We start from the raw sequence: 116,372 nt of genomic DNA on the forward strand, positions 1-116,372 counted from the left end.
CCAGCTGCAGCTTGAGGATGGTGGTTTGTGCTCGTCCCCTGAATTTTGGTACCCGACAGGGGTGGCACACACCCTCTCTCCCACTTGCAACAACTGGGGAGAGCTGCCCAGGCGCACTGTGCCATCGTGCACGGAGAAGCTCAACCAGGCACCTGAGTGTGCATGCGTTGGCTACCCGGATGAAGCATGCGCACAAGGTGAAAGCTATTGCAACTTGAAATGCAAGGTTGCAGCATAGCTCCTGCCTGGATTTCTAGTCACAACACACACGACATAACAGGCTGTGTAACTTCTATATCAAACACAATTCACCATATCTCACAATGTGTAATTTCGTAGATCAACACATCATGCAAACAGAATGTATCCTGAGAAATTAAAGTCCAATGGATTGTCAGGAGATAGAATCACAGAATCATAGAGTTGGAAGAGACCACAAGGGCCATCGAGTCCAACCCCCTGCCAAGCAGGAAACACCATCAGAGCACTCCTGACATATGGTTGTCAAGCCTCTGCTTAAAGACCTCCAAAGAAGGAGACTCCACCACACTCCTTGGCAGCAAATTCCACTGTCAAACAGCTCTTACTGTCAGGAAGTTCTTCCTAATGTTTAGGTGGAATCTTCTTTTTTGTAGTTTGGACCCATTGCTCCGTGTCCGCTTCTCTGGAGCAGCAGAAAACAACCTTTCTCCCTCCTCTATGTGACATCCTTTTATATATTTGAACATGGCTATCATATCACCCCTTAACCTCCTCTTCTCCAGGCTAAACATGCCCAGCTCCCTTAGCCGTTCCTCATAAGGCATCGTTTCCAGGCCTTTGACCATTTTGGTTGCCCTCCTCTGGACACGTTCCAGTTTGTCAGTGTCCTCCTTGAACTGTGGTGCCCAGAACTGGACACAGTACTCCAGGTGAGGTCTGACCAGAGCAGAATACAGTGGCACTATTACTTCCCTTGATCTAGATGCTATACTCCTATTGATGCAGCCCAGATAGTCCATTCAGTTCCTAAATTGGCATATTGGCAATAACCACAGTATGGTATGCTTATCTTATGGTGTTCCACGTGTCGCTGTTTTGAGGATTCTAACGTTCCTTGTATGTAGATATTGGATCAGATGGAATACTTGAAGGTATGGCACATGTAGTAGTGTTTGCACGGATTTCTAGTCAGCCAGTCATGCCACTCTGATTTTGATTTAATATTTGTATTCTGCTTTTCCAGCGACACGTGTGAAGCTCAAAGCACCTCACAACAATCACAATAGCATTAAAAAAGAACGTTGCTGTCACTCTCCTATCAAATACAATGCAGTGGTACCTCAGGTTACATACGCTTCAGGTTACATACGTTTCAGGTTACAGACTCCACTAACCCAGGAATAGTACCTCGGGTTAAGAACTTTGCTTCAGGATGAGAACAGAAATCATGCTCCGGAAGCACAGCGGCACTTAGAACAGGTGTCAGGTATTGCGATAGTGTTTTATAATACTTTGCTGAGATACCGTCCGGTCCTGGGGCCTTCCCTATTTTCATTCTTTTTATTGCCTTCGTGACCTCTTGTTCTGTTATCTCCTGGTTAAGCATTCTTTTTCCTTCTTCTGAGATTTGATGTAGTTTATGGTCATGGATATACTTTTCTATTCTCTTATTGTCTTCTTTATCTTTCCTATAAAGATCTCTATAGAATCTCTGAAATACTTTTCTAATTTCTTTCGGGTCCTCAATCATTCAGGATGAGAACAGAAATCATGCTCCGGAAGCACAGCGGCAGCGGGAGGCCCCACTAGCTAAAGTGGTGCTTCAGGTTAAGAACAGTTTCAGGTTAAGTACGGACCTCCGGAACGAATTAAGTTCCTGACCCGAGGTACCACTGTACCATACTCTACTCCCTGGTTCCCAGTTAGCATCCTGAGTACATTTGGGCTTCATTTATGGGAAGTTTCTTTCCTGCTTCGTTCTCCACACCCCTCAGTGTTTTTTTAAACATTAGCAAACCCCGGAGTTTATTTAATTTCTTCCATCAATGAACCCCAAGGCCCACGAAGCTCCCCTGAACCTGCTGATACCATCCCCTTGACTGCTAGAATTGGATGGTGGTTATGTTTTTGTCTATGACAGAATCCACACTTAGAGAATTCACCTGCTCTTAATATGGAGGATGTTGCTGCTGACCTGGACTCAGAATAAAACCTGGCAAGAAGACCAAACCTCTCCATTCTGAAGGAAATCAGCCCTGAGTGCTCACTGGAAGGACAGATCCTGAAGCTGAGGCTCCAATACTCTGGCCACCTCATGAGAAGAGAAGACTCCCTGGAAAAGACCCTGATGCTGGGAAAGATGGAGGGCACCAGGAGAAGGGGACGATGGAGGACGAGATGGTGGGACAGTGTTCTCGAAGCTACGAACATGAGTTTGACCAAGTTGTGGGAGGCAGTAGAAGACAGGAGTGCCTGGCGTGCTCTGGTCCAGGGGTTCACGAAGAGTCGGACATGACTAAACAACTAAACAACAACACTTTTTCTAGAAAAAGAGGTGCAGGGACTCAGCAGGAACACCTCCCTTGTCTTCTTAGAATGGCAGTGGTGCCCACCTAAGAGGTTCCAGCAAATCCCAGAGGGGGGAAAAGCCCTGGCAACGAGGACACATTTCTTCTGGCTTTTAAACACACAACCTCCATCAAACTGGTCCGGAGACTTCAAAAAAAGAATTAGTTGGGCCAGCGTCTTTCTGGTCCATTGGCGATCTTCAGTGGGACGTTGCCAAATCCTTGCAGATTTAATTGACATGCCTATTGCAAGTCAAGCTCCCACAGCTTATATAACAAGCCTTACGGTCTCCCGCAATTGTGCCATGTAACTGGGAACGGTGGGGAACGGACAGAAGGAAGCCACGTCCTCCGCTTTGCATGTGGAACGCAGATTTTTTGCGCCTGCCAGGAGACCTTGCAGTGAAGCATCCTCTTCTGCTACGCCACCCTATTCCTTCCCCTTCAGCCAAGCTGGTGAAAACGAAATGCTGTAGAAACACGCATGATTCCTTTGGATGAGACATGCTGCCCTTTTATCCCCGGGACATCGATGACTGACAGCCTGGCTCTGCAGCCTTAGTTACTGGAAAAGGTATTAATATGTTGACGCAGAGCCACTTTGTGCCTGTGCAAAGGGAGGCTTGGGGAGATCACAGCTTGGTAGGGATTCTGGGCTGAGAAAAATGCCCTTGTGGGTGGGGTGGGTGTCTGCGTACGGCAGAGAGGAGAGCACAAGAAGGGCTTGGCTGCTGGATCAGACCAGACCAGAAGACCATCTGCATTGGCTCCCAGTACGTTTCTGAGCACAATTCAAAGTGTTGGTGCTGACCTTTAAAGCCCTAAACGGCCTCGGCCATGAAGACCTGAAGGAACGTCTTCACCTCCATCATTCAGCCCGCACACTGAGGTCCAGCGCCAATGGCCTTCTGGCGGTTCCCTTGCTGCAAGAAGTGAGGTTACAGGGAACCAGACAGAGGGCCTTCTCAGTGGTGGCACCTGCCCTGTGGAACGCCCTCCCAGCAGATGTCAAGGCAATAAACAACTATTTTACTTTTAAAAGACAACTGAAGGCGGCCCTGTTTAGGGAAGTCTGACGCTGTATTGTTTTTAATATTCAGTTGGAAGCCGCCCAGAGGGGCTGGGGAAACCCAGCTAGATGGGCGGTGTATAAATAATAAATTATTATTATTATTATTATTATTATTATTATTATTATTATTATTATTATTATTATTATATCTAGTCTAGCATCTTATTGCCATAGTATGCGACCTGGTGCCTATGGAAAGGTCACAAGCAGGATTTGAGAACAACAGTACTTTCACCTCCTATGATTTCCAGCATCTGGTATTCAGAGGTTTATTGCATAATAATAATAATAGTAGTAGTAGTAATAATGATAATAATAATAATAAATTATTTATACCCCTCCCATCTGGCTGGGTTTCCCCAGCCACTCTGGGCGGCTTCCAACTGAATATTAAAAACAATACAGCGTCAGACTTCCGTAAACAGGGCCGCCTTCAGTTGTCTTTTAAAAGTAAAATAGTTGTTTATTGCCTTGACATCTGGTGGGAGGGCGTTCCACAGGGCAGGTGCCACTACTGAGAAGGCCCTCTGCCTGGTTCCCTGTAACTTGGCTTCTCGTAGTGAGGGAACCGCCAGAAGGCCCTCGGCGCTGGACCTCAGTGTCCGGGCTGAACAATGGGGGTGGAGACGCTCCTTCAGGTATACAGGACCGAGGTCGTTTATCAACAGAAGTCTAGTGTCCAGATCAAGGGAAGGAATAGTGCCACTCTATTCTGCTCTGTTCAGACCCCTCCTGGAGTCCTGTGTCCAGTTCTGGGCACCACAATTTAAGGAGGATATTGACAAGTTGGAAGGTGTGCAGAGGAGGGCGAACAAGATGATCAAGGGTCTGGGAAGCAAGCCTGATGAGGAATGGTTGAAGGAATTGGGTATGTTTAGCCTGAGAGGTGATATGATAGCCAGGGGGTTGGACTAGATGACTTGGTCTGAGACTAAGAGAAAGACTAAGAGAAAAAGACAACAGAGACTTTGAAAAAGATTGGGAACCATTCATATTATATTTGCAGAAACAAAGAAAGGCAATAGACTTGATGGCAGGATTTAAACAAACATCCACATTATTAGCATCAGAAAATGTTTGGAAGATAGTGAAATAAGATGTATTTAATTTTATTTTTATGTTTTTAAGTTTTGCTGTTATGTTATTAATAACTTTTTCTGTTGAGAGATAGCAAAGCGGGTGAAAATAGAAACAAACCAGAAACACAAGTTGGGGGAAGTTGTGGAGAGGAGGGAGGGAGGAATATATAGTAAACGTTAAGAATTTGAGATGTATGTAATGAACGAAAACGAAAAATGAATAATTTTTTTTTTTTAAAGGACTAGATGACTCGGGGCCCCTTCCCACTCTACAATTCTATGATTGCCTGTGACAATGATGAAGGCAGGACTCACCCAGTGTAGCTTCAGCCGTCAATACCCTTAATCCTCCATGAAGAAGGAAAAAAGGAAAATAACCCTGAGAGTATTCAAAGGCCAGCGCAGGTTAAAGGACAGCCTAGTGAGCTTGGAGCAGGGGTAGGCAATCTAAGGCTTGGGGGCCGGATCTGGCCCAATTGCCTTCTCAATCCAGGCTGTGGACGGTCCGGGAATCGGCATGTTTTTAGATGAGTAGAATGTGTCCTTTTATTTCAAATGCATCTCTGGGTTATTTGTGGGGCATAGGAATTTGTTCATATTCCCCCCCAAAAAAAAAAATAGTCCGCCCCCCCCCACATGGTCTGAGGAATAGTGGACCGGCCCCCTGATGAAAAAGTTTGCTGACCCCTGTGAAATAAAAAAATTAAGGTCATTCATAGATCTATGGCTATATATACACACATAACTGTATATATAAACCACATGTCTGAAACCCCACAGAAAAAGTCCTGAAACCATTTTGTCCCTCCCAAATTGATCTCAAATATTTCTCTGCAAGGTCAAAGGAAAATGGAAAAGCCTCCCCATTTTCTCCTCCTTCAGAAATCCTGTCTTAAGGGTATGTCTGTGTATGAATAGGGTGAGCCTGTGACCTGGCTCAGGAGCTATTTGTTATTACAAAAGGCTGGCCAGGCTCCCCAGGGTATCCAATCAAGTAAGCATTAACAGGTCTGCCAGACAGGAGATAACCAACACACTCAGATTTCTGTTGTAGACCGCCCTTTCTGTGATGTAGGTATGATGTATCTGGGGTGGTGGTCTTGAGCTACACCCCTTCTGTGATGTATGTATGATGTTTCTGGGCTTGGTCTTGGACTCCAAGGCGGGCAATTTAAAATATACAGTGGTGCCTCGCAAGACGAAATTAATCCGTTCCGCGAGTCTCTTCGTCTAGCGGTTTTTTCGTCTTGCGAAGCAACCCTATTAGTGGCTTAGCGCTATTAGCGGTTTAGCGGCTATTAAAGGCTTAGCGGCTATTAAAGGCTTAGTGGATTAGCGGCTACAAGGCTATTAGCGGCTTAGCGGCTTAGAAAAAGGGGGGGAGCAAAAAAAAATCGGAACACTCGCAAGACGTTTTCGTCTTGCAAAGCAAGCCCATAGGGAAAATCGTCTTGCGAAGCAGCTCAAAAATGGAAAACCCTTTCGTCTAGCGGGTTTTCCGTCTTGCGAGGCATTCGTCTTGCGGGGCACCACTGTATATATAAGGGCGGACACACCTTGGTTCTGGGTCCTCCTCCTTTCCTGCGTGTGAGAGGAGCACCCTGTTGCAACAGAATCAATAAAGATCAGGCTTACGAGCTGCTTTGCTTCTCAATATTCTCTGGTTGGCCTCTGTTATTTTCTCCGACCGATGGAGAACCTACAAAGGACTATATAAGGGCTCTTGCGTCTCCCCATAAGGGCAGATTTTTGTTTATTACACCTGGGACTCTAGTGAGCGTGGAGGGTCTTCTCTTTCCTTTATAGACCCGCCAGCCTCCAATACAAGCCGAGCGGCATCCCAAGACTCTCAACATGGCAATCGCCTGAAGTCTGTCTCTTACTCGACATTGATTTAATCCTGGCGTTTTTTGAATTGAACACAGATAATAGCAACTCCTACCGCTGACTAACCCTTGTCTATCTTTTCCTGACTGCTGCCTCTTTGGATGAGTTTGCACCGACCTCCTAGAACCACAAAGCCAGAGATAAGCTTTGCCAGCAGCAAAAATGAGTAGACAGACCCCACCCTGTCTATGGGCAGCTCCTCATCATCCTGCAAGTTAAATAAACTCCACAAAGAGAAAACGCAGGTCGTTATGGCAAAATCTCGTGGCGATACCAGCAGCCGTGCGGCTCATCGTGTCTAAAAACCTTTGAGTCTCTAGCTAAAAAGAGGCATTTGTTTAGTACTGGCTTTCAGAGCGGTTTTTATTTTTTGAGCTGTAATAAATTGGGGAGGAAAGATAAATACAAATAGAGAGCTTGTAGATTTGTAGTTTTTTGTTTTTCTTTTAAAAAAGGTACCCAAAACCAGTCGTTTGACATATAGGGCTACTTCTTGTCCCACAAGAGTCTGGTGGAGCCACTGGGATTATTAAAAACTGCAGTGCTGAGATGTTTATGAGATGGCAGGGCCCGAGTTAAATGCTTTTTTTATTCTCCTCGCTGGCAGGACAGCTGGAACCTGTGGCCTGAGACACAGAAAACCATCTTTGGTCTCACAGCCCGCAAATTGGGGTGCCCATCTGAGGTTCACCTTTGCCTTAGCCTAGTTTCTTTTTTTTGTGGAAGCTTAAACTCTGGTATTAATAGTTCCTGGGCTGATCCTAAACTGGCACGGAAAAAGTCATGCTTTTTGGAACCCCTTCTTCCTCATTCTAGAAGTTTGGGAGCTGATCTATTTACTCGTTTTATTGAAATTTATATCCCAACATTTCCTCTAAGGAGCTCAAAGCGCTGGACGTGGCTCTCGGTCTCCTTATTAAATCCTCAAAACAGCCCTCTGAGGTAATTTAGACTGAAAGACAGGCACCGGGACTCAAAATCACCCCTTGAGCTTCTTGTCCAATTGTGGATTCGAACCGTGGTCTCCCAGTTCCTAGTCCGACCATAGTTGTGGTGTGGTGAAGGAATGGCACTCTGTTCATGTTCAGGGGCACTTCATTCTTCTCCTCATGCTACACTTCTGAAATAAAAAAAATTAAGGCCTTATATATATAAGAAATGTTCATAAATGTACCAAGCAAACACGTACATAAATATATAAACCGCATGTCTGAAGCAGCACAGGAAAACAGCCACGAAGCCATTTTGGCTCCGAAACTGACCAAATGTTTTCTCTGCAAAGTCAAAGGAAAATGGAGGAGCCTCCCCATTGTCTTTTTGTTCACAAATCCTGTCTTAATGGTATGTCTGTGTATGAACAGGGTGAGGCTGTGACCTGGCTCAGGAACTAAGTATTCGTCATTACAAAAGACTGGCCAGGCTCCCCAGGGTATCCAATCAAGTAAGCATTAACAGGTAACCTGCCAGACAGGAGGTAAACAATGCACTCAGATTTCTGCTGTAGACCGCCTTTTCTGTGATGTAAGTACACCCCTTCTGTGATATATGTATGATGTTTCTGGGGGTGGTCTTGAGCTCCAAGGCAGGCAATTTAAAATGCCTATATAAGGACAGGCACACCTTGGTTCTGGGTCCTCCTCCTTTCCTGCGTGTGAGGGGAGCACCCTGTTGCAACAGATCAATGAAGATCAGGCTTACAAGCTGCTTTGCTTCTCAATATTCTCTGGTTGGCCTCTGTTATTTTCTCCTACCAATAGGGAACCTTCGTAAGGACTCTATAAGGGCTCTTGTGTCCCCCATAAGGGGACAAGGGCAGATTTTCATTTATTACACTTCCTAGACAAGACGACAGGTCCTAGGAACGCAGGGAGGTCTTTATCGGGAGCTCTCTCCCAGCCCTAACTGGGGATGCCACCGGGACTTGAACCCGAGACCTTCTTGTGTAAAACAGATGCTCCACCACTGAGCTGAATCCGTTTCCTGAGAGAGACAAAGCACAGAGTCTGGGGTGGTGGTGGAATTGGACAGGATACCCGCCATGCAAACATCTTTCCCTCATGTGGTCGATTCTAAAAACATCTCCCTCGGCCTCCTCTCTTCAACTAGCTTTGCATTTCACAGCTTGACAATTTGCTTCACAGTTGGCTGCGGTTTCTCTGGCGTGTGCCTGCCCTTGGGCCGGGCTGCAAAACGCTGCTAATAATTTATATCACAACTCCAAAGCCGTTTCCAGCTTAATGTCGGGCCCTCTGCTTTCCGTTTTGGGAGCCTCCTGGAATAAGGAACCTGTATGGATATATGCATTTTCCTTTTTTTAAAAATGATAATATTTTTATTAATAATTTCAATATAACAGATTATCATATCATCTTCATCATTCCCCCCTCCCCAATTTCCCCCCTCAGTTCCTCTCTCTGATTTTTCAGCACATGTTGTTCTCTGCATATTGTAAAATTGTAAAGATCCTTAAATTGTCTATTATATTAACAGTCAATAAACTTGTGTATGTTTATTCAAAACCTGCCAAGGAGTCCAGTTCAATTTGTCGTTTTTTTAAGTAGTTGGTAAAAAGTTCCCATTCTTCTTTAAAGTCACAGTTGTCCTTGTCTCGCAGTTTGTACGTCAATTCCGCCAGTTCCGCATAATCCATCAATTTCTCTTGCCATTGTTCTTTTGTCGGGGTTTCCTCATTCTTCCATCCTTGTGCTATTAAGACTCCTGCTGCCGTTGTCGCATACATAAATAAATTCTTTCTTTTCCTTGGCAGGTCTTTTCCTACAATCCCTAACAAAAAAGGAACCGTCTGTAAATTTTAAATCTGTTCTCCACAGTTTATCCCTATCTTCAAAATGTATTATTATGCCCTATATCTTGCGCTCATTTGATCAGGACCGATTTCACCACCTCGTCTTTTGTTTCCCATTCCAGTAAAATACTGTATGCACCTTTCAGCAGCTTCACTTTCCCTTCTAGGATATATGCATTTTCCAATTCATCCCCAAGGCATAGCTGTCAACCGTCCCTTATTTGGCGGGAAAGTCCCTTATCCCAGCGCTGTGTCCTGCTGCTGTCCCTTATTGATGATGTCCCTTAAATTTCCTGGGTTTCAAAGGAAGCAGCTCCTCTCCCTCCCTCCCTCCCTGCCGGCCAGGGAGGAGGGAGGCTCCAACTGTGTTGCTTGGCTGCATTGCTCACCCAATGAGTCTAAGAATGACTGGGGGGTGGAGCTTGCATGCCTTGTGCCGATCAAATCGGCCGTGTTGCCTGGGGACTCGCCTTTGCTCAGCGCTTCCCAGCGGAGAGGTGACGGTGGTTTCCCTTGCTGCATCCCCTTTGCTGGGTTGCTGTGCTGTGGGAACCACCGCTTGAGGCTTCGTTTGGCTGCTGGCTGGGCTTTCTGCCTTTGGCTCGGAGGGGCTCAGAAGCTGAACATACCAGTGCCCAGAAAATCCCTTATTTTGGCTGCTGATCCCTTATTTTTGAGGCTGCTGGTCCCTTATTTTCAAATCTGTAAGTTGACAGCTATGCTTGCTGACTGGGCCACTTTTCCAATGTAGTGCAAAGTCTCTAGGCAAGGCCGGCCCAAGACATTTTGACACCTGAGTCAAACCACAAAATGGAGCTGCCCCTCCCTGCTCGGGAAGAAGGGAGGAGTGAAGATCTCCATCAGGAACAAGGGGGGAAATAAAGATCCACAAGCGTGGGAGAAGACCAGCAGCCCTGGGGTGGGGGGAGGTTGCCAAAGAAGTAGCAGAGGAGCGCACCACTGCCATTGCTGCCATGTGCCACCAATTTCATGCAGCTGTGTTTGTGGACTTTAATTTGTGGGCCCAACCCATGTTTCCTAAGGAGGTTTGGGATAAGTACTCTGTGGTGATGAAACCCCAGCAGACTGAAAATTTTGGGAAAATATGCAGCAAAGTAAAGCATGGAAATACAGTGGATGCTCAGGTTGCGAACGTGGGTTGTGATTCGGCGCTTCTGCGCATACGCAAAATGCGATTTAGCACTTCTGTACATGCACGGCTGCCGAAACCCGGAAGTAACCCATTCCCGTACTTCTGGGTTTCGGCGGTCTGCAACCCGAAAAAATGCAACCTGAAGCGTCTGTAACCCGAGGTATGACTGTATAGGCTATTAGACCTTTAAAATATAATCTTCTAAGTTCATTCGAAAGTTTCCCACTTGCGCTAGCATAGAAATGACGCTAAATTTATGAAAGTTAAAAATGGTTTACTTATAAACTCTTCGAAGGTCAGGTTCATGTGCTTTACCATACAGCATTCAGAAAACACAGGCAGCAAAATTTAGGTTAGTTCCAACCTGGTGAAAGGTCCTAAATTATTTGGTATAGGAACACAAGAATGGCTTTGTAGAAAAGCCATGTGGTTTAAGCTTGGAGCAACCAGATCAGACCTCTTTGCACATGGATAGACAGAGGGAAACAATAGACTTTCTTTCCTCCCTCCCAAGGTGAGGAAGAATGACCTAGCCCAGCCTGGCAGGACAGCATTAACCCCTACATGCATTAGTTGGACTTAAGCATTTTGGTTGTATGAGGCTGGTAATCCTACCACCAGAATGTTAATTGTTGGGGACAAACAGTGGGGAAGATAATTTCCCCTTCATTTTCCTGCTTTTAAGTCATTTGGCTGCTGTATGAAAGAAAAGCTGTACCAGATGCGAAACTTTGTCCAAGCCTGCTTCTTCATCTTACTTTAAAGATAACCTTTTGCTGTAATTCTCCTCTGTGCCGCAGCTTGAGGACACAAATGGATCACTGCCATCCAGGGCAGCGGCTTCTTTTTCTAAAAATAATTTTCCCAGAAGTCTTTACAATTTATCACACGCTTCTGTGAGAAAACGTCTTCGTACCACTGCTTCTCTTTAAAGTCTCTGCCAATGTCGGCTACATAAAACAAAGCCTTTGGCTTTGTGACTCTCCAAGAAACCAAAAGGTTAGGCAGATTTCTGTGTCTTCAAGAAAAAACAACCCTGTTTTTGAATAAACAGAAGAGGACAAAGGCTAACGCCCTGTTTGAACAGTCACGCTGTGGCAGAGGTCACAAAGCCCCAAAGCAACATTCGGTCTTTTGTGGCATAGCCAAGGGGAGCCATGGCGCTATGTGAAATCAGTATTTTAAAAAATCCTGTTCAGTGGTACCTCGCAAGACGAATGCCTTGCAAGACGAAAAACTCGCAAGACGAAAGAGTTTTTGGTTTTTTGAGTTGCTTCACAAGACGAATTTCCCAATGGGCTTGCTTCACAAGACGAAAACGTCTTGCAAGTTTGTTTCCTTTTTCTTAAAACCGAATTCCTGTGGGAAACCGTGCTTCGCAAGACGAAAAATTCGCAAGACGAAAAAACTCGCAGAACAAATTAATTTCGTCTTGCGAGGCACCACTGTATATACGTACGCAGGATGTTGCTGATTCCCCTAAAATGGGGACATATGAGAAGAGAGCAGAGTGCAATGATGATCTAGTCCAGCATCCTGTTTTCACAGTGGCCAAACACCTGTGGAAATCCCCAAAACACTCTCCCCTCTTGTGATTCCCAGGAACTGGGGGCCCAGAGATCTCCCTGGCTACTGTAGTAAACGTAAATCTGCCCTTATTCCCTTATGGGGGACACAAGAGCCCTTATAGAGTCCTTTGCAGGTTCTCCATCGGTCAGAGAAAATAACAGAGGCCAACCAGAGAATATTGAGAAGCAAAGCAGCTCGAAAGCCTGATCTTTATTGATCTGTTGCAATAGGGTGCTCCCCTCACACGCAGGAAAGGAGGAGGACCCCGAACAAAGGTGTGCCCGCCCTTATATAGACATTTTTAATTCCCTGACCTGGAGCTCCAGACTACCCCTCCATACATCATACATACATCACAGAAGGGGTGTAGCTCAAGACCACCCCCCAGATACATCATACCTACATCACAGAAAGGGCGGTCTACAACAGAAATCTGAGTGGGTTATTTACCTCCTGTCTGGCAGGTTACCTATTAATGCTTACTTGATTGGATACCCTGGGGAGCCTGGCCAGTCTTTTGTAATGATAAATACTTAGTTCCTGAGCCAGGTCACAGGCTCACCCTATTCATACACAGATATGCACTTAAGACAGGATTTGTGAACAAAAAGACAATGGGGAGGCTGCCCCACCTTTCCCTCCTTGCAGAGAAAACATTTGGTCAGTTTGGGAATGAAAATGGTTTCAGGGCAGTCCTCCTGTGCTGCTCCAGACATGTGGTCCACACATCTATGTATGAGCTTGGTTGGTACATTTATGAACATTTAATATATTTTTTATTTCACTGCTTTCTTTTAATCACCCAATAAAATAGTTTAAATTGGTCCCAGCCAAGCACGGCTTTAAACAGCTTAATCATTGGAACTGGTGAGATACTCATATTTCAAGGCTGTCAAGCCAGTTTTGTTGAAATGCTCTTTTCCTGCAGATACTGCATTCAAACGCAGTTCACAATGGGCATGAATTAACAATGGCATCACACCTAACAATACTGCATAACAATCAAGTTTATTACAAAGAAAAGATGCAACTAACTAAAACCATTAAAATAATGGAACAAAGGGAGGAATCATAGAATCATGGAATTGTCGGGTTGGAAATTGTTATAAGAATTTTAAGGTCATATATAGATATATATATAAATTAAATGTTCATAACTGTATATATAAACCACATGTCTGAAACACCACAGATTAGGTCCTGAACAAATTGACCTCAAATATTTCTCTGCAAGGTCAAAGTGGGAAACCTCCCCGTTGTCTCTTTCCTCACATATCCTGCCTTAAGGGCACATTCAAGATATGAACAGGGTGTGAGCCTGTGACCCAGATTCAGGAATTAAGTAGTTATAATAACAAAAGAGCGGCCAAAACCCAGATAATGCAATCAGGTAACTTGCCAGACAGGAGATAAACAAAGCACTCAGATTTCTGCTGTAGACCCCCTTTTCTGTGATGTATGTATGATGTTTCTGGGGGGTGGTCTTGGACTCCAGGGTGAGCAATTTAAAATGTCTATACAGGCATACCTCATGTTATGTTTGCTTCAGGTTGTGCGTTTTCAGGTTGCGTCCCGCGGCGACCAGGAAGTACCGTAAAGGGTTACTTCCGGGTTTCGCCACTCGTGCATGCGCAGATGTGCAAAATGACGTCACGTGCATGCGCAGAAGTGGCGAATCGTGACCCGCGCGTGCGCAGATGTGGGTTGTGTTCTTTTCAGGTTGCGAACGGGCCTCCAGAATGAATGTCGTTTGCAACCAGAGGTATCACTGTATAAGGGCTTGCACGCATGGCTCTGGGTCCTTCTCTCCTGCGTGTGGGGGGAACATCCTGTTGCAACAGTTAATAAAGATCAGGCTTACTAGCTGCTTTGCTTCTCAATATTCTCTGATTGGTCTCTGTTATTTTCTCCTACTGATAGGGAACCTACAAAGGACTCTTTATGGGAAAAGGAGTTTTTATACTTATATCAGAAAGGATCCCTAGTCCAGCTCCCAACAATGTCACACTATGATAGTTCCATCAGAGCAAGCATTTCTTGCATGCTGTTCTGGGGTTTTTATTGACACCCCTCAGGGTTTCTTGGTGGGGAGGAACATTATGACACATGGGGGAGGAGAGCAGGAAATCCCCATTACAGTGGTGCCTCGCAAGACGAAAAGAATCCGTTCTGTGATTCTCTTCGTCTAGCGGTTTTTTCGTCTTGCGAAGCAAGCCCATTGACGGATTAGCGGATTAGCGCTATTAGCGGCTTTTAGCGGCTTTTCTGCTGATCGGATCAGCTGATAAGCGGCTTAGCGGCTTAGAAAAAGGGGGGGAAAGGGGGAAAAACCAGCAGGAACTCGCAAGACATTGTCGTCTTGCGAAGCAAGCCCATAGGAAATTCGTTTTGCGAAGCACCTCCAAAACAGAAAACTCTTTCGTCTAGCAAGTTTTCCGTCTTGCGAGGCATTCGTCTTGCGGGGCACCACTGTATGTTAGTGAAACCTGGTGCAACTGTTTGCACTCCATCTAGTGCAACCGTTTATATATTATTATTATTATTATTATTATTATTATTATTATTTATTACTGTTTTAATAACTGCATTTATATCCCACCTTTTCCTCCAAGGAGCTCAAGGTAACGTACATCCTTCTGCTCGCCTCATTTAATCCCCATGAGAACGCTGTGAGGTAGGCACTGGGTTGAGAGTCAGTGGCTGGCTATGTGCTTTTCCAATGGTGTGGGGAGGAAATCCCAGTTCTAGTTCAGGGCTTTGCACACACTGATTCTGGGGGTGCCCTGTGAGTGCCCATTGACAAGCAAGCGCCACTGAGTTCAGCAAGGTATTTGCTCTCAAGTATTTACTCATTTTATTATTTCATAAAATGTATACATTTTTTTAAATGTACACAATTTTTTTAAACTGTTAGAATACACAGAGTTAGCAGGGATGACCACTAGAAGAAGAAATCAAAATGATGGAAAATATAAAGAAGACTGGATATTTTTTAATGAATGTATGAAAAGGAGTTCTAAACAAACAATTAACCTAGCAGGATGGTAAGATTTTCAGCAGGGTAAGAAAAAACTAATGTGTATATAAGCAGTTGCAATAGATGGCGTGAACCAAGAAACGTGAGAAAAAGAGGAGGCAAAAGGAACCATGGAAGGAGAGGATGGGAAATCGGAGGAGGAAAACAATATCTTAAAATTGTTATTTTTTTTCTATTTCAGAGTTTTCTTCTTTCTGGTCTTTGTATTTTTTCGTTCGTTTCCCAGATATAGAATTGTATTAGAAACGCAAATAAAATAATAATAATAATATAATAATATTTATATAGCGGTTTACAAAAAGATAAAACATGAAAATCAAGGAAAGCCAACAGCCACTCTTTTAAAACACTCTAAAGTTAAAAGTATCTGTGCCCAAGTGAGAAAATGGCCAGCCCTTCACTGCATCATCTTTCCCATAACCTTTTGGGAGGGAATTTCCCATCATGCCCTTCTTCCCCAGCATCCTTGGGAAGAGGCAATTTCCCAGCATCCCTCTGGGCCTTCTCTCCCCTCCTCCCCCCTCAGCCAGCCCGTTGCTAGGACGCTTCTTCCCCCCACCTTCTTCCCGGCCTCTGCTTGGCTGACAGGCCCACGTGACGCAGCGCTCCCTTGCCATTGGTTCCGAGGAGCCGCGTGGCTTTCAACACGAAGGGAGGGGCCGGAGCGGGACTGCCGTTGCTAGGCGACGGGGAGAGGGAGCGCGGCCTACTCCTCTCCGAAGCCTCGGGAAGCGGGGCAGGTAAGCCGGGTCGGTGGGTTTCCCTTACCCGGAGGCCCGAGGGAATGGGGAGCAGGAGCAGGAGAGGGTTTCCCGAAAGAAAGCTGCGCCTTGCGGGCTGCAGACCCCGGTGGCTGTGACGTGGTGGTGGGGGGGGGAGAAGGGAAAGGCACTCTGCACATGCTCAGAGGGGCGTTGGTTTTCCTCCAGGCACCTTTCCCGCCCCCTTCCTCTCGCCTCAAGACTGCTCCGCGACGGGCAAGAAGTTCAACAGGTGAGGTATAGCCTCTCTCTGCGGAGCGGAGCCTCACCTGTTGGGTTTCTGCCTGTGCAGAAATGGTGCTGCAGGGTGGGGTTTGGGGATCCAAAGGGTGCCTAATTAGAATTCATCTTTTTTCTTTTTATTCTGTTTTGTTACTAATATGAAAAGTGGGGAATTCGTGGAAGGGAATTTGGGTCGACTTTAGAAAAAGGATTTAAGATTTAAGAATGAACATGGATGCATAAATTTTGATGTTGTAAAAATGGTCTTTTAAATTCAACTAAATATAAAAAGGTTAAAAGTTGGGGATAAGAACTTGTTGAACTAACAATTTAAATTGGAATATAAGAAGGGGAGATGTGGGGAAATCAGAGAAATATGTTATAGAAAAGAAGGGTCTTAAACTGTATATGTTTTCTATTTTTTTGATTTTCCTTTTTGGTGTTTTTTTTTGAAATGAAAATTTTTTAATAAAAAACAACAGAAATGGTGCTGCAGCCAAGCTTGGAAAGCCGCAGAGAACCTCCTCGGGAAGCTGCAGCCTGGGAGCAGCTGGCACCCCCTGCAACAGGCAAGGGGGGTGGGTTTTCGAGCTCCACCCTTGGGCTGAAGATCCCTGCATTGAGGGGGTTGGACTAGATGACCCTCGGGTCCCTTCCAACTCTGCAGCTGGCTCTAGGAAACCCGGCCACGGAGCAGCGTGTTGACAGGTGGAGGGAAGAGCTCGTGACCCCGAAGCACATTCTGATACTGCAAACAGTAGCTGGGAGGGTCAGAATGTAATGCCCAGCTCAAGCCGCAATCAATCCCCTGGCTGTGGTTATGGGACTAGACCTGGGGTCTGCAACCTTTAAGACAAAAAGAGCCACTTGGACCCGTTTCCGAAGAAAAAAAAACCTGGGAGCCACAAAACTCGTCATTATAAAAATAACTTTTTTGTCACTTTTTAATTATTTCTTTGTTTGACCCCTTAGAATTACTCCTCCTCATAGAAATAAACATTACATTAACAAGTTACCTTCTTTTGTGTGTGAGTTCTTCACTCCCCTTCAAAACAGTGACCAGCGTACATGCCCCCTTTCAATGTAGTGACCAGCGTACATGCCCCTTACAATGTAGCGGGCGGGCGGGAAGGACGGTGACGTTGGGACGGTGCATGACTAACGCACGCACCGCCCCCATGCGACGTCACAGCCAGTACAGCGCCCACCACAGTGGGGAGTGTCGGGGCGCACAATGCGCCTCCTCCCCTCGCTAGTATCTGCCCCAGAGCCACGGCAAAGGTGTAAAAGAGCCACATGCGGCTCCGGAGCCGCGGGTTGCTGACCCCTGGACTAGACTTATGGGAGAACATGCTCACCCATTGGCATGCATGGTTCTTCCTACTAGAGGAGGGTCAGCCTGACATTATAAATTCCCCCATTCTTTATGAAAATCCTCCTGAAAATTCATAATCTATCTTAAAAGCCATTGTAAAAAGCTAAAATCGTTAGTGGGATTGGAATAACACTGGCAGTTTAATGGTGAATTATGGACATAATGGAGATGCAAAAGGTCTGGATTGTTATAAAAGATGCAGGAGGAAAGGACTAACAATAGGAGCCACAAAGGGGAGGAGGGAAGTCCAGAAGATTCTGTGGAATCTTGTTTCTATATTGTATGTCGATACGTTATTGTAAAATTTTAATTTGAAAAACCCAAATAAATAGATTTATAAAAATAAAGAATTGTCAGGAGGAGCCAGCAGGATGCTGGATTCCTAAGCAAGATCATTTTTTATGATTTGGAAAAACTAATTTTGATTGAAAGCAACACTTTATTTCTTATGCAGTGTTTCGTATAGCCCTTCACATTGTAATTGCAGGTTGTGCTACTACAAGAGTCATCCGACATTTATGATGGGAGACGTCCTTGCTTATGAAGCGGAGCTACTTGGAATGGTGAAGGAGGTGTGTTTTTATCTTTGAAGGGACTGCTTGTTTAACATTTGCTGAACTTGTGCAGGGTGCAGGGACGCGGACTTACAAAAAATATTGGGGGGGGCCCCCGGGAAAGCTCATGAATAATAAATAAGCTCATGAATATGCAAATAAAGTGGCGCCTCCTCCTCGTGAGCGAATAGGGGAGAGCGTGCTGCGCCTATTAATCAGCTCTGAAGGAAATTGGGTGGAGCTTTTGCTCAGGAGGGAGGGCAGGAGGCATGCAGCCCGACCTTGTGCATTTTGGGCTGGGGGAGGGACGGCGGTGGCGCTCTGCTGGAGGGGCGCCTGAGATTATTGGGGGGGCAGAGCCCCCCCAACGAATTTTTGAGGGGGCTCGGGCCCCCTCAAGCCCCATGGAGTCGGCGTCTATGGCATGGTGGTCCAGAATTGCTGAGATGATGATGATGATGATGATGATAATTTTATCATTTGTACCCTGCTCACCTGGCTGGGTTGCCAGTCAAAAGCATATTAAAACATCAAACCTTAAAAAGTAAACAGCACAATTTTTGTTTGGTTTTTTTAAAGAAAAAAAGTGATTTTAATTTAAATCATCTACAATATTGTCTTATTTATTTTGTAGTACAGTACATTGGTTATTGCTTTCATTTTATGAATCAATGGTCTCATTAGATAGTAAAATTCACATTAAATAAGCACAATTTTTGTTGATGTGAAATCGTCCAACGTCTCTTGAAAAGATAATCAAGATACAAATAACAGAAAATACAGAACTGAACCTCAAAAAGTAGATTTAAGGCAGAAAATTGGGTATGTGGGGGGGGGGGATGCAGACCGCTACTGCAATATATATAAATATGGAGTTTTAATCATTCCCAAAATAGGGACATATATGAGGCCTATAACATATAAATGAAGTCTGAAATGCAGTCATCAAATTCAAAGAACCACAGTAATCCTGAAAACCAAAGCTCTTATGACCAGCAATAATACTGAGAACCAGACGCATTTCAACCCGCTAGGGGTCTTCCTCAGTGGTCAGTATACAAACCTCAATGCAGTCACTGGTAGTGAATCCTTAGACTGGTTTGTATAGACATCATGCTCAGAACTTGACTTATCCATATAATTTTTGTGCACATACAGAAGTCTGAAAATGTATAGGTTGATATGGAGGTCATGTTTTTCTAGTGCCCAGTCATGTGTATTCCTACGGCTTTCTCCAGTTTTCTAGCTATCAAAGGTCAGGCATCCAAACAGGTTTCTCTTCTGTTGCCTTAATCCATTGTTGCTTGTCTTTTAATGAGAATTATTGCAGATTTTCTTCTAACTCCTTGTTTGCAGTATTTGGAGTTTGCAGAATTTGAAGATACAGTGAAAACATTTACAAAGGAATGCAAAATAAAAGGGAAACCATTACCTAAAACTGGGGGTAGTTCAGTGAAGGACTCCAAGGCTCTGATCATTCAGGTAACATTTCTCTTTTTTTGTGAAATTAGTGCTTCATCTATATGGGAGCCCTATTGCAGTTGAAATCCAAGTTTTTTTCTGCTCAGGTTTTCTGTGGTAGTCCACACCTCGCCACATTGGTGATCCCTTGGTTCAAAATTGCTTTCCCCTGTCCATGCTGGAAGGGATTCCCATTTGGGATGTCCTCGCTCATCACTTAAAGCCCACTCCTTAGTTCTGCCAAGTAGTGAACTGCCCTTCAGGTGGTTTACAGATTTAATTAATTAATAAATAATAGTAGTAATCGTAATCGTGAGCATGTACTGTAAGGGTGAGGAACATTTTTCTTAGGTGGTTGACAGGTGGGAGGATCCCGCCCACCTGTCAAGGTTGGCCTTTCTGGGTTGGGTGGGGGAGATACCCAGCAAGATGAGCTCAGGGAAGGGGTTGGCACACCTGAACCAAGCAGAATTGAACTCTGTGCCCATCAGGTGGAGAGCAGTGAGGTCAGCTCTGCTTTGCCCAGGGGTTTCTTAAGTGCCTGTACCACATTGTGCTACCTGTACTATTTGGATTTGGCACAGAAATGGTGCCCTGACTTAGGTGCTCTGGATCAGCCTTTATTTACGCTGTTGAGCAGATTGGTCCATGAAGAATCTCAGAAGGGGATTTTCTGGATCTGAACAGTTTCAGTAGAAGTGATTTCATTTTTAACATCACACAGGAAGTGAGATATTAAATATGTAACTTCTCTCTTTTCTTCTTCTCTTTGGAAGGATCTACTAACGTCCTTCACTGATGGAGACCAGGATGTTTTCTTTGAACTGTGGGAAGAAAATATTCCCTCCTCAATCCGAGACAATGAAGCTGTCGCTCAGAAGCTAGAGTTCTATCTTCACATCCATTTTGCCATCTATGTGTTAAAGCACAGTGTAGGAAAACCTGTATGTTTCTTTTTTTAATAAATTTGTCCTTGTAGATTTTTACTCCTATCTTTTCTTAAGTGAGTGGAGAAGGCGGTGATTCAGTCAACAGCTGAGATAAATAACCCATTGCTTTCACCCCTTTTCCAGTTTCAGTTAGGCTTGTGGCTTTCGCCCAGTTCTCACTAAGATGGTTAGAGTGTCCAAGCTAGTTCTTCTGACTATGTGCTCCTCTATACAAACAATAAAATTAAAAAACCCTCTGTAGAGAAAATTAGATGTCAAGGAGAAGGGTTCTAGCTAACCCTGACAGCTTGGCTTTCTTTGTAGAGGGATTTTTTTTTATTTTTAGGATCATTCAGTTGGGAGCTCTCACCTGCAGTTCATAATGGTTCAGTCCAGATCTAGACTTCATTCAGGGATGAATGGCTGCTAGCCACAGGCTGATGGGCTTACTCCTCCCCTTCTTGCTTGTAGGAGAGGAGGAGATTAGAAGCTTCTGCTTCTGTCTACCAACAAATCATAGTTAGCCAACAGATTTCCCAGACTATGGTTTGATCCTGGTGGGGCATCGTGGTTTGTGGATAAGGAGAGAAGCGAGTGCATAGACCTTAATCTCCATGGCGCCCATTTCTGATCCTTGAAACCATGGGTTTACCATGTGAGTAACAAACAAATTCTGCCAACCTAGCAGTTTGAAAGCACGTCAAAGTGCAAGTAGATAAATAGGTACTTCTCTGGTGGGAAAGTAAATGGCATTTCCGTGCGCTGCTCTGGCTCGCCAGAAGCAGCTTATTCATGCTGGCCACATGACCTGGAAGCTGTACGCCAGCTCCCTCGGCCAATAAAGCGAGATGAGCGCCGCAACCCCAGAGTCGGTCACGACTGGACCTAATGGTCCCCAGGGGTCCCTTTACGTTTACCTAACAAACCTTACGATGCACTATTAAACACACTAGGGAATAAGCCGCAATGAACACAGTTAGCATGCAAAGGATTTCACCGAGTTCTGTCGCCCGTTATGCAAGTGTAAAGTACTTTTGGGTGAGTTGCATTCCCAAATTCTTGCTCCTTCATGCCCTCCCGCATGGCAAGATGGTTAGGTAACTGTGTCTCCACAGGAGTCACTGTTTGCTCAGCAGTGACCAATGGACAGATAAAGTTTTTACCTACTGTTTAGGATTAGTTTGAAAGGAAGCTATATAAGCTTAATAGTACTTGTGTAGCACACAGGTAAAAAAATTAGGGCAGTCTGTTTTGGCAATAAAGCACCAAAATATCCCAGTGGTTTTGAAGAGTCATTTTGGATGGCTCAATAAGATCACCTGCAGGCTGCCTGCAGTATTTAATAGGTGAGAATTGATGGCTTCTAGAAATAGAGAGTCTTGCTGTGTGATCCTTTGCTTTCTCTTTGTTTGGGTCCCTGCTCAATTTAAACTGCTGGACAGGTGTTACTGTGTTTCTGGCTACTCAAAATTGCAGGTATTTAAAGATACTTTGTCAAAAAAGCTGGGGAATAAAATACTCACTGCATCTCTACTGCTCCCAGTAGATCTGAAATAATACTAAAAAAAATCCCATTGTTGGTTTCGCCGGAAGACTGCTGTGCCGTTTCTGAAACCAGAAAAACGTCAGAGAGTAGAAACTTGATAATAGGCGAGATGCAAGTTGCAGAAGAAAACACAGTAGTTGTGTTTAATAATGCTTAGGATTTACATAGTCTTTTAGGTTTGTTGAAAAGTACTTCACGTATATTATCTTAGTAATGCTTCCAACAACCCAGAATTTTTGATTAACACTGCATTTGTAGTTGATGGGACTGTGGCTAAGCGGGAGGCTTACTTAAGTCCATTTAGTGAATTTGTGGTAGATGAGAGAGATTGGAATGGGGGACTTCCTGATTGGTGGCTGTGCAGCCACTGTGCTTTAGTAGTGCAATCTGCTTCCTCCATTTCTGCCATCCTGGTTCCATGCACCCTCCTCAATTTGTTGCTTATAGGAAAGGGTGACTCATGTAGAACCCAAGCATCTGGTGTTGTGTTTGAGGATAAAATAAGTTTGGAGGCCTCTGCACCAATTGATATATAAAACCAAGATTCCCACCGCGAGTTCCATCATGCTGCTTTCCAAGTTGCTGACTTGTGTTTCTTCGTTGTTGTTTTTAGAACAAATCAGCTTTGGATGAAAGGGTTGCACGTTTTAAAACCTATTTGGAGACCAAAGGGGCAGCACTGAGCCAAACTACAGAATTCCTTCCATTCTATGCCCTGCCTTTTGTTCCCAACCCTATGATCCACCCATCTTTCAAAGAACTTTTCCAGGTATGTACTGAGTGGCTGCTAGTCATGGTGGCTGAATCCTACCCTCAGGATCAGCAGCAATAGGATGTGGATATTTGTTTATCTCATTTAACAGAAATTCTATACTGCTTAACTGCAGAAAAGCCCAAAATGCTTTAAGGGTTTTCAAAGAATACAAAATATACAAATTATCAATAAAATATGCTGCTAAGGGTGGATGGGACTGTTGAAGGTTGGTTGCTGCACTTCAGTATAGATAGGTGAAAAATAAATGTTTAAAAAATGGTCAGGACAAATCTTTCACGTTCTTAAAAATGAGATTATAAAAAAGCAAAATTAGTAAAACCAATATTCAAATATATATATATATTCTAAGTGAACATTATAGATTAAAATACATGTCACCTTTACATGTTGGGTATGCTTGCCTAAATAGAAAGGTGTTTAGCAGGCAACGAAAAGATTCCAGTAAAGATGTCTACCAAATGTAAGCAGACAGGGAGTTCCACAGTGTAGAAGCTGCCAACCAGTCCCTGCGAGGAAGCTGTAAGAAACATTATGCTGGACTAGGGAGGCCTTTGGTCTAAACTTACATTCCAAATCACAAGGAATGATGGCTTCTCTGTCAGGAGTGAGGGATACATTATTAATTTTTAGCTCAGCAATGCTTAAAAATTGTGGAATCCCCAAAATTGTTGAAGAACCCCAGGTGCCTGACGGATCAAAATATGTTTAAATAGTTGCCAAACAGGAGAGAAAAACAGCCAGGGTGCAAGCTTTCCATTGCCTTTAAAAGCCGCTTGCTGAGTCTGCTGCAAAAATGGCCACCTCTTCTTGTCAGAAGGCCAGCTGTGACTGGATGTGAAGGACCTCTATCTGGAATGCATTCAGCATCTGGCGTTGCGGCCAGAAAGGCCTTTCCCCACATGCTCTACTGTTGCGTCTCAGGACTCACACTTCCTTTTGCCCCGCTGCTTTCCCCCAGGGAAAACAGCTCTTCAGCGCTCAGTCGGAGCAAACAGCAATTTGGGTTTTCTTCAGATGGACGTTTGCTCCAGTTTAGCACTAAAGAGTGGGTTTTCCCTGGGAAAGGAGCGGGGCAAGGGGGAAACTTCTCTGTCTCGTGTTTTCTAGGCTTGGGAACATGGACAAGAACTTAAAATTACTGATCTGAATAGCTGGCTAGGTACATAGGAGTCCATCTCCTGATTCCAGACTGTTTAGGGTCTGACAGGTTAAAATTAGCACTTTTTGGACTTGCAAACAAATTGGTAACCAGATAAGATTTTTTAATATTGGAGGAATATGTTCAATATGCTTTTTCCCAATTCAAACTGATGGATCTGTTTTGAAGGGCAGCCTCACAGAGACCACAGTACCCTGTCCAAGTTAGCTGTTACTAAGACCTTTAAAGACTGTGACTCATTAGGACACAATCCATTTAGATTTCGGTATACACAAATGTCAACAAGGTTTTCCTGTGCAAGGGCTTCTGTGCAGCTCTTATCATTTCAACAAAGTTTGCAAAAGAGAACTTCATGGTGGTTTCTGCTCCTACAAAATTGCCCTACTGTAGCTTAAGTGGCCCATCCACGTTTGCAATCCTCTTAATAAAACTACCATGGCCTCTTCTACATAAAACTACCCCAAATTGTCTGCTATTCTTTGCATTTCACCAGGAGCCATGTTTTAAGTGACATATTCCTCGCTTTTTGGCTTGCAAAATGCTGGTATGTGTTGTAGAAAATTGCTGTACATATTTGATAAACAGTTCTGATTTGTGTGTTGCTTTTCTAGGATTCTTGGGAGTCTGATCTAAAAATGAGGTTGGAAGAATTCCTGTCTGCATCTCTAAAAGCCAGCAATACCCCAAGACTTCTGACTCTCTATGTATCCTTTGCAAAATGCTCTAAAGATAATTCACTGCAATTTAATCCCTTTCAGGGGAGCAGTGAAATTAGTGGAACTGTCAGCCAGTTAATGATACTCTGCAGCCTGTGTATATTTATTTGGGGGAAAGTTCTGCTGGGATCAGCATTATACTACTTTCAAGTAGGCTGCAATCTGGTGTATTTTTAGATGATTAATTAGATATATTTGTATTGATTAATCATTGCATAAGCTTTTCAGAATCTGGGCCTCATCCATAGCTTGAATGCTTTATGAAACACCTGAGGGCAACTTACACCAGGGGTGGGGAAACTTTTTGGCCCAGTGGGTCAGATATTTTATCTCCTCCTGTGGACCAGTGTTGGCAGGTGTGCAGGACCACTTACTGGTCAATCATCTGATGCCATAATGATGTAAGACAGCTGAGATTTGTAAAAGCTTTGCACAGTGCTTCCCAAACACCTAAGCACCAGCTGGTTGTCAGGCTCTTGGGAAGCACTGAGCACAGCATTTGCAAAGCGCCCTGCACATAGCACCTGACATACCTGACAATCAGCTGGCTGCCAAGTGCTTGGGAGGCATTGTGCAAGGTGCTTTGCAGGTACTTGCAGTCAGCAGTGCCTGCAAAACCCCTTTTGGCCAAGCTGAAATATGATGTCTGGTGTAGGGCAGGTGAGCGTGGCTTGACTGAAATGGCCACGCAGTCCAAATCTGGCTCACAGACTGGAGGTTCTCTATCCCTGGTTTAGAGTCAAGCATAGTTCGTTTGGAAGGGATTCCATAACCATGGGGCCACCACTGAGAAGGCCTCCTTTTTGTAAAGAAAAAGTTGACCATTCTCTGCCCACCAAAAACCTCTCTGCTGTAAATCATGCCTACTTATCCCTGATCTGCACAAGAGAACTGGCAGGTGGCCTTTTAAAGATACGATGCTGAGGTGGCTTACTTAGTTCCAACCTCAACGACTGCTTAAACTGGCAGAGCTGAATTAAAAGCCTCTAGGACTGCACTGGTGTATGTCTTCCCTCTCTTTCACCCTCCAAAGAGAAACATGCAGTTAAGGTATATACTTCTAAATGTTTGGCACGTACTTATATGTTTGTTTATAGTGGGTTGCCATGATTTAGAATCAAGTGGCTTTTGCCTGAGACAAGTGTCCCTGCATGAACCTTCTGTTGGCTGCTCAGATCCCAGCCATTGTCTGGTGGAATTTTATGAGACAGTTCCCAACCCTTCAGGCTTGTTTACATACCTAGGAAGAACCAAGGATCCCAATGCATTCCTCATTTTATTATGCAAAGTTTGCTGCATCCTTAGGGAGAGGTTGTCACTCAGCAATGAACCGTATGGAAGGTCCCAATTTGTTTTTTGTTTTAATTTTTTTATTAGGTACTTCAACAAAACATATTAAAACATATCATCCTTAATTTCCCCCCTCATTTCCCCCTCCCCCTCCCTCCCATAAACAACCCGCCCCCCCCCCCGGCTTCCCTCAGTTCCAATCTCTGGTTTCTCTATAAATACTATTCTCTGCACGTTACAGAATTGTATAAGTCCTTAATTTATCTAACTAATTATTATCAATAAAAAAATTTGTGAGTGTTTATTCAAAGCCTGCCAAGGAGTCCAGTTCACTTTGTTGCGTCTTTAGGTACTTTGTAAAAGGTTCCCATTCCTCTTTAAAGTCACAGTTATCCTTGTCCCGTAATTTATGTGTCAATTTTGCCAGTTCTGCATAGTCCATCAGTTTCTCTTGCCATAATTCTTTAGTCGGGATTTTCTCAGTCTTCCATCCTTGTGCTATTAAGACTCTCGCCGCTATTGTCGCATACATGAAGATGTTTTTCAGCTTCTTTGGCAGGTCTTTCCCTACAATTCCTAACAAAAATGCTTCAGGTTTTTAAACAAATGTTAGATGGAACATTTTCTTCAATTCATTGTATATCATTTCCCAACATTTCTTAATTTCATTACAATCCCACCACATATGGTAAAATGTCCCCTCCTTTTTCTTACACTTCCAACATAAACTTGAACTGGTTTTGTACATTTTTCCTAATTGCACTGGTGTCATATACCATCTATACATCATTTTCATATAATTTTCTTTCAACAAAGAACAATCTGTAAATTTTAAATCAATTTTCCCTAACCTTTCCCAATCTTCCATCATAATGTTATGACCTATATCTTGTGCCCATTTGATCATGACTGATTTTACCTCTTCATCTTTCGTCTCCCATTCTAGCAGTATCCTGTATGCGGCCTTCATTAGTTTCACTTTCCCTTCGATCACTTCTTTTTGAAACCTAGATCTTGTATAGCTGAACCCGGAAGGTCCCAATTTGGATCCCCATCGGAAGAAGGTCTCTAGTGGCAGGGCTGACTGAGAGCAGGGAGAACAGCTGCCAGTCAGAGCAGAGTCTGCCAAGCTAGGTGAACCAGCCAGTGGCCTGGCACAGTGTAAGGCTCCTTGCATTTGTCTGAGTTGTTATTTCTCACACTTAAAAGCAAATTTCTAGCATGTCTTCCAGCTGTGTCGTACCTCGGTTGCAAGAGCTTCATGATTTATTCTCTGATTTGTCTTAATTATCACTTCATGCATGGGGGACAGTACTGTCAGGTGGAGATATCGCATCTTACGCTTTGCATGCAGTAGTGGATTCCACTTTCAGTCCCTGGCATCTGTCGTTACAAGGACACAGGGTCAGGTGGTGGGAAGGCCTTCCTCTTCCTGGAACTCTGACCATTGCTGACCAGACAAAACATCTGGAGAGCAGCAGCTTGGCAGAGGCTGACTTCATGCAAAGGTCCGTCAAACTTGCTTGGGTCGACAACATCCACCTCTTATTCCCTGCAAGTTTTTCCAGAAACAGACACCAGACGCTTACAAAAGAATAAGAATAATAATAATAAATTTTATTTATATCCCGCCCTCCCCAGCCGAAGCCGGGCTCAGGGCGGCTAACAACAATCAAAACAGTCCAACATTCTAAAACATTCATTATAAAATTAATTAAATCAAATTAAAATCAAATTAATGGCAACCATCAAGCAAAATTTTGTGCAGATTGCCAGAGGAGGGGGTCAGGCTGCGCCCTGACCAAAGGCCTGGTGGAACAGCTCTGTCTTGCAGGCCCTGCGGAAGGATGTCAGGTCCTGCAGGGCCCTAGTCTCTTGTGACAGAGAGTCTGGGGAGACAGATCATTTGAAACTGAGTTGAACTATAGTGCAACACCTTTCACTTAACACCAGGTGCAGAAAATGTGTGAAGGAGCTAGCGTGGACCAGCGTTCTCGCAGGGCTTTGAACTAACCATAGTCTTGCTGAGTCTTGGTTCTCCATCTGTAGGATTTACGGGATTTTTTGTCCTTAAAAAGTGCTACGAGATCAACGAGGCACCAGTCCATTTTCTCTCACTGTTCACTGAGCGCTTCTTTTCCTTAGCTCTCATTCTCTCCCACGGCAGAAGGAGAACGCACAGTGCAGCCAAGGTAAATAAGCAGGCTTTCTGGAGATGACATGTATATTCTCTTTTGGAATCAGAATGCCTGTCATATGGCATTAAAATGGTGATTATATTTAGGCTCTGAGCATTTTTACACATGAGGCTAAAATGTTTGGGCGGTATCCAGTTAAAGTGTTCCATCAGCACAAGAATGTACACTTGGGCAATGGACCCCTTCCCCCATTTGCACACCCTGTACCTTGCCCAGATCTGCTCCAGACGGCAAAACCCTGCCTGCCTGCCTGCCTGCCTGCCTGCCTGCCTGCAGGACCCCACCGCCCAGCAAATAATGCATTCCCTCCTTTTGAGCTTCCAAAAAGAGCACCTACAAAAACATTGCAACTGGGAATTGCTGGGTGAGTTTGCTTTTTCCTCCTCCCTCCCAATCCATTTTTCTTTTGTGTTGCACCTTTTACATTAATAAGCCTTAGAACAAAATTTGGCTGATGAGCAAAATAAAAATTCTATATATAAGCAGTCAAACACAACACTGGACTAAATGGTGGACTCCTAATCTAACGCAGCAGGGAAACCCTTCCATTAATATGCATTAATGTCTGGAGCTGCCCCAACTAAGCCTTTAAACGTGTTCAGAAGCACATTTAATTATTGATGTGTATATGTAACTTTTAATTCTCTGATAGCTACTGTATAGTGTGACTCTTTCCATGGAAAATGTCCCTTCCCATCCAATCTATTGTTTTTGTCAATAGTTATAAAAGCCCGAGACACAAAATACATCTGGTTTAGAAAGCAGTAGGTTCTTCCGAGCTTTGCCAAGACTAGGGGAGCCTGGAAAAATCAAGTTTCTCAGTTGTGTAGGACAAAATACCTGGTAGGCAATTGATGGCTGCGGTTGCATGGTTCATTTTGTTGTCGGAACAAAATCAAAACGAAATGCTTTTCAACTGGGGGGGAAATTTGACTGAAATGTCCTTGGAAATCCTCTTAATTTTTCTGGTCTGCTGAAGCTGATGAAACTAAAACAGCAGAGCTGGGAGTGGAAAGCTGTTTTTGACCTTACTTTAGAGTTTCTTCAATAGGTTTGGAGCTTTAGGAGCTCTCCAGTGCTGCCTCTTATCATTGTCAACAGAAGCAAGATTGAAAACCAGCCTAGTACTGTAATGATTTCATTTTTGCTTCCTTCCTTTTGCAGCAACTTGAACAGCTGAGAAAGTTTCAGGTTCAGTAATGGTGGGGAAGGCGGAGGTTGAGATTCAGACTGGTCACAGTGGTTTTGTAAGTGGTCTGTGAGCTACCTCTAAGGAAGGGGCTCTGTACATTTTCTGGGAAGAAATGCAAGTGTGATGTAGTGGTCTGACATTGGGGAGAAATGTTTAAGGCACTTCTTGTATATTCTTGAAATTAAAAGCTCAATTGGTGCCATATATAAGTCATGCTTTTGAATTCTGGTGCTGGAGGAGACTCTTGAGAGTCCCATGGACTGCAAGAAGATCCAACCTATCCATTCTGAAGGAAATCAGCCCTGAGTGCTCACTGGAAGGACAGATCCTGAAGCTGAGGCTCCAAGACTTTGGCCACCTCATGAGAAGAGAAGACTCCCTGGAAAAGCCCCTGATGTTGGGAAAAATGGAGGGCACCAGGAGAAGGGGAAGACAGAGGACGAGATGGTGGGACAGTGTTCTCGAAGCTACCAGCGTGAGTTTGACCAAACTGCGGGAGGCAGTGGAAGACAGGAGTGCCTGGCGTGCTCTGGTCCAGGGGGTCACGAAGAGGCGGACACGAGTAAACGACTAAACAACAACAAATAAGTGAAATGCAGCTCAAGACCTTCCTTAAATCTCTTGAGGCACCAGTCAAAAACTTTTTTTTACAACCAGACCCTTTGATGCTTAACTATCTGGGGCCTTTTAGAAGTGGGTGGGATGTTTCCGTTCCCCTACTTGGTTTTCATGTATCTCTGTTTTTGGGCTGGTTGTAAGTCGCTTTGAGTTTCTTTGGGCAAGATAAAATAACTTAACCAATTTAGTAAAAATAGAAGAAAAGAACAAGCATCCCAGAGGGTAGGGATGTGAGTGGATTTGTGATGGTGCAGCTGCCAGACATTTGTGCTGTACTATGCTGACTTCTGCTCTCAAATAGCAGAACCCGTGGGGAGGATTGTCCATTTGGTAAGGAACAGTGAGTGCTTCCATCAATCAAGTTGCGTATGTCTGTATGGACCCTAAAGCAGGTTGCAATGCTCCTTTCCCCCATTCCCCCCCCCCCCAATAAAGGTTAGAACCTGGTTGTTGGAGGCAAACACATGTCACTTTTTGGTCCTGGGATGGTATTCTTGAGAATATACATGGCTTCAAATGCACCTTCTAAAAGCAGTGCTATATCCTAGCAGAGGAGTTTTCAAGTATTTCCTCATGAAGTGATTCCAGCTGGGAAATGAAAACACCGGTTCTGTTTTAATGCTTTGTTGTAAAGTTGATTTCTGTGATTTTCTTTTTCATTTGAATGTTCCCCAGTAAATACTCAGCTCTGTTTACAAGTGCCACCTTAACTATCCTGAGCAATAGTTGCTGAGACCAGAATGTTCTAGCAAGACCGTTAAATTGTCTAGTTTTAGAGGCAAATATTCTCTGTCCGCTCTCCCATGTTTTGTTTCAGTGTTAGGGTAGTGATGTAATCTAGAGGTGACAGAGGACATTCTCCCTCTCCTGGTCTATGTCTTATGACGGTGAGGATATTGTCTGACAATTATACTTGGTGCTGCAAAACTGAGTAAGTGCTCCCTCCTGCTCTTTTGTCACCACGTTGGATTGTTAGCCAAAGTAGGCGCCAACAGCATACTCCCTGTGTCCATGTAGATGTTATATATAGTTTGTTCACTATGCATTTGGACTCTTCTTCAGATACGGTGACCAAATTTTGCATGATGGTTGATGAGATCGAGGAGAGCAAGTCTCTGGCTGTGCTTGGCTACAAATAGGCACCATTTTGGATCGAGATGATGATGATGATGATAATAACAACAACAACAACAACAACAACAACAATAATAATAATAATACATTTTATTTATACCCCTGCCCTTCCCGGCCAGAGTCAGGCTCAGGGCGGCTGACACCAGTAAAATTACAGTACAGTGGTGCCTCGCAAGACGAAATTAATTTGTTCCACAAGTTTTTTCTTCTTGCGAGTTTTTCGTCTTGCGAAGCACGGTTTCCCATAGGAATGCATTGAAAATCAATCAATGCGTTCCTATGGAGACCGTCCGGGGACAGAGGGGACCAGTTTTAAAGCAAGGGAAGGGACAGTGGGGAGAATCGCTTCTCCCCGTTGCTGCCCCTTGGTTCAAAAGGGGTACGGGGACAGAGGGGAAGGCGCGCGCACGCCTTCCCCTCTGTCCCCTCTTTTGAAGCAAGGGGTGGAGAGGAGAAGATCGCTTCTCCCCGTTGCTGCCCCTTGGTTCAAAAGGGGTCCAGGGACAGAGGGGAAGGCGCGCGCACGCTTTCCCCTCTGTCCCCGGAGATTGCGGGGCTGGCAAAGGGGAGAAGCGATCTTCTCCCCGCCGCCCCTTGCTTCAAAAGAGTTCCGGGGGCAAGCTTCATTTTGCGAAGCAAGCCCATAGGGAAATTCGTCTTGCGAAGCAACTCAAAAACGAAAAAACCTTTCGTCTCGCGAGGCGTTCGTCTTGCGGGGCACCACTGTAAAAACATAATATGGGGGTGGGGAACCAATTTAAAATACAGGTTAAAATGCAATTTAAAATGCAGAGGTGGCACACTGAACCATTCAAAACAGCACTTATTTTAATCACAGATTTCAAAACTGCACTTTTTTGTTACTTAGAATTCATGAGCAACACCATGTGCAAGGCATTGTGTATTTGTGTTTTGCTATGAAGGAAACAGGACTGTGTCATTCCTCAGTATGTCAGTGCGGTTGGTAAGGGGGAAAGGCTCGTAATTTCCCTTTCTTCCCTTTCACAGAAATGCTGCAGCAGCTACATCAGCAGCTGGTGGAGTCTGAACGCAAAACCATGACCTACCTCAAGCGGTTCAACAAAATCCAAGCTGACTACCACAACCTCATTGGGGTGACAGCTGAGCTGGTGGATTCCCTTGAGGCCACAGTCAGTGGCAAAATGGTAAGGGGGAACTTGAGAGCATCCACATTTGATGGTTGGGATAAACCGCATTTGCATATTGCCAAATATTTCTTATTCAGATGGGTCTGATGAAGGAGGCTCTTGCCTGTGAAGTGTCATGTCTACATAAATTGGAATTTATGCAGTTGAGGCCTTAACTGGCAGTGAATGACCAAGAAAGAGACCATGGAGGTTGCAGTGAATAGCAAGATGAGGATGTCATTCCAGTGAGTGGCAGCTGTGAAAAAGTCAAATTCCATTTTAGGGACCATTAGGAACGGGATTGAAAATCAAACTCCCAGTATCGTGATGACAAATCTGTGCTGTTACTGCGCTTGGAATACTGCGTATGGGTTTGCTCAAAAATGTTCAGAAAAGGGCAGCCAGAATGTTCACGGGGCAGGAAAAACTTCCCTACGAAGAAGGGTTTTGTAGTTTAACGATACACTGTAAGATGCAGTGCTTCCTTTTTGCCTGTCCTGAATCTCCCACCACTCAGTTTCAGTGGCTAATAATAATAATAATAATAATAATAATAATAATAATAATTTATTTATACCCCTCCCATCTGGCTGAGTTTCCCCAGCCACTCTGGACAGCTCCCAATCGAGTGTTAAAAACAATACAGCATTAAATATTAAAAACTTCCCTAAACAGGATAACCAAAAGCTCTAGAGAAAGGGAGAAAATCTTCTCCCTATACACTTTCTCCACACCCTAACTAGTTTTAGTTCCTCTCAATTGCTCTTTTTCTAAGCTAAGAAGCCTTGTCCCAAGGGGCTCCAAGAAAATTGGACACCCATTCTTTGCGAATCGGTTTACTGTTTTATTCTAGTTCTACCAGGTGGTGGCGCTGTTTAGTTGAGTGTTGCATTCAAAGGAGTTTTGGAAATGAACTGTGAGCTCATCCGACTTTGCATTTTATGATCTTGGATTTCATACACTTATTTCATACAATGATACAATCACAGTGGCAGAAAAGGCTAAATGAAGCCCAGCCCTTCTCCCCTCCTCCCCCCGCATCCCAAGGTGAGGAAGCCACAGAATTTTATCTTTTGATGCAGGGTGGTTTATATAAATCTAATAATAAATAGAATCTGCATCACACAGAATCCCACTGACAAGAGCAGGAGCCAACATGAATATTCTGCACCAGCGCAGTTGGCTCCCAATGACTCAAGCAAGCATATAATCCTCAACTTGCGAGGACAGGAGCTGCCTCCTCACTTCCAAAATCCCAAGGGGTTACTAAGACAGTCAAGTGAGGGAGAAAAATCTTTTCTGGTCCCAGGTATAATCACTGTTCAATGAGCATAAAGCAAAACTCATCCATTGATGTGAACCTTCCTAAACAAACAAACAAAAATGTACAGTATTAGAGTCCAGAGTGATTATGGGTTAGATCCAGACTTAGTTAGGTCACACTGCAAACCTTGCCCCATTGATTCCAGTGGAACCCAAGTACAACTTAGGGTTTGAGTCTTACGTTCAAACTCATTCAAGCTTTACATGGTCTTTACAGTAATACCTCTCTCAACGTCCGCCTCGTCTAGCGTCCATTCTGGCGAATGTCCACGGCAAACCCGGAAGTACCGGAAAGGTTACTTCTGGGTTTGCCGCATGCGCAGAAGCGCAAACTGCTCCATGTGCAGATGCGTCGCTTTTTCCTGCTTCCTTTTTGGCTAGTGGCCGGGGCTCCGGAACGGATCCTGGTTGCAAAACAAGGTATGACTGTTGACTTTTTCCAGCCCACCCATGTGAGCAATCAGCCAAATGAAATTGGAGGGTGGCAGTTGTGACCAGGCTGTTTAATGCAGGGACAAGAAACCTTGGCCCGCACAGGCCTGATTTGGCCTGCCAGACTATCTTGTCTGAGCTACACCCCCCTGCCCCATGCATGACATAGATGGTGTCTGGTGTGGGGGCAGTCAAGGTGGGGCTTGCACAAAAGGGGCTTTGCAGGGATCTTGCACAGCACAGAAGGGCTGTTCTGCCGTACTTTTACTGACATGACTCAAGCATTCCTAGCCTCTCCTCCCCCGTTTTTTTGCCCTCACTCCTATAAGAGCAGGGTGGCATTCGGTCCGTTTTGGCACCTCCTTGTGCAAATAAGTAGCCGAGGTCAACAGAAAATGTAATTTCCCGCTGACTTGATGTGTTAACTTTTTTTGGTAGATCACCCCAGAAGATCTGCAGAGCGTTTGTGTTCGTTTATTTAGCAACCAGATGAGGCAGAGCGTAGCGCATAGCATAGACTTCACAAGGCCTGGAACTGTGAGTATAACCTTTGGCGCTTGTCTTTGTTAAAAGGTAAAACCATGACTCTGTGGCTGTACAATGATGTACCACCTAACCAGTACACTTCCCCAGCGGTGCATAGGTCTGTGACGGTTTTGTCATGTGCTGATGGCCTAGAGGAAGGTCGTTCCTACCAGTTCTCAAAAAGGAGAATGTGGTGCACTGGCAGCACTTTTACATGTGCGGAGCACTCTCTAAAGCAACAGTTCCCAAAGACTGTCAGTGGCCCATGAGCTTCACCAAAGTGGTCTGCTCTGTAAAGTGGTGTAGCTACATGGAGATGGGGGGCTCAGGTGTGTAGAGAATGGTGAGCACAGTGGCCCCTTGGTGGGTAGGACAGGCCAGTTGTGATGGGAGGGTGCTCTGCCTTCCCCAGAGGAACAAAGCCATGACTGGTGTCATAGGAGAATGCCACAATCACATAGACCAGTAATCACATAGTTCAAAGAGGGAGTTAACTCTTTATGAGCAAAAACATGACCTTCACAGACTTGGTTGAGTGCCAGGCCGAATGAGCAGAGCAGCTCATTCCTGGTGGTCTTCTTCCTCCATGGAAATTGGTTGCTGAGACTAAAAGTCCCTGCCTCCTCACCAGGGCTTTTCCCAAGCAGTCAGAGATTGCACCTGCATGTAGTCAACCGCTGCTCTGCCCTTTTTATGCCTCTTCTGGTTCTGGGAGACCAGGCAGGAGGGGAGCTTGTCGCAGCAGCAGGCGGAGACACCCACGACTCTTCACCATACTGACTCATCTCTGCCTCTTGGCCTCTTCTGCTTCAGCTTCTGCCTCTGATTCTGGACTTCTCTCTGACACAGACTCCCCCTGCTCACTGAGCCCTGTTACCTCTTCACCTTCCGACACCTCTTCTTCTCAGACTTCTCCCTCTGACCACTCATTGTTGTCCTACCACCACACCCCGGACTCTGAGCCTTTTCTTTGGTGGTTTCCCAGCTGGTTCCTCCACCATACTTCTGTACTCAACCAGTTTATGACATCTGGGGAAGCTCCTGAGTGGGGGGAAATAGGAAAGGAGTGGAAAAGTCTGAGCATGGGGAAGGAGCCAAGCTAATGCAAGAGAAAGAGAGTGACTCCGAGTGGGAGTTCTCCATTAATAAACAAAAAGGATAGCAGCCTGTTCCTAAAAATATTCAGATTGATTTTTAATTGTACAGTGGTACCTCAGGTTAAGTACTTAATTCGTTCCGGAGGTCCATACTTAACCTGAAACTGTTCTTAACCTGAAGCATCACTTTAGCCTATGGGTCCTCCCGCTGCCGCCGCGCTGCCGGAGCACGATTTCTGTTCTCATCCTGAAGCAAAGTTCTTAACTTGAAGCACTATTTCTGTGTTAGCAGAGTCTGTAACCTGAAGCTTATGTAACCTGAGGTACCACTGTATTTTAATTGTATATTATTGTATTCAAAAAGAATTCCTAATTTTTTTTTGAAGAAAAATATTTAATATTTAGCAAAGCGCTTTGCAGTGGCTAAACAACAGGCAGAAAAATCATTAAGTGGTCTGCCAAGACCCTTGGCAATTTTCAAGTTGTCCAACGCGCAAGAAGTTTGAGAGCCACTGCTCTAAAGCTTTTAATTTGCTTGCTTATAAAACATGAATGGGAGGTAGGGCACTATTTGTTCTCATTTTTACAGACAGGAAACTAAAGTTGCAAGTGAGTGCTTTAGCAAGGCCATCTGTTGAGTGAGTTTGTGACTCTTTGAACCAGGTCTTCCAAATCCAGCCGGTCCTATCTGGTGGAAATATGGACTGGGTTCTGTGTGCAGTTTGTGATTCTCAGCAAGTGCAGGAAACCTGGAGACTGTCATAATGGGATCAGATTTAAACTTCTTGAGAATCTTGGTTCTAATCCCTTGACCCTCCCTTCCTCCCCCAACTGCCACCCAATTTTCTTTCTGTCCTTTTCCTCAAAGCTCATGGAGCATGCTGCTTATGCCTGCTGTTTCATTTTTATCTCCTCCAACTCTGTTTTGACCCCTTACAATCTGGCTTTCGCCCCTTGCACTCCATAGAAACTGCTCTCATGGAAGCCACCAGCGACCTTCTCACTGCTAAATTTATGGGCCTGTCCTTAGTCCTCCTTGGCTGGGACCTTTCTGCTGCTTTCGATACAGTTGATCTCTCTCTCTCCTACTTGATTCCCTTTATGCCTCATGATTCCATCATCAGCCGATTCTCTTCCAACCTGCCTGAATAATTGCTCTTTCAATGTCTCTGTAGGGGGACAACTCCTGCCCGGAAACCAATGTCCCCACTGTGGAAGGACATGTGGATCCAGAATTGGCCTCCACAGTCACTTACGGACTCATTGTTAAAACCGTGTTTTTGGAAGACAGTCTTACTTGACTACGAGTGATCAAGAAAGAAGAAGAGGGGACACTCTCTTCCTTTGCTTTCCCTGTCTCCATTGAGCTCTGTGGGTAGCCCTCTCCTATCCTCTGAATATCAGGGGAGGAAAACCTTTGGCTTTTCAGAGATTCACAGCTCTCATCGGCTCCAGCCAGGACTACCAATAATCAGGAATGAAGGGAGTTGGAGCCCACATAATTTGGAGAGCCACAAGTCCCCCCGCTCTCTCCCCCACTCTGTATAGACTTTGTCCCTGGATAGCCTCATATTTTCCAGGGGTTTCCAGTACCACTTAAACACTGATTGCATCCAGCTGCATCTCACATCTTCTGTCCTCTGTCCAATGCTTTCTCCAGCTGCCGCTCAGATGCTTCTGCTGGGATTCTTCATCCTCCTTTTGGGTGCCACATGTCAGCGGGAGCTGGGGCAGAGGGCAAAGCAGTCTGAAGTGGGCTGCTTCAGGGCAGCATCCTAAGTGAATGAGGAGATCAGCCACTGCCCAAAGTACAAAACAAGCAAAAGGTTGGTTGGGGGTTGCACCTTTTGCAGCCTCACAGCTGCTGCTGCCGCCATAATAATAATAATAATAATAATAATAATAATAATAATAATACACTGTCCTCCTGACTGGGTTGTCCCAAACACTCTGGGCAGCTTCCAGCATAATAAAATAATAATAAATAATAATAATAAATTTTATTTATACCCCACCCTCCCCAGCCAAGACGGCTAACACCATATATAAAACAATTGATTAAGATCCAACTTAAAAACAAGATTAAAATACATTAAAATGCAGCCTCATTTCAATAGAAGCTCAAATCAGAAACTTTTTGGGGATGAAAACGTCAAATCTTCACCAAGGCCAACTATTCAGACTGGTCCTGTGTGGGCCAGAAAAAGCCAGGGAAGTCCCCAAATAGGAGTTCCATCACAGAAGGAAAAAGGAAAGAGGAGGAGGGGATCAAGTTGATTCCAAGCCAAAGGCCATACAGAACAACTCTGTCTTACAGGTCCTGCAGAAAGAAATCAGATCCTGCAGGGCCCTGGTCTCATGAGACAGAGCGTTCCACCAGGCTGGGGCCAGTGTTGAGAAGGCCCTGGCTCTGGTTGAGGCTAATCTGACTTCCTTAGGGCCCGGAACCTCTAGGGTGTTGCTATTTATGGACCTTAAGGTCCTCCGCGGGGCATACCGGGAGAGGCAGTCCCATAGTTACAGCAAAAACACCAAACATTAGAAACTTCCTTATACAGGGCTCCTTTCAGATGTCTTCAGAAAGTTGTGTAGTTCTTTATCTCTTTGGCATCTGACAGGAGGGCGTTCCACAGGGCGGGCCCCCTGCTGCATAAATATAGGTTTTATTATCAATAATAATATTATATTACACCCCCTCGGCTTGGTGCCATGGGGCCGGGGGAACCGCTTCCACCGCCCTAAATCCGGCGCTGGGGAGAGGGAGTCCTGATCCTGAGGGTCAAAGAGAGAAGCCACATTCAGCCCTGCATCTTAGCTCCCCCGCCTCCCCCTGCTGCTGCTATAGAGGGTGCGGCACCCAATGAAAGCAAAGGCAGCCATTGATGTAAAGATGCTTGCACTGGATGAGTCTTTGACATTCCTAAGTTCCAGAGGCAGTGAAGTGAATGAGATTGTTGGGGCTTGGGAGCTTAAAAGGTGTGACACTCATACTGTCATATGTTGCTTTTGCAATTAAAGGTGTCCGCAGGTGAAACTCGTGTTGATCTCATATTATTGTATAAACCTCTTAATCTTTTGTTCAAAGGAGCCGGACGCATTCTTGCACTGCTTATTTTTTTGTACATTCTGTTTACTGCAAATGGTTAGAATTCCAATTGTGTGGTAGCCATCCACTTGGCAAACAGTGTTTGTCTTTGCTTTGCAGTTTAATAAGGAAACTCCCTTATTTTTACTTTTCACAGAGACATTTTTATAAGACATTTTAATAAGCAGATGGAAATCACCACCTAGTATTTTAGAAACTTTCAGTCTCTCCCCCTCCCTACCCCAAATGCAAAGTTCTGAGTTTTTATGCATTGATGCAGGAGAGTGTAAATTTTCAAGTTACACAGAACTCTTCATTAGACATAACACAGCAGCTTGCCTTGCTCACAGTTGTTGTTGTTTAGTCGTTTAGTCGTGTCCGCCTCTTCGTGACCCCCTGGACCAGAGCACACCAGGCACTTCTGTCTTCCACTGCCTCCCACAGTTTGGTCAGACTCATGTTTGTAGCTTCGAGAACACTGTCCCACCATCTCGTCCTCTGTCGTCCCCTTCTCCTTGCGCCCTCCATCTTCCCCAACATCAGGGTCTTTTCCAGGGAGTCTTCTCTTCTCATGAGGTGGCCAAAGTCTTGGAGCCTCAGCTTCACAATCTGCTTGCTCACAGTACATACTGCATCTTTTCAGAAAGCAATATAGCCTTGTCTACCTATGCAGCAGAATGAGATGAAAATGCAATAATAGAATGAATGGGGAAACTTGAGGCTTCAGATGTGAGGTTCCATTTTTAAAAACTGCCTCCAGGTAGAAACCTTAACACAGCAGGGAGTGAGTTGAGCTAGAAATTTCTCCCTGTTCTGCTATTTTTTTACGTGCTTGGAGGTTTTTCACAAGAGGGAAGACTAAGGACTGGCAAATCTACTCAATGGTGTCAGGATTCTACTGCTTCATTCTGCTGGACCTTGTCACGTATGTCCTGGCAAGCAAAAAGCAGCCCACCAGGTTCTCATAAAAACATAAGAAGAGGCTGCTGGATCAGGCTAATGCCCCACCTAGTCCAGCATCCTGTTCTCACAGTGGCTGAACAGATGCCTCTTGTGGGAAACTTGCAAGCAGGATTTAAGCACAAGAGCACAAGAGCTCTGGTTTCCAGCAGCTGGCGTTCAGACGCATTACTATCTTGGACTGTGGAGGCAGAGCATAGCCTGGCTAGTAGATCTCCCATTCTTGTTATCTCCTTGAGAAGTAGAATCATAGAATCCTAGAATCCTAGAGTTGGAAGAGACCACAAGGGCCCTCGAGTCCAACCCCCTGCCAAGCAGGAAACACCATCAGAGCACTCCTGACATATGGTTGTCAAGCCTCTGCTTAAAGACCTCCAAAGTAGGAGACTCCACCACACTCCTTGGCAGCAAATTCCACTGTCAAACAGCTCTTACTGTCAGGAAGTTCTTCCTAATGTTTAGGTGGAATCTTCTTTCTTGTAGTTTGGATCCATTGCTCCGTGTCCGCTTCTCTGGAGCAGCAGAAAACAACCTTTCTCCCTCCTCTATGTGACATCCTTTTATATATTTGAACATGGCTATCATATCACCCCTTAACCTCCTCTTCTCCAGGCTAAACATGCCCAGCTCCCTTAGCCGTTCCTCATAAGGCATCGTTTCCAGACCTTTGACCATTTTGGTTGCCCTCCTCTGGACACGTTCCAGTTTGTCAGTGTCCTTCTTGAACTGTGGTGCCCAGAACTGGACACAGTACTCCAGGTGTCAAGCTCCCAGCCTACCATAATGCACAGCTGCATTTGCCTTGGTGCCGCAGGGCTGCTCAGAAGCTGGAGGTGGTTGTCCCAAGATGTTCAGTGGGCAGGGTGCTCCGCGCAGTTCCTTGTCCCTCCCTGTCAGGATCACAGCCAGAATGAGCTGTTCAGGAAGATTCATTTTTTAGATATAAGGGAATTCATGTTCACTTTGCATGATTTTTACTGGTTGTAGAATTCAGTGGTTTTGGTGAAGAATTTGCATTGCCTGGTGCAGAGCTCTGATATATATTTTAGCGCAGATTGTGCACAGACTTGCTGTGGTGCCGTCTCTGGAACTAAGCAGGCCTGGATGTGGCCGTTTCCAGGATCCTTCTTGGACTTTCCCATGAACTTCTCCTTGCACGAAGGAGGAGAAGGAAGTGCCATAAAATCAGTGACAATTGCTTTAACAGAAATACCCTCTTGCTGCAGCCTCTCAGATACTGTTTTGGTTTCTGCTTTTTTGCTTTCATGACTGACAAACCCATGGGGCATCCCACATTTTGGGCGTTTAATCCTTTATTGTGGTGCACTTGCAAAGACCTTTTAATTCTAATCAAACCATGTCATCTTAAGACGTGTTTGTTTGTTTTTTAAATAGCAATAATCAAATCTTTTATAGATGCATTCATAGGCCTGAGCCTACCTAAAACATAAACAGTAGGATTATTATTTGCGGATTTCTAGAGCAGGTTGATATTCTCCCTTGGCATTTATGAAACAACATGAAGTTATGAAGATATTATTTCAAGGAGGGGGGAACGAAACTGAGAAGTCAGTTGCATTGAGTTCAATGGGACTTGCATCTCAGTGAGTGGAGATAGGAGTACAGCCCAACGTGTTTTAAACTAAGAGGAGCATTGAACTGCCTGCCTGCCAAAGGAAGCCTCCAGGAACCAGGAGCTTTCCTTGTTAACTGGAGGGGCCACAGGACATTTGCTCACTGGCTGGCAAGAGGCAGATCCTTTCCCAGTTTTTCACTCGGCAGTTTGAGTAAGGTCAGGCTGTTTGCAAGCATAAGGTCTGTTTCAATAGCTCCCTCGGTTGCAGCATCTTGCTTCAAATCAAGATAAGTAGTGGTAGAGTTGGCCCAAGACATTTTGCCGCTTGAGGCAGAACAGAAAATGGCACCCTCACCGCCTCCCCATCCTCCTCTGCTGCCTGAGGTGACTGGAGGTTGTCTGGGGAAGTCTGGCATGATGAGGACAAGTGCAGGAGACAGTGAACAGCACACTCCTCAGAGGCCTGAAACTATTTCTCCTCCCAGCTGTCAACAGCCTGCCGCCTGAGGCTACTGCCTTACCAAGGCTAATGGATGGGCCGGCCTTGAATAGTGGGTAACTAATGGATATCTCCTTCTCTCTATCTTTCCCACTACCAATTTCAATTTGGCATTTAAGTCGTTTTAAATTACACCCTCTTTTCCAGACCTTCCCTGGACTTTTGTGGATACTCACAAGAATATTGGTGGAAATAGCACAGGTTTTAAGATGGTCAAAGCTCAGGTGCCTGTCCCTTTCCAAAATCTGTTTTCTCTTTCTCCTTAACAAACTTTAATTTTATTGTTATTTTTGTGTGTTGTATTTTTCTTTAAACTGCTGATCATCTCTGTGTGATTTCTGTTAACTTTCCCTCTTCTTTTTCTTCGTCTCTTTTATTTTAATGTGTGCCTGTTTACCCCTAAAGGGATATTGCTGTATGAGCCCCTGTGATGATGAATATGTAAGTTCCTGCATTTTCTTTTATTATCTTTTCCACATTGCCTTATGCATCCTTTTCCTGTCCTCTCTCCCCTTCACGGGCTCTTTAGCCCATTCTCTTTGCTCTGCTTGTGCACCAGTGACATTTTTGAATGGCAAAGGGTATTGGAATGCTTGCATGAAAATCTGTTGGAATGCTTGCATGGGAAAGTGCCGTACAACTACAAGTCAAATTAAGCCTGTGCCTTATAATAGGCAGACTAAGGAGTAAACCATACACAAATCCAGAGTGGAGTCCCTAAGGCGGTTGAATGGCACCTTGTACGCCTCCTTCTGGCAACTTCTGTAGCCAATCTGGTGCCAAAGGCAGAGAGGAGGGTCTTGTCATCTGGGCAACCCAGGACCTCCATACCCGCTGCCCAGCCTTGCGCCCCAGAGAGGTCACTTTGGTGCTGCTGACACAGCAAAAGCAAGCTGGGAGGCAGCAGTTACAAGTTACCGGTCACTGCAGCCACAGCAGGCGCTGTGATTCTCCAGCGGTTAGACTTCACCCCCGGAGGTGCACTCCATTGTCTCCTGAGACAGATCAATGCCAACAACTCGATTAAAAACCTCTTAGGGAACAATTGGAAGAATGAAAAGTGTAAGTTATGCTGAATTAAGCAAAACTGGTGCAAAGTGTGCCAGATCCACACTCTGTTCAGCAGTGGGGCTACCTCTGGCTGAACTGGCCTAAGTCTGATTGAGGGAAAACAAGTCTTTAGAATAGAGTTGCATCCCCCTTCTGCTGACTACAGTCCATTTCAGCATTGCATGGTGTTAACTTGGGTTGGGAGATACAGTGGTACCTCGGGTTAAGAACTTAATTAGTTCTGGAGGTCCATTCTTAACCTGAAACTGTTCTTAACCTGAAGCTCCACTTAAGCTAATGGGGCCTCCTGCTGCCACTGCACTGCTGCTGCGTGATTTCTGTTCTCATCCTGAAGCAAAGTTCTTAACCCGAGGTACTATTTCTGGGTTAGCGGAGTCTGTAACCTGAAGCGTCTGTAACCCGAGGTACCACTGTACATATTTGTGGCAGATGTAAATGGAGGGATTGAATGGAAAGGAACTGCAGATAAGTACAGGCAGTGATTACATTATTACCACTTGTAGATGGCACGGACATCTGCAACCACCAAAGCATTTCTGTATTTACCTGCAACTCTGGACAGTGCTTCATGCATCTGAGTCAGTGAACTGTAGCCCATGAAAGCTCATGCCATAATAAATGTGTTAGTCTTTCAGGTGCCACAAGACTGTTTGTTTTTGCTGCCACTGACTAACAAGGCTACCTCTCTGGAAATGATTACAATAATGGCTATGAGCTCAGGAGTCCATCTTTGCCTGTGCATGATGAGTCAGATGGCATTTTTTGGAAGAAGCAGATTGTCTTAAAGCACATCTTGTTGAGAGCAAGGTTCTGGCTGCACCTTCTGCAGCCCAGATGGCCATTTGCAGGCAGGCCTCCTAGCCAAAAGACCTTTATGACCATTCCAGATTGCCCACAGCCAGTGCATTCTTTGCAGGGAGAGGATATTGGCTTTCTAGGCTTCAGACATAAGCGGAGTTAGGGAATAGGAAAAAACAACAACTCCAGCCCTGTTTAGAATGATTCCAGTCTCCTGCTGAAATTGTCTCTTAAGACTGTTTCTAGCGGAGACATTAGGCACAAGCTTTTCCCTATGCTATGAGGCCTAGAGGAGGTTGTGCAAAGCAAAGGGGGGGCGGGAAATCACAGAATGTGGTATTCATGGTGCAGAATTCAGTTTCCTGATGGTCTCCATTTGCATTGCTGCCCCAAGGGAACCCAAGCCCAGCTGATCTCCTCCCTTGTGTACAGTGGAAGTGGATCCCCATGCAATATCCCTTCATCTTTCCCTTCCCAGGGAGGGCCAGCGTGGTGTAGTGGTTAAGAGTGGTGGACTCGTAATCTGGTGAACCGGGTTCGCTTCCCCGCTCCTCCACATGCAGCTGCTGGGTGACCTTGGGCCAGTCACACTTCTCTGAAGTCTCTCGGCCCCACTCACCTCACAGAGTGTTTGTTGTGGCGGAGGAAGGGAAAGGAGAATGTTAGCCGCTTCGAGGCTCCTTAGGGTAGTGTGATAAAGTGGGATACCAAATCCAAACTCTTCTTCTTCCCATTCACTGACAGGCTTGCGTAGCGCCAAACTGCACCCCAGTGTGCACAGACATAATCTCAAGCAGAGACCTGTGCCTCCCTCATGTGCATCCAGAAACATGGGAAGAACCATTTGCTCTGTGTTCTCTATGCTGAGTGGCAGTGAGGTTCAGGATTTCCGGTTAATCCAGGCACCCCCTAAACTCAGCCCTCCAGCTGCTTTGGGACTACAGTTCCCATCATCCCTGACCACTTGTCCTGTTAGCTAGGGATGATTGGAGTTGTAGTCGTAAAACAGCTGGAGGGCCGAGTTTGGGGGTGCCTGGGTTAATCCTTTTAACTAGTGAAACCAGAGATTGACGCTGGGACTGTGTGCGTGCGAAAGATGCTTTTTCCCATTCCCAAGGATGGGAGCTCCTCCGTGTACGTAGGGTACTCTTGCTTTTGAGCACAAATAACATGATTCCATTCTTCCCTCCAATAGCGGTTCTGAGTGCTGATGGCTATCCAAAGTAGGCCGCATCCGCATGTTTATGGGGACCCACAAGGTTGCTGTATTTAAATATATATATATTTAGTGGGGGGAAATAAGGAGAAGCCCCTTCCAAACCATCCAATGAGGACTGAGTATGTCCTATGACCACAGGATGCTGACAGACTGTGTCTTTTATGCATACACATATATACAGATGTGCAAATCTGGGGAAGGGAATGAAAGTGGCTAGAATCCTGAACAAGAAGCACTCCACACTGCCACATTTTGTTGCAGATCCTACCCGTTAAAACTAATCATATCTTCCAGATGCTTAATCCCGTCTTAAAAAAATAAAAATCCACTGATTGGACCAGAATGGTTCTCAGCAATGTCCACAGGCTGCCACATTTGCACTTTATCCTTCACATCTCTCTTTTTGGGCTTTTTAAAGGCTTCAAGCATATATTTTTCAGGATAGGTAACTGCCTAGGATGGAACGAATCAGCATGATTTCATTGAGTTAGATAGCTTTTGATGGGGGGGCGGTGATGTCTCATCGAAACAAAAAGACTGCCACCACGAATCAAAAGTACCTAGGAAAATGAATAAAAATGAGTGCAAAGCAAGTGGATTTAGGTAGAATACAATGTGTCTGTACAACGGTCTTGCTGTGAAAGGAAGCCCCTGTACTGTAAGAGAAATGTTTAGTTTTAAGGCTTTTAATTGGCTATTATGTATCATCACTCATTGATTTAAGCATAATATGAAATGACATCCTATGCAGGTATACACTTATTCGTTTGTGGCAGAGATGCTCCTTGTGTTACATAGGGCAGCTTTGCAAAATTCCCAAGCACTCGGAAGGTATGTCAAATGGAGTAATACAATCTTCCCCGACATTTCGTGCCCTTTGTCTTCTAAAACTCCCCAGCTCCAACGCCTAACAATAGGCGCTGATTATAGAGTCTGCCATGAAAGAAGCCGCAGTTATGAAAGAAGGCCAGTCTTTAAAGGTATTAGTGGGCCTGAAAATGATTTTGCAAAGTGAGGAGTCTTAATTCTAACCAAAAAAAGATGGTGATGAATATTCTGGAAATAAATGGTGCCCATTGACATAGTTGAAATGGGTAATGGGAAGATCTGCGCAGAATATTTTTCCTCCTCTTTTGGCCGCCTCCAAGTAATCTCAGTGCAGTCCCTGCATTGAAACAGATGCATCTTATTAAAACGTGGCAAGACATTACTGCTTTTGATGGGCTAAACAATGTCTGATTTAATGAAGCCTCTTGTCAGTAGAAAAAAATACTGTATCAGTTTGGTTTGGAGGCCATACGTACCCCAAGGAAGCTGTAAGAATAAACTACAGTTGTAACTTGGTTGACTTGCCAGTTGAACATTTTGGCTCCTGAACACCGCAAACCCAGAAGTGAGTGTTCCGGTTTGCAAACGTTCTTTGGAACCCGAACATCCAGTGCGGCTTCTGGAGCTTCCTGCAGCCAAACGGAAGTCGCGCCTTGGTTTCCAAACGTTTTGGAAGTTGAATGGACTTCTGGAACAGATTCCGTTTGGCTTCCACGGTACAACTGTACCTGGAAATGTGTTATGCGTGGCACCATTTGCAAGTGAGAAAAATGCCTTTATTGGGAACTTTCTTTTTCCAATAAAACAGTATAGTCTCAAAGAAGAAACTATATTGAGGTCAGCAACACCCATGATGTAAAAGTCCACAATTGTACACAGGCACATGTTGGGTGTAACTGCATAACAGGGCAGTAATCATGCCCTATAACAGCAACTTGAAACTTTACAGACCTTGCAACCATTACGCTGTTTGATCAACCTATGCACAATCATCACATTTCACAATGGCATGAACGGAGGAGATAAAATGATTGCACAAAGCATATAGTTCGCTGTGACTTTCTGATTTTGCATTGACTTCAGAGGTTTTAATCAACTCCAGAGCCAGGTCTACTAGGAAGAGGCATCTTTTGGGATATTCACTCTGTTATGGATTGTTCGATTTCAGGAAATTGTTCTACATTATTTTAAAAACCTACCATTGGCCACTATTTGATCATGCATTGTGATGTGTATGTGGCGATTGTCTGGTCACCAGTGCCCGTACCACTTTTAATTTTATTCTAATAAAAATGATCTGTAATGGCTTTTAGTCAAACACAATAAGTGATTGATTGATTGATTGATTGATTGATTGATTGAATAAAGAATGATATTGGGCTTGGTGACCTGGAAACTACAACTAATCCAGAATGCGGCATGGGAGCAGCCACCGAGACCATATAACACCGGTCCTGAAAGACCTACTTTGGGTCCCAGTATGTTTCCAAGCACAATTCAAAGTGTTGGTGCTGACCTTTAAAGCCCTAAACGGCCCTGGCCCAGTAGACCTGAAGGAGCGTCTCCACCCCCATCGTTCTGCCCAGACACTGAGGCCCAGATCCGAGGGCCTTCTGTCGGTTCCCTCCCTGCGAGAAGTGAGGTTACAGGGAACCAGGCAAAGGGCCTTTTCGGTGATGGCACCTGCCCTGTGGAACGCCTTCCCACCAGATGTCAAAGAGATAAACAACTACCTGACATTTAGAAGACATCTGAAGGCAGCCCTGTTCAGGGAAGCTTTTAATGTGTGACATTTTGATGTATTTTAAATCTTTGTTGGAAGCCACCCAGAGTGGCTGGGGAGACCCAGCCAGGTGGTACAAATAAATTATTATTATTATTATTATTATTATTATTATTATTATTATTATTATTTATTTGTAGTTTGGGATCGCTGCATGTTAGGCATTGAAGAAAGGTCCTCCCTTTCTCAGGCACCTAACTTTACAGTCCCAAGTCATCTTGAAAACCCGTAATGCTTCTGTTGTCAGTTACGGATTTGTGGGCAAGGTACTCTGGGAGAATTTCTGGTTTGTTTGTGCCAATTGAAATCGTAAGCTTTTGCTTTGGTCACTTCTTTTTCCTCCTCCTTTCTCTTTACTTGCTCTCCTGTCGTCATTGTCCTGGTGCTTTTCTTTGGCCTAAGCCTTGGGCTCCTTCCATCTTGAATCTCCATCCGTTCTGTTTGGATGCTCAATTTATCCAAAACTCTTCCCCTCCCTGCTTCCAACACTTACACCCGTCTCTCCTCCTTGCAAGTATTTAAACCCCATCTGGAAAAGCTTATCTTTTCTCCTGGACCTTTCTTAACTCTGTTTCCAACCTCTTGTTCCTCCAAATTGTCCTGTTTGATAGATGTTTGTTAAGCCTGTGAGTAGACTTTGTTCCCCTAATAACCACGCAGGACCTTGAGGGTGATCTAGAAGCTTACTCTGTTCAAGCTGTTCCCCAGAACAAGCTGCTGGGATTGTATTACACTCGAGTTCCCAGGGCTTAACAGTTCCCACTTGAAGTGGCCTTCAGAGTCCTTGGCTGTTTGAGTCCTCCATATGATAGAGCAATGAGCATGCATGTGTGGCCTGAGTCTTGTGTGGTCTGCTTATTATTATTATTTTTCACTTTTTCATAATCCTTTTATTTGAGAATAAACATACCATACTTTTCCATGTATAAGATGCCCCCATGTATAAGACGCTTCCTATTTTGGGGGACTCAAATTTGCCGCAGCATCAACCAATCAACACCACCCATTGCCGCAGCAACCAGTAACACGCACAATTGCCGCTAACAGCCGCAGCAGCGACCAATCAAATGCCCACCCTAGGCACTACCCATGTATAAGACGACCCCCATTTTTTAGCATGATTTTTAAAGAAAAAACCCTAGTCTTATACACGGAAAAGTACGGTACATCAAAAAACAGTACAAAATCCAAATATCGAGATTACTCTGAATCTCCTGACTTCCCCCCATCCCTTCCATGTGTCCTTTAGATTCTGTTTTCAACTGCATATCAATACTTCTCCAATTTTTCATCTTCCTAAATTATCTATACATTCTGTTACATTACAAGTGTATTTAAAATCCTGCTAATGTTTTGACCTGTTTACAATGATTTTGTATATACATTATAAACATTTCCCATTCTTTTTAAAATTTCTTGTCTTCTTGATTCCTGAGCTTCCCAGTTAATTTTGCCGTTTTGGATAGTCCATCAGCTTGGTTTGCCATTCTTCTCTGGTCGGGGCTGTCTCTTCCTTCCATCTCTGGGCTAGTAACACCCTGGTCTGCCATATATATATATATATATATATATATATATATATATATATATAGCACCCCTTTGTCCTTAAATTCATAAAACAAGATTGCATACTCAGGATCTCTTAGCAGACCGTATCATTAATCTGCAGTAAGTAATCTTGGGTGAAATCTATCTGAGGCCAGATTTGTGGGCAGTGGTGGTGCTAGCCTGATGGAATTCCCTCTCCAGACTTTTAGAAACCTTAGCTAGGCTTCTTGTCTTTAGGTCTTTAAAATACCCCCTCCCTCAAAACTTTTGGATTATGATGAGGGTGCCCTCCTCCCTCTCCATTTCATGATAATGATCAATGGTGATTTTTATTTTTTGCTTATTTCACTGATTAGCAGTGGTTTTTTTTTGCAGTGCCTTTATCATCCTAGATCTTTTATGGTGTTTTTCAATTTAGCACAACTGCCTTGGATGCAAGCTACATTTTTAATAAAGGTTTCCAAACTGTATTTTGGAAGAGTATTGGTAGCCATGAGAAAAATCCAAGGTTTGGTTTTGCGTTAGTCTTTCTCTCTCTCTCTCGAACCTACCAAAGTGATGCAGACACAAAACCCCAAACATAAACTAAATAAAAGAATGTAAGTTTTACCACCACCCCCTCTTTTCTTCCCCAACCTTATATTGCATACAACACTAATGTCTCACAACAAATGTAACTGATCTGTAGAAAACACAACCTGAAAAAGAGACAATGCACGTACTTTGGTAAACCAAAAAAATCTTGATTAATTTTTTTTAATCTCCCTTTCTCCCTGTCTGTTTTTTAACTACAGGCCTCAACAATGTTAAGAGCATCATTAGTTCCTGTGTAAGTAAATTTCTTTTAAACTTCTGTTTCAGTGTATCTGAAGAAGTGTGCATGCACACGAAAGCTCATACCAAGAACTAACTTAGTTGGTCTTTAAGGTGCTACTGGAAGGGATTTTTTTATTTTTTCTTTTAAATTTGTTATTCTTTTTTAAAAAAGCATAATCTGGGCAGTAACCTGAAATGCACTGAGAAGTCAAAGCTGAAATGGAGACTCCTTTCATTCACCTGACCCTCTTGGAAGTGAGCAGGGCTGTCTTAAGCATATGCAGTGCCAGGGTGCAAAGATCCGCCCACTGCCCCCCCCCCAGTTGCCCAGTCCCAGGCGCGCAGGAGGTTGGAACTGGCCAGCCGCCTCAGCATCTCGCTGGCTCAGTCGCCCCTGAACTTGCGGTGCAGAGCCTGTTGCAGCGCTCTGACCAATGAATGGGCTCTTCCCCGGACTCAACTCTCAGGCCCCAGACTCTCGGCCTGGCGCCCCTGAGAACCTGGCGCCTGGGTGCCCCATACCCCTGGCGCCTATGGTTAAGACGGCCCTGGAAGTGAGTGTACTCCACAACTTCCTGCCCTTCTAATCCCACTTGAGTGGAAACCAGTTTAGGGTAACCTGAAAAACTAATGGCAAACTAGTGTCAGTGGTGGTCATAGGGGATATGACCACACTGCCTTGCAGCATTATTGCCAAGGTGCTTGAAACAATCAAAACCTTTCGAACACAGTGGGTCGCAGGGCAGAGGATCACGGGACTGAGCCAGTGTGGTGTAGTGGTTAAGAGCGGTAGTCACGTAATCTGGGAAACCGGGTTCGTGTCTCCGCTCCTCCACATGCAGCTGCTGGGTGACCTTGGGCCAGTCACACTTCTGTGAAGTCTCTCAGCCCCACTCACCTCACAGAGTGTTTGTTGTGGGGGAGGAAGGGAAAGGAGAATGTTAGCCGCTTTGAGACTCCTGAAGGGGAGTGAAAGGCGGGATATCAAATCCAAACTCTTCTTCTTCTTCTTCTTATCTGTAAAGGAGCAGAGTCTGCATCTTGGGATGGAGCTAACCCTAATGAAAAGATAGGTCTGGGGACATACTGTGCACTAAGTCAGACAAAAGTGGTAAGCCTCTGTGGACTGTACCACTTCAGAAGGCAGGTGGCCATGATGGAATGTTCCTCCTTGGAAAAAATTAGATCCCTGCACACGGAAAGCTAGCAGGTCATGGAGATGGGTTTTTAGCCCTGCCTTAGAAGAAGAAGAAGAGTTTGGATTTGATATCCCGCTTTATCACTACCCTAAGGAGTCTCAAGGCGGCTAACATTCTCCTTTCCCTTCCTCCCCCACAACAAACACTCTGTGAGGTGAGTGGGGCTGAGAGACTTCAGAGAAGTGTGACTGGCCCAAGGTCACCCAGCAGCTGCATGTGGAGGAGCGGAGACGTGAACCCGGTTCCCCAGATTACGAGTCTACTGCTCTTAACCACTGCACCACACTGGCTACCTTTCCCCTTACCTTTTTATGTGTAAGAATTCATTTTATAATATGGAGGTATATTCAGACCTTTGGTCTGAAGGGGTGCATTCCTTGCACAGGTTTTCCATCTCCAAATGTCTCACTTGGCTGGGATCAACGTGCAACTTTGAAAGAAGTCACTATGCTTTTCATGAGTGCATCTTTTCTCATTTTGCCATGCAGGAAAATGCAGGAGGTGCCGCTCTTGCCATCTTTGGATTACGAGAAGCTAAAGAAAGACCTGGTTGAAGGGAGCGACCGCCTGAAAACCTTCTTGCTGCAGGCATTGCGCTGGGTGGGTGAGCTAGAGAACAGAGAGGCGCATCTCTTGCAAGGAATATGACCTCACCCATCCTCACCAAAGGATGTTGCAACATTCCAAGTCCTGGATATTAATTGGTCTCTCTTGACAAATTTGACTGTCCCAAATTCTGCTTGCTGTTGTCTTTGCCCTCTCTGGGCTGCACTGCCTCACCCCGTTTGACTTTCAGGGTTGAGAATTCACTCTGGCCCCTTTCCAGTCTTTGAACATGCAGAGGGGAAATTTGAATTCCATGTCGCAGAAAACCATTTGAGGAGCTGAAAAGGGAGGTTGGTTAAGGGGGGAAACGGAGAGGCTTCATGTGACATAGCACACACTGAAATTAAGTTTGAGCAGCAGAGATTGCTGGCTGGTACAGTGGAAGTGGGAGGGCAGAAGGCAGAGAGACCGGGAGGAGGGGGAGCCAGAGACACGGACAGGCGGAGCCAACTAATTTGAGTTTTGCCCCATCCTGCTCCCTGCTCAGTTTCACAAGGGCAGCACGGAGACTAAGGAAGGGGAGGAAGCTGACAGGCAGGGCCACCCCCTGAACCGGTTACAAATAAGAAGGCAGGCAGGTGTGAACAGGGGCGGAGGAAGGGGGGGTGCAGTGGGTGCAGGCCGCCCTGGGTATCACCACTGGGGGAGGGACACGACAAAATGCCGGGCAGCACTCACCACGGGACCTGCAGCGTGCCTGAACCACACGTGTCTCCTGGGAGAGATGTAGTGGCTTAGGCGTGTGCAGGCTCTGCACTGCCCAAACAGTCCGCCTGCTCCCTTCCCCCCAGCTGTAGGGCGGCTGAGTGGGAGGAGGCAGGCAGGCTCTGGAGGCCCCACGATGCACCCCGCCCCTATGGGCGACTTCCACTACCCCAGGCACACTGCCCCAGGTGCCCAAGAACCACTGTGGTGTAGTGGTTAAGAGCGGTGGGCTCGTAATCTGGGGAACCGGGTTCGCTTCCCTGCTCCTCCACATGCAGCTGCTGGGTGACCTTGGGCCAGTCACGCTTCTTTGAAGTCTCTCAGCCCCACTCGCCTCACAGAGTGTTTGTTGTGGGGGAGGAAGGGAAAGGAGATTGTGAGCCACTTTGAGACTCCTTTGGGTAGTGATAAAGCGGGGTATCAAATCCAGACTCCTCTTCTTCTTCGTCGTCTTCTTCTTCTTTCTCCACCGCTGGGTGTGAACTGGGTAAGGGCAGACTGCCATCAGTGGGGCAGTGAGCCCTAACGAACCAGCCTCCAGTTGATGCAGGGCTGGTGCTGCTTCCTAGGGCATCCATCCTTCCCTTGTGGTTGTTCGACCCAATTGGCAAGGAACAGAGCAATCAAGTTGATGACCTTGAAGGGAAGGTGGACCTTCTCTCAAAATGTTCCTACGTTGTTGCTGCCTAGACCCTCTCACAAGTCTCTCATTTTAGTGTAACTCTGAGTGAGGAGGGCTTTATTTTATTTTTTAACCAAAAGAAGAAGAAGAATCTGAGTTTCTTTGGATGCTGAATTCTCAGCCCAGTACTAGTTTATGTACTTTTGGTGTAAATGCAGAAGGTCCACACCTTTGGCAAGCTACATAACTCCTGCTGTTTAGAAGAGTGAGGCAGCTGCCTTGGTGGCAGTAGTTGTGGGTAGGGGCCAAGAGGGGTGGTGAGATGTTGGAGGATAGAGCTGTACGTACCATCCATGGCCTGGCCTGCAACCCACAAGCTAGCCTTCTTCCATAAGATGAAAGGAATGAGGATGCTGCCCTGTTGCCAGCATCAATGTAGGACTGAACTGCAAGCCTGGTTGGCTTCTGTAGGATTTGGGAGTGGGTGCCATCTTGACTTCGGCCTCAGCTAACAAAATGTCTTGAGCCAGCCCTGGAGGATGATTGTTTAGCAGAGAAGGATGATGAGGAAATGCTGCCTTCTTGTGCCTAAATAATGTCTCTAATTATAGATGATAGCTGTGCGCTTGATGCTTGTTCCTCCGTGCTTCTTTTATAGCGCCTGACAACATCCCATCCTGGTGAGCAGAGAGACACCGTTCTCCAGGCTTATATCAACAACGATCTTCTGGACTGCTACAGCAATGTCCAGGTGAGCATTGGCAATCAGTGGGAGATCAGTGGGAGAGCCCACAGCTAGCTTTCTGGGAATGCCAGTGTCAGAAGGTGCTGGCACAGGAAGCCACCCATCAAAGGCACAAGGCCCATAAGAACCGGTTTTCTTGGGAAGAAGAGGGTCTGCTTAGAAGCAGAGAAACTTGGTGGCTGGGCTAAATATTGTTACTCTGTCTGGAAGATCAGGCTACACAAGTTCCCACTTGAAGACTGCTTGTTGTTGGAATAACAACAGAGGCCTTAGCTCAGTGCAGCCCAGTTTCTTGTTCCTGCTTCCTGCCCTTTCCTCCTGATCCCTGCTCACGCCCTGCCCTTGGAAAACCCCACACACCTTTGGACTGCTCTCCTGTGTCCTTGGATTTGCCTCACTGATATGGGAACCACCCGCTTTTAGATTGCCTCACTGGGCCTGACCCCAGCTTCTTCATTTCTGGGGTGCCCTGATATCTGACTGCTACCTTAACCCTCCTGAGTTTAGTCAGCCCCCTGTCCTAGGAATCTAGCTCCCCGCAAGCCGGCATCAGACCAGGGCATGGCACCCATTTGCCTAATAATCAGCAGAGATGCCTCTCTCTGGTTTGTGTATTGTACAACTCAGCTACTTGCAGTACAGGCTTTGCTGTTTTGGGAAGTTTTTAAATGGTTGGTGTTTTATCATGTTTTTAATATTCTGTTGGGAGCTGCCCAGAGTGGCTGGGGAAACCCAGTCAGAAGTCAGATGGGTGGGGTGTAAATTATTATTATTATTATTATTATTATTATTATTATTATTATTATTATTATTATGTGTGAATGGGTTGGGCTAGGAGACATGTTTCAGTGAAAGGTGTCTGGGCCTCTGCATGTCTGGGTCCAGCTCTTGTAGGGATTTTGTGCCGCTGGTTTCATCTGAGTCCAAACAGAAGTGGATAAACTACGAGCAGTTTTAGGTGTTTGTAGCAGACTGAACCAGGAATTTAAAATATGACGGTTCCAGTCCCACCCAAAGTGATTACCACATATAGGGGTGTTGTTTTTTGTTTTAGATGCAAAAGGTTTCATTAAGCTTGTGCTACATACGTTTTTAAAACACTGTACAGGTTATATATGGAGCAATAACAGAATTTATAGGTTATTAATTTTTTTAAGAACCCAAAAGTTTTGGCAGTATTAGCTTTCAGAATCAAAAGGGACCATGCAGAAGGTCCTAGGTTCAATTGCTGACCACTCCAGTGAAAGGGGTCAGGAAATGCTAGAAAAAGACGTTTCTCTGCTTGAGAGCAGATGTTTTGACCCAGTTGCCGTGTGAAGTGGGTTTCATATAGTGTTATGATGGTTGTTTGGTCTGCCTTTCGTGTTGAGATATAGATAGATAGAGAGATAGATAGATAGATAGATAGATAGATAGATAGATAGATGTAATTTCAAGACTCAAGCACTGAATTGTCTTTTTGTCTCCTGCAGAGAAGTGTGTTAATGCTGATACAATCAAAGAGCGAGGTTGTCCGTCAATATACAGCCAGGCTTATCAATGCATTTGCTTCACTGGCTGAAGGTAAGAAGAGAATGGCTACCAAGGTAGCTGCTTTTCAACTCTGTTGGCTCATAGTATTTATATGTAAGTGTCCTAATGGGTCATGTCAGTGCTTAAGGTAAGGTAAATGACCCCCCGACAGTTAAATCCAGTCAAAGGCGACTGTGGGGTGCAACACTCATTTCGCTTCAGGCCGAGGGACCCAGTGCTTAAGACCCAGTGTTGGCAAGGAAGTGGAACACACCAGTCAGTCTGAAGCTATCATAGAAACCCACCATATATTGAAGCTGAGCATCAGCCCACCAAGCTCAGTATTGTCTGCACCAGAGGTGGCTGTCCTGCAAGCCTCTAGCTGTTGCTTGACTCTTACCCCAGCCAGCCAATAGGCAACGGTCAGGGGCAATGGGAGTTGTAGTCCATCAACATGTAGAGTGGCCACAGGTTAGCCACCCCAGTCTACACTGACAAGCAGCAGTGCTCCAGGAGCAAAGATGAGGACTTTTGCAGACCTGGAATGGCATAGCACCCTCTGCATGCAGAGCATACACACTCCCAACAAGGTGCAATGCAGAGGTGGTCCCTGTTATTGATTAATTGCCAAGATAGCAGGTCTTGGGAGCTAAACAGGCAGGGAAGGGGATTGGCTCATAGCTGTCAACCGTCCCTTATTTGGCAGGAAACTCCCTTATCCTAGCACCGTGTCCCGCTGCTGTCCCTTATTGATGATGTCCCTTAAATTTCCCGGGTTTCAAAGGAAGCCGCTCCTCTTCCTTCCTCCCTGCCGGCCAGGGGGGAGGGAGGCTCCAACTGTGTTGCTTGGCTGCGGTGCTCACCCAATAAGGAGTCTAAGAATGACTGGGGGGTGGAGCTTGCATGCCTTGTGCCGATCAAATCGTCCGCATTACCTGGGGACTCACCTTTGCTCAGCACTTCCCAGCGGAGAGGTGACGGTGGTTTTCCTTGCTGCATCCCCTTTGCCGGGTTGCTGCGCTGTGGGAACCACCGCTTGAGGCTTCGTTTGGCTGCTGGCTGGGCTTTCTGCCTTTGGCTCGGAGGGGCTCAGAAGTTGAACATATCTGTGCTGGGGAAATCCCTTATTTTGGCTGCTGATCCCTTATTTTTGAGGCTGCTGGTCCCTTATTTTCAAATCTGTAAGTTGACAGCTATTCAGTGGCTTTCTTAAGCTCACGTGGTTTCCAGCCCAGGAGGAGACTTGGCTGTCATGCAGGCCCTCTCCTCCAATAAGTACCTGACTTGCAGGCCTGTTGGATGAGGCCTTTTATTACGCGGCAAACTCAGAGCGATTTTAGTATTGCTAGAATTGTCACATTCACAATTATTTTCAGCATCCCTAAATTCATACTAGAACTACTAATGATAAGGGACGCGGGTGGCGCTGTGGGTAAAAGCCTCAGTGCCTAGGACTTGCTGATCGTAAGGTCAGCGGTTCGAATCCCCGCGGCGGGGTGAGCTCCCGTCGTTCGGTCCCAGCTCCTGCCCACCTAGCAGTTCGAAAGCACCCCTAGGTGCAAGTAGATAAATAGGTACCACTCTATAGCGAGAAGGTAAACAGCGTTTCCGTGTGCTGCGCTGGTGCTGGCTTGCCAAAGCAGCTTCGTCACGCTGGCCACGTGACCCGGAAGTGTCTTCGGATGGCGCTGGCTCCCGGCCTCTTGAGCGAGATGAGCGCGCAACCCTAGAGTCGGACACGACTGGCCCGTACGGGCAGGGGTACCTTTACCTTTTTTACTAATGATAATAGGTGGCTTCCAGCACAAACATAATAAAACGCCAGACATTAAGAACTTGCCTTCAGATGTCTTCTAAAAAGTTGTGTAGTTCTTTATCTCCTTGACATCTGATGGCTTCACTTTGTGCCCTTTATGCCTTCTTGTGGGAAACTGGCATAAAGCAGCGAAGGCACTCTGAGATGGCAGGACATAACGACGGGCAGCCTGGTGTGGCGCAGTGTCATGCAGAGATATGTGGCGTCAAGGTCTGTGGCTGGACCGCGCTGTAGATCTTGCAGTTTGACGGAATGCCATTGCACGGGGCATCTGTCAGCCTGCATCTTGGATGAAACTGTATACAGTTGTACCTTGTGTTACGTACCATCCTCCTTACGAATGCTTCGGGTTACATGCTCTGCTAACCCGTAAATAGATGCCCCTTGTTGCGAACTTTGCCCTGGGATGTGAGCGGAAGTCGCATTCCGACGGTGCGATAGCAGCGGGAGACGCCATTAGTGAAAGCGCACCTCGTGTTATGAGCAGTTTCCGGTTACAGACGGACCTCCGGAACTGATTAAGTATGTAACACACGGTACCACTGTATGTGCAGTATGGTTACTTTGCCTGCACAGGCACGCTGTCTCAATGGCACAGCCGAGAGCAATCCAGGATTCTGCGGTGCATGTGCACACACGCATGCAGATCTTGGCGTGAGATTGGAGGAGAAGCTTAGGATTATGGGGCAGGGCGCTTGTGGGAAAAGAGTCAAAACAACGTTCATTGTTCTTGTGCGTGGAAGTTCATTGTGTGGAAGTTCATCATCTTTTGTCCCTATTGAGGGCTTGTTTAAAGTCCAGCTCCTTGGTGGGTACCCTGGAGGTGTATTGACTGCAGAAGAAGAACTACAAAGCACATGAGGCAATACTTTTATTGGGTCAAAGGGCAGCCAGAAGTGCTTGAAGCAGGCTTTTAAACTGCACAAAACTTGTTTTCATCAGCTGTAGGGTTTCCCATAAAACAGAGGGCAGGGAGGTGACGTTGGACGCTGTAAGGCCAATAGAAAGAGAATAAATGTTTAAAGAGAGACTCTTACGTTTGCCCTGGTACAGCTGATTTGCCGTTCTAAATTTTTTATTGCCTTTATATATGGGCTTTCTGTCAATTCAGCCAAGGTGGCTCACAGTTTTAAAACGATGGTTTACCATTTAATATAGATCTTACGAAAGGGAAAGGGGGCAGTGAGGTTAGAGGAAAGTAATTAAATCTAAGCTCTGTGACCAACGAATGAAACAAGGGTCACATGGCAGCTGGCCTAGCCAGGTGGGTGAAGTGGGGGCTCACTCTCCCAGCTCTCCCTCGGATGCCACCTGGTGGGAATGGCTCCTAGTGGGGATGGTTATTAGACAGAAGGAGACAGATGACACGGTGCTAGCCAAGCCAGTGGAAGAGGCCTTGTAGCCTCACCTCTCCAATGCAACCAAGTGGAATGGCCAAGTGGAGGTGGGGGCAGTTCGTAGAGAAGACTTGGTCCTAGCCAGGCCAATTGCTGTTCCACTTTTCCCTCTGATGCAGCCAAGGTTATCCTCAAGTTCTGGTTGTAGAAATGGTCTGTCCGTTCGCAGCAATGCACAAGAAAGAGAAACAAGATCTAAGGGGGGAAACCCCGCAAGGGTAATATAAACAATTTGGGATGAATCTTGCAAGAATCGTTTAGAAACTGTATCTCAGGGGCCTGTTCCTTCCCCGAGATGCTCTCCTCTGTCTCATTCTTTGCCCTGTTTTATCCAGGCCGAATCTACCTTTCCCAGAATCCCCGGTTGCTCCGAATGCTGGAAGAAAGGTTGAAAGCCGAAGACAAGTATTCCCTTACTCGAGAGAACGTCCTGGGGGCTTTGCAGAAACTCAGCCTCAGGTGATGAAAGCAGAGGGGCCCTGCTGGCGGCAGGAAAGGAAATGCAGGCTTGTTAGGTTGCATTCAGGGACGAAAGAAGGCCTGATTTTCATATAACTGTCATCAGAGCACTCCAGAGCTGATGACAGGAGCATTTCTTAGAGCTGGAGGAGGAAGAGAGCTCAGAGGGAGCGTGGCTGGCAAAGTGATTTGCCTTTTCCCGCATAATCATACTCAACTTACGCATCCCTTTATCTCATTTTAGTGATCATTGCGCTTACTTTTTGATATTTATACAGACAGAACATTAAAACAAACCATATTGAGGAGAAATACGTAAGTGAACCATGCATCCTCATTACACACTTTGGGGAAAATGTATCTATAGATGCCAAACAATAGAGGATTGATTAAAGCAGTAGACTTGTGAAATTAACCTTTTTTAAGCCTTAGAGCAGTCTTCCTCAACCTCGGCCCTCCAGATGTTTTTAGCCTATAACTCCCATGATCCCTAGCTAGCAGGACCAGTGGTCAGGGATGATGGGAATTGTAGTCTCAAAACATCTGGAGGGCCAAGTTAGAGGAAGCCTGCCTTAGAGAGAATCAGTGACATGATATCTAACAAAGAATAAACATACTTGACTGAACTATTATCTGTTATTCTTAAATATAAAGTGATTATATGATGCAAATCTTATAATCCAGGGAGGGGCTGGATTTGTTGTCTTTTGCACTGAAATGTAGCCTGCTCCACTGTTGAAGTTATGTTACTGTCAGAAAGTTATTTCTGATGTTTAGTCAGAATCTCCTTTCGTGTAACTTGAATCCAACAGTTTGGGTCCCAGTGGCAGGAAAAAAGCTTGCTCCATCTTCCATGTGACAGCCCTTTAGATCAGTTCCTCCTTGTTGTGAGGCCCAGGTCCGAGATAGAGGATCCCCTTGTTACTTCTTCCACCTTCTGGGAAATGAGCTAGACATGCAGGCCTTGTTGCAAGGGGCCTTCCGCAGCCTAGGAGTGGCCACTGAGAAGGCCCTGCTGTGTATATAATAAAAAAATTCCTTCCAGTAGCACCTTAAAGACCAACTAAGTTAGTTCTTGGTATGAGCTTTCGTGTGCATGCACACTTCTTCAGATACATGCATGCACACGAAAGCTCATACCAAGAACTAACTTAGCTGGTCTTTAAGGTGCTACTGGAAGGAATTTTTTTATTTTGACTATGGCAGACCAACACGGCTACCTATCTGTAACTGCTGTGTATAGTTATCATAGAATCATAGAATCATAGAGTTGGAAGAGACCACAAGGGCCATCGAGTCCAACCCCCTGCCAAGCAGGAAACACCATCAGAGCCCTCCTGACATATGGTTGTCAAGCCTCTGCTTAAAGACCTCCAAAGTAGGAGACTCCACCACACTCCTTGGCAGCAAATTCCACTGTCGAACAGCTCTTACTGTCAGGATGTTCTTCCTAATGTTTAGGTGGAATCTTCTTTCTTGTAGTTTGGATCCATTGCTCCGTGTCCGCTTCTCTGGAGCAGCAGAAAAACAACCTTTCTCCCTCCTCTATGTGACATCCTTTTATATATTTGAACATGGCTATCATATCACCCCTTGACCTCCTCTTCTCCAGGCTAAACATGCCCAGCTCCCTTAGCCGTTCCTCATAAGGCATCGTTTCCAGGCCTTTGACCATTTTGGTTGCCCTCCTGTGGACACGTTCCAGTTTGTCGGTGTCCTTCTTGAACTGTGGTGCCCAGAACTGGACACAGAGCAGAATACAGTGGCACTATTACTATTAGTTGAGACAGTGAGGGGCGGAGGAGGAGACCCAGCAGGGCCTTCATTCATTTATTGACTCCAAGAGCAGCTTCACACAGAAAGAAGCGGCCCTTAAGGTAACCTGGCAGTAGCAGAGGAAGGGGTGGGGCACACCAGGCCGCACGTACCTTGGGGGCGGCACACCAGACCCAAAGGTGCAGCACCTTCCAGTCCCACGCCTACTGCCTCCCCCTCAGCTGTCCCAAAAAGGCAGCGCGGGGCTGGCATCTGCCCTCTAGGTGGAGGACGCCTGGGAGGGACGCAGCTTTGGTGGCACACCCCGCCCCCAGAATGTCCCACCCTATGGAGTGGCGCTTGCGGGCACCCATCCCTGGCGCCACTGGGACTCCCTGCGCCACTGTATCCTGGTCCCGGACTGTTTGGGGCACTGTGAATTGGATTTCAAAGCCGATTCTGAGCCAGCTGAAACAGCACTAGGGTGACAATTGTCAAGGGAAGTGGGCCGCTTTCCTGAGTCCTCCCTCCAAGCTACTAATCAGTCACACGCAGGCACCAAACGGGTTACCAGGCTTTACTGGCTGGCGCCAGCTACAGAACAGGAAACAGCAAGTCTAAAACACGGTGTTGTCTCTCCCTTCCCTGGCAGGTAATAATAATAATAATAATAATAATAATAATAATAATAATAATAATAATAATAATTTATTTATACCCCGCCCATCTGGCTGAGTCTCCCTAGCCACTCTGGGCGGCTCCCAATCAAATGTTAAAAACAGTACAGCAAAGATTTATAGGGGCTGGGGAATGCTGGCAAGCAGCCAGCCCGATCGCATATTCCCACTTTGGGGACTAATTGTTACCAAATGCCTGACCCTCCCCCTCCAGCAGTACTTGCTCACAGGATCACTACTTCATGACAGTAACGATCCGACTGCCTTCCTCCTTGGCTGCTACGTCTGCGGCAGCTGAAGCTTCCAATCTTTTTGAAAAGCAGACGGGGCACAAATGTTTGTATCCAACTTTGGAATCATTGTGTTTGAATGTTTCTCAGCTGCCTCCTTCATTTGTTGGGGGGGGAATGTGTTAGGTCAGGTGCATACAGATTACATTGAGTTTTGAGTAATTGGCAAGTGTCCACTGGTGGCACCTTACGCCAAGCAGAGTAAGCTGGGTGAGGAAAGAGTTAAATAAGCCGAGGGTCTGTCTGGAGAAAGGAGAAAATAGGCCCCAGCAGTATCAGCTGCTGCAATAACCATAAATACATCCCTTCATTAGCTCTTTTTATGGGTCATGGTTTATTTTAGCATTTGAAGAAAGGGGTGAGAGCGACAGAGGCATAAAGAAGGGAGTGAAACATTAACTGCCTTGCTATCGGGACTATTTATGGCTTCGTAGCTTAAAAACAGAAAAAAAAGCCCCAACTTTCCTTCTGGGTTCCTCCTTCTCACCCTGATAACTGATTTAGGGCTATTTCATGGGACCACTTTGTACACAGTTTAAGACATCATGAGCTGGCTTTTCCTGCAGTTAGCATACTGAGCAGTCTTGTGAAATGCTTCACGTGCGATGGGATCACAATGTGCCACAGATTAGTTATTCCAGGAGATTGTATCTTGCAGATTTTCTCATTGGATGCAAGCTAAGTGGAGGTGATGGATTTCAAGTGGCAGATTTTTGAATGTTAAGAGGAGGCCCTCAGGATCGGGTCAGAGACCCACCTACCTCAGCATCCCGTTCCCACAGAGATTATTAATTGATTATTAAGAATAATCAGCAAACAAACGTTTCTTGCTGTCTTTGAATTCCCAGGCGGGCTCTGCAGTCGACTATGATCAAAGATGGGCTCATCCTGTGGTTGGTGGATGCACTCAAAGATACAGACAGCATGTCCGATTATACTTTGGCCTACTCTGTAGCCTTGCTCATGAACCTCTGCCTTCGGAGCTCAGGTATCTTTCAGTTCGTGTAAGGAAATATTATGTGCAGAGGGGATGGGAGACCTTTTTTTTAGCCTGGGGACTGCATTTCCCTATGGTGAGCTTTCTGGGGTGGGGTGGGGCACATCCCAGTGGGGAGGGGGCCCAGGGGCAGGAATCAGTGGGGCAAAGGCCTTTCAATAACACCCATGTCAAAGGGGGCCTAATAGGACTTGGGTTAGTTTGCTCAGATGTCTGTTGTGAATTGGTTTGGAAACACAGTGCGGATAAAATGGCTTGTATATTATCCAAATTGGATCAGGTAAGCAGAGAGTGAAGGTACGCGGGTGGTGCTGTGGGTTAAACCACAGAGGCTAGGACTTGCCGATCAGAAGGTTGGTGGTTTGAATCCCCGCGACGGGGTGAGCTCCCGTTGCTTGGTCCCTGCTCCTGCCAACCTAGCAGTTCGAAAGCACGTCAAAGTGCAAGTAGATAAATAGGTACCACTCCAGCGGGAAGGTAAACGGCGTTTCTGTGTGCTGCTCTGGTTCGCCAGAAGCGGCTTAGTCATGCTGGCCACATGACCCGGAAGCTGTACACTGGCTCCCTCGGCCAGTAAAGCGAGATGAGTGCCGCAACCCCAGAGTTGGCCATGACTGGACCTAATGCTCAGGGGTCCCTTTACCTTTTTAAGCAGAGAGTGGGAAAGACTCAACCTTAGACAATGCTGACCTAGTGCCAGCACAATAGGTTTGGCTGCCTGAAGCAAATTGCAGTCCTGCTCCCAGTTCCTAATAGCAGCCAACCTCTTTGGCACCTGAGGCAGAAAACCCCACAAGCACCTCCCATCCTCCCTGAATCAGACCATAAGCACATCCAACTCAGTAGCATTTACTTCTGTGGTAGCCAAAATGATGTCTTCCAGCTTTTCCCTCAGGTATCTGGTAGACCACTGTCAGAGCAGGATGCTAGGCTAGATGGGTAATAATAATAATAATAATAATAATAATAATAATAATAATAATAATAATGTATTATTTATACCCCACTCATCTGGCTGGGCTTCCCCAGCCACTCTGGGCGGCTTCCAACAAAATATTAAAATGCAGTAATGCATCAAACATTAAAAGCTTCCCTGTACAGAGCTGCCTTCAGATGTCTTCTAAGAGTCAGATAGTTGTTTATTTCCTTGACATCTGGTGGGAGGGCATTCCACAGGGCGGGTGCCACCACCAAAAAGGCCCTCTGCCTGGTTCCCTGTAACTTGGCCTGATCCATCAGTTTCTTCCTGGTCTAAATCTCAAAAATCCCAAAGGTTGTGCCGTTAATTCTTCTTCTTTGTCTTCTACTTCTTATATATTTATTTATACCTCCCATTTTTCCCTGACAGGGACTCAAGGCAGTTAAGATCTCGAAGGGTAGCCAGGTCATATGAATGGGTCTGGGGGAAATCAAAATGCCAGCTTCTTCTAAGGAATGCTTTTGACTCGATGGTATTTTGTCTCTGTGTTTTGAACCTCCACAGGGAAGAAAATGTGTGTGAACATTGCAAACGAGGTCCTCAAGGTTCTCTCAGATCTCCTTGGCCACGAGAACCACGAGGTAATTTTATAGCTAATGCTTGCAGGTATAAAGAAGGAAGGAGGCAAAGATAAAACACTTTTAGAAATCAAGACAGAACATCTTCTATTTATTGCAAATAAAAACCTGGGTGTGTGACTGTTTCTGAAAATACCTTGGTGGCGAATTGAAGTTCTTCATCTTGGGGAATTATCTGGACTCTGCAAAGGCAGTCTTCTTTCCCCTCCACCCTCTTTTTAGAATTCTCAAAGGGTAACAGAAAAAGTAAGAAATGTCAGACAGCTGTATCGTTCTTACCAAGCCCATTTGGATTCCAGACTGCCAGTTCCTGGAATTATCTTCAAAGTATCTCTCTGACCCCGAGTCACAACGCTCTGTGTCATGCGGTCCTTCTGCAGAAACCAACATGTTGCTCTCACGATTCCAGATCTCAGCATCTGGAGTTGTCAGGACACAGAGCCACCTGCTTCCATGGCTTTGGAGGGCAATTTGCAAACTGAAAGTATTGCATTAATAGCAGCGGCGCCTTGGTGGCAGCCGCTGATGGGAACTGCAGTCCAAAACAGCTGGGGGGCTCTGGTTTGGAGAACGTTGCCTTTGTACCTGGAACTGTATGACTGGAGAACTCTTGTGGAGCAAAGAATTCCACAGCCTGGGTTCAGTGGTGGAAAACAGTATCCTTCCTTCCCGTCAACCATGCTTTAGACCAGTGGTGGCCAAACTTGGCCCTCCAGCTGTTTTGGGACTACAGTTCCCATCATCCCTGACCACTGGTCCTGTTAGCTAGGGATGATGGGAGTTGTAGTCCAACAACTGCTGGAAGGCCAAGTTTGGCCACTACTGCTTTAGATGGTGGCAGGACATGCCGAAGGGCCTCCCCACCTAACTTCGGTGCAGTGGTTCTCAAAAGGTGTGCTGCACCACACTGGTTTGGCAGGAGATGGCGGGAAGATTCAACAGCAATCAAAGAAAAATTGATCATTTCAATGACGTATCGTATAGTATCCACACCTCTCTTCATGAGCATTGGCTATTCTTTTGCAGTTTTCCAAGACATACTGTTGTGAACAAGTACTTTCAACTTGACAAATGTGAAATATCAGAAAAGAGAAAGGCCTCTTTGTGTCGATGAGGAGATGAGCGTTTGTTTGTCTCAAATTAGACCTGATATATAAATGAGATTCCCCAGCAAAATCAAGCTCACAACTCTCATTGCATTTGTGTACATACTTAAGGTGCATACATGTACTTTGAGAATGATTCCTGTTCTTATGTAGCTAAATTGTCTTATACTTTCTGGGTGTCCTATAAAATAGTTGTGTTCTGTGTTATAAATGAAGCACTGCTAGCGGGTGTTTTTTGTTTTGTTTCCCAATGTATTTCTTTATCAATAAAAAAGCTGGGTGTAGCACAAGCAAATTGTTTTCTGAAAGTGTGGCCCAGAGAAGAAAGTTTGAGAACCACCGCCTTGGTGAATGACAAGGGTCAGGTGGTAGTGACAGTCTTTTAAGCATCCTGGTCACAAGCCATTTAGGTCTTTGTAGATAAGTCAGTTCAATTGCGACAGGAAACATGATTATTTTTTATTGGTGTGTTTTTATGATGTGTTCACTTTTTATTTAAGTGGCTTTGAGAACACTTGTGTGGAACATCTCATGACTAAAATGGATAGTGTTTTGTATTCAAAGGGTTTCATATTCTTAACTTATTCTTTGTATTCTGATCTTATACATCTTTGCAAGGTAGGTCAGGCTTAATCCCTCCAAATTGCACCCTGGGGGATAGAGAGGTTGGCTTGCCTAAGGTCTCCAATTGAGTTAATGGTGGAAGTGAAATATGACCTGGGGACTTCCTGGCTTGTACATTGCACTTTTAGCTATAATACTACATGGTGAGTTAAGGAAGAACAAGCGAAGGTGCAGGGCAGCTTGGAAAGGCATTGCTGATGATGTGGTTCTTGAGGGGAGGTGGGACAGAAGAGGGAGAGGATGAGCATTAGACAGTGTCTCAGGTGGTGGGAAATGGGCTTATACATTGCTTTTCATTTGCAGATTCATCCGTACGTGAATGGGGCACTTTACAGCATCCTCGCTATTCCATCCATACGAGAAGAAGCTCGAGCAATGGTGAGAGAGCCTGGGCTGCTGTTTATTTGCTCTAAACAAGGCAAGGGGCTAAGTCAGCAGCAGTGAATGAGAGAAAGCTAGGATTTCCTAATAATTGCCTCACTTTCAATTGCAATACTTAGCTTCGAAGTTGTATTTTTTCCTTCCTTGAAAAGGTCTCATGCCTCAATGGGATACTTGGTTTCTGAAGGAGATCTCAGCCCCCTCCTTCGTGGGTGTGCTGACAGAATGATACTATGCCCCCAGTAACATGGGTGCTGTTTCCCCATGATGTGATCCCATGCTACTTTTTAAGGGGAATTCAAATTACCTCCATGGTAATTTCCAGAGCAACTACTTGGTTAATCCACACATTCTGTATTAAGGTCTTCCTTAATGGGTACCCATTCCCAGTGAGTTAGCTATGCTTACTACGAATCTGGTCCTTTCACTTACTCCAAATCCCAGAGCTCTCCACCATGTCCCTTTAACATTCAGAATATCTCTGATGGATAAGATCGAAGCCTCATCCAGTCCAGCAATCTTTTCTCATGCTGGACATCAAGATGCCTGTGGGAATTTGTTTCCTTCATTGCTCAGAACTGCAAGTGGACCATCTATTGATAATTAACAGCTTTGTTTGAAGTAAGTTTACCCAGCAGGGAGTACCTTTGAGTTGATTGTCACTGGGTTTTTCTTCTAAGTATGTGCACATCAGATTGCAACCAAAATGAAGCACATCTTCAGGGGGGGGGGGAATGGTCCCACCCTCCAGGTATATGGGCCTTCCCAGGGATGGTGGTTCTTTCGGTAAATGCATAGCAAAATGACAACGCAAGCACACCTGAGTTGGCATTCTGTTTCTCTCTCGCCTTTTTCTGAACACAAGCCATGACCTCAAAGGCTGAGGCCCATCAGCAGTGTTGATCTTCCATGTTCTGGTGCTCTGTCCACTTAGGGTCTGAGCGTGTTGCCAGCAGTTGCAGCAGTGCTGCTCAGGACAATGGAGAAAGACTAGTGGGCTTGGGCCAAGGATGAGTTTTGCCAGCTGCTTCCTAAGGAACATTTGCAAGGTCCCAGAATGGTGTAGGCTGAATCAGTTCCATCCCTTGCAAGAAGTTATCTGTGTTAAATTAGGGCTTTAATGGAACCGCAGGGCATTGTGAAAGAGGCAGTACGCCATCCTTGTAAGTTGGTCTTGCTGAATGGGAAGAGGTGATGAATTGCCTTCTGCAGAAATGTTTTGGTGGGAGATAACAATCCACCACAACTAAACAGCCCAACAAAAGCTGGTATCTGTTCTGAATTGCGCTAGCTCTCACTCTGGGTCTGTGCCATTATGCGAAATCCGTTTTAAGTGCAAGCCTGATGGATGTTTGTGTTCTTGCCTGTGATTCTTATCTCCCCTAGCCTATTCTAAAAAGCTATCTGTGAACACACTGCAGCAGGGTTTTTAAATTGGTGGATCAAATGGCTTTGTTTTTAAATTGTTACTCACCATCAACTCATCCTGTATCACTTGAGAAGGAAAGATGGAAGAATCTCCCCAGGAGAAGCTTTGATGTTCTTAGAAGAGAATCTTATTATTGGCTTGGCAACTTCTAATAGGCAAAAAATACAAGCAGACATGTTTGGATTTTTCCTCCCTAATGGACAAATGGGATGTTGTTGTTTAGTTGTTTAGTCGTGTCCGACTCTTCATGACCCCCTGGACCAGAGCACGCCAGGCACTCCTGTCTTCCACTGCCTCCCGCAATTTGGTCAAACTTATGCTGGTAGCTTCGAGAACACTGTCCAACCATCTCGTTTTGAACCAATCAGTTGTTCCATATCCAGTTCTAACTGTAGTTTCTTGGCCCTCATAGAGATTTCTCAGGAGACAGATGAGGTGATCAGGCACTCCCATTTCTTTAAGAACTTGCCATTGTTTGCTGTGGTCGACACAGTCAAAGGCTTTTGCATAGTCAATGAAGCAGAAGTAGATGTTTTTCTGGAACTCTCTAGCTTTCTCCATAATCCAGCGCATGTTTGAAATTTGGTCTCTGGTTCCTCTGCCCCTTCGAAATCCAGCTTGCATTTCTGGGAGTTCTCGGTCCACATACTGCTTGAGCCTGCCTTGTAGAATTTTAAGCATAACCTTGCTAGCGTGTGAAATGAGTGCAATTGTGCGGTAGTTGGAGCATTCTTTGGCATTGCCCTTTTTTGGGATTGGGTTGTAGACTGATCTTCTCCAGTCCTATGGCCACTGCTGAGTTTTCCAAACTTGCTGGCATATTGAGTGTAGCACCTTAACGGCATCATCTTTTAAAATTTTAAATAGCTCAGCTGGAATATCATCGCTTCCACTGGCCTTGTTATTTGCAGTGCTTTCTATGGCCCATTTGACTTCACTCTCCAGGATGTCTGGCTCAAGGTCAGAAACCACACTACCTGGGGTGTATGAGACATCCATATCTTTCTGGTATAATTCCTCTGTGTATTCTTGTCACCTCTTCTTGATGTCTTCTGCTTCTGTTAGGTCCTTACCACTTTTGTCCTTTATTATGGTCATCTTTGTACGAAATGTTCCTTTCATATCTCCAATTTTCTTGAACAGATCTCTGGTTTTTCCCATTCTGTTGTTTCCTCTATTTCTTTGCATTGCTCCTTTAAGAAGGCCTTCTTGTCTCTCCTTGCTATTTTTTGGAAATCTGCATTCAATTTTCTGTATCTTTCACTATCTCCCTTGCATTTTGCTTGCCTTCTCTCCCCCGCTATTTGTAAAGCCTCGTTGGACAGCCACTTTGCTTTCTTGCATTTCCTTTTCATTGGGATGGTTTTTGTTGCTGCCTCCTGTAGAATTTTATGAGCCTCCATCCATAGTTCTTCAGGCACTCTGTCCACCAAATCTTAATCCTTAAACTTGTTCCTCACTTCCACTGTGTATTCATAAGGGACTTGATTTCGATTGTTTCTTACCGGCCCAGTGGTTTTTTCCTACTTTCTTCAGTTTAAGCTTGAATTTTGCTATAAGAAGCTGATGATCTGAGCCACAGTCAGCTCCAGGTCTTGTTTTTGCTGACTGTATAGAGCTTCTCTATCTTTGGCTGCAGAGAATATAATCAATCTGATTTCAATGCTTCCCATCTGGTGATGTCCATGTGTAGAGTCGTCTCTTGTGTTGTTGGAAAAGAGTGTTTGTGATGACCAGCTTGTTCTCTTGGCAGAACTCTATTAGCCTTTGCCCTGCTTCGTTTTGAATTCCAAGGCCAAACTTGCCAGTTGTTCTTTTTATCTCTTGACTCCCTACTTTAGCATTCCAATCCCCTATAATGAGAAGAACATCCTTCTTTGGTGTCAATTCTATAAGGTGTTATAAGTCTTCATAGAACTGGTCAATTTCAGCTTCTTCAGCACCAGTGGTTGGTGCATAAACTTGGATTACCGTGATGTTAAAAGGTCTGCCTTGGATTCGTATCAAGATCATTCTATCATTTTTGAGACTGCATCCCAGTACAGCTTTCGCCACTCTTTTGTTGACTATGAGGGCCACTCCATTTCTTTTACGAAATTCTTGCCCACAATAGTAGATATGATGGTCATCCAAACTGAATTCGCCCATTCCCGTCCATTTTAGTTCACTGATGCCCAGGATGTCAATATTTATTCTTGCCATCTCATTTTTGACCACATCCCAGCTTACCAAGGTTCATGGTTCTTACATTCCAGGTTCCTATGCAATATTTTTCTTTACAGCATTGGACTTTCCTTTCGCTTCCAGGCATATCCGCAGCTGAGCGTCCTTTCGGCTTTGGCCCAGCCGCTTCATCAGCTCTGAATCTACTTGTACTTGTCCTCCGCTCTTCCTAAGTAGCATGTTGGACGCCTTCCGACCTGAGGGGCTCAACTTCCAGCGTCATAACTTTTATATGCCTGTTGTCTTTGTCCATGGAGTTTTCTTGGCAGGGGTACTGGAGTGGCTTGCCGGTTCCTGCTCCAGGTGGATCACGTTTGGTCAAAACTCTCCACTATGACCTGTCTATCTTGGGTGCCCTGCACAGCATAGTTCATAGCTTCTCTGAGTTCTTCAAGCCCCTTCGCCACGGCAAGGCAGTGAGGACAAATGGGATACAATACCTAATACTATACTTGTATTAGGAGCAGCTAAAGGCTAACTTGCTACTTGGTGACTTTTAATAAGTTCCTTTATGCAGTGTTATTTTTCTAGAAAAAGAGGTGCCAGAACTCACCATGAACACCTCCCTTGTTCTCTTAGAATGGCATTGGCACCCACCTGAGAGGTGCCGGAACTGAGTTCTGGTGAGTTCCGGCTGAAAAAAAGCCCTACCCAAAGTGCTATTTGGGTACTGTTCTGGTTTGGCCTCTGCGAGATATGGAAGACTTTGAGAAGCTGTGAACCACATTTGTTTGAGAGTTTTCACTATTACACATTATGCAGTCGAGTTTCCCGCATTTGGAGAAATTGCAGGGGTCAGCACACCCAGTCTTAAATCATTCTGTGTTTGACTTAGGTGTCAGAAATATGTCTGCTGTGGATGTTGTGGAAGGCTTTTTCCCTCCCATGGCCAGGCACTGCTCTGGTGGATGGAGAGAACAGAATGTCTGCAGTTGGGCACAGCTCTCCCACCGCAACGTTCTTTTCTGAAGCTAAACAAACCAGTGAAATGACCCTTTGCTGAGGTCACCCATATGATCCACTGACACAGCTCTGTTTTCCAACCCGTCCAGGAAATGGAAGACATTCTGCGCTGCTACATCGAGGAAGGAAACGCTGATATGATCCAGCAGATTGAGTTTATTATCAAGCAGCTTAAATCAGGTCAGAGGGACACACAGTCGCATCTGGGCTGAAAATCTTTATTAAAAAGCTTTTGTTGCTCTCAGGCAAAGGACTGGAAGAAGTGAAGGCAGGCTAAGGGGTTTCAGACCGAGAGCATCAGTCTTTATAAAAATGTTTATATACCACTATTCATTTTTAAAAATCATAAGTCTTTATAATTTTATGCAAAATCATGCAATAAAAAACATTTAAAATGTTAAGATCAGAAATCAGCTAGCTATTATGGAAATATTATGGAACTTGCCCAGGGAAGTTCCCCAGGCACCTTCACTATACACCTTTAGGTGCCAGACGAAAAGGTTCCTTTTTAACCAGGCCTTTGCATGACCTGATCTACATCCTATAACCTTTTTGAAATGCTGGCTCTTTTTAGGGTGTTTTTTTTTTTTTTTTTTACTGGGTTGTTATTTGTATTTTGATTTTATGTATGTGGTCCTTTATGTGAACCGCCCTGAGACCTTCGGGTATAGAAATGAAATAAAATAAAATACATGCTTTTAATTCCCTGCATAAGCCTAATGGAAATAGACTTAAAGCAAATGGGTTGTTGGTAACATGTTTCTTAAACTTACCTGATCTCCCCTGGAATAGAAACTTTTTCAGCAGATGTTTTAAAGCTGAAACAGAAGGTGCGTCTTCTAGGATCAATTCACACAACCCTTGCAATGATAACCACGTATACATAGAAGTAAACCCCACTGATTTCATTTGGAAAGACTTTGAGATGATTGCAGCCTGGCAGCATTTTCCTAAACCTGTTCACTTGCAGGTAAACTCCACTGAGTTCATTGGCGCTTACTTCCAAGTAATTGTGCTTATGATTGCAGCCTTACAGCATCGCAGTAATTGTGTTTACTCATGAATAAGGCCCACTTATTTCAGCCAGACTTACTTCTTAGTAAGTGAACTAGGATTGCAGCTTTTAGCATGGCAATTTCATCTCTGTTGCCTTTCAGCCCATCATGAGGCAGTCACGTGATTGTTCTGTGTGGTCAGCTGCAGAGCACGATTCATTTAACATATCAGTGGAAATTTTGCAGCAATGTGCTTGAATACTATAGTTTGGCCACGAGCAAAATAGCCACTAGCTGTGAGCTGAACTGTATTGTGACTCAGCTAGTCATTTCTCCGCTTGCAAATACATTTAGATTACAAATTACGGAGGGGTTAGGTGTCTTAAGAGTACTTACAGGCAAGATCTTACTGCGATAAACAGGTTGTTGAGTTACTGTAAATGTGTTTTTTTTAAACTTAACTGATCTTCCCTGGAAAGTTTACATGCATGTGGAGCACCCTTCTCTCAATAAACACTCATCTAGAAGCACACATATATTAGGAACATTAAATATTAGGAATAACTTTCTGATGGCATGAGTGTCAGCATTGCCCTTGAGCCAGTGAAACCAACTGGACTCACACACTTCAGCCCTGACTGGGCTAGGCGAGCTGGGTAGCACTTCCAGAGACCACCTTCTGCACAGGAACAGGTCAAAGTGCTGTGGACTCACAGCTTAGAGTTGTGAGCACCGGATTCACTCCCACAAGAAGACAGTTGTCGCACAGCAGAGTATAGCAGAGCATAAACGACTCGCAGAGCAGCTCTGTAGAACATCTTCTTTTATCCTATCTACAACTATAATACACAACTATGTACAGAGCTAAATGAGGTCTAAGCGAGGTGCGTCCTATGGGCCAGTGCGTCCTATAGGGCAAAAATATGGTAGTTTGTACAGATAATAAAGCCTGGAAAAGACAGGTTGGAGTCTTGCTTGTTTGCTCCCGAGCAACCACATCAGCACCTGATAGCAGTGGACTCTCCTTCATGGAGGTTTTTAAGCAGAGGTTGGATGGTCATCTGAGAACAGGATGCTGGACTGGACAGGCCATTGGCCTGACCCAACGGGCTCTTCTTATAAGAAGGGAGCAGAGGGTCAGTCTTTCTCTTACCTGAAAAACTTTGGACAAGAAGCAGCAGCTTGGCAGCATTCCTCCTTGCAAATGCCAGTGTCCCAAAGGGAGCGATGCTTATCATGATTTCAAGTTTTATGTGGCCGTTCTTGGATGTTGTTGTTGTTTTAAACCCTCTTCCCTAGAGGTTTGCCAGGAGGAATGTCACCAAGCTGCTACTCACTGCAGTTCTGCTGTTGCCCCAAGCACTGTTCTGCAAGAGAAAGGTTGCATCTGTCTGCTACCTCACCTCTCCCAACACAAAATGTTACAGCTTTGCCCGGCCCCCCAGCCCAATTGCAAAGAACTTCCGAGGGCATTTTACGGCCACCCCTCTATAAAGTGATGGAAAATGGTTGGGCCAAATGCCTTAACACAGCACTACTTTCATTATGGCTTGTGCAGGGAAATGTCTCCTTTGGAACATGCCCAAAGAGAGTAAAAATATCAGTCAGTGTTGAAAATGAGGGTAGTGGTGGTGGTGGGGACCCGCTACATGAAACTTCTGATGAAGCAAACTGCTGTGCTCATTTTCTCTTATGTTTCATTTGTTTCCTTCTAGAAGATCCATTGGATGATAGCACTGAGTCTGATGATGAGGAGAAGGAAGATAATGACGAGGTAAGTTTTATAAGCTGGATGCCTGAAAGTCTTAGGAGCTCACTGTGCCCCACACGAGGCTGGAATACTTGACCGTCATAATATCTCTGCGCCCCATAACATTTCTGGGTCGATCAATTTTGGCTACCCGTGCTAGCCAACAAAAAGTTTGTGTTACCAGCTCCTGCCTCCCTGAAGGGCAGGTTCTTGCCTTGGCCTCTTCCTCTACCTGTGGGACACAGCATGACATTGGGCAGGGGGATTTACTGCCCCTCTGTCCACCTGTTGGCTTGAAGCTGCCAAGAGCGGGAGAGTTTTGCAAGCTGGAGGTGGGGAGGCAGGTCCAATTGCTCTACCAAGCGAGTCCTGGGGCGCCTACATCCTCCAGTTTGGAGCTAGAGATGATGGGAGCTAGAGTTGCATCTATTTTCTCCTTCTCTACACCTGATGGCTGCTCAGAGGAGTGAATCTCTGTCTCCTGCTTTCAACTCTGAGCTGCAGTCAGGGAGCAGAGACTCACCGTGGCTCTGCACTTTCACCTGACGATTGCAGAGGCAAAAGAAACCCGAGGCTTCAGCTGAACTTTGTGGCTGGGTTTATGTATTGATAAAAATATTTCTATACCACTGTGTCACACATCACAGTGGTTTTACAGCAATAAAAACAAAGCCATACAATATAAGCAGCATAAAAAAGATGTAACACTTCACCATTGTAGCTGGATGTATTCTTAATTGCCTGCAAAGGCCTGGCGGACTAGAAAACTTCTCAGCAGATGTTTAAAAGTTGGCACAGAAGGCAGCGTATTCCACAGGACTGGGCCAGTGACACCGGAGGCTCCGTTTATGGGCCCAATAAATGCGAACTACAAAAGTTGGGATCCTCTGCAAACCTGTGCCAAAGTTTTGCAGGGTGTTTTTTGTTTTTTGTTTGCAGTGAAAACCCTGTCTTTTGCCACCCACCACAAACGGAGCAATTGCTTCTTAAACCTAGGGTTGATAGCTATGAGCAATTACTGTATTTTTGGTTTTTATGGAAGCCGCCCAGAGTGGCTGGGGAGACCCAGCCAGATGGGCGGGGTATAAATAATAAATTATTATTATTATTATTATTATTATTATTATTATTATTATTATTATTGATGAGTTGCTGGGGCGCTGCAAAATGGAGTGTTTTTTGCTGCAAAATGCTGCAAATGTTTGGCACAGATTTGGAGGGGATCCCAAATTTGGGGGTTCATAGTGGAGCCTCATCAACTCAAGGAATGACCAGTGATGCTCCTGCGGGTTATCTGAGTGTTTGAGCTGCGGTCCAAGGGTTTGGGCGATCCCTTAGGTACCCTGGACCTCCAGAAATGGGCTTACTCTCCAAAACAAGATGGACAAAACTCTGTACTTTTGCATCTGAGATGCTATGGGGTGGGGTGAAGAGAAACTTCCCTGAAGCCACAGAATCAGGATTTGGACCTAGGTGTTTCCCTGTCACACTGTTCCTCTTCATCCCCTCCCCAAGTCTTCTTCCTGAATATAGTCACATGGCTCATTCCATCCAGTTAGGAATCCTGTATTGAGTGGGATGGCATAGTTTATATCAGTTCTGGTGAGGTCACAGCATGAAGTGAAATCACAAAGCATTTTATTAGCCTTGGATCACTGAAGGCAATTTGGTGAGGGCAAGTGAGGGGCAATTCAAATGAATAAATGAGCATGTTTGCAAGGAGTGTTGAAAAAAGGGGAAGTGTTTTTTGACACTGCCAAAGCATGCACAAAAAAGTGAAACAGTTTTAGCTCGGTCCTAATCCTTGGGCTTGTTATGTGGACGTGCTGACCTGTCTTAATTACCAGGCCAACCTGCAGAGCACGTTTTAAAGAAGATGCTCTGATAATAAGCCTCCATCCGCCCTGCTTGCATTCCTCCACTGCAGCAATATCTGGTGCATCTGTGCCAGCACGATTACAACTGGTGAGAAATTCGTGGAAAAATACTGGGATATAAATAGTGTGAAATTTGTGGGCTTGAAAGGATCATTTGCCAAAGCAAATGTCTCTGTCTCATGTTCAGCAAGGCAAAAAGGACAAGCTCTGTAGACTATTTAAAGAGAAGATGAGGCTGTAGTTTGGGATTACCTGGAAATACCCAAAAGACTTAGGGCAGAGCCCACTGAGAAGGTCTCCTGTTTAGGGCCCACTGTGACTGATGGGAGGATTGTAAAATATTCCTAAGAGCGCATTCCCGTTTCACCTTCCAAGTTACAGAGCACCTTTCATTCACCAGGGTGGAAAGGCAAGCAATTCTAAGCTTTACAGTTTACTTATTTGTGTAACAGAAGTCACACACGCCCCCCCCCCCAATTGCTGTGGGTCTTGACGCGGCAGCTAAAAAAGCCAATGCAATTCTGGGCCGCATCAATAGGAGTATAGCATCTAGATCAAGGGAAGTAATAGTGCCACTGTATTCTGCTCTGGTCAGACCTCACCTGGAGTACTGTGTCCAGTTCTGGGCACCACAATTCAAGAAGGACACTGACAAAATGGAACATGTCCAGAGGAGGGCAACCAAAATGGTCAAAGGCCTGGAAACGATGCCTTATGAGGAATGGCTAAGGGAGCTGGGCATGTTTAGCCTGGAGAAGAGGAGGTTAAGGGGTGATATGATAGCCATGTTCAAATATATAAAAGGATGTCACATAGAGGAGGGAGAAAGGTTGTTTTCTGCTGCTCCAGAGAAGCGGACACGGAGCAATGGATCCAAACTACAAGAAAGAAGATTCCACCTAAACATTAGGAAGAACTTCCTGACAGTAAGAGCTGTTCGACAGTGGAATTTGCTGCCAAGGAGTGTGGTGGAGTCTCCTACTTTGGAGGTCTTTAAGCAGAGGCTTGACAACCATATGTCAGGAGTGCTCTGATGGTGTTTCCTGCTTGGCAGGGGGTTGGACTTGATGGCCCTTGTGGTCTCTTCCAACTCTATGATTCTATGATTCTATGATTCTATCTCTTTGGCTGTGTAGCAATGGTTGTTGTTCACAGGACTGTAGATAGTATGAATGAAGCATCATTGACTGATGCCTGTCACTTTTTTCTTGACCTTTCTGATCTCTAGTCAAGCAGGTTTTGCAGGTCTTTGAAGCACTGTGAAGATCTGCAGAACATGTCTGATTAGCAAACATAGTGAGACAGTTGGGGGGGGCACGGGAACCCCAAAACTGAATGTGTGAAGTATGACTTGCAGACTGCTACAATGAGCCAGGATCCTGATTCTCTTTGCTTGCGTTCAGCTAGGCTGTGAGTTTCAGTTCCCTGGTACATCTTTAAACAGTACTGGACAGGTTGCCTTTTTTGTAGAATGAGGACTAAGACCTTTTTCTGGTTGGGGTGGGTGGGAGATGTTTGCCCACAGCTGACCAGCTCTTCTGCACATGGGCTGCTTGGCCTTGACTTATGGGTATGATCTGATTCAGGTCCACAGCTCATGTCTAGCATACATAGACCACTGAATCTCTTGCACCTTAATCTCCTCTTGCCTACACAAGAGGCCCATGGTGCAACTTGGCTCCTGAGAGAGAGATAGTAACTTCATAGCTGAGAAGTGGTTTGAATCCAGATAGAGCACACTGCCCACACTGACTCTTTCCCCTTTGCATGTGTGAAGAGATGCCTGTGTTTGACCTTTGCCCTGTGGGCAATCTGCTTTTGTTGATCAAGACTAGAGAGTTATTCCTTTTATGGAGGGGCAGGGGAGACGTGGGAATGCTTGAGTGGATAGACTTCTGATTGAACCAGCAAGGCTGCCGCTGTCGTCTTCTGTAGTTGAATTATCCATCGGACAATAGCATCCTTGTACTCTTCTGCCACCACACCCTGATAGCCAGGACCCTCCCAAAGACCCTCCCACCGTGGAGCCACCTCCAGCACTTCCTCCTATCAGTGATGTCCCTGGTGACAGTCTGGATGCCAATTGGGCACTGGAACCATCTCCGCCTCCTAGGTCACAGAGCACCCAATTGCTTGCCCAGTCTCAGGACCCCTGTTATTGGCTGCACCAAGGGTTGTGCCCACCCCACGCTTCAAAAGGAAGAGGCAGGGTGGCCTGTGGTTTGTTGGATCAACTTCTTAGCTTACCTCCGGCCATGCAATTCACCTAATGTGCCCTTAAGCCTTGCCTCTGCACTGTAATGATTTAAGCATTAACGGTTTTGGCAGAGACTGAAATCCGAGTTCTCTCCGTCCAGTTGAGAGCCAGGCCTTTTCTGTTCTTACCCTTGTAATTCTATTCCTCCGCTTGGGCAGGTTTAATCCTTGGATTGCAAAATGGGTTTGCAGGCCATGACCTCCTGAATGTCACCAGGGATACTTACCCGCTTCTTGCAGGATATTGTTCCTGGTTTTTGAGCAAATAGTCGTTTGTTGACACACGGCAAGCGGTTGGACCCCTTCTCCTTTCAGAATGCAGGAAGGAATAATCTGCTGTTGTGAGGTGGTGAAATTGTGTAAGGGACTGACCTGTGTCTACCAAGGTCTTAGCCCTCAAGAGGAAGAGTTGAAGGATGTAGAAGCATCCTGAAACCACAAACCTACTCCCTTTGTCAGTGTCAAGAAAGGTGTGAACTTATGTCAACACATTCTTTCCGTAACCCAGGAAATAAAATGCCATCCTCCCAAACTGCGCCAAGGAGGAGGCTTTCTATTCCCGTGATAATTTTTTATTGACGTAACATTTTCTACCCCTTTCTTCTAGCGCCTGCGCACTACTTACAGGCGCCTTGGAACAGTTTAAAATCACAATATATATAAAAAAATCTGTTATTAAAATGCAGTAAAACACAACAGAGTGGCATGGATCAGCTAGGGGAGTCCTTGTCAGAGGAAGACCAGGAGAACCTACACCAAGCCCTAGCTCAGGCTTCACCTTTGGGGTGAGGAGCCAGGATCCTGCAACAAGCCCATCTGCACCCCGAGTGAGTTTAGCCTCTGATACTGAGGCTGGACGAGTCCCAAGCCTGTGGGAAAGGCGGCGCCTTAAATGCCAGATGGTTTGTTTCTGATTCTGCTTTGGAGAACAAGCGCTACCTATGGTGTGCCATTTTGGAATTCATGAAAAACTATAGTTGGTGCTGAGCAGGAAATGGAGAAAGAAGACAGGAGAGAGGAAGGAAGGAAGGAAGGAAGGAAGGAAGGAAGGAAGGAAGGAAGGAAGGAAGTGTGGTCTTTATAAGCCATTGCACAGCATTTTTGTGGGTCCTCCTCCTCCCTCCTGCGTGTGAGGGGAGCACCCTGTTGCAACAGATCAATAAAGATCAGGCTTACTAGCTGCTTTGCTTCTCAATATTCTCTGGTTGGCCTCTGTTATTCTCTCCTACCAATAGGGAACCTTCGTAAGGGCTCTATATGGGCTCTTGGATACCCCATAAGGGAAAAGGGCATATTTTTATTTACAACAGAAGGAAGGAAGGAAGGGAGGGAGGGAGGGAGAGAGGGAGGAAGGAAGGAAGGAAGGAAGGAAGGAAGGAAGGAAGGAAGGAAGGGTGAGCACACAACATTTTCGTGATCTTCCAAATCACATTTTAGCCAATAGCCTGAATTAAGTTATAATTTTCTTCTCTTTCTTCACATGATCACGCTTGATTATGGTTGCCTCATCCCTCCCTCCCTCTGTCTGCCTGTGTCATCTTCGCCCTTCCCGCAGCAATTGAACTTTAAATTGTAAGCATCTTGGGGCAGAGACCTGCCAGGTTTTCGCTTATGTAACTCTCTAAAGTGCCACCGCATAAATAATAATTGTTAGTAATTTTAAAAATCGGTCAAATTCAGGATTACATCATGACGAACATTCTGTCTACACAAGTGTTTCAGCTTTTCAGACCGAATTACCTCCTTTCCTCTGCTGAGCCAATTTTGGGGGGCAACGGTGGGAAGAGCCCCTTTGCTGAAGCGGGAGTCCTTGTGCAGGGCTTCCACTCCTGGGGCACGTTAATCCTGCCCATTGTTTTAATCGCTGCAGCAATTGGTGAGTTTAATTCCTCCCATCCGCTGCACAGAGGGAGACTCACAAGGATGCTGTGTAGTATTTGGTGTAAATCAGGGAATGAAAATCATGGGCTTTGCATGTCTGCTCAATGCCTTCATTGTACAAATAGCCTGCAAACTCTGGTGGCAATTTATTTGGCTAATTCCATTTAACTGTTTAGAAAGAACATTTTGTCAGAGCTGCAGCGGAATTGAGTTAGCTTCAGTGGGGATTTGTTTGGCCGGTTTCCCTTGTATGGATCTCCTGTTCTTGTTCCTGCAAAGCTCACCTTTGCAAACAGCCCCTATTTTGGAAGCCTGTGCAGATTTCAGCCCCCCTCCTTGCATCAGCGACGGTTTACTCCCAGTGAACAGTGATACCAGTGTTCTGGGTTTATTTCTTCTGGCCTTTGTCACTCTGGAGATGACACTACAGTTTTATTGCTTTCTGCTTCCTTTCAGCATGGATTTGGGCAATTCGTGTAAAAGGCACAGTAAAATCCAAGCATGCCATACTCAAAAGTCTGCGGCCACCTTGATGATTTACAGCGGTGGTTCCCAAAGGGGTCACATTGCCCCCGGGGGGGGGGATCACCTAGAGGGGTGCTAAGAGACAAGCGAGCAGCAGGGGACCTCTGAAGGGGTTAATGACTATCAGACATTGAAAAACTTGTATCACTAGATCAGGTTCACCTATTTTGTTGAATAGATTAAACTAAATAGTTCTAATTGGATTTTGAACGAATGTGCAATTGTTGCTGGATTTTATTAAGTCATAAGCTTCCTTAGTGGGTCATGCAAACCGCTATTCTGAATAATGCTTTTTATGGGGTAGGGGGTACTGGAGATGTGTTGATGGAACCAAAGGGGTGGTGGACCAAAAGTGTTTGGGAACCACTGATTTGCAGGGTGTTCCCCTTGCCAGCCAGCTTGCGTTGAGCTGACATAACCCCTGTGTGCTTGTTGTCTGGGCGGCATGGTTGCCCCTACTTCCATGGCTGCTTCCATGCTGCTTCAGGTAACTTCAGAGAACAAGTGTGGCATAGGGGCTAGGAGCGCCCCAGACCATGCACTTGCTCCTTCAGAGTGAGCTCAGCCCTGTCCAGAACAGGCAACTTCTCCAACGCCCCAGACAAGGGAACCACCTCTCCACAGAGCCTCCACCTTCTTCAGATCCAGTTTCACTTTATTGATCCTGATCAGACACCAGTCCAAAACCTGCACAGCATCTCCCAACTCAGACAATACAGAGAAATAGAGCGGGGTCCCATCAGTGAGCTGATGGCTCTTTGCCTCAAATCTCCTAATGGTTGTCTTCAGTGACTTAGGGTGGTGGATAGCACTGGGGACAGAATGAAACCCTATGGAACACCATAACTTAACTGTTGTGGACTGAAGAGTGGCTACCTGCTTCTGTGCTCTGGAGATGACCTTCTAGGCAGGAGCAGAACCACTGTGACACCTTGCCCGACTAGCTGACAGAACTGTAACTTTATGTCTGCCTTAATTGCTGAGCAGCTTTTGCCTGATGAAGACACTGCTCGGCGTTGGGAGCCATGCACTGCATCTCATTGGCTTTGCCTGTCACATGGTTTATTCCCGTGACCTGAGAACTGTCCCGGCTCTTAGGGGTCCCTGACTCTCTGCTTTCATGTCATGGCAGGAAGACCACAACAGCATGGAGGCCGATTTGGACAAAGACGAAGTGTTGCAGCCTCAACAGGGGGAGTTGTCGGGTGAGAAGCTCCTGACCACGGAATACTTGGGAGTAAGTAGTGGCTTTGGGTATTATGCTTACCAAAAATTTGTATTTTGAGTTATGTATCAAAAAGAGAAAAATGACAAACTGAGCATACCTCCCTCCCTTTTACCCAACCTGAAGACATAGTTCAGATTTTAGTAGCAATAGCCTAATAAGCCTTAGAAGGTTGCCTTCTTTTTTTCTTTAAAAAAAGGCACTGATTTGCCTAATAAGCCTTAGAACATTGCCTTCTTTTTTTCTTTAAAAAAAGGCACTGATTTGCCTAATAAGCCTTAGAACGTTGCCTTCTTTTTTTCTTTAAAAAAGGCACTGATTTGCCTAATAAGCCTTAGAATGTTGCCTTCTTTTTTTCTTTAAAAAAAGGCACTGATTTGCCTAATAAGCCTTAGAACGTTGCCTTCTTTTTTTCTTTAAAAAAAGGCACTGATATGCCTAATAAGCCTTAGAACGTTGCCTCCATGTGTTGGGGGAGGCGGGACAAGACTTGACCCTCTTCTTCCTTCCCACTGCACCTGGCCTTTGGACAAGCACTAGCATGGACTCAGGATGCGTCCCCCTCCTGAGGTCTCTGTTTAGTGCAGCTGATCTCTCCTCCTCATTTCAGATCATGACCAACACACCGAAAGCGAAGAAGAAGCCGATCCCCAGCATCCCGCAAAGCGTTGACGAGCCCCTCCAGAGACCGGTGACACCGGGACATCACAGGGTTGCCTACCCAACGTAAGTCTGGGCAAACAGGCCAAAAGCTGGGAGGCCTTTTGCTTTTGACCTTGGTTCAAAGAAAATGCAATTCAGATTGATGGAAAGATTCTGACGAAATAAAACAGCATTAGACAGGACGTTGCCCTTGCTTTGTTATTTAAAAGGATTTTTCACTTAGAGCAACACATGCCCTTTGTCGGGATGGGATAGCTCCTTGCATCTCCCCATAACTAGCAAAAGCATAGTAAATCCAGGCGAAGTTATGCAGACACAAGCTGCAGGTTTTTTGCCGTGATATTTGGATTGTCTCTAGATGCAGATTTTTTGAAACAGAGTGGAATAGGCAAAGCCCTGCCCTTGGTGTCCACCTCCAGCTTTGCTGTGCATGTTCCTATAAAGACCTTGGGCTAGCCAGGCCCTCCCACGCCCTCCCTGGAGCCGCTTTCTCAAGCAACAGCTGTTAAGAGCCAGTGACTCAGGGAAAGGAGCAGGGGAAATGACAAGGCCTCTTCCCTCCTGCCCTGTGTTCCTTGCCAGATGTTAGCGTCTCTCTCCTGCCGTCGTCACCTAGCAGCATCTGAAAGGCCACAGGTTCACATCCATGCTGTGTCAATGTTTGTACAAATCTGTATGGAGAAAGAGGCAGAACCTCCATCCAAAAGAAACACTTGGAGACAATGCGTAAAGGTCAGGAGGAAGCAGGAACAGTGCAGAGGGCAAAAGCGCAGAGAGGTGTTGTAAGGCTGGCAAGATGATGCAGATAAACTTTGGACGCTCAAAAATGTGATATGGTATCATCATCGTCATCTCAGAAGCATAGAATTGTAGAGCTGGAACAGACCCAAAGGGTCAGCTAGTTCAATCCCTTGCAGTGCAGGAATTGCCGCTAAATCTGACTAATATGAACATAGTTGTTCAAAGAAGCCGGTTTTGTTTCTCAGGCTCAACAGCCCTTTTTGCATTATTACCCAAATTAGGGAGCCAGCATGGGAGCCAGCCAAATCCGCTGGGAAGAGCGGCCTGGTTTGCAGGAATGGCTGTCATCTGCTTAGTTTTTTAAGTGCCCTTGCTGGTTTTCTTGTGACATTTCCAGCCACGGTTGGTGTTTCATCTCAGCGTGCAGGGCAGGAAGCTTTTAAACTGCATAAATGTGAAGAAGAGGCATTTGCAAAATAGCAGGCTTTTCATTGCCCTTCCTAGCAGGTGGGGCTTTCTTCGTTTTCTAGGCGTTTTCGTGTACGATAAAATGAGAAGTCCTCCTTATTACAATATGGTGGATTATGCTTCTAAAAATATAGTGAGATCTAAAGCTTTCCACCTGCTGTCACTCCCTCCCTTTACTTTTTGAACAGCACACAACTACTGCAGAGAGGTAATCGCTTTCAAAAACTCTCTGCCGCTTCTCTTTCTTTTCTGCCTACTTTTCCCCCCGCTGTCACCATTTGCAAGACCTAACAGGACTTAGCAACAGAAACAGCCAGCGTGGAAACATTGAAGTGGTTAGATTTAAACAATGCGCTGGATAAGTGCCATGACATTACCCCTCTTTGCTCCTTTTTCTCTCCCCTCTCAACTTCCACTCACAAGGCTGTGAAAACTCTGGGTGGGAGAGAGATGAGATACAAAGCACTCTCAGACCCAGGCGTTGGGAAACAAATTGATGATGAAAGCATTTCCCCCAGCTCAGTACCGTAATGGAGCCTTTCCCAACTGGTGCCCTCCAAATATTGCAGGAGTACCACTCTGGTCATCCCTAACCATTGAGCTGGCTGCTGGGAGTCTAAAACGACTGGAAAGCTCCAGCTAACTAACTAAAGGTTGCTGTAGTAGTAGTAATAATAATAATGATGATGATGTAATATTCTATGCCAGAGACAGGCTCCCTTGGAGCACGCCATGTCACACGCAGACTGGGAAATGGTAAATAATAGCCTAAGGTAGCAACCTGTGCCCATGCTTAAGTCATTGGGCTCCAGCTCCCATCAGCCTCAGCACTTTGAATTGTGCTCAGAAACTTACTGGGAGCCAATGCAGATCTCTCAGGACCGGTGTTATATAGTCTCGGTAGCCGCTCCCAGTCACCAGTCTAGCTGCCGCATTCTGGATTAATTGCAGTTTCCGGGTCACCTTCAAAGGTAGCCCCACGTAGAGCGCATTGCAGTAGTCCAAGAGAAGAACGATGACAGGGAGGTGCGGGCGGTGGTGGTTTGAATGGAGCAAAGAAAAAGAAAGTAGGTAAATGAGGGTTGCTACTGTCGGGTACTATGCACCTTGATTTTAAAAAACAACTTATTAAATTATTATGTCTGGGAAGAGGCGGGCAGGGAGCCTTTGCTGCTCTGCCACAGGCTGCAAAATGCCTTGGACCAACCTTGTGAAGTCCTGGAGCAGGAATAGCCAAACAGCAGCTGCTCCAAGCCAGACGGATGGAGTGGCTGTAGTGTACCACCTCTGCCGCAGCTGTTGCAACCGTAGATAACATCACAAGCATTGCGATAATCCCTTGCACAGGCCTTTGGATGCGTCATGTGGGCACCAGCCCCAGGTGCCACTCCTGGGAGCCTCAGGTTTCCCCTGCCGCTTCCTGCAAAGCACATTTCAGACCTGGCAATTTAATTTTCGTTCTCCAGACCAGGGGGAACCGTGATTTCTTTCTCAGCTGGATTTGAGGAAAGCCTTTGCCATTCGCCGAATCAGGCCCTGTCATCAGAATGCGGCATCTCTGCCATTTACATTGATTTCTCAGTCGCATTTTAATAGTGTGGTAAAAGCAAAGTTCTAGGTGCAAGTGCATATAAATGTTGTTGTTGTTGTTTAGTCATTTAGTCGTGTCCGACTCTTCGTGACCCCATGGACCAGAGCATGCCAGGCCCTCCTGTCTTCCACTGCCTCCCGCAGTTTGGACAAACTCATGCTGGTAGCTTCGAGAACACTATCCAACCATCTTGTCCTCTGTTGTCCCCTTCTCCTTGTGCCCTCCATCTTTCCCAACATCAGGGTCTTTTCCAGGGAGTCTTCTCTTCTCATGAGGTGGCCAAAGTCTTGGAGCCTCAGCTTCAGGATCTGTCCTTCCAGTGAGCACTCAGGGCTGATTTCCTTCAGAATGGAGAGGTTTGATCTTCTTGCAGTCCATGGGACTCTCAAGAATCTCCTCCAGCACCAGAATTCAAAAGTGTCCATTCTTTGGCAATCAGCCTTCTTTATGGTCCAGCTCTCACTTCCATACATCACTACTGGGAAAACCAGAGCTTTTACTATACGGACCTTTGTTGGCAAGGTGATGTCTCTGCTTTTTAAGATGCTGTCTAGGTGTGCATATAAATAGCAGCATCCAAATGTGGAAAAGGTGGAAATCTCAAAAAAAAAAAACAACAAAAAAAAACCAAAACAACAACAACAAAAAAAAACACCAACCAAACAAAAAAACACACCACAAGTCCCACGCTTCCTTCACTTTCACCCTCAGGGATTGGAACTGGCAGCCCAGAGACTGTAGCTCAGGAGAAGATCATATGCGTTGGGTGCGGAAGGATCCATGGTCAATTTCCCACACCTCTGAAATATTGGTGCTGGAAGATTCCTACCCAAATAAGAGAGCTGTTACCCATCAGAATGGAGTTCAGCCTTCCCCAGTCTGGTGCCATCCAGAAATGTAGATAGATAGATAGATAGATAGATAGATAGATAGATAGATAGATAGATAGACTTTATTCGCATTAGCCAACGGCCATAGCAACATAAAACAAGCAATATATACAATTAAAAAGACAACATTGGGTAAAAAGGGCAATCGAATGACCAAGATTATCGTTCAGATAGTGGCCCTTAATCTCACTGCACCCTCGATAAACCTAGCAACCTTTGCTGTTGTCTGATCATTTTGATCTGATAAAAGAAAGAACAATGTGGCCTCAGATGGGCGGCCTGGGATGGTAAGTAGGAGTGGGGTGATGATCTCATTCCTCAGATCTTTATAAAGGGGGCAGGACAGGAGAACATGAGCCACTGTTTCCAGATTGCCATCTCCACTGGGGCAGAGTCGTTTCTCAATTGGAATCTTTGGGTACCTGCCCTCAAGTACGGCAGAGGGCATCACATCCAGTCTGGCCAGTGTGAAGGCACCTCTGTATTTTGGGATAGTTAATTTATACAAATATGGTGCCAGGGAATCAAACTGAGAAGGGGGGGAAAAGGCATACCAAGGACAGAAACGTATTTATTTCCTGAAATTTATACACTGGTTGATTTTTGTACAAAAAACAAAACATAAAAAACCCATTAATGTGGTTTATGAGTGGGTTGCTTTTTTATTTTGGTTATGTATTTTGTGGTTTTATATTTTGATTTTATTTTGTGAACCGCCCAGAGACGTCTGGGCATAGGGCGGTATATAAATTCAATAAATAATAATAATAATAATAATAATAATAATAATAATAATAATAATTATTATTATTATTATTATTATTATTATTATTATTTATACCCCACCCATCTGGCTGGGTTTCTCCAGCCACTCTATCAATTTATTTTACTTATAAAATAAATACATAAAAACAACTTTTATTATTATTTTTTAAGTTTTTATTGTTAGAATAATTCAGCATTAATACACATATATTGCGAATATACAAACATACATTTCATACAATCCTTAAAAATGTTCAAACATACCTACACTCAGTCCCACAGATAATTCCTTTTCCCATCACCATAAAAACAACTTTTAAACATACGTTCACATTCTTCATTTCTGGGCAGGCTTTTGTCTATAAACAACAATGTTTTTAGCAGGCACCCAAAAGAGTACAGGGAATGTGTCTGCTTGGGGTCAGTAGGCAGGAAGTGCTGCCACACTAAAGATTTCTTACTGAGGCGGAATGGGTATCGTGTGCTACCTAAAACTGTGCTAGTTCCTTACATGGAAGTGGTCAGGTGGACGTATGTGGGGTAAGACAATCTTGCAGGTAAACTGGTCCCAAGTTGATGAAGGTTTTGTATACTGATAGCAACACCTTGAACCTGGCCCAGTAGCAAATCGGCAACCGGTGCAGATCTCTGGGCATATTGTTGGACAACAATTCCCATTAGTCCAGCCAGCAGGACCAGTGGCCAGGATTGTTTGGAGCTGCAGTCCGAAAACCTATGGGAGGGAGCCACCAGATTAGGGAAGCCTAGAGCAGACCGTAATGAGCTAAGGGGCCAATGGAAGACTTCCTATAAGGCAGGCGCAGGCATTCAGCTTACTATAAAAGGGACAGAATCAAACGGAAATGTAAATCTTGATCTGACACAGTGGAATGAGTTGAGAGGAGGCTTTTGCCCAGCTTTGCTAAGGAGCTGCGTACATAATCCCAGAGTTCTCCTCCGCAAAAATGTCCTGACTTTGGTAAACAAGGGGGAAACTGCACCGCAAGGCTGCCTTGGTGCTGGCAAGCCAGCTTGCAATGCAAAATACCTCTCTATTACAGGAAATGCAGGAGGCAATAATTCTTGCGCGATAATCGTTTTCGGTTACAAGCATTCACCGTTCTTTGACTTTTCGTTTTCCTTGCCAGGCCAGAAAATGATGCCCTTTCTTCCTGTAGCAGGGACAGCCATCTCCAGTCTGAGCAGAACTCCCGTCCCCCCACCCGCAGCGGCAAGAGACCCAGCCATTCCGAGCTCTGCTTCTCTTCATCGTGTAAGGATTGGATGGAAGTCCGCGAATTTTAGGTTTAAGCCGGGCATTCCAAGGCATATCAGTGAACATGCTCCTCTGGTCTAGATATTACGCTGCTAGCACTCCCCCCAATCTGGTGTCATCCAGATGTTTTGGACTACAGCTCCCATCATGATGGGAGTTGTAGTCCAGACCCACTGCAGGGCATCAGGTTGGGGGAACGTTGTTGCCACAAGAGGGTTTGAAAGATGGGTGGAGCAGCCGGTGGGGCACAGGACACGAGATGTGGGCCCAAACATCTGGCAGAAAAAGCACCACCTCCCAAATTTTGAAGCATTTCTTTTCTAAAACAGCAGTTGAAACTGAAACCTCTGAGGGGTCCCTGGGGCGTCTTGGAATGCTTGGTTCTCCCCCATCAGCTGCTGAGATCCTGACTCTCCAGTCCTTCAGTGTTGCCCAGGACAGTGTAGACCGACTGTCAGACAGGTATGTAAGTGTATTGTCTATTGAAAGAGTGGCCTGTAAATTCTTAAGTAGCGTATTTATCATAGAATTGCAGAATCATAAAGTCAGAAGGGACCTCAAGGGTCACGCGGCTCAGCCCCCTATTTCTTCTTTATTTTTCTTTGGCGATCACTTGTAGCCAAGTAATATTGTCTTCCATGAATACGGTTTTAACAGTGAGTCCGTAAGTGACTGTGGAGGCTAATACTGGATCCACACGTCCTTCCACAGTGGGGACATTGGTTTCTGGGCGGGAGCTGATCCTGGTGAGAGTTTGCCAAGCGTGCCTTCCTCTTAGCACATTTCTCCCTTTCATCCTGAATTTGAGCATCTTCAAAGCCCATGACACCTTTGGTAAAGGCTGTTCTCCAATTGGAGTGCTCACAGGCCAGTGTTTCCCAGTTGTTGGTGTTTATACTACATTTTTTTTAGATTTCCCTTGAGAGAGTCTTTAAACCTCTTTTGTTGACCACCAGCATTACGCTTTCCATTTTTATGTTCAGAATAGAGCAGCCCCCTTACAATGCGGAAATCACAGGTAAAGAATCCCTAACAGGTGACAACCTCTGTTTAGAAAACTCAATGAAGGGGAGTCCACCACCGTCTGAGGTTGTCCGTTCCACTGCCAAATTACTCTTACCATCAGAAATTTATTCCTAAATGTTCCTCTCAATGTTCACATTCCACTGTAGCCTTTGTCCATCAATTGCAATTAGCCTTCGGGGCCAAATAAGAATTCATAGTGTTTTTCTTTGAATGTGTTTCTTGCAAAAGGGGAAGTTCCGAGGCAAATGGGCAGACGTGACATTTCACGGGTGTGAATCAGTGCCATGGACGTGAGCAGGGCTCTCGGCTGGTCCAGCATCCTGTTCTCACAGGGGCTAGTTGGATGCCTAAGGGAAGCCCACAAGCCTGGACCCGAGTGCGACAGGACTCTTCCTGCCTGTGATTCCCAGTGATTGGTATTCAGAGTCATACCTCCTCTGGCAAGGAAGGTAGAACACAGGGATGGGGACTAGTAGCCGTTGGCAGCTTTTTGCTGCATGCATTTGTCTAACAGTCTTTTAAAGCCGTCCAAGTTGGCCAAAGGGACGCGGGTGGCGCTGTGGGTTAAACCACAGAGCCTAGGACTTGCCGATCAGAAGGTTGGCGATTTGAATCCCGGTGACAGGGTGAGCTCCCGTTGCTTGGTCCCTGCTCCTGCCAACCTAGCAGTTCGAAAGCACGTCAAAGTGCAAGTAGATAAATAGTTAGCGCTCCGGTGGGAAGGTAAACGGCGTTTCCATGCCCTGCTCTGGTTCGCCAGAAGTGGCTTAGTCCTGCTGGCCACATGACCTGGAAGCTGTACGCCGGCTCCCTCGGCCAATAAAGCAAGATGAGCGCCGCAACCCCAGAGTCGTCCGTGACTGGACCTAATGGTCAGGGGTCCCTTTACCTTTAAGTTGGCCAAGCTGTTATTTCACCCATATCTTTTTCTGTGTGTTTACAGAGTCTTTAGTTGCAAAACGTGATTTAAAACTTGTAGGAGCTGCAGTGTACCAAAAGCAAGCCAAGAATCATGACATTAATGGCCCAAATGATTTGGTGTAAGATAGATTAATTTGCTCATAAGTCTTCCAGACGTCTCCCAGTTCCGGGGCAGCAACCGCAGATGTCCTTGACTTGTCCTGGCTGTGAAAACCAGCATCTCGAAGCAGGCAGTCTGGACTTCTGCGCTAAAGAAACAGAAGCCTGTGTTTTGCAGCCCAAAGGCAAAAATCTGTAGCCACAGTTAATCATTCCATTGCACAATGTGTGTTTTCCCCTTTCGAAGTGGAAGACTAAGAACGTAAGAAGAGCTGGCTGGATCAGGCCCACGGCCCATCTAGCCCGCCATCCTGTTCTCACAGTGGCCAACCAGGTGCCTGCGGGAAATTTGCAAGCAGGATCCGAGCACAAGAGCACATTCTCTCTCGCTGCTTCCAGCTGTGGAAGCAGAGCAGAGGCAATAATCTTGTGTTCATTTTTTTTATTGTTATTTTTGGGACAGTAATTATGCCTGGTGTTAAGGGAGGGTCCCCAAAGAGCAAGCAGCCCTCAGCAGTGGTGGAGGGGGAGAGAAAGTTCCTCACCCCCTTTTTGCAAGGGGGCGAGTGTGTTTTGGAAGGTGCCACGTAAATCCAACCTGCGTGTATATAGTTCTGGTTGCCTCTCTGTATAGCATGACGTTCACTTTAGGAGGGCTATAAAAGTGCCAGGGTGTCCAAGCGTTGCCCAGAGAGGAGGTTGTGGTGGGAATTGACTTCCCTGAAGTTAGGCCTCTTCTGTTAAACAGCTGTTGTCTTGAAATGGTACAGATAAACTGCATCAGGAACAAAGAGAGCTGTGTGTGTTGGTGTGTGTCTTCATTCCCGGTTTGCAAGCCTCTTGGAAGCCGCCTGTCTGGCTGCTGTTGCGAACAGAATGCTGAACTAGATAGATCCATGGTCCCTTCCTTGAGGAAGTCTATCATCAGCAGGTGTTAGCCATGGTAGAGAAATGGAACCTCTGTGTTTAGTCGCAGTCTCACTCCCGAGTCCCACCTGCTGGAGTCAGAACCCCACGGGACGGCCATCACCCTTGTGATGCCTACTTATAAGATTCTTAGAAGCAGCTGGCTGGCTGAAAAAAGAAGCAAGGCATTGGGCTAGATCAGGGTTGAGGAGCCAAGGGCCACATTCCCTTGTGGGCCACTTTCCAGGGGCCGCATGCAAATGGTGCGTAGGGACAGAGACAACAAGCAGGTGGGGGCAACGGGGGCAATTCACGCTTTTGCATTCCAGCCCAAACTCAGGTTTTTGCACAAACACCCCTCCAGGCATTTTAAAACACAATGCAGTTCAAGGGTACATTCCAGCTGACCAAAAGCACTTGAAAGAGGGCACGGATCAGGGCCACTGAGGTGGGTGCCCAGACAGAAAGGCCTGGAGAGCTTCATTTGGCCCCTGGGTTCTGGTGAAGAGGGGATTTATTTATATTACTTACTTTTCACTCTACATTTTTGGCAGTTTCCAAGCAGTTTCGGCAGGGCTCCCGCTGGGTTCCTGTTCAGGCACAGCTTAGCATCAGCCCCAACTCTTTGTGTTGCCATCCACTGATGCCCTTTTGTGCAGCCGCAGCCCACAAAAATGCTCGCAGTGGCTAAGGGAGGAAATGGCAAGAAAATGTGTGGATGCTCTGAAAACATGGTAGCTCCATAAATGAAGCTCTACGCTGGGCAAATAGAAGAAGAAGAAGAGTTTGGATTTGATATCCCACCTTTCACTCCCTTTAAGGAGTCTCAAAGCGGCTAACAATCTCCTTTCCCTTCCTCCCCCACAACAAACACTCTGTGAGGTGAGTGGGGCTGAGAGACTTCAAAGAAGTGTGACTGGCCCAAGGTCACCCAGCAGCTGCATGTGGAGGAGTGGAGACGCGAACCCGGTTACCCAGATTACGTGACTACCGCTCTTAACCACTACACCACACTGGTGTTTCAGTCTTGCACGACAGCGGAGCTAACAGCTGCACAGGTTCTTGAGCAGGGAAGAAAGTGATCTGGAGAAACCATAAGAAGAATGAACTCATGCCAAGGTCCCATGGTTCTATTTGTGCAGTGTTACTTGGATAGGGAAATCCTTGAAGAACACTCTTTTCCAGGACAGTAAGATACCCGAGTGCCTTGCCTTTGTCCCACAGTCACTTGTAGGAGTAGATAGATAGATAGATAGATAGATAGATAGATAGATAGATAGATAGATATGGACTGCTTGATCCCACTGTGCCTCATGACCAGAGATGGTAGGTGTTCTCTTAAGCTTTTATGTGCTAGTGCAACTTTAGATGTTTTTTTTCTGTGGCGCCATGAGGATTACCTTCTTACACTTCGTAGAAATGAAGCTGATCATTCAACAAACTTTTACTCACTGTAGACCCGCTGAGATTAATGGAACTTAGTTACTCCTGGCCATTAATTCCAGAGGGTCTACTCTGAGTAAAAGTTAGTTGAATACAGCCCTGAGGTTCTTGGGTCCCTGGCATGCTATGTGATTCTCTGGTACGCTTCATTTTGATCCCAGCTAAGTAGTGGTGCGTCCGTCCCCCCGGTATATGCCATGCTATACCTGAATGATTCCCTGGTTGTAATATTAGAAAGATAACTAAACGTTTCCTGGCGTGGGTGGGAAGGTGAGAGAACATTGTTCTACTTGCCTTTTATTCCCTCCCCCAACTATTTGTGGCTTATGAGTCACCGGAGCAGCATTTCTTTTCAGTTGCTTGCGTGACTTCAAGCTGGTTTCTCCCAAGAAAGCGAGAGAACACAGAGAGCCAGCAGATAAAGATTTATGTCTCTGTGGCGGATGTCTCACATGCCCGCCTTTCTTCTTCCTGCCAGAGTAGCACCTAGCCGTCATCATATCACGGAAGCCCTGCTCATTCCCACCGCCAGCTCTACTGATTTGCCCTCCGGTTGTGGTTGGGTCATGATGTTGCGGTTGGTTAATGCTGACTTGCGTCACATACGGAGATCGAGGGAGATGCTGCGATGGCCTTGTCAGGTGTTTCATACAGTGGTGCCTTGCAAGACGAAAAGAATTCGTTCTGTGATTCTCTTCGTCTAGCGTTTTTTTCGTCTTGCGAAGCAAGCCCATTGACGGATTAGCGGATTAGCGCTATTAGCGCTATTAGCGGCTTTTAGTGGCTTATCTGCTGATCAGATCAGCTGATAAGCGGCTTAGCGGCTTAGAAAGGGGGGGGGGAGGAAAAAAAACCAGCAGGAACTCGCAAGACATTGTCGTCTTGTGAAGCAAGCCCATAGGAAATTCGTTTTGCGAAGCACCTCCAAAACGGAAAACTCTTTCGTCTAGCGAGTTTTTCGTCTTGCGAGGCATTCGTCTTGCGGGGCACCACTGTATCTGGATGTGATTTGAGGCACTGGTTTGTGTATCCCCAAGAAAAACTTTTCCCTGAAGGCAAATTCCACTCAGCGTATGTCACATGCATTCCTTGTGTAAGGCTCAAAGATTCAACACCTGGCACCTGCCATTGGAGGGTACCAGGCAGGCCGGGGAAGACCAGAGCAGGCAGCACTCGCCAAGGCAGACCAAGAGATAGTGGTCAGAGGGTCAGACTAGCCCCTGGGGGAGACCAGGGTTCAAATCCCTGCCCGGCTGTGAAGCTCTTTGGGTGACCTTGGGCAAATGGCTCCTTCTCTCTCCGCCTAATCAATCTTGCAGGGTTGTGAGGGTAAAATGGCGGAAAGGGAGAACAATGTACAGTGTCATGAGCTCCTTGGGGGAAAGGTGTAATAAATAAATAAGACAGCCCCCTGTATTCTCCCTCTACTTTGTGCGTTTGAAGAGAGGAGAGAGCCACAAGGGCTCACTGATGGTGCACGTTTTGTCCAGACCAGACGTGACGCAGGATGTCTGAACAGGTTGTTTTCTGAGCTTAAAAGGAACCACAAAGGCCCCTGAATGGAATTGGGGTTGGGGGCAGAACGAGCTGGCTGGCTGGCTGGCTGGCTTGAAACCCTTTCCCCCTTGTGCCATTTCCACCAGCAACTGCCCCCACCCCCACCCAAGCTGCTAGAGGCAATTCCCAAAATATAGAACCAGGGAATTTAGATGTACTAAGGCTGCTCCATGGCTGATGCTCCCATGGGGTTGGGCAAAAGGCGTATCTCATCTCAAACTGAAATTTAAATAGAAGCCATCAGTTCTTTAGCAAGTGTCCATGTCTGTATACATTCCAGATGTCATCGATAATACCTGTCAGATACCAATAGATCATTGCACAAGAAGTGAGCACCATGAAAGTTGCAGGGAGGGGGGGGGACCATGTGTTTAGAAATGGCCCACAAGCCATTACAGCCCGTTTTGCTAAATGAAACATTTAGAATCCGCTCCATTTGGTTCTGGACCCCTCTGAGTTCAATTTCTAACTATGAGATTCTACCAGATAATGATCTCTGTATTTTTATCATTTATTATTTTTGACCAGAGGCTTCCTGCTGGACTGGAAAGGGGGTTGGCAAGATCTTCTGAAAAGATAGCAGAGAGGGCTGTAAAAAGAAGCAAGCAAACAGGGCGGCCGAAAGGCAGTTCAAAGAGAGTTTTTACTGCCTTATTAGCAGGCCTGAGCCATCAATGGCAACAGTTTGCAAAAGCAAAGTCTCAAACAGTGGGAGCAATTTGAGGAAATGGAGAAGCAGGGAGGTTGTTAACTCTTATGGCCACCTCTCTGGCAGGTGGCTGTGGAGGAAGCTCTGCAAACTCGTCCACATTCCTTTCAAGAGGGAAGAGTCCTGCTTTTTTCAAACCCCCCCCCCTTCCCCTCACAGTGACTTTCTTTGATGGGGCATCTGTGTTGGCCTGTTTGTGAGAGACCCTTTGAGGTCCCATTTTAATTACTTCTCTATAACTGAGACATCTCAGGAATCTATCACTTTTTACTCCTTTCCTGCACCTGAGTTGCTCCTTGCCTGTAGGGCCACAACCTGGCTATTAAGAGGAAAATTAACCTGTGCCAAAGTTTTGCAGTTGGTTTTTTTGCAGCATTTTTCAGCACCTGCGTTTTTCAGCACCCCACAAATTGAGAAATCGATATGAAACACAGGGTCTGTACTTAACATTAACTATGAATCCCAAAATTTGGAATCCCCTGCAAACTGTTGAAGTTGTTTTTCAGCATTGGTTCGTAGTTAAAGGGGCCGCTGTTAAGGCAGCCAGAGAACCTCTTAACAACGGAGTGTTCTGTGCTTAGTTTTAAAAAAACCAAATAAACCAAGAAGAGGGGAGGAAAGGCACGAGCACTTCCTTTGCCCAGAAATCAGTTTTTCCTAAGCCCTGAGTCGCAGACAGGCAGTATTGTATGTGTTTGTTTGTTTGTGTGTGTGTGTGTGTGTGTGTGTTCACTTTGTCCATGCCCAGAGGCAAGTTTTCACATGGCCTGAGGCTGTATGTAAACCCAGTCTGACTCTGAGCTTTTCCCAGCAGTTACCGGTAAACTAGTTAAACTGTGGAACTCACTTCTGCAGGAAGCATTGATGGTGACCAACCGGGATGACTTTAAAACAGAATTAGACAAATTCGTGTAAGAGAGGGCTATCAATGGCTACTGGCCCTGATGGCCACATTTGGAGGCAGCCATGTTTATGAATCCCAGTTGCTGGAAACCACAGGAGGTGGGCAGAGGTCTTGTGCGCGGATCCTGCTTTCCGGTTTCCCACAGGTTTCCCACAGGAATCTGATTGGCCACTGTGAGAACAGGAGGAAGGACTAGATGGGACGTGGGCCTGATGCAGCCGGCTCTTCCTCCTTCCTTGCAAAAGGAAGTTCTGGGACTCAGCCCTGAGACAAATGGAAGACCCAGGTTTCCTTTCTGCAGCTTCTCCATAGCTGTTGACACCTGCTGTTATATGATGCATCTACTGCTTTAAATAGTGCAAGAGGACAGGTCCCTGCCCTGAGGAGGTTACAAACTAGCATTGGACAGAGGAAGGTGGAGAATGTGCATTCACTTCAGGGGCCGTTTACTTAGGCAGCTACTGTAGGGTCAGACTGAGGAAGGTTAAGCTAGAGTATTTAAAGGGAAATGTGAATTTTGAGGAAGAATTTATGTGAGACGTTTGCCTGAATAAATGGTATGAATGCTGTTCCTTGCTAGCGTGTCAGTTGTTTAACGGGTACTTAACAATTTCGTTACAAGGCTGATGCCAGCCAGAAGAAAGTCTGCCATATCAATTGATGCTAATCCAATATGTTTTCAAAATGTTGTAGGATTCAGGGTCTTTTGTTGCAGAATTCCAGACTCCTTGCAAACTTCTGCCTTGTCTTGTGGTGCTCAGTTGACTTCATTAATTCAGAAGATTAATATCCCATCTTTCTCCAAGTCGCAAAGGCTGCTCTGTCCCTCGTTTTTCAATTCCATTTCTCCCTCTTGCAGCGACTTCCTTCCTGGCCTCCCCAGCAAACCCAGGCTCCCTTGCTCCCCGGACTTCCCGAGTGCCAGGCCTGGAAGGGGCAAAATCCCAACCATCGCTCCCCAGTTCTCCCAGTCTGGGCCCCAGCAAACCAGTCGCCCCGGCTCTTCTGGATCCTCATCAAGGAGCAAACAGAGTAAGAGCAAAATCGCCTTATTGCATGGTCTGGGCTGGTTCCAGGAAACATCTTTGACCCTGTATTTTGCCACCTGAGGGAGGTGTATGTTTTTGGGGCTCACCTTCTTTTTATGGTTGTTATGGTAAATTGTTTTTAATGCTGTGCTTTGCTACTGTAACCTGCTCTGAGGTATTAGGGTGGATAACAGATAAATAATACTTCATTGCTTGATGGCACACAGCCAGACGGGTTAAGAAAAGGATTGTGTTGGAGAAGTGTGCATGCTTCCCTGGGATAGCTCCTTCCAGGGGCTTCGGCGATAGCTGCACTGGTGCCAACTCTAGGGGCCCTGGGTGCCTGGGCACCCACACAAAAAAATTGTGGGGGCTCGGACACAACTTCCAGTTTGGTACCGGAAGCTGCTTTGGAGGCCCGAGACGATGTTCGATACGACGTCTGGCGAGGCCATGGACGTGACCTCCAGGGACCCGCACAGAAGAAGAAGAAGAAGAGTTTGGATTTGATATCCCGCTTTATCACTACCCGAAGGAGTCTCAAAGCGGCTCACAATCTCCTTTCCCTTCCTCCCCCACAACAAACACTCTGTGAGGTGAGTGGGGCTGAGAGACTTCAGAGAAGCGTGACTAGCCCAGGGTCACCCAGCAGCTGCATGTGGAGGAGCGGAGACGCGAACCCGGTTCACCAGATTACGAGTCCACCACTCTGAACCACTACACCACACTGGCTTTACACCACACAGCCTCAGAAGCGCTGCTGCGGCATTCCTACGCAACGTGACATCATGACATCACGTTACGTTGCGGGCACTATTTAGCAGCACCATTGAGCACCCATAGCCTGGGACCCAAGTCCGCAACTTGAATACCAGCTGGCATCTTCCTTCGGAAGGATGGGAAAGGGGGAGGATTTTTTTAGTGTTCCACGAAATGAGAAGGTTAGCACAGCTGGTACTAGGAATGAGGAGCTGCTTTCCAGGCAGGTTCGATGCTTTTTTCTTCTGGCCTCACGCTCTGTCAAGCATTCCTTGCTGCCTCCCTGCAGCCCCCCGCCCCCGCCCCCATCTTCTGTTTACTCCTTTTGCCTCTGCATTCTGTTTCCTGCGATAGGAGCTCTGTCCAGCCTGGATCAAGAGGGCTCTGCGAACACGCACACGAGTCCTCCTGCTCTTCCTGCTTTGCTCCTGCCGCTGGCTCATTGTCACGCTGAAAAGGAAGCGTGACTGAAATGCAGAAAGTGCACACTCGCCAAGAAAGCGGTCCCTGAAGCCCCCGTGCTCCCCGCTTTCCAGGGAAAGTGGAACTGACTTGACATCTTTCCACAGGGCCTGCAAGACAGAGCTGTTCCACCAGGCCTTTGGCCAGGGCACAGCCTGACTCCCTCCCTCGGCAATCTTCGCGGAGCTCTGGCCCAATGGTTGCCAGTGGCTTGAATTAATTAATTTTATAATGAATGATTTTAGAGTGTTGTTTATGCTGTACTTTTGTATTGTTTTATTGTTGTTAGCCGCCCTGAGCCTGGCTTCGGCTGGGGAGGGCGGGATATAAATAAAATTTATTATTATTATTATTATTATTATTATTATTATTATTATTATTATTATTATTATTATGAGTGGAATAGGAAGCCCCAGTCCTCCTTACAGTGTCAACTTGAGAGTTTGTGGCACTCTCATAATGCAAACCCACATCATTATAGCTTTTTTTAAAAGCTCTGAGGCTTACAAGAAATGTTTTCTGATAGCAGGTGGAGTTTCGTCCTTCCCCTTTCTTTTGCCTGTTAGTGGCATGACTTGGTTTTTGTGGTTGCCCTTTCCAGTTTGGGCCACCATCTCCATTGTCTTAAAGATAACACATTTCTAACCCTTCCATACATTTTAAGCAGTAAGATTTCTTACCGGACTAAGCAAGTCTTGTGCTGGTCAAAGGAGAAAGGCCTGAGCGCAGTTTCCTCAAACCTTTTTGGCTTGCTAGCTCTAAAGAGGGAAATTTCGCTCCAGGATACAAATTGGATCAGGTGGAAGTGGCCCAGGGATCTCATGGGGCTTTGCGTGATGTAGTGGTTAAGAGCGGTGGACTCGTAATCTGGGGAACCGGGTTTGTTTCCCCGCTCCTCCACCTGCAGCTGCTGGGTGACCTTGGGCCAGTCACACTTCTCTGAAGTCTCTCAGCCCCACTCACCTCACAGAGTGTTTGTTGTGGGGGAGGAAGGGAAAGGAGAATGTTAGCCACTTTGAGACTCCTTCGGGTAGTGATAAAGCGGGATATCAAATCCAAACTCCTCCTCCTCCTCTTCTTCTTCTTTGAAGGCAGCCTTACTCCAATGAATGAATGAATGAACTTTATTACGGTCACAGATCAGGATTAAGAAAAGCATATAGATAAAATAGCAGTTGGGATTTTTGACCGATAATTGTTAGGGCAAATGAGGACAAGGAAACAGGCATAAAACATCCGAATAAAATACAAGATTAAACACAGATAATGGATAGATAAAAAACTAATAATTAAAACAGATAAGAGCTAAAAACCAACAAAGACACGCAGTTAAAATAGCTGTAAGAGCATAAGAACTAAAAGACTCGCAGATAAAACAACTATAAGAGGCTGCAGAGCCTTACTCCAAATTTTTGCCTGGTTTTAAAAAATAAGTGGCTCCTGTAGTTATCCTTCATCTGCTGAAGGCTTCACGGACATTGATTAATTCTCAAATTGAAGAGGGCACAGCCCCATTTTGAAGGCAGGAAACTGAGCAAACAATGCAAAGGGGCGAATTTGTTTTTTGGGAGGGGGGAGGTCCCAGTCTTGAGACAGCAAGGAGCCAGGCAGGGTGGGGGTGGGGGGCTATGAACTGGAGGAAGGGCAAAGAAGCAGCGGGACCCTTCCCCAACCCCAGGACTCTGCAGCTGCTGTTGAGGATCACATGCACAGAGGCAAACTTGGGAAGCAGCTTGCAAGCCTGCTGCTCCCAGAGAGTTTGCCATAGTGATGGGAAAAGATGTGTTCTTAAGTATGCAGCCCTTCCCTTTGAGCATCCAGGATGTCCTTAGCTGGTGAAGAGACTAAGCCATGAATGAGGAAGCAGTGATGTGTAACAGGTAAATAACAAAGTGACTGTGACTCTGTCTTACAGTAAACGGTCCACTTCCTCTGGCACCACAGACTCCCTGTAAATCCCCTAGAGGACGTGGCCATTGTGGGCACAGCCTCAAACCACCACCCCCCCCCCCGCTGAGGTGCTCAGTCCTGAATTCTGCTTTAGCTGATAGCTTCCCTCCCTCCCTCTCTCTCCTCTGCAGGCAGCCAGTCTTCCAGGAAGTGAGGACAGATCCTTTCCTCAGGAATCACCTGTCTGAGCGAGCGCTTAAGGACAGACTCGACCAGCTTCCTGTAACAGGGATCCTCGCTTCTGCAGCCGCCAGCAGAGCCAAGGGGGAGGTTATTAGCACAAGGGCCGTGGGTGCACGGAGATTCAGCCGCTATCTGATGGGATGCACCTTACCTGGGCCGAAGGATTCTGCCTGGAGGAACGTTTTATTCCTTGGACATCGCTGCTTCCAGGCACAAATGCACAGTCAAGGAGTCCCTTGCTTTTTGCCAGAAAACACAGACTGGAAGCCCACCCCGTTGTCCTGAGGGACTTGAGCTTACAGCAAGTAGCCGGTTTGCTACTGTTTGCGTCCTTGGTAGAGACCCGGCAGTCTTACGTCAGTCGTGCATTTACCCAGCCTCCTGCCCTCGTAGCTTTCTTTCCGTCCGTCTGCCTGTGACACAGATCCACCTTCAGCCTTTCTCATGATTTTATTTGGTTTTATTGCTTTCCATTCAAACAAATGCCAGCTTACAAACAATAAATGACAAAAACATAAAGAACATCACAGCGCACATCATATAATACCATTAACAAATCGGTGAAGCCATTACTATCCATAAAACACCATTAGCACAACAGCAACTACAGTGAGTGGGGGGGAAGTATTTGATCCCCTGCTAAGTCAGCCTCGAAATCTTACTGACTTAGAGAGGATCTGCAAAGAGGAGTGGGACAAAATACCTCCCGAGATGTGTGCAAACCTGGTGGCCACCTAACAAGAAACGTCTGACCTCTGTAATTGCCAACAAGGGTTTTGCCATCAAGTACTAAGTCATCTTTTGCAAAGGGATCAGATACTTATTTCACTCATTGTAATGCACATCAATCTCTGACTTTAGTCTTCTGGGTTTCCGGGGGTTTTCCTGTTGTTATTCTGTCTCTTGCAGCTACAATAAACCTACCATTAAAATTATGGACTGGTCATTTCTTCGTCAGAGGGCAAACAGGCAAATTTAGCAGGGGATCAAATACTCCCCCGCTGTAAAAAATAAGTTAAGCATCACAGTTACAGCATGTGTCATGTTGTACGATAAACAAATAAAAAGGCATTTATAATCTGGAAAGCTATTAACAAAATAGCAACTAAAAAATACCGTATTTTCGCTCTATAGGATGCACTTTTTCCCCTTCAAAAATGAAGGGGAAATGTGTGTGCGTCCTATGGAGCGAAGAAGCCATAGCCATAGACCCTCTCCCGGGTGGAGAGGTGACGCGCGGCTATGGCAGGAGCCTTTCCGCTGCTCCCTGACCTGCTCTTTGGGGCTGGTGGTGGGCTTCCCCCGCCAGCCCCAAAGAGCAGGTCGAAAGGAACCTGAAGCCTGGAGAGCGAGAGGGGTCAGTGCACACCGACCCCTCTCACTCTCCAGGCTTCCAAGGTAGCCGCCTGAACGCACCTTAAACGGCACCTTGTTTTAGAGCGGGAAAACAAGAGGGGGAAAGTTCTCCTGCTCTCTGTGCAGCGCCTCCTGCTGCTTCACTGAAGGGGTGCTGGGCAGAGAGGGGGAGAATTTTTTTTTTCTTGTTCTGCCCCCTCTAAAACAAAGTGCGTCCTATTGTCCGGTGCGTCCTATGGTGCGAAAAATACGGTATGCCAAACACTATTAAGTTCACGCACACAAACTTCTCTCGCCCTCCCCAAGCCCTCATAATCTTTCAGTATGTTCAGTTCATTAAAAGACATGTGCAGCTGCATTAAATGGGAGGACCCTGGTCTAATAGAAATATCTGCCGCAACAGAGCTATACTTTAACCTATTATTAGTCTCTACCCCTAAATCAAAACCAGAGACTGTTTGGAATGATCTTGCGTGAAACTATAGGGCAGCCTTCCCCAGATACAATTCCTACCCGCCCCAGCCGGGGCAGCCCGGAACCAAGGGCAGATTTTGGACTGTGTTTGGTGCCCACACACTGTGTGCTGAGCCAAGCAGGAGTTGTAAGCAAGGCGCTGGCCTTTGGGAAGGTGGCGTGAGGCTCTGACGGGGTCCTTGAGTCCTCACAATTCCTCCCCAAAGCCAGGCACCCGTTTTTGGGAAGGTAGGGTGAGGACAGGTAGGGGACAAATTTTGGCCTTGCACAGGGCAGCATGGTACCCAAGTCGGCCACTGCCAGAACATTTGGAGGGCTGAGGATAGGGAAGGCTGCTGGGCAGCCGCCACTAGTGGAGAGAGCTGGCCTGACTCACCTTTTAGATGCCCAGTGACATGTGATTGGCCTGTTCCTGACACCTGGAGTTTGGCTGATCCATCTGGCGAGGCGGGAGAGGAGTATAAAGGAGTGTAAAGACTGAGTGGGGGTGGAAGAGAGAAAGAGCAGGTAAGCAAGCTAATGCTTGCATTTTGGGCAAGGGAGGAAAGTTGAGTAGGGAAGGAGAAATGTGATGGGGTGGCTGTTGTTGTTGTAATCCAGAGATATTAGAAATAGTCCCTGGAGCATCTTGAAAGCAAGGCACCGCTCTGGGGAGGTTTAAAGTGCAGCCTTCAGAAGTCTCCTCCTCCCTTGCCCTTCCATCCCTTTGTTGTCGTCCTCTTCCTGTTTTTAAAAACCCCTCTGATGACTCCCATGCTTTCCCATGAGTGGGGCGTAGACCTTCGTTTCCTCCTCACAAGGAGAAGCCAGGAAGCCCACAGATGCTGCCAGGATCACTTTGCCCCTGGCACACGACCTCTGAAGCCGTTTCATTGATCCATGGTGTCCCCGGCCCCCTCACTCCCTTTTCCTTCTCATCATACAGTGAGCAGATCTGTCTCCCTGCGGAATCTCAGCAAGGTCAGAAACCAGAAGTTGTGATTCTCATCCGAGGATGGGAGAACAGATGGGGCTCTTTTTCCCAGGTCTACCCTTTCCACAAGGCCATGGGGGGGGACACATGTTGATGTACCTTTTTGGGGAGCAGCAAATGGACTGTTATTTCACTTACCTTTATATTTTACACGCAACATGGATAAACATATTAATATCGTAGATTCAAGTAGGTAGCTGTGTTAGTCTGACGCAGCCGAAATAAAAAAAATTGAAAAGCTTGTAAAGAGGTCTAGGTGGCTGTGAGAATTCAACGTGTCTGAGGGAAATGCATCTAAAGGAGGTTTTCAATGTTTGATTATCTTTTTGTATATGCTGGAAGCTGCCCGGGACGGCTGGGGAACCCAGTCAGATGGGCAGGCTACAAATAAAATTGTTGTTGTTATTGTTATTATTATTATTATTATTATTATTATTATTATTATTATTATTAACCCTACGTGGACTGGGGCACAGTGGAGGCTAAAACCAGATTAGCCAGTTGAGAGCTGGACAAAACAGCAAAACAAATAAACATTGGGATTGCTGGAACGGGAGTCTTCGTTTCGACCAGCCCAGTTCCCCTCCTGCTTCTTCCCTGACCATCTAGCTCGGCCTTCCCCCAACCTGCTGCCCTCCATTGCTTTGCCACAGCCAGATTTAGCCCTAATGAGCAGCTTTGGAGGATTTGAAAGCTTTTTGGTTGACCTAATACAGCAGTCACGAAATTAAAAGACGCCTGCTTCTTGGGAGAAAAGCAATGACAAACCTAGACAGCATCTTAAAAAGCAGAGACATCACCTTGCCAACAAAGGTCCGTATAGTTAAAGTTATGGTTTTCCCAGTAGTGATGTATGGAAGTGAGAGCTGGACCATAAAGAAGGCTGATCGCCGAAGAATTGATGCTTTTGAATTCTGGTGCTGGAGGAGACTTGAGAGTCCCATGGACTGCAAGAAGATCAAACCTCTCCATTCTGAAGGAAATCAGCCCTGAGTGCTCACTGGAAGGACAGATCCTGAAGCTGAGGCTCCAAGACTTTGGCCACCTCATGAGAAGAGAAGACTCCCTGGAAAAGACCCTGATGTTGGGAAAGATGGAGGACACAAGGAGAAGGGGACGACAGAGGACGAGATGGCAGGACAGTGCTATCGAAGCTACCAGCATGAGTTTGACCAAACTGTTGGAGGCAGTGGAAGACAGGAGTGCCTGGCATGCTCTGGTTCAGGGGGTCACGAAGAGTCGGACATGACTAAACAACAACAACAATAAAAGAATTGCCCCCCAAAGAACTCTGGAGCCCCTTGTGCCATCCAAGGCAGGAGCTGTTGGGAACAGGGAGCAGCTAAGATAACGGCGGATGGCACGAGCACCCGGGTGTCGCTGCCCTGTGCCGACAGATGTGGCACGGTCTCACAAGCTAGACTTTATCTGGGCCCTGGCAGGCGCTCTGACCTTGGCAGAGCCTGGGAGCTCTTGGGGAACAAACCTGTGCATTGTGGAGCTTCCCTTGGTGTGTTTCACTGGCTTTCAGCGTTGCTGTTCTCAATAGCAGGAAGCAGCACACTTCAGTGGTGATGAAAGGGGGACCCTCTCACTGCCAAATGCCTTTGCTGGCCTCTCTTCCTGCCGCCGCCTCCTCCTCCCTTTGCAGCAACTTGTTCCCTGTCCCAGCTCATCTTTTTCCAGAGCGTTCATGATGAAAGGGTTTTCTTATTCCCAAGACATCTGTTCGTTCCCGGAGAATTTGCAGAGCTTAGGAGGTCAGCTGGCTTTAGGCTTTTAATAAGGTAAAGGGACCCCTGACCATTAGGTCCAGTCATGGCCAACTCTGGGGTTGCGGCGCTCATCTCGCTTTATTGGCCGAGGGAGCCGGCATACAGCTTCCAGGTCATGTGGCCAGCAGGACTAAGCCGCTTCTGGCGAACCAGAGCAGAGCACGGAAACGCCGTTTACCTTCCTGCCAGAGTGGTACCTATTTATCTACTTGCACTTTGACATGCTTTCGAACTGCTAGGTTGGCAGGAGCAGGGACCGAGCAACGGGAGCTCACCCCGTTACGGGGATTCGAACCGCTGACCTTCTGATCGGCAAGTCCTAGGCTCTGTGGTTTAACCCACAGCGCCACCCGTCTCCCTCTAGACTTTTAATAGCCGCTTCTTATTTTTTTTAAAAAAGGCAGGTATAGCTAATAATAATAATAATAATAATTTATTTATATGCCTTGAGGAGATTTCACCCCTCCCATAGCCAAGAATATCCTGATCATCTCCTGATGGTCTCTGCTGACTCCACAGAGAAGAGGAGGCGTGTCCTGCCTATCTACTTATTCTGCCCAGCAACATGTCTGTGTGTGTGTGAGAGAGTCAGTCAGTCAGTGTATCGGAGAGAAAGAGAGTGCCTAGAGATAAGATTGCTGCTAAGAGCAGCTGCAGACTCTCAGTGTAGCATTGATTTATGCTTAGAATATTCAGCTCTGTATATAGTTTTGTATCATAGTTGTAGTTACAGAATAAAAGGAAGATATTCTACAGAGCTGCTCTCCGAGTGGTTTATACTCTGCAAGACCCTGCAAAACTCTGCTGCGCAACGACTGTATTATTGAGACAGTGAACCCGGTGCTCTCAGCTCTAAGCTGTGAGTCCACAGCACTGTGACCTGTTCCTGCGAGAAGGAGGTCTCTGGCGGTGCTTCCCAGCTCGCCTAGCCCAGTTGGGGTTGAGGTGCATGAGTCCAGTTGGCGCACTGGCTCTAGGGCGATGCTGACATGCCTTCCATCTGACTTGACTGCCCCAGCCACTCTGGGAGGCTTCCAACCCAAAATAGTAAAAAAACACAATACAGCATCAAACACTAAAAACTTCCCCGTTTAATTAATGCCACAATAGCTCGTGGCCCAAGATCAGTTTGCATTGATTGAGAGCACACACTGGAGACTTTGGGCATCTCTGTAATGCTTGCTTTTATTTGCAAGCAGAGCATAGCTGTGCCACGGTGCTTTTATCCATCTGCCTGCTTTCCCTTTGCCCCTTTGCTCCTTCCTCTTTTAAACTCCCAGCATTGGAATGAATATGGCTAAAGAACATCCTACCAGGTCACTTTAGGGTCTGGGGTTTCAGGTGTGGACACGCTGCAAACCATGGATAGGCAAACTAAGGCCTGGGGGCTGGATCCAGCCCAATCGCCTTCTAGATCCCGCCCGCGGACGGTCCAGGAATCAGCGTGTTTTTACATGAGTAGAATGTGTCCTTTTATTTAAAATCCAGGGTCGCGGGTGGCGCTGTGGGTTAAACCACAGAGCCTAGGACTTGCTGATCAGGAGGTCGGTGGTTCAAATCCCCACGACGACGGGGTGAACTCCTGTTCCTCGGTCCCTGCTCCTGCCAACCTAGCAGTTTGAAAGCACGTCATAGTGCAAGTAGATAAATAGGGACCGCTCTGGCAGGAAGGTAAACAGCGTTTCCATGCGCTGCTCTGGTTCGCCAGAAGTGGCTTAGTCATGCTGGCCACATGACCTGGAAACTGCGTGCTGGCTCCCTTGTCCAGTAAAGCGAGATGAGCGCGCAACCCCAGAGTCGGTCACGACTGGACCTAATGGTCAGGGGTCCCTTTACCTTTACCTTTATTTAAAATCCATCTCTGGGTTATTTGTGGAGCCTGCCTGGTGTTTTTACATGAGTAGAATGTGTGCTTTTATTTAAAATGCATCTCTGAGTTATTTGTGGGGCATAGGAATTCGTTCACCCCCCCAAAAAAAAAAATATAGTCCAACCCCCCAGAAGGTCTGAGGGACAGTGGAGTGGCCCCCTGCTGAAAAAGTTTGCTTGACCCCTGCTGCAAACCCTCTTTTCCCATCGCAAAGTGATTTTCTGGGGAAAGAGTTGCTCACCAGTTGCTCTGATTTCCTTCTCCCTGTAAAGAAAGAAGAACGGGGGGGGGGGGGGGGCGCTTGACAAGACTGCAACTTGTACTCTTGTGGGGTGCGGGGAGTAGGTAGAGTTGGCACCCAACCACCCTGGGCAAGCCCTTGGGAAACATTTTTCAAGATGCCCCAATGCTTACGCACTTGGGACCAACCCCACCCTCTGCCCCGAGACCTGCTGCCTTTGCACTGAATGCCTTGTTGCAATCGTTCTGCTTTATAATCTCTAATATGTGTGTGTAAAGGGGGCGGGGAGAACTGGTTGCCTCCAGAGTAGGCTCTTTTTGCCAAGCAAGGAGGAAATGCATTAGTAGGCAATAAATTTCCACCGCTGGCGAGAAGGGAGTGTAGATTATTTGTCCTGTGACAGTCTAGGAAGACAATAAATGGAGATCAGGTGTTTCCTCTCTCTGGCCACGGAATGTGAATTTGCCTTTTGTCCTTCGAGAGATGCTGCTCATTTAGTGAGCGAAACTGACTCTAAGAGGCTGCCCTCTTAGAGGAAAGTCTATGGGGCTGCCCAGGTCCAAGCCAAAATTTTGCTGTCTAAGAACTCCCTCACCCCACCCAGGGCCCATAGTAAAATTTCTAGAGATGGCTGGATTAAACTCCCTGGGGTTAAACCAGCAGCAATATCAAATTGAATAAGTAACAATACGTTTCTCTTCCCTGACACTTGAGGCACTTGGTGGGTAGAACACAGTGGATGCACAAATAGGGTAAAGAATAACAAGTTTATTAAAAAGTTCCAAGAAAGTGACAGAGCACTGCAGTTATCTTTTATGGGAGGGGCAGGCAAACTAAGGCCCGGGGGCCGGATGTGGCCCAATCGCCTTCTAAATCCGGCCTGCGGACGGTCCGGGAATCAGCGTGTTGTTACCTGAGTAGAATGTGTCCTTTTTTTATTTAAAATGCATCTCTGGGTTATCTGTGGGGCATAGGAATTCGTTCATTATTTTTTTCAAAATATAGTCCAGCCCCCCACAAGGTCTGAGGGACGGTGGACCGGCCCACGGCTGAAAACGTTTGCTGACCCGTTTTATGCCTTCTCCATCTCTCCATCTCTTTCTCTCATAAAAGGTAAAGGACCCCTGACCATTAGATCCAGTCGTGACCGACTCTGGGGTTGCGGCGCTCATCTCGCTTTATTGGCCGAGGGAGCCGGCGTACAGCTTCCGGGTCATGTGGCCAGCATGACTAAGCCCCTTCTGGCAAACCAGAGCAGTGCACGGAAACACCGTTTACCTTCCCGCCAGAGCGGTACCTATTTATCTACTTGCACTTTGACATGCTTTCGAATTGCTAGGTTGGCAGGAGCAGGGACCGAGCAACGGGAGCTCACCCCGTCGCGGGGATTTGAACCGACGACCTTCTGATCGGCAAGTCCTAGGCTCTGTGGTTTAACCCACAGCGCCACCCACGTCCCTTTTCTTTCTCTCATAGAATCATATAATTCTAGCATTTCCAAAGATAAACAACTACCTGACATTTAGAAGACATCTGAAGGCAGCCCTGTTTAGGGAAGTTTTTAATGTGTGACATTTTGATGTATTTTTAATCTTTGTTGGAAGCCGCCCAGAGTGGCTGGGGAAACCCAGCCAGATGGGGAGGGTACAAATAAATTATTATTATTATTATTATTATTATTATTATTATTATTATTATCATCATCATCATCATTAGAAGGGACCCGAAGTGTCATCTAGTCCAACTCTCTGCGATGCAGGGATCGCAGCTGGGAACTTGGTCAGCAATGGGGGTGACTCCTGCTGTAGCTGGTGTACAACACTTTCCAGATAACTCATGCTGAACTTCAAAGAATTCAGGATTTCTTTGGACCTGTACACTCTGGAAATCAGAGCTGGCCCATCCCTACCAGAGCAAAAAACACTGTTGAGGTTACATAAGCCATAGCTGGTGTTTGGGTGACCCGTCAGTTCCCACCATAATAGGATACCCTCCAACACTCCTCAGACCCTCCTCAAGCCCCCATTTTTTTAATCCTGTCCCCCCCCCCGAGCATTTCCCATCAGAAGAAGAGCGGGGGCCACCACCTCTACGGCGAACAGGACACACGCCTTCCATTGCCTTAAGAAAACCCCTTGATCCTGATTTTAATCCTGTCACTTGGGACAAGCTCATCGTTCTCCCTGAGCTCAGCGGCGGCAGCACTGGCGGCGGAAATAAGGACATTCCAGGATCAAATCAAAAGCTGAGATGGATTTTGTTATTCCAGGACTGCCCCTAGAAAATCCAGACACTAAAATCCAGGGTATGGAATAAAAGACTAATACTTGGCAGGAAATCAATACATAACTCCTAAGACAAATCTGTACTCCGTCTCCAGCAGGTGACAGAATGAGATACTTGCGGAAGCTTATCTGGAAAGTGTCAGAAACTACCATTTTATGGAACGAACAGATTTAATCACTTAAAGGCCCCCAGGCTTCAGGCACTATAATGGACATTAAAAGCACCCCTCTAAAGGATCTAGGAGTCTTGGTTGACCACAAACTTGACATGAGCCAACAGTGTGACGCGGCAGCTAAAAAAGCCAATGCAATTCTGGGCTGCATCAATAGGAGTATAGCATCTAGATCGAGGGAAGTAATAGTGCCACTGTATTCTGCTCTGGTCAGACCTCACCTGGAGTACTGTGTCCAGTTCTGGGCACCACAGTTCAAGAAGGACACTGACAAACTGGAACGTGTCCAGAGGAGGGCAACCAAAATGGTCAAAGGCCTGGAAATGATGCCTTATGAGGAACGGCTAAGGGAGCTGGGCATGTTTAGCCTGGAGAAGAGGAGGTTAAGGGGTGATATGATAGCCATGTTCAAATATATAAAAGGATGTCACATAGAGGAGGGAGAAAGGTTGTTTTCTGCTGCTCCAGAGAAGCGGACACGGAGCAATGGATCCAAACTACAAGAAAGAAGATTCCACCCAAACATTAGGAAGAACTTCCTGACAGTAAGAGCTGTTCGACAGTGGAATTTGCTGCCAAGGAGTGTGGTGGAGTCTCCTGCTTTGGAGGTCTTTAAGCAGAGGCTTGACAGCCATATGTCAGGAGTGCTCTGATGGTGTTTCCTGCTTGGCAGGGGGTTGGACTTGATGGCCCTTGTGGTCTCTTCCAACTCTAGGATTCTATGATAATCTCCTTAAAATAACAATAATATTCTGCAATATGGCAATACAAAGGCTTCAAAGAAAGATTCTGGAGAGGGCTTCCTTTCCAGATTCAGTGTGGCGTGTTTTGAACTTGCCACCTTTTCCTGCCGCTGTGCAGGCTGAGTCGTCCTTTGGTTTTTGGTGTCACAGCTTCACCCGTCCTGTGCCCCACATCATATGACCTCAGTTGATGGACAGGTGGGCGTGGCATCACCAGAACAGGTTGTTCAGGTATCGCAGCATCCTTGGTAACAGATTAAACGCGAAACAAAATTAAACAGACCAGATTTTCCACAGAAAGGGCGACTTAGATAAAATTGGGAGGAAATGCAGATTGGCATTTTGAGGCTAACACTGTGTGGACGCTGCAAAGAGCATGAGCAGCACTCGTTATGGAAAGATACCTGATTGGAAGCACCCTTGTGTAATAAACAAAATCGGCCCTTATTCCCTTATGGGAGACACAAGAGCCCTTATAGAGTCCTTTGTAGGTTCTCCTACAAATAACAGAGGCCAGCCAGAGAAGATTGAGAAGCAAAGCAGCTAGTAAGCCTGATCTTTATTGAACTTTTGCAACAGGGTGCTCCCCTCACACGCAAGAAAGGAGGAGGACCCAGAACAAAGGTCTGCCTGCCCTTATATAGACATTTTAAATTGCCCGCCCTGGAGTCCAAGACCACCCCCAGAAACATCATACCTACATCACAGAAAATGCGGTCTACAACAGAAATCTGAGTGCGTTGTTTATCTCCTGTCTGGCAGGTTACCTGTTAAGGGGCACTTGACTGGATTACCTGGGGAGCCTATCCAGTCTTTTGTAATGATAAATACTTAGTTCCTGAGCCAGGTCACATGCTCACCCTACTCATACACAGACATACCCTTAAGACAGGTTTTCTGAACGAAAAGACAATGGGAAGGCTTTTCCATTTTCCTTCGACCTTGCAGAGAAATATTTTCAGGACTTTTTCTGTGGGGTTTCAGACATGTGGTTTATATATGCAGTTATTAATATATATATATATAATGTCCTTAAAATTCTTATAACAGTAACAAAAACTTTGAAGCTGGATTCACGTTGTGGGTGAAGAAACTGTCTTAGTGCTTCTCTTGACCCCAAGAGAGTTCTTACACTCTGTGGCACGATGGCAGTGGGTGAGGGTCCCTGATACAGAGACATGACTTAAACATTTCAGGGATAAGAACCAGGTTTGAATCCACCCTTTGAGACAAAGAGTGCTTGCATTCTGTGAGGCTGTGATCTGGCAATAAGAGATTATTAGAAAGGAAGCACATAGTCACTAGCAAAATACTTCCAATCCATAAAGCAATGGATCTGAAACATAATTTACTCACTTCAAGCAAAAAAAGAAGACCCCTTGTTGTTTCTTTGTTTGATAGGTAGGTTGACGACGATTAGCTGTTGGGTCACTGTCCTGGCCAGTGGAGTCTCTCCATCTATCAGATTTCCATGGTGACCCTTGCATTCATCCCAGAAAAGGCCAATTTCTGTGAGGCTTGGTTGGTACATTTATGAACATTTATTAAACAAGACCTTAATTTTTTTATTACACTTGGTAGCTGCATTTGCAGCTGTTTTAAAGGTGTTCCAAGCCAAACTGCTTTCCTCTGTCCTAACAAGTGTAGCCTTTCTCCTTTTAATAAAGCTTTGAGACTGAGCTCCTAAACCCTGAAGTCACACTGGGGCATTTGTTGCATCGGGCATATTTATTTTCCCATTTGTAATTACCAAGGGGCAACTGGCTTACGGCGGTTGTGACAGGGTGGGGCGGAGGTTGCCTTTGCTTATGTGATAACACTTTCTGGAAACTCATCGCAGCTGCCAGTTCGTTCGCTTTTAGAAAACCAAGACCGTTTTCTTGTTTCAGGGAATAGCGGAGCTGTGTCTGAAGCAGAGAAAATAGCCAAACCCTGTTTGAGGAGCTGGGATGCTTGGCAGAGAACGAAGAACTGGGAGAAGGCGGGATGGGGACAACAATGGGCTACTTTTGACTTGTACTGTCAAGGGTACGGTGGAACAGACAGGATGCGTGTCAGCAAATTTCTGGATTTCGTTGGAAGGTGCACAGATGCAGAAGCTTCAAACCGGTTTGCTGGTTGTCCCAGCGCTGATTGCAAACAGAAAAAGGGGGACTGAGAGCTTTGAAGGATAAAGAGCAGCTGTTTGTGGAAGCCTCTGGCCCTCCCCTGCAAAACACACACACACACACACACACACACACACACACACACACACACACACTATGCACTCCTTGTGATTTGCTTCAGGGGGGAAAAAGAACCTAGTGTTATCCGAGTGTGCCAGAGAGATCCCAGGGGCATCGAAGCTGTGAAAAGCGCAACAGTCTTCGGAGCCAAGCGCCGCTGAATGGGGGCAGTGTGTGTGGATCTTCAAGCACCTTCTGCAAGATGACTCAAGCAGACGGGCAAAGGCGGCTGCAGGGCAGAGAGAACTGCTGTGTTGGGGTTTGCCGATGCAGGCACACCCAGAAGCCAGAGAGGGTGAGGAATTAAGGGCAGGGAAGCAGGGGATTAAGAGCTCAAGCAAAGGAGGCGCAGTTCTTAAATCACTGCCTGCAAGACAAGCGCATTGCAGGCACTTGGTGCTGAACAACTACCTTCTAAATGGTGGTTCCGCTGTTGTAAACAAAATCTGGCCTTCTTCCCGTATGGGGTATCCAAGAGCCCATATAGAGTCCTTACATAGGTTCCCTATTGGTAGGAGAAAATAACAGGCCAACCAGAGAATATTGAGAAGCAAAGCAGCTAGTAAGCCTGATCTTTATTGATCTGTTGCAACAGGGTCCCCCACTCACCCCATGCAGGGAGGGAGGAGGAACCCAGAACAATGGCATGCAAGGCTTTATATAGACACTTTAAATTCTCTGCCCTGGAGCTCAAGACCACCCCTCCATACATCATACACACATCACAGAAGGGGCATAGCTCAAGACCACCCCCCAGATACATCATACCTACATCACAGAAAGGGCGGTCTACAGCAGAAATCTGAGTGCTTTGTTTACCTCCTGTCTGCCAGGTTACCTGTTTAATGGTCACTTGATTGGATTGCCTGGGGAGCCTGGCCAGTCTTTTGTAATGATAAATACTTAGTTCCTGAACCAGGTCACAGCCTCACACCCTATTCATATCTTAAATGTGCCCTTAAGACAGGATTTCTGAGGAAAGAGACAATGGGGAGGCTTTTCCATTTTCCTCTGACTTTGCAGAGAAAACATTTGGTGAGTTTGGGAGCCAAAATGGCTTCATGGCTGTTTTCCTGTACTGCTTCAGTACATTTAAGAACATTTAATATATATTTAAGACCTTAAAATTCTTATCACACCAGACAGTATGCAAAAGCTGGCCTTGGTTTGACTCAGCAGAGAGAGGCAGTCGATCACAGCTCCCCTGCATGAACCACATCTGGACACCAGAAGAAGAGCCCTCCTGGATCGGACTCAGAGCATCCTCTCTCACAGCTGCCCATCCAGATGGCGCAACAGGAAGCCCTCAAGCAAAATTTGAGCATGAGAACCCTCTCCCCTCCTGGGGTTTCCATTCAGAAGCATTATTGCCTCCTGCTGTGGAGGCAGAGCAAGTCCTGGCTAGTAGACTTCGACAGCCCTCTCCTCCTCCTTGAATTTCTCTTATCTTTCAAAGCCATCCTGTGGACATGAGTTCCGCAGTTTAATTGTCTGCTGCATTGGTCACATTCGTTGCTGCTTTTTTTAACAGCACACTCTGAATAGCTTAGGTGTGGAGCTGTGGTTTGCCGATCTGAAGGTCGACGGTTCGAATCCCCACAACGGGATGAGCTCCCGTTGCTTTGTCCCATCTCTTGCCAACCTAGCAGTTCCAAAGCACATCAAAGTGCAAGTAGATAAATAGGTACCACTCCGGTGGGAAGGTAAATGGCGTTTCCGTGCGCCGCTCTGGTTCGCCAGAAGCGGCTTAGTCATGCTGGCCACATGACCCGGAAAAAACTGTCTGCGGAAGTCAACAAACGCCAGCTCTATCAGTTTGTAAAGCGAGATGAGCGCCGCGACTGGACTTAACTGTCAGAGGTACCTTTGTTATTATTTAGTTGTGTCTGCCTCTTGGTGACCCCCTGGACCAGAGCACACCAGGCACTCCTGTCTTCCACTGCCTCCCTCAGTTTGGACAAACTCATGCTGGTAGCTTCGATAATACTGTCCCACCATCTCGTCCTCTGTCGTCCCCTTCTCCTTGTGCCCTCCATCTTTCCCAACTTCAGGGTCTTTTCCAGGGAGTCTTCTCTTCTCATGAGGTGGCCAAAGTATTGGAGCTTCAGTTTCAGGATCTGTCCTTCCAGTGAGCACTCAGGGCTAATTTCTTTCAGAATGGATAGGATTGATCTTCTTGCAGTGCATGGGACTCTCAAGAGTCTCCTCCAGCACCATAATTCAAAAGCATCAATTCTTTGGCGATCAGCCTTCTTTATGGTCCAGCTCTCACTTCCCTACATCACTACTGGGAAAACCAGAGCTTGAACTATACGGACCTTTGTTGGCAAGGTGATGTCTCTGCTTTTTAAGATGCTGGGTACAGTTACCTTTACCTTTTTACAACTAAGACAAGCAGGGAAGCTGTGGCAGTCCAGATGTTGTTGGACTCCAGCTCCTATCACCCATTGGCCAGAATGCCCAGGGCTGGAGGGAGTTGGAGTCCAACAACATCTGGAGGATACTCTCTCACACACACATAGATAGATAGATAGATAGATAGAGTGGTGCCCTGCAAGACGAATGCCTCGCAAGACGGAAAACTCGCTAGACGAAAGAGTTTTCCGTTTTGGAGGTGCTTCGCAAAACGAATTTCCTATGGGCTTGCTTCGCAAGACGACAATGTCTTGCGAGTTCCTGCTGGTTTTTTCCCCTCCCCCTTTTTCTAAGCCGCTAAACTGCTGATCAGCTGATCCGATCAACAGATAAGCCGCTAAAAGCCTCTAATAGCGCTAATCCGCTAATCCTTCAATGGGCTTGCTTCGCAAAACGAAAAAACCGCTAGATGAAGAGAATCACAGAACGGATTCTTTTCGTCTTGCGAGGCACCACTGCAGATAGATATAGATATATAATCTGCTTTATACCCCTTTCTCCCCCATCTCTTAAGAATCTGACTTTTTACTATTGCATGCCGTGTTTTAAATTTCTGCTCATAATCATTTTTGCAGAAAGGTTTTCTGTGGGTGGGAATTGGTGAGGATCTGGAAAGCATAACCAAACACGACTGCCATCTATTATTCACACAAAAATTGGCACCTTGAACTTAGTTTCTCTGAGCATGGGCAGAGTTCCTTTCCATGAGGTCCAGCAGCAAATACATTTTCCTGGCTGTGTGCACAGAAAGCTGCCCTTTGCTGTGAGGCCACCACTGCACATAAGCCAGTATTGTCTGTTCTGCGTGGAAGTGGTTCTCCAGGGCGATACGCAAAGGACTCCCCCAGATTCTTTACTGATGACGCTGAGGATTAAAACTGAGACCTTATGAATGCAAAGCATGCTTATGCTATGGGTCAGTGGAAATAAGAGAAATGCAATAAGTTAAGAGGATTAGCATGAGCATGGCTATATGAATGCTTTGAAGAGATCTTACGCTGAGCACCTGTTTCTTGGGCGTATGAACTGGCCATGTTGAGAATCGAACCCAGTACATTCCGCATACCTGTCCCAGTCACAGGCCCTTCCCTACAGACCCTCTCGGAGATCAGCAGAGGTAGCGGGGGACTTGGCACTTCCACCCCCCCCAGGAGCTTGGCTAATCTGGGGGACTCTCTTCCCCAGGTCGTGCGTCTGGCTCCTTCACTGTGCAGTTTTCTTCGTAAGAATTTGCCATGGCCCTTGACCCTTGATTATTTTTCATACATAAACATAATGAAAAAAGAAAAAGTTGACAATAATAAAGGAAAAAGAATGAAACAGGGAAAAAAGAAAAAGAAAAAAGAATATGAAACATACAATACAACAGATCATCACTTGACTATCACTTAATTAATTAATTAAAATCCATCTTCATAAACATATTATTTGGCTTCCTCAAATCTCTTCCATCTGAATTTCTTAGTAATTATATATAGCAGTTTCCAATATCATTATTTCATAAACCATATCACAGTCATAATCATATTTCCTTACTTTTCTTTTTGTACATTTTCTTATTTATATATTTTATCCCAATTTAATCCTAGGCCTAATTGATTATTTCAAGTGATTACATATCTTTAAGATTACAATATTTATTCAAATAGTCTTTAAATTTCTTCTAGTCTTCTTGGTGTTCCTCTTCTTACTGGTCGCAGATTCTCCTGGTGAGATCAGCCAGCTCCCTAAACTCCATCATCTTCATCTGCCATTCTACCGTTGGCTCCAAGACTTTGGCCACTTCATGAGAAGAGGAGACTCCCTGGTAAAGACCCTGATGTTGGGGAAGATGGAGGGCACAAGGAGAAGGGGACGACAGAGGACGAGATGATGGGACAGTGTTCTCGAAGCTACCAGCATGAGTTTGACCAAACTGCAGGAGGCAGTGGAAGACAGAAGTGCCTGGCATGCTCTGGTCCAGGGGGGAACGAAGAATCGGACATGACTAAACGACTAAACAACAACAACACAATGCAGAGCAGCTGCTGCACTCACTGAGCTGTGTCCCTTCACTATGAGCCTTCTAGAGAGCACCCTTTTAATCATCTTGTTAAAAAAAATATTGCCCCCCAAGGTGGAAGACTTCTGGGAGAA

The 116,372-nt window shown here is 46.0% G+C and overlaps 1 protein-coding gene and 2 long non-coding RNA genes across 8 annotated transcripts; 2 read left to right on the forward strand and 1 right to left on the reverse strand.

Moving 5' to 3' along the window:
- Positions 1–7,418: 7,418 nt before the first annotated feature.
- On the reverse strand, positions 7,419–15,658 carry LOC309533429. The gene is made up of 2 exons (XR_014220242.1): positions 15,574–15,658; positions 7,419–7,707 (listed from the first exon to the last, which is right to left on the reverse strand). It is a non-coding gene; the product is annotated as an uncharacterized lncRNA (long non-coding RNA).
- A 118-nt stretch (positions 15,659–15,776) lies between these two features.
- ARMC9 (armadillo repeat containing 9) lies at positions 15,777–100,638 on the forward strand. 6 transcript variants are annotated; one of them, XM_082224070.1, is made up of 26 exons: positions 15,777–15,892; positions 17,998–18,082; positions 19,421–19,546; positions 20,302–20,469; positions 22,614–22,769; positions 24,546–24,638; positions 28,108–28,132; positions 32,091–32,248; positions 34,424–34,522; positions 42,133–42,168; positions 49,769–49,803; positions 51,478–51,589; positions 53,581–53,673; positions 55,140–55,230; positions 58,728–58,851; positions 62,422–62,561; positions 64,054–64,130; positions 66,161–66,235; positions 70,943–71,033; positions 73,564–73,622; positions 81,270–81,374; positions 81,973–82,088; positions 87,629–87,753; positions 88,086–88,218; positions 96,181–96,353; positions 99,652–100,638. In XM_082224070.1, the coding sequence occupies exons 2-26, from the start codon at positions 18,029–18,031 to the stop codon at positions 99,672–99,674; spliced, it is 2,487 nt and encodes an 828-aa protein (XP_082080196.1). In that variant the 5' UTR covers positions 15,777–15,892; positions 17,998–18,028; the 3' UTR covers positions 99,675–100,638. The 6 variants fall into 6 exon arrangements, with proteins under 6 accessions (XP_082080196.1, XP_082080193.1, XP_082080194.1 ...); XM_082224067.1 differs by lacking the exon at positions 15,777–15,892 and adding an exon at positions 15,919–16,001 and having other exon boundaries at positions 20,302–20,457; XM_082224068.1 differs by lacking the exon at positions 15,777–15,892 and adding an exon at positions 15,920–16,001 and having other exon boundaries at positions 87,659–87,753.
- On the forward strand, positions 85,493–86,254 carry LOC309533428. The gene is made up of 2 exons (XR_014220241.1): positions 85,493–85,722; positions 85,755–86,254. It is a non-coding gene; the product is annotated as an uncharacterized lncRNA (long non-coding RNA).
- Positions 100,639–116,372: the final 15,734 nt, after the last annotated feature.

This window comes from Podarcis vaucheri (genome assembly GCF_965113315.1).
Source record: "Podarcis vaucheri genome assembly, chromosome: 5".
NCBI lineage: Eukaryota > Metazoa > Chordata > Lepidosauria > Squamata > Lacertidae > Podarcis > Podarcis vaucheri.

Excerpts from the sequence above, each read along its gene's own strand:
- ARMC9 (XM_082224066.1), top strand. The coding sequence starts at position 15,937 with ATGGGGAGCAGGAGCAGGAGAGGGTTTCCCGAAAGAAAGCTGCGCCTT. Across the intron at positions 16,002-17,997 it reads CTTGCGGGCTGCAGACCCCG|GTTGTGCTACTACAAGAGTC; the intron begins GTGGCTGTGACG and ends TTGTAATTGCAG. Across the intron at positions 32,249-34,423 it reads CCACAGTCAGTGGCAAAATG|ATCACCCCAGAAGATCTGCA; the intron begins GTAAGGGGGAAC and ends TTTTTTTGGTAG.